The sequence below is a fragment of the Styela clava genome, chromosome 7 (assembly GCF_964204865.1).
Source record: "Styela clava chromosome 7, kaStyClav1.hap1.2, whole genome shotgun sequence".
Classification (NCBI taxonomy): Eukaryota; Metazoa; Chordata; class Ascidiacea; order Stolidobranchia; family Styelidae; genus Styela; species Styela clava.
Genome location: NC_135256.1, coordinates 13,102,247 through 13,241,975, shown reverse-complemented (window position 1 = coordinate 13,241,975; position 139,729 = coordinate 13,102,247). Strand labels below are relative to the sequence as shown.

The following is a 139,729-nucleotide window of genomic DNA, read 5'->3' as shown; positions in this document are numbered from 1 at the left end:
TAATTTTTTATCATTGCAATTAAATTAAAACTCTTAGGAAGAAAGAGTGATCATTGAATTATCTGATTTATATTTAAGTTTCCGAAACACAACAGAAAACTAACGAATAGAGTTCAAAAACGAGGTAATGTTTACGACCACGCTTGAAAATCTGTCTGAGCAACGACACTTTTTGCATCTTGCTGATTGGCCAATGTCACGAAGTAAACAAGGAAGACGATGCTCGGGGAAAGGTCCATATTGCCGTCACATCGTCTATCGTCACTTAGATTTTTAATTGTGGAGAATTTAATACATACATAATGTATATATCTCAGGCACGGTGTAATATTGTTCCACCAAACGATGTGTCCTCTTTTTAGGGTTTGGAAACATGGTCACCCTACTTTAGAACCCATATAGTCCTGATATTCATTGAGCTGAAGCCTAAAATGTCACAAATTGTCAGTTTGTTTATTCAGTGTATGGCCCTTATCAATTATCGCGATGTTGCGATCATCAAGCGAACAACCAGGATAAAAAATGAGGGATGCAACAAGTAAATCACAATATAAGAATACTTTTATAACTTTATTGTTTGGGAAAAACATTACAGTTTAGATATTTTGATTTGATAATAGTAAAATAATCTACGATGAGGAATAAATTTATTTGTGACGTCACAGTTAATATATTTATTAGCCAATAATCGTACTTGCGACAATATTAAATTTGCAAATTGATAAAACTGAAAATTCTATTAGCCGTGCGACTCCGACTTGTATCAACAGGTCAAAATGCCGCTCATTCTCGCGTTTGTACTTTGTACATAGGCTCTTGCGTAAACGAATAAAGCACTTCATCAGTGCGTTACAAGTTTTGCTTGCATTAATTAAATTTGTATCTGGAGTATAAATATATATATATTAATCTTCACCAAATTTAACTATCGGAGAACAGCAAGCAAAATGTATCTGGGATCGAAATTACTTTCGAGCAGTATCGGAATTCCTCATGACGATTACATACTGGACAACCCTGTGCATGGTAAGGACATCGGTGGATTTTTGCATAATTTGTTCAAAGAGCCCAGGTTTGGTTATTTTGGCTGATCACAACATTTCCTTCAACCTAAATGATGACGTTGCTTTTAATCGCAATACTTCGACAGGATAAATTCTCTATCTCGTTCATTGTTAAATTGCTGGGACAAACTGTTGAGGCCACAAGGAGTCTTAAAATTAGAAAAAGACTAAAGAAAACTTTAAGGATGCTTTTGACAATATGTACAAAACCTGAAAATTTCTTCAGTCAACATCAAAAACCCTGGCGATTAAAAAAATCAGCTAGAAAATTTATTCGTCAGGCAATTAAATGCCATGACAACATTGCGTCAGAGAGGTTGAGACTACGAGCATATGAACAATTGTTGTCGTACACGACTGAGAAACAATCGAATATGCCAAGTTTGGATCGCTCTGGAACAAATCGCATTTCCGCGAATAATAAATCTAAGGAGCACAGCATCAAACTCAGGTAAACTGTTGGTAAATTGTGGTTTATGCTGCTGGCGATTCAAATAACTCCAACAAAAGAGAAAATGGAACGCCTCGAGACTGTGTGCCTCAACCATCATTCGTAAAACTGATCAGAATATCCGATGACAAACAACCAGAAACAATCTTCCATGGGAAACAAAGACAAAGTACAAATGATGTGAATGCGAATGATCCTGTTTCAGAAGTTGAAATTTCAACTATTCCGGAACATCTGATAAAATTGAACACAATAAAGGATGGAGGTAATTCTGATTCTGCTCTGACCAACCCCAGAAATTCAACAATCAATGCTTCGGCCGAATTTACCAACTCTACTCCAGACGGAGAAATATATAATAATGCTTCAGGTTTAGTCAGTCATAATAATTTAAAAAAAGATTCCAACAATCACAAGAAAAATCATGTCGTGTCTAAAAAAAGAAAAAAAATATTATAAAGGTGAGTTCTGAGATTTTATTCTTACTATTCAGGACAAAATTCGAGTTCGCACTGAAATGCATTTTTTTTTATCTTTTTTTAATTCTGTATGTACAATGTGTACTTTCGGCATGTGAAAAAATAAACTATACTTACTGACTGACTGAATAGACAGTTAAAATTAAATATTGTATCTATATTTAGGGCAATAATATCTTCGCGAATGGGAAAGATTTAAACGACTTTAACTTTGAATTGTCAAAGATGATTCAAAAAGAGAAAATGGAGTTTGTATTTAAACGTGAAGTTGACTCATACGAGGTTAGGAAAATATTGTATTACATACTAGAAGTAAAAATATATAAAAATAAATAAATTATTGTTCCAAAATAATTGTTCAGCCCAATACAATTATAAAATAATTATTCATTTTATTTTTCATCTGAATTTGATAAAATTGATAGCAGAAAGGAGAAGAATTTCCGAAGAAATTGTTTTATTCAAAAAATATCGTGCCAAATCGAAAAATCCATTTCGATGGATTCGAAAAACCGTACAAGCAAAATTCAAATCAAGTTGGAAAAAGAGAGACAACGAATTCAACTCTAAACTTGATAGGCCGCGAGCCGAGGCCATGAAAAACGCCTAGAAAGTGAGTTTCGTAGCGCACATCAGGTAACTACCTGAAAATGATTTTAAAATGTTCCTTAAAAATTTAGTAACAAATATTGCCTTGTTCCCACTTCCAAAAGTTGCACGTTTTACGGAAAAGACGCTTTTACTACAAGAAATATGTGCTACGATCTGTCCTATATTCTCTACATTTTCGGCACTGAACAATGACTTCTGCATGACGTAACAATTGAATTAAACCAGCTGTTAGCGAGCGGATGAATATTAGTTATTTCTGCTCGACCTTGCGCTGAGTTGGGCAGGCTTTCCATAGCCCTGTTTAGTTATTATTAGTTAAGTTATGCTAAGACGTTGTTGAAAAATGTATAAGTAAATTATTAAACACTTGTAGATCCTTACCACGGATATGGGCCGTGAGACGAAACCATGAAAACGCCCAGAAAATGAGTTTCGTAGCGCACATCTGGTAACTAAATAAATTCTTCAGTTTTGTGTGAAAACGAACATAATGAACGCATTACAGTTTGTTCCACAATCCTGGTGCGAAATTGAATATAAGAGGTTCCCGGAAATTCAATAACCATAAGTTTACAACGCATACATAAGAACTATACAATTCGAGAGCCCTACAGCACACTAACACAAATGTATTCCTGTAATGTTTCGCCTGACCAAAATCGGACTTCCTCAGTCAATCATAATTTATTAGGTAGATTACGAAAAATATGGCATACATGTAACCAACAACAAAAAATACTTTAATTGTGTGACAGGAGTCGGGAGTGACCTCGAAAGCAGCGACACCAACAACGCTGATTCACATTTGAGAATAAATTTTATGTAAGAACCACAAGCAGTTTACAACAAGAACAGCATAAAAAGCTACATCCATTTTATAGAAGCTATCAAGTATCAAACGTATTTATTTTTAAGCAATGAAGTCACAAATTAACATCGTGAGCACGAAAACACAAATAAATCAGTTATTTCTCACTTAGAAATTTACCGCAAAAGTCAAAAAAATTAAATGAATGTACAATATGTACATAACATACAATTAATCTTTTTTTAGTTTATGTGGTTATGTATTTGAACAAAGGCAATAATATTTCTAGAAACAGGACTACGACACTAACAAATGTCCGAAAAAAAAAAAAAAAATGTATGATACTCTTAAATCAACTGTAATATCTAATTCACTTTCTTCTGAATTGTTTTCGAAATCCACTATCTCAAAAATCGACTTTTCCTCTATAGGTGTACTGTGATTTCTGCAGTCAATACAAAAACAAAAATCTGTGCAATTTAAGTTGATTTTGTAAAACTTTCATAAATTATTTTGACTATTTTTATTTGCAGTTTGCCAACTCAAGAACTGATTTGAGGGCCACATGCTTCTTCAGTGAATCATTGTTGGGTGGAGAGTATAATCCTTATGTTTGACAGTGTTAAATAGACGTGCCCTGGTATCATTTACATTCTTCATATCCTCTTCAAATTCCTCAGCTTTATTTATTAATACCTCGTTAACCTCAAAAGATCTTCATAGTCGAGGGAAAAAAATGAATTGAAAATCTCAATGAAGTCTCCAACATGAATTTGATGGGCAGTTCCAATTGCAGAAAAGTGCTAAAGTATTTCAATATGAATAGCCCATCTAAGCTGTTTGCAACTATTATGATTCTCATATACCTTTAAGCTTCAAGACTTCTTGTTTAATCCATTTTATAGCACTGATAGCAGCAGGGATCAGAGCCTGCGTTAGGTCGGATTGGTGGAACATTGCCGTTTTCTTTTGTAGTACAGTATCTAAAATAAGGAAGAAAATAATATTTGGAGCAGCATGATTTTAAAAATACCCCTAAATACTAACTAATACCTTGAATACATAATGCATTTTATCTGATGTACTAAATGAGCGTATATATGCTCATTGCATGTTCTACAGTCCAGCAGTGTTTGCATACCATTACTAGACTATATCTACACTAAATTTTGATATATATCACAGTCTGAAATGTCCTATGACAGTATGAGTATGGACTATAGACTATATTTTGAAACATCAACTGTTTGTCTACAACTTCCTTTCTCACCTCTCAATCATTTCCAATGCTACCTTTCTTTCCACTCCGGCATAACTTATCATTGCTTCCCAGGTTCTTGTCGACTCTATGAATTTAGATTTAGACCAACCGACATTAGTAAAATTGATTAATTTCTTCTCTTTCACACAACCGTGCATTACAGAAACAGCCATTCATTTCTATTTCCAAATATGCTGTGGCCTATATAGTAGTATAAGTCTGCTGAATAGTCAAGAAGAGTCATTAAATTAATCATAAACATTTCATGCAAGCCAGAAAATATCGTTGTTTGTGACATATTATTCTAGGTCTAGCCTTCCTTGGAGTTACCGCACCGTACCTATTTAACAACGTCTTATGAGCTAGTGCTCAACTAAAATTGCTATTTATGGCAAGGATATACAAGTGTTCAATATCTTACCTATACTTTTCAACACATCCTTAGAATAACTGGACTAATATTACCGGTAACTGAAAAAAACTATGGAAAGGCTACTCAACGCAAAAGCGAGCAGTTGAGTACATCTGATATTCATCCGACCACTGGGGATCCACCTACAGCTGACTAACTTGACTGTTACGTCGTGCAGAAGTCTGCGTTCATTGGCCCATGATACCGGAAAAGCAGAGAAAATAGGACAGATGGTAACACATATTTATTGTAGTAAAAGCGTCTTTTCTGTAAAACGTGCAACTTTTGGAAGTGGGAACAAGGCAATATTTGTTACTAAATTTCTAAGGAACATTTTAAAATCATTTTCAGGTAGTTACCTGATGTGCGCTACGAAACTGAAAGATAAATGGCCTCGGCTCGCGGCCTATGAGTCAATGTTGGCAAACAATCAGACCAATATACAAATAAAGCGGGAACGAAATAATGAATTTCGAAGAATTCTTCTTCTGTTGGAAAACAAAGAACGAAGAGAGATTTGGAATGCTCGTAACTCTATATTAGAGCTAAAAAGTTGTACAGCTAAGAATGTGAAAAATGTAATACAGTTTCGAAAACGGCTGAGAAACAACCACAGCAATTCAGATTTGAATATCAATCAATTTCAATGTGCTTCTGGATTCCATGGTACAGATATTCGCAAAGAATATTAACTCAATATTAAAAATACAGTTTCGATTTAAACAGATGTTTTTTTTTCAAACTATTCTTAAAGTTTTACTTGCAAAATGGACAATTCTTCTCGTAATCATTCAGCAGCTGGTGTTGTATTTTCATATTTCGCACAGCATGCAAATCTGTCAACTCTATATCATATTATTTTATATAGTTCTATTCTGTCAATGAAACTTTGTTTGTATGTGATATTTCGAAATAAATTTTATTGACAAACAACATAAAGTTTGATATGTTAGTCTATCTTTCTGTCACATACATTCATTGGACAAACAAATTGATGAGTCGTACAAAATATAACAGAAAAGTAATATGTCTAGGGTCACTTGTGCCACCGCGCATCATAATTATGCCAATTGACCCTTACCTAGGAGGAAATAGTGGTTCTCTAATGAAGTTGTATATATATAACTGATATAGTATGGAATCTTTACGGTAGTATTGGGCATAGGTTTCGATTTTGGGCTTATATATAAAATATAAAATGGCTACCTGGTTGGGGGCACCGTGTATAATCATTATACCAAGTATTTTTAGAGACATCTTTCCCAAAAATGTGAAATGTTCCCAGATGGAATTCAGTTAAGTTAAAACGCGCCCTGATTTCATACTCATTTATGTATACTTATATATATACGCCAATATTACCAAGGTTTGTAATAACAGCTTATTAAGATCTTTCGATATCATTATTCTTCCCAAAATTACACGAAAGTCCGCGTCGATCCAGGGAGTTTTCGATGAAGTGTCTCACGCAGACAGGTTCAAGGATACTTATATCTGCGCGAAACAACTTATAGTTAGGCTATTTACGACTTTTAAACATGAACATGAAAGTTTGGATATCTGACGTGAATTTAGGGTTAGTATTACGGAAAATACATATTTCGAAGGACGTCCATCGAACCTCTGGAACAGCTCCAGCCAACCCCAGGGATTCGATGTCGATCGAACCCAGGTTAAGAAACACTGACTGGTAACTAGAGGGCTATATTGGAGATATTCCCAAAGGTATATCAATTAAAGAAAAGTGATTATAATCAAGGCCAATGATACCATATTTACGAAACCCTACAGGCCTACATGGTCATCGCTGATTCAAAAATAAATAGACTAGCAATTAAAATTCGAATAAAAGTTGTTGTTTTTTGAAGTGCTTCCCGTATAATTTTGTTCAGAACAGCAGAATGTCCACTATTTGTACACTTTATCTACGTTAACCTAAACTTTTGGCAGATTTTTTTCAATTACCAACCAAGTTACACCCAGTCACCGCAGTGTATGTGGTCCACACTGTGGTAATAAACCAAGAAAGTGATTTTGGCTGCAACCTTTGAGCGATGCTCGAGAACCTTTCAAGTTCCACACTAGACGGCGTATGCGATTTGCGTAACCGTAAATAAATAATAATGACTCACTGGCCCCAAACTTTTTGTTCGTACGACGCCAAGTTATCAAGGTAACCCCACGGCGCACTTTTAAATAAAACTCAATTTTGTGATCGGTAATGTGTACTTTATGCGTTTGAACGTTTGTTAACATGTGGGCCTCAAGAATAAAGGCAAAGGGCCAACTCTTTTTCCCCATCTCTGCCTGGTTTTCTTTTGAAATACTAAACAAATCACTCTTGTTTGCCAAACTCGGTTCAACATGCAATAATATACAGGTAGTGTCTACCTTTATTGTTACGTAACAAGAACAACATTATCACGTCACGCTGCGTAACAACAAATAAACTATGTACAAAGATAAAATGAAGTTATTGATTCATATACACAGCATTTAAAATAACAATAAAATATTAATTGAAAATACAACGAGTAAAATATTCAATCATATATATATATATTAATTCTGTTTATATATTATTTCACTTAGCAAATCGCGCCCCTTTGGGAACGTTATATATAAATGTAATACTTTATAGTGAATTACATTCATGCCATTTGCCCTGTGACAAGTCCCATTTAACACGTCTCGACGTTTTATCGACAACGTTTTATCGACGACGTTTTATTAAATATTAGTCAGCATGTAAAATACGTCAAATCGACTTTGTTGGTGCCACAGTAATGATTCGTTCTAAATAGCACAATATCTTAAGGCTTAAGCATCGGCTGTTAGAGAATTCAAATATTTATCTCAATAATGCAAGAATCGATCAATGTACCATATGAAACCGATTCAAATGTGTATAAAGACTTGAAATATAATGACACACACGTGTCTGTGATTCGTGGTATTAGATTAGAGGTCGCTAGCTAGACTATTTCAAATTAGTCGGATTAGTCAAAAGCGGATAAAATAAAATAAAGCTTTCGTTTGTTACCAGTATCTTTTGTCAGCATTTGCCATCGCGGTTGTCCCTTCGTTTGTTACCAGTATATTTTGTCAGCATTTGCCATCGCGGTTGTCTGCCAAAACCCTACGACAGCAGGGTCAGTACAAACTCAGTACAGTTACTCGGATATTCGACATTTGCTAGAATAATATTTGTAGCAGATAGTATTGACAGTACCAATTCTAACTAAGGATAGGATATGCATGTTCATCCGGGGAGAGGGAATTCGGTAAAATTGACTACAGCCCCACCAAAATGTCACGGCTACAGACTTCGAGTACAGCTTCGGATCCCCAGCCTGCTTCAACGGGACCTCCTGATGTATGTGCACTGAGATGGCGCACAACCTGAACATAGTATGTGTACCAGGTTAAGGTTCAGGTTATGCGACATCTTGGTGCACATACTTCAGGAGCACCCTTCAAAGAGCATTGCCAGTATAAATGAACGTTTTTTTGCCATTTGATAGACTGTTCTCGCACAATATCGCTAGGTGGTGCTAAAGAGCGATGTGTGCCACTTGTCCGGAAGATTCGCAAACACGTGATTTTTGACTACGACAGGATGTATACAGTTGTATGAAATATATATAAATCACCACTGTACTTCTATGAAAAATACCGTAAACACGCGTACATCCAAAAAATAATTTGTTATCGTTGTAACACCTATTGGACAGTTGACGACTATAAGCTTTATATACGACTTCATGCGCTGTTATGCTTTTGCAGAGAGCTCGTGTACCTTGTAAATGAAGTGACAACAACCAGATCAACCTATTTTTGACAATTAAAACTCCATGCCTAGGCTGCCCATCCGACAAGCGCAGAGGCATTTTTTTTCTTTGCTCTTATCGACAACAAAACATCCTCACACCTGTTTTCTACTAAAACCAACATTGGTGTAAATAAAGATGGAAAATGTAAGGAAATCTCATTTATTGAAAAAGTAGACAAAACGATCTGATGGTAAAATGGTCACAAAAGAATTTGCTAATACTGCTCAAAAATGAATAAAATGCAGGAAAACACAAAATATCTCGTCCACCGGACAACTTCTAATAATGCTTTTAAACAAGCAGTCTTGAGAACATTATCAAGTAAAGTTTTCAACTCGGCGGGGAACAAAAACGGAAATTACACAATCACTTGCAATAGCAGTCAGAAATAACATTTATCATAAAAGGCGCGAACGTAACGTCCACCTTAGTCAAATGACAATCAATTGGCTCCACGAACACACACCTTCATATAAATCCGAAGAACCACCCAGCAAAGGGGGTCTCCAAAATACACCTTATGTCGACAGAGTTCTACCATTCAATAAAAGACAATGATGGGCTTCAAAACTGAAAATGGTGAATATCCACCATGTCAAATAGAACTCTGGAACGCATATGATTGAAAAAAATCTAAAAATTAAAATTGAGTTGTTATCGCACACAACGCGATAGTAATTATAGGATGCCTCTTAAAAAGAAAGCAACCACAAACAGTGCATGAAATGAATTAATAAAATCGCAAAAAAAACTAAGAGCACCAGCAAATATCGTAGAGACATCCAGCGTCAACTACAAATCAGTGTCGTACATGTTGAACCCTACTTGGTCACATGCTCACGTCGAAAGAATTCGTATAAAAGGCTTCATCGAGCACGGCTAACAGTGTTTAAACGCAACGTAGTTCCCACTACAATATACACATAAAATCAATATTCTTCAACAAGATCATTCATTGTTATTTCCATTTACAAGTCTTTTTCGTTTCTGACTGGGGCGTGCTAGTCAGAAAGAGCCGCTCCTAAGTCGCATGTAATCAAATTTAAACGGCAAACAACTACACATTTGGCCTCGTGATGAAGAGGGCGTAGAATAAGCCCGTTTTCTCTTGTCGCCACCACCACACGCCGTGGTACGCGCTATAATGTCCCTCCAGACCGCTAGAAGTTGAGTGTCCTTTTCCAATGATGGTTCAACAGATGATGGATTAGCAGATTCATCGCTGAATGGCTCTAGTTCACAAAAATAATTTACGACTTTTCTGGGTGTATGCTCCATAAAACCACGCTCAGGATCCCTCGCTGGGAATGAATGTTCCAAGCTGTATTGATAGATACCTCGAGACTTTTCCAATACGCTGGAGTCTTCTTCACTCAATACATCTGACTTCGTTGTTACAGAAACAATTGGAATTTCTAAAAAGAAAAAATAATACATTTAGTTTGCGTTGATCGATTACCATTAGCCCAAATAACAATTCAACAAAGCAAGATCGAACTCGCGCGAGGTTGCGGAATGCCGCATCGGCACATTGCCGCGTGATGGCAAAAGTTCGTAAACAACTTAGCATATTTATAAAAAGAGAGAAACGCGGTTGCGCATAAGAAAAAATGAAACCCTCGGCTTCGTAAACAAGTAACGTTCGATAAGAAGAGAGAAGCAACCGGCGAATGCGGCCGACACGGTCGCTTGGGCTCGAAAGACTCTCTCGTTGTTCATCAGATGGGCTCGACAAAGAGTATTTCACAGGGACAGCCATACTCTCCTAACCACAAGCCCAATGGCTTGGCTATGTCAACGTGAAACTACACAAAAAATTCAAAAGAATTGACTATGAGCCGCTTTCATCTAAGTAATTGTAGGTGCATTTATTTCGTTCAACCACCATCATAAAATTACATTCCCGAGATTTTATGTCAAAAACAAAGTCGCAACCGGGTGTCACGAAATAAGTACATAGTTTCGCGAAATCATTTAAAATTTAGGCGAGAAGCTGAATAAAATACTCACTATTTACTGATGAATGTTTCGATGTTGAGATCGCCTGTTGCACGATAGACATCAGTCTTGTGGCAGGTTGTTCATCCACTGCTGATACGAAAAGAACACAGTCGATTTTTCTATGTGGTTCATATGATTTGTGATATCGCTTTTTTATAAGTTCTTTGTTCATGAGCAGCACACAGGGTATGCATTTGGCCGGAATTCTTCCTTCAAAAACATATCTGAGAATAAGTACTGCATGATCGGTTTCGTGAATATCTTCAAACCCCCTTGTATCAGCGAAAACCACTTTCCCTCCAGATTCATTCTTGTGTAACACACACTCGTCGATTACGTGGTTTCGACCAGGACAATATTTGGCTTTGTCGGACCATTTCTGTGTTAATGCCATGGACATTGAATTTATGAGCGATGTTTTTCCTGAAACGACAAAAATATATTGTTAGTTAACACGCCGCACACGGTATGGATATATTATAATAGATCTGAAACAATCTAGTTAGCATCGTACCTGCTCCGCGTTGTCCAATCACTAAGACGTTGAGATTAGTGTTCAAGTGTTTATTGAACATATTGAAAATCATTCGCCTCGTCCTTGCCTTGATATCTTGCAGGCTTGGTCGTTTTGGCGCAGGTTTTTCTTCTTCTACGCAAGGTTTTAATGAACATTCATCCTTCACTTCATTATGATTGAGATCAAGCATTTTACTGCCAATTTCTTCTGAGGAACTTTCGCAGACTTGTGAAGCTTTGGCAACGGTTACTGACATTGCTCCTTCGACTTTGCTGATTTTGCCGATGAGCGGAGTTGCACTGCAGTTATTCAAAGGTGCCATCTGTTTCGATATTTATCACTAATAAATGAGACAGCCTTCTGAAACGAACGTTTCAATTATAAAATTTAACTTGCTTGTAGAACCTCTCGTATAGCATGGTACGATTGAAATAATTACACCGGCTGACTGCAAGCTGTTTTAAATCGCGCTGCGCATACCTCGGAGATGGAACCCAACTCAGCCAGCCGCATAAAAAACAAGGTTGCCGATGCGGGCGAAACCAATATTATTAGTGAGAGGGGTAATAATTTGCAGTGCCACACAAAACAGCTGTGGCTCGCTCTTTTATTCTCTTTCTATAATTCGTATGTCTCATACAGGCCGAGTAGACGTTTTTAGACACGTAAAATACCACCTGAAATGGTTTCGTCCCAGCTGACTTTGTTGCGAAATATTGTGATGTCACAGAGAAGCGAGAGAAAACGGCTCGCAGTGAGATAAAGAAACAGACACGAGGCGCATTGGTTTCTTTCTTTAATAAAACGTGAGCGCAAGATCGATGTGGCTTTCGCAATAACGAACACACCACCGATCGCAATCGAAATATTGATGAAGCTTTATGGCGTGAATAACCGTTGTATTATATTCAAAAATATGCTTTGGTTGTGCCATACGAAATCTACAGCCGGGAAAATTTATTTCATATCTCTGCGGTCATTATAGCAAAAACTAAAAGACTTGATAGCTTAGTTTTTGTTTTTTCGGATTTTATAAGACGTTTGGCTAACATTAAATCTTCGAACATCATCCTAGCGCTGTTGCTATACAGGTTGTTGCGAAAGCTTGTCTCAATAGTCGTGAGGGTGTGAACTATATATTACGAAATCGCGGTTGCGCAATTCCTAAACAGCTGAACGGAGACACAAGCCGAAAAGACGGTCGAAACCGGTTTAACGACTCGGTCATAACAATTCAAAAGGGAGTTGTGAAATCGATACACCATTATCAGCAGTAATTCTTTATGTTCATCGCACCAGCTTCGTCGAGTAGCCGATCAGGGTTGGTTGTTTGGACTGAGATAGTTCAATCCTCTTTCTACACCAAGAATATATTTATGACGACAAAAAAGATATAAATTATACACGCGGGAGTGCGTCGTGGTGTATCGATTAGTGCTACCGGTGTTCGTTGTCAATCTGGTACATTAACGCAATAATAGATCAAAGAGAAATAATTGCATGACTAGAGTACTCTCTTGTACCTTATGTTTTCTATTAATTATACAAATTGTACTGCATGTTCTCTACCCTTATATAGCAACTTTATTCAATATTTTGAAGGTTAAATGATGCTCCATTTGTACTAAACTAATACCTGCTGGGCATCACAACTAATTGTCTTCCATTACTACGCCTGCATCTAATCAAATCTACAACGATTACTCTATTATAAATACTTTTTCATTTTAAATAAGGCTCCATACCAATCAGATTGAGCTAATATTATCGTTCGTCAAAGTATACATATTTTATAGCTACCAGTACCATAGACTGCACTAAGTTGAATGTTAAAATAAATCGCTCCCAAAATTTGTCGTACTTGCGCTGCCCATTATCACTTGACCTCTTGACAAGTGCGAAAAGGTATTCACGAAACTCAGATTGTCCTTCGCGACAATTACCTTGTGGAAATGATATGGCAACTTGCTATATAGAAACGCGTCTTACCAGTTTAACCAAGACAATTTGTCGCATATGAATTGTCGAAAGCGTTTCAACCCCTAGGGAAATTAACTACTATTCTCTGACTTCTCCAGATATCTCTAAATTTTTTTTGTCTGTCTACTTTTTGTGTTGTTTTGATTTATGTCAAAATACCAATTTGACATGATTGATTGATGATTGACTATATCGAATATTCCAATAGCAAATTATTCTATATTAGGTATATGACGAAAAGCAAGCATGGCTAACGAAATGAAAAATTTTATGTACCATGTAAAAATGAACGAAATATGTTACGACTCGAAGGTATGTAAATGACACGTTTCACTTGTATTTCACAACCTAACTGTTGCGAAATAAATATTGCGTAATAAATGGTTATCGGATTTGTTAGCAAGTGAGCATCACAAACTCGGGGATATCCTGATATAACTGACGAATGACAATATGCACGAAACTCGAACGAGCGTCTCAATCTGACACGTTTCTGGTGCTATTAATCGGTCACTTGTCCGTTCTAACATTAACTATACTATTGATACAGCAAAAAAGTCTGCCGCTTTGTGTATACTGTACGTGCAATATGCTTCGACCAATTTATCGATCTTGCTGGAACGCAAATCAATCTGGTAATCAAAATTAGCACGGGTCAAGAGAGCATAAAAAAAATCCTAAAACCTGATTCGTATCATAATAATCGTGGTACGATTATTTTGATACTTTTTCATGTATGAAAACGATCGCCATGTTATTTCAAATAAAGATTTTGCAATATCCGGACCGGTTTTGTCAAATATGTCACATTAACCAACCTTCATTACATTGAGCGTAATAGATATCGCACAACCTGAAGTATCATAACGCGAAATACAAATTCATAAACCGAACCAGCAGCTGACTACGAGTTTTCAAGCGGAATGTGCCAATTTGCAATCAAAAATATTTTGTTAAATCTTTGGACGGAAATAACTTGTTCCTGAAAGTCGACTAATAACATTCTATTGAACGCCGCTGTCCGACGGGTACGAATATGGGGAATTTGGCAAAAAAAAATACCCGGTTTGTAAACGTGAAACATTTCCCGGTATCTTCTGAGGTAGACGTGAATTACTGTCGAGGGTCGCTTCTCGCTGTTCATATATTCGCGTGAACTTTTTTTTCATAACCGTTCAATCGGAAAATAAATGCATATTGGGATTTTATTCGAAAGAAGTTTTTTCGTTTACGTAATGTAATTTACACAAATCTATTCTTTCGAGGAAAAAGGTCTCATTAAAGGCCTTTTTGCTCTCTACATAAAAAAATATCAAATATGAAAGACAATTTGCTCGGCGGAGTCATATGCGTACATAAGTTATACTAGATTGCTAACTCATTCCTAAAATCATCATGTGGTCTGCCAAACTTAATTTTATTGGAGCAATTTAACAAAATGTCAATGTAATGGGGTAAGATTTTTCTATTTTTGTTTCAAAGGGCGAAATAATAAGATGAATCGTACTTTGTGACCTCAATTTAAAATAAAAATGTCAATCTCGGACTGGGTTCGTGAATTTAGAGTGTAGATAGATATCTGCGGTAAATGTTAGACGAAATTGAAGTAAAATTAAAGAAATAAAATATGTTATCAAAGTACTTGTATCTGACTTGAAGCAGTTCCTGTAAGGCTGGTTGTCAAATTTCTAATAAAAATGATCCTCGTTCAATAGAGATTAATTTTTAAAACAATAAACAGGAGGGGAATAATTCTACTCTCTATATGAAAGATAAAATCTTAGTGTCACGGACACGTCAAAAGGTGACCTTTCATTATCACATGCAGATTGGGACATTCTCCACTGGTAATTCATTGACCAAACATTTATAAGTATAGATAATAAATAATTATAGCTTTCTTATTGATACAACAGAATAATCATTTATTCCTATCAATATGTATATGCCAGTGATAGTGATAGTGATTTTATATATAAATAAGCATGCAAATTACATGCAAATTGGTTTCCCATAACAATATTTGAAGCAATCTACAATATCTGAATACCAAACTAGAAACTATACGTGTCTTCTTAAATTACTTAACAATATAACCTATCGATGCAGGCGTAATACCTTCTACTCTAACATACCTATTGCCCTGAATTACATAAAGATGACGACACTTGATACTAAATAAAGTGGCTTCCCGAAACAAAACTTTTCGGTGCATCCCTTATTCTTTTACCTGATCACTTACAAATTTCTCGTTGTCTGCAGAAACGCGTCGTTGGAAGTTCTCGTATGTCAGACGACTTGACCTCGGGTTAATATGTTGGCGCGTGTTGGAAGGTAAGATAAATATTTATGGCTTGGGTTACGGAGATCTCGTTAATGTCGCTCATTTAAAAAAAGGTGTGACACTGACAATGACAGATTTACGGATGACCAGTTTTATTCCTTCATAAAGGCACGTACTGAACATATATATACAGAGTGTCCATAAAGTCCCTTTACAATTTCAATTTTGTTATGAAGTTAGTTCTCAATATATTTCAACCAGGTTTGTTGTTTTTTTGATCAGTAATTTTGTGAGTATTCTTACTTCATTTAATACATCTGTGAGGGCCGAAACAATATATGGTATCGATAAATTCCCTTTGCGATTTTAAAAAATTTCAGGACTTTATGGACGCTTATATATCATCGGTATGAAAACCAAACGATTTTAAACATTGGTCAAGTTGTAAAACGGAGTGAAACAAAAATTAAATAATGGTTCTTTTGTGAAATAATTGCGATGATTGTTCTTAAAATGCGTCTGTATCGCTTTTCTAATTCTCATTGAACGTTCAGCAGTATCATTAAATTACATATCTATGATTTAAGGCCATGTAACAACGTTCCATAAGTCCACCAATCAATGCCGGTTATGATTTTAATTTCGCCAACTGCTTTCGTCAGTTTATGATTTGGCATTACTGTTTCGCCATGCAGTCCTCGCTACCCATAATAGTAATATTTCTGTTTTGATTTTTTGTTTTTTTATAAAACGATATGCTATTATGTTAGCCACTAGAATGTTCTGTTATCTGTTTCGAAATTACTAAATGCGCAACTCTGAACTTCCTCACGCCCATTGTCGCGTGGAAATGCTAATAACCAAAGTACTTTCATTTGGCAGCTCTTACAATTTATCACCAGTAATTATATATGTTATGCAGAAACTCAAGTTCTAATTTCCACTTTCTCTCGTATTCTAAAACCGATACTTTTATTTTGGCGAACCATGTACCTGACACAGGCAATCCTTCTGTTGTTTTGAAAGAGATATTACAAAGGACTTCATTTTTTACTATGGCTCTCATTTTGACAATTTAACCACAAAATTAAGTAGGTAATTACTACCTAATGAAGTAGAAATTGAGGTTTTCATTTGTAATGAATTCTCTGTACCATGCCCGTGCATCAGCGTGGTGAATATGACGATAAATCTGGTTAGACTTTGAATTCCTCTACGGAGTCTTTTGCGATACCCTGCCAAGTAATAGCAATGCTGACAGGCGAATATTTTAGTACATAGGAATATATTTACCCAGTTCATATAACAAAAGCAGTGCGAATAGACAAGATCACTCATTTCATGACCAAATATTTGGAAGACTAGCCTGCCACAAATGGGAGGGTAGTGTCACACTTGTATTATGACGTCGAATTGAGTTTAATTGTTACGTCACTGTTTCGTTAATTGCTTGGCTATATTCCACCACAAGATCCAAGATACGCATGGAGTCTTTGGCATGGTTTGGTGTGACAATTGCATTTTCAACATATATATTTACTGTATTCAAGGTATTCTGTCAGTAATGCTATGTAATGGTAAAACCAAAGTACGAAGTGCAGCTTTGTACATTCGTAAATTCAAAAACAAAACATAGCTGCGACATTTGGGTTGCCAAATAACCCGTTTTTTCGATACCGACAAGGTGACGCGTCAAGGAGAACGAAAACGTGCTTGTTAGAAACCTATCAATTAGCGGATTATTCTAATTAAACGGGTTTTAAATTATGTAACGACAACATAACTAGTATGCAACATTTCGAGCCAATACTATTGAACAAAATGGCACCAATTAATTCAAAATGCTTTTGAAATTGAACTACTTTCTCTCAGCAGGACACCGCGCTTAGAAATCTATCACAGACCTGGATGTCAGTTACATCTGCTGCAAATTACTGATTTTATCTACATTTGAATTCTGTCAAGCATGATTATTAGAAAACTGAGGCGTCAAAACAGTTTCAAAATTGTGGAAATGTATTTGCGTCAGGTGCGAAGATCACGGATCGATTAATTGTTTCCGACGTAACGATTTCGCGATGAAATCGACGCAATCTCGAGATAGATTGGCGAAACGCTGACGAACAGCGCACATGATAGTGCACAAAATATTTCTTACGCCTGCGCAAAATGCGGTTTGCAATTCCCATATTCCTAACCTTATTTTCTTGTGTTTCATGTGCTTTCCGCAAACTTACGAATTTCACAATTTGGAGGAAATAAATTTCTTTCGCACCTTCTCTCAGCAACGAGCTGTAGACGAGCAGTTACGTAACTGATACGCGCGGGTGGTGGGCGTGGGAGATTGAAAGGTGATTTTAGCAAACGAAAACATAGTTAGGTCCATCGTACATCTATCTCATCAAAATTATCAAAATGCTTTCAAAGTATTATGTAAGCCAAGCCTCAACGCACGAATCGGGCCATTTTACGCTGCTTTATGCATGTCCAATGTGCTTATATTATGTAAATTGATTTTTGTATATATTTTTAAATTAATTGAATTAATGAATTTAATGCGTTTGATATCCTTTATTTGACATTATCCCCAATATGTACCAACTTAATGAAGAAATAGGAATATAAAGATTTTTTAGTCTATCTGGCAAATAATATCCTGGGTATATCATAAAATCACAAAAGCCCTATTTTTGACGAATAGATTTTTGGCTATTCCATCATGTGATAGAAGTATAATTATGCTAGATTTACTTCTATTATAATATGTTCCCAGCGGGTATAAGGCTGGTTTCGACAAGTCCACGAGAGCATTCAGTCTGTAAGCACTTAATGACTATGCGAACGACCGTAAATTTATATTTAGCATCACTCGAGGTAATTTTGTGATCTTAAAATAGACGAAGATATTTAAAAATTGGCGATTGTGTAAGAACATTCGGCTGAGTAAAGAAGAATACAGCGCTTAAGATATCTCCGTGCAATGCTGATTTCATTATCGCCATTTGATCCATAGCAACCCGTTAGGATTAATAATAAGGGATACCAGAAAGCGCATAATTTTTATTTACATTTCAAATTATAACATACCGTTTTGAATAATTTGAACTTTCCAGGCTACCATGGATAATGATCCCGAAAATTGTTATCGTATTAAGTACTCAGCTGTCTCTATATAATACCATGATCTGAAAAACAACATTCAAGTTCTCTTTATTGAATTTTGACGTTACACGATGCACAAACACCAGACCGTTTATCCTAATTTGAGTTATTTTTATATCCAGCATGTATATTCAAGTATATTATTATTTCAGTCACTGATTTTGAGCGTGTCGTATATAGATCAAAAACGCAATGACGCCCACTCCCAAACTCAGTCAATAAAATCTTTGCAGAACTGTCCGGCATATCGAAACGTTGCGCAATAAATTTTCTCTTACTCTATCACATAAGCAAAACCAAGTTCTTTGTGTACTCGATGCCCAGACTCAGACCCGCCTTCGAGTCGACAAAGAAAACCTTCCATATTTATAGAGGTTACATCATCGCTTTGTTATCGTTGGTGAAATACACCATAAAACACTGGATGAGCTTGAAATGTATGGAAAGATAGCATAAATATCAGATATCGACTGTTGTAAAAGCGCGTTCCTCATTGCAGATTATTTTATGATGCTCTTGACACCTCCTGTCAGTATGTGCAAAGCTTTATATTCTTGTATTCAGCGGTTCTTGATTTAAAATGAAAAGAAATTGCCGTTTGTAAAAAGCACCTTTTATAATATTGGTTCTGAGGCGTTTTATATTGATGAATACACCACCTCCATGATAATATTAAGATTGGCTTTCAAAGTTATTTTCATTTAACAATATTTGTTTTTATTTTCGCGATTATAAAACTCTGATGACGTAAAGAACTTGCGTATATATGTGTAAATAAGAAATAAAAATAAATTATTCCAGAATATAATGTTATTGCTATATCGCTGAAAATAAACACTAAGCTTATTTTGGTAATCACTGTTTTTAAGTAATGGTTTCCCGCAGAATTTACAACAATAGAAGACGCACACCCTTTGGTGGTATCATATGGTGATTATGGATGTCCTACGAGAAATATTGATTTATTCAAGGCCGAGTATGATCATAACATGGTTTCACGAATTGTGCATGTTTTCGTTGATATGGAAGACACACATAGGTAAAGATTTTATTTGAACTTTCTTCAGATTGAGATGTGCAAATTACTTGCGCACTGTCTTGTTCTGCGGGCAAACTATACATATAGTCACGATCTGTAGTTTTTGAACTTACCAAACAAATAAATAGTTTACAGGCCTGAAATCGTTTTCGATAGGATAAAATTGCAGCCTAACAACTATGAATCGGCCACAGCAATTTAGTGATTTAGTTACCGCGAAACCAAATCCAACTGAAATTTAGAATCTCGAGTTTAATGAACTGACGTATATGACTGCCAAGTACCAAGTAATTCCTATTATAGATTTTCTAATCTCACTTCAGCGAGTAGGAGAGCTTCTTCTGTGAGTGCATATGAGAATATTTGAATTAACTTTTATAGAGATGTATCATACTTCACACTTTCGCTCGAAATGAGGCTCAGGACAAGCAACCACTGTTTAATAACGGGTTGAATCTTTTTGAAAGAATGGAAATCATTAAGTTTACTACATAACTTGTATACGTAAGTTCTTACTTGGATTGTGAAAGCTAGTTTGATTGAACAAATGACACCAACATTACAAGAGAATTACTATTGATATGGCGTTTGCACAGCTTACAAGAGAAATACTGTATGTGTCGACAGACCAGTCTAGGTCACTCACGTTTAACGCATCGAAAATAATGTTCAAAATTATAACTAATGAAAGCCAAACATCAGAATTATTTTCTGGTCGCGGAATCACAATTTCGCAATAGAAACATGCTCAAAATTATAACTAATTTGAAGCCGAACACCAGAATTATTTTCAGGACGTGGAATCACAATTTCGCAATAAAAACCACCTCGGTCGGGCCTTTTCTAGCCTACTTCGATTTCCTGTACCATATAAGACAATCTTGGATGTCATCTCTCACCGGTATGTGGTATGACGCTCATTGTTGCGAAATCGCCGACTGACTATTCTCTTTGTCGGGAAAGTGGAGGTATGACGAAAATACATTTTGGAACGCTGATGAATACCTCCCAACGTATTGCGAAATTCTGTAAACCTAAAACAAATTTGAATCAAGGATATACCAGACATAAAACATGAAATCTCGAACACGCAATAATAGGAATTTTGTGTCTCGTATGCTTGATTATGAAATCGTTTTCACGGTAAAGCCATTCCGTTAAATTTGAAACATTCATAAATTGGTTTCGATCCTCTTTTTAAAGTAACGAATGCTTGCATTTAAATTCTTCCTATTGGGCAATTCCGCTTTTGAAACTTCTTCCATTATGAACTAACAAGAGCCATAAATGTAAAACCTTGATGATTCATATTTGGTTCATAAATTCGACGCTTCCTACTACCACTTCAACTCTGTCGCAACACGACATTTTTTCGCGTGGGGAAGACATTGCGAAACATAGTATTGCGAAACGCTTCCTTGTCTGATTGTTACGTCGAACCATTAATAAAGTTAATTATAACGCCAGCTGTGGTGGGCATATTGTTACCATTACTATGGTTACAGAACATGGTCCAATGATGAAATAAACTCATGATGGACTTCTTTCATTGTCCATACTCGACTTTAGTGTAAATAAACAATGAAATTCATGACCTGTTTAATTGGATGCGTCTTGTCATGAGAAATAGTGTTTATAGTCTATAAATGAGTTTATTTATATTGCTAGGATACGAAGTATGGTTGTATATTTATTACATCTCCTGGAACACTTCCAGCGACATGCACTAGGCTGAATTGAGCATTTTATGTTCGTTTCTTCGAAGTGTATTTGAACAATCCGAGCAGGAGGAGGGGACAATTTCGACAAGGTATTGGGGTCCCATGTCTAACGTGAATTTGCTGTGCAAATAATGGCCCTTGTTATTCGAAATTCAATCTCGTCCTACCTGTTTGTCGGTAAGAGGTACAGGTACATTTCTAATCCAGGAGAAAACATACACACAAAGGTATAAGTTATATGATGATTCGTTATTTAAATAAACACCATTATGATCGCTTTGTTTCCATTTCATTTGCTTTGTACGTGCGTACATTTCAACAGTTTGAAAATGCGTAAACCCGGCCGGTAGACATTACGCAATGTCAACAACTGTAACCAGACTGGTTACGACACTTCATGTTCTTCACAAGAAGTGTAAAAGTCCCTACTGTGTGGGTTCCTGTTCTATGCTAGCAACATAAAATTAGGCTTAGTCGCCCAAGGTCTCCATGTAATAACGATAGGACGGGACTTTCCGGTATCCGACATGGTCCAAGTATGATTTGTCACTGGATTAGGATACCGAATAATTTTTCATAGCAGATGCACGATTCACTATATTTATTATTATTAAAAACAAGATAAGCTATATTTTATAGATAAATGCACTTTATGCATTGTACGTGATGTATTTGGGTTAAAAAGGGACAGTGAGTTGCTCATAACACTTTGGGCGCCGCTTTGTTTGATTTTATTTCTGTGCGAAACGAATTGCACGAGGCCTAGTCTGGGTGAACATGAAAAATTTTGTAATAGAAAATGATTTCATCTCTACATTTCATTATTATTTTGCGAACTATAAAATGCGATTAGTATCTTACGAGCGTTGCGTGTTAGGGAAGCAATATGTCATAAAAACTCGGTTTTCTGTCAAGTTGTTTGATCTATTTTCGTAAATTGTCGATGTTGACCTCAAGTAATTCCTGCTCAGTTTGAATTGAGAAAAGCTTTTTTCATTCATCATATGCCAAATTAAAAATATTATGAGTACAATAAAGTAGTTGGAGGAAGCAAGGTTTTGTCACCCATAGTTTTGAAGAGGGGTGCATGGAATTGCAAGGCCCAGTCATTTTAAAAATTGATTCCCAGTCACTCTTATTCATCTTGAAATACTGAAATACAACACAGGCCAAACGATTACACGCAAAGGCGAAAATTATAACTAAAGCCTATTTTGAATATAAATGTTCAAATAGAAAATATAGCAAAAAATTGAAGTGCCATATATATTGCTGAAAAGAGTCTGAATTTAATATCTATGCAATCTTGTTTTGCAACCATGCAACTAATTTGGACTTATTTGCATTCTTGTATTGAATAAACTCTAATGGCCTATTATGTCTGGGCAGTACATGAATAACCAATTCATTACAATGATTATCATCGGGATAAGCTTGAGGCATATTTCATTCACATTTGAGATATGAAAAATTGATTGCTGGAATTTGCATTTTAATTTAGAGCTATCTGCCATTATCTCAGGCCCATGTTATGCCAGAAACTTTTTTTAAATTGAAATGATTACCATCAGGTAAAATTGCGAAATTTCACAATGCGTCATGCATTGACGCTTGTAAATTGCAAAACCATTTTAAATAAATCATCAATTTTTTGTTTCTTTGAATAACAGAAAATGCCGGCCGGCATATCAATATCATATCATGTTATGACAATACATTTGAATAATAATCGCGTGACATTTGTGACCAATATAGTGTTCCCCGTAGCGATTTACATTTAAATCTTAGAATAAACGTGAACATTAACTGCGGTAATGGGAACACCTTCACCTCACCGACCTGTAATAACACAATCAATCAGATGAAATGAGTGTATAATCTATAAACATACTAAGTCAGCTGATTTCCCTATTTGCAATATTATGAATACGTATATCGGATGCTATTTCGAAATTCCAGGTATTTCAATTCTTAGTAAGAATTTTCGACCGCTTGACGATTTCGTTAGATAAAGTATAATATTGAAAATTTCGTATTTTTCCCTACGCATGGTTACGACTAAGCGAATCATGATTTTTAGGGGGGAATCACCTCTGTGATGCCTATGGAATCAAACTAATCACCGTTGTGTACAATAGTTGGCCCCACGCCATCCACAAACTAAAAATCGGACATACACATTCATTATTTTTATCATGTGCTTTCGCCTTCGCTATGATTTAATTCAGTCATTGATTTTCAGAAACTTATTATGTTTTTAAAAAGTTTAAATCTTTCCGTTCCGGGACATCACATCTTATTTTATATACCTTGGATGGGGCTAACAACATGGATTCGACCCATGGATCTTTTTAACCTGCGATCTCAATATAATATTTCATATCAATATCATTTATTGTGAGGTATCCTTCCGTCATTTGCATGGCACATAACAATATATTTGACTGGTTATGCGGGAACCTATATTGCTGTCAACGACAGTTTTCAAGTTTGTGACCTGCGTTTATAAATCATGCAAGCTTGCATTTGGTAATTCATCTGCTTATAAGTGTATGCAATGCAACATAGACAAAATTTTCATAAAGAAATAAAAATGCACCGTCAACCATTCCACCCGAACGAAATGATTTGAAAAATTGCACTGTTTGCGATTGCATTATTCATATGAATTTTTCGCTCGATAATTAACACTAAGCCTCACCAAGCATAGGACAAATATTGGCCTACGTGGGAGAAATACTGGAAAAATGATCTTGATCGTGAGATAAACAGAGTCACGCTGGTTTCGCGAACACACCGAGTTCGTCTCATTTTTCCGGCCGCCCCAACGCGAATAAGATGAAAGTAATACTTATTCTAATAGCTGTGGGCACTGATAAATTTTACATGAGCTTAAAAATAATTAGTATACCGAAGCCCTCGTAAGCGCGATGGCCGAGCTTTGTAAATGCGTTTGCATAACCATTTACCCAGATGCGAGTGGGCGTTATTTCTATATGCAAAATCAGTGTTTAATAAGTTTTGCAAATGTTATACAATCCAAGATCCATGATATGGAATCAGTCCTACTTTTTAGAGTATCCAAGGGTCCAAGGTAATAGACCCTAGTTCAGGAACATACAGAATGATATATATAGCAATTCCTGAAAATCATGTATTATGTCAGTTGTCGAAGTTGACCTATTGTATTTTATCCGTTTGATACAAATAGGTCTCATACTTTTAGAACGCACAAAGAAAAAAGTTAACGTTCACAGTACAATACGGATTCTTCCCAATAAAAACCACGGCTTTGTGAACGTGAATACACACAAGTACAAACTACTGCGTTGCCACTTCTCGAAACCCATTCACATGGATACGTCATCAACTTTACACGTCAGTAGAATATTTCGAAATAACGCTCTCTCTTTTTCTGGGAAAGTACATGCCGTATCACGTAGCCTACTATACGAGTGGGCGGAATCAAATCAAAATGGTCTACAGCATGGTTTCCCAATATGGCTTGTACTCTTATGATCGCTCACGATTTGCGAGAACGCTCAATGCATTAGAATTTGAGTTTTGGGTCTTGAGCAAGATGACTTTTTGAAACTGTCATTGGTGTTTAGTAGTATACTGCTCAATAGGATTCAATCTATAACCTACATCCCACACGGAGCCGGAGCTCAGATGTAGGTATCAGAAACTTCATTGACCATATATGGTAGTACGAGACAGAAGATCAATATTTATTCCGAAAAATTTACAAGTGTGACGTCGTTCTTGTACTAGATGAACGTCACGTCATCCATGTTGATCTAGTTAAAACAACGTCAAGTACTTATACAGATAGCTGTTATACCTGAAGTAGTATCAATCTTTCATCACGATTAATACTAAAAAAAAATAGATCATCAATTCACTGTGACGTTTGGCAGGATTTACTCATGACCTGGTCACGGAAGTGCTGGATCAAGCTTTTCATTCGATTTACATTCTTGGAAGTGACGAATGCTAATATAGACGTGACAAGAGGCAAGTATCCGAACAAGCAAGTGAAGCAACTGCTGTTGCGCAATGCTTTCACGTCACACATCAAACACATTTTACTCCTTTAGTGATTCTGCTATAAAAAATTGTAAAAGTAAAAGCGAATAAGTAACGAACATTTTTTTGTTGGGAAAGCGATAGAGGTTCACCATAATCTGTCAATCAAATATTATATTGCGTGGCATATCCAACAGAACATGTTTCGATTGTGTTTACTTATGCCATAATAGTTTGAGGAAATGCATATTCGCGACAGATGTCACGTCCGACACACTTCCAAGTTAATCATTCAGACGAATAAATTTAACCTAAAGCCAAAATGACTACCTACTCAACATAATGGTAGTAATTTTATATAATGAGTGTTGACTCAAACCAAATCAAGCCGTTCAGCACGTTCATTTCATCGAAATTAGAGTTGAAAAAGAAGTTTCGTGCTTATTTCCGGAAAAGTTAATCTAAAAAGTACGTATTACTGAACGCAAATTGCAGGCAATAAACATGCGATCAGTCATGTATGAAATAAATATAGGCGACCAGTTGAAGTAGTTCCAAAGAAAACGACCTCTATGACAACATGAACATGTGCGCCATATCTGTAGTGGCTTGTAGAACAAAAGTTCCCCGGAATCAGGAGTCAGAATCTCGTACTTCCAATGGTGATAAAGTCCAAATATTTTTTAAAGAAACTCAAAAAGCATGGAGTTTACAAAGGGTTCTCAAAAGTCCATTAAATGAGGCTTGCATACACTAAAGCTTTTGTTATTAAAATTTGATTTCGTGGATTACGAAGCTTTCACAACCCGGAATAGAATTGTCAAATTACCCATTCGCTTTACAAAAGCTGAAATAGGCCCGACTCCATTTAAAAAGTGACTCCGATCTCATTTCCGGGTCATCAATGATGTTTGGCTCGGCGGTGTGGAACATCGTGATAAGTGTTAGAAATAACGCTTGTCACAGCACCTCTGATAACCGTGCGTGTATTCGCATGTTCGAATCCCGTTTGGGGTAATTATTTGTGATAGGATTGTTGTACTCCTCACCGCTGGTCGGTACGGTTTCCTTCCCCATCAAGTCCATGCATCTGAAAACAAAGTGACTGGCTGACTAATCCTATATCCGACATGGACTGGTTACAGGGCGAGAGGCCGTAGTTCGCCATATAATTAGGTCGTCTTATCGGCTTTCTCCTCGCCGGGATGAATAACGTAATATATAAAATCTACTTTTGGCTACCAAATTTGATTTATTGCATCGCAAAATCGTGCACAGATTATTTAAAATTGAACCCGATTGCCATTAGCTAACTTTTGTGTCACCTCATGGCGTGTGACGTCATCTCAGCTGATTCTATTAATCACCTGGCAGTTCTGGCCTTTGAATGGGACATAATATGTATCAGAGGCATGAATGATGTGCATCAAATCAATTCAATAGATGAAGTCATGCATTTCAATATAGTCATGTCATTTGAAAGTAACATATCATGCAAGGAAAAGTCGCCTTCGTGGTATAAAGTTTAGATGAACCTGACGGGCTCGTGTGCCTTGACATGAGTTCATAAGAAGGTAATTGATAGAGATAATAAAACTTTTATACACGAGAAAATGAATTAAATTTTTTTTTAGCAAGATGGCATATTCGCCAGTAACCTTGGTTTTCAAGCAGCCGGGCAATAACTGTAATTATGAAAATGAAGACAAATAAGAATTAAACCCGAACAAAAGAAAGAATTTGAACAATTATCGAAATATAAACACGTCAATATAAAAAGAAAAGTTAGGGATTATCGAACCATACCAGCAACCCAAAGAAATTACTACAATTAGACAGTATCAGTATGTACATCGTAACATGCAGTCTCGTACCGGCGAATATTTTTTGGTTTATGTACTAAGTCAAAATTAGTAAAATACTTTTATTTTATTAGGACAAAAAGTGAATTTATTCATTAAATATATTCATATATCCATCATACTACGTGTGAACATAGTCATTAAAAACAAGTTGCGCATTCTCACTCTTCCATATATTACGTTATATACTGTGGTCGTGAAGTACCAATTCTAATAACAAACAATGGACTCAATCGGCAGTCTAGTACTATAGGGACATTTATACAAATTTTGTTGACCTGCTCATGTTTTCTTAATCATCAAATTCTGTTGTGCCGATCATTATCATGCAACGAAACCTGTTATTCCTTTCTCCTTCTCTTGTTGTTCACCCAATACAAACACTTACATCCTTAAATACGTATATAGAAAACACACGGTTGCCACTTCTTATGCAACAAAGCCGATGTATAGTTGAAACATGCATTACGTAAAGTAACCACGAAGCTTTGGAATCATCGGAAGTCTCGTCATGAAGAGAATAAGTCTGTACTTTTAACCCTAATAGTGAAGTATCTGATTCATAAGTTCAAGCTTCTTCATTCCGCCTTGGCAACGTCGCTATTTGCCTAGTTCGATGTTTTAAATTTAAAACCATTTAAATGACAAATTGCAATAGACATTTTTGTACGACGTCTAATACGCCATATAGGTAAGGAAATTACTATAGGTGGGGATGTCCAAAATCTCTCCGGTTACTCAATCTATTACACCTTAACGGTGAAGTGGGGGGTATTTCATTTGAACCCGACGGTTTTAACCTTCTATGGCCTTCTATTAAATTTAATGCTAAAAATACACAAGCACTACATCCATTGATCTATTTGGACAAAAACTGTTGTCATCTTCAATTATATCTCAATATGTTTTGAACATGCTCACAAATAGAGCAGAAATGGTATTATGTAAACAATTATTTGGTCCATTAAGATATTCATTATCGTGAACCATCTGGAAACACCCGACGGCGAGTGGGAAAAATCTATACGACAAAATATCTTAATAGTGGCAACAAAAGTTTATCTGACAAAATCTATGCTACATGGGTTTTATTGTTGTATAAAAGATAAAAGTTCAAATTTGTTTGCCATTATAATGCAAAGGTCGATCACATATTCACTTAATAAAGTAATTTCGGAAAGTACGTCATTCGTTGCCAAAACAAAGGATAAGTTTATCAGTGATTAGTGGCTTGTCGGTGACAATATCTAACCTTTGAGTCTAGCCAGATTAAAATTTTATCAAAGATGATCCATGTTGGAATGACGAGTAAATTTGGAATTGATATGCACGCTAGATCGAACAATTTATCCACTTCTTCTGGTTTCCTAGAGGAGAGTAATAAAACGAAGATTAAATGTGATTAAAATTTGAGAGATGTTTGTCCAAATTTAGTAACCGATGTAAAAATTAATCCCATTTTCAAAACAAGCGATTTTTAGATTGTACAGTCGCCTATATTCACGCTAAATCGCTCAAAACCACAAAATCCATAATTGTGTTGTGTGGTCTGAATCCAAATTCATGCCTTGGGCGTGAGTGCCGAAAAATATGAAAACAATTTCTCACCTCGTGATTTAGTGTAATACATTGAAATTCCGTATTACAAGACTTACTTTACTTCAGTATAAAATCCGTGTCAATTTTATACATATTGCGAACTATATCGGCAAATGCCAACGTGAAGTAAGCTCTTATGTCAAATGTTGTAATTAGTACGAAGTTGTTAATATTTAGCACGGTATCGTCGAATAGGGTGTGTCTCAATATTTTCGCTCATAGTGAAGTGAAGAAAATTGTTGAAGAAAAAATGTTGTATCATACACCGAAACGATGAAAAACACTGACGTGCTTTCGGGAGTTTTTGCATAGCAATTTTTTCATGCCACACTTGCTTCACGTAATCTCAATCGCATAATGACATTCTAAAACAATCAAGTTCCTAACCCTAACTAAAAACACTGAGACCGCACAACCGCGGAGATCGCATACCACAGCTCGTCTTCCTTTCGAAGACTGGATGTAAATAGGTCAGTACAATAAGGCTTTTGGGAAATCCAAATTTGACAACTTGCACCTTTTGTGTTGTGATGAACTTGGGTTGTACAAAGAACTGAATTACTAGGCAATCAGCAACGTCAGCATAATTCGACCCGCGAGCTAAAGACATTTATAACAGATGATCGCTTTGTTTCGCATTGTATAATCTGCGCAAATCATGACTGCATTCAAATGCAATTTTACTATTTGTTGGCACGTAGTTTTTCACAAAACTGCTAACCTGAGGTGCAATAAAGAATAAAAATGAGATGAAATGACAAAAAAAAAACCTTCAATTCCTCATTTTCAAAATACATTTCTACATATTCAATCAAAAGAACCTTGTCCAATTTTGCAGGATTAGCAAACTATTTTATTCGAGTATGCAAAAGTAATGTTATAGCATGTTAGGCATGAATAATAGATAATTTATGTATCGTTGAATGCTTTATCATCAAATCATACTTGATTTACTATAAATTGATAGACACTAAAGTCGTGACATCAAATTCAGGTCAACAACTCGATAAATGATGTTCTCGGAAACGATTACAAGCCACAGATTCCAATTTTGATGATCGGAGAAAATAAATTGTCAAACGAGGCGAAATTGAAAATAACATTGTTAGTTATCTTGCTCAATTGTTTGTTCTATTGTACAAACATGAATACAAATACCAGGTACAATTTTTTTTCGACGTCGTACCTTCGAGCGGATTTTCGCTCGAGTTCATTTTTATCATTTAAATTTGTTGAGATATCGAATAAATAATAAGACACCGTGAAATTGGAGCATCATTCACTATTGCAGATACAATTCATTAGAAATGGGTATGCGTACTCGGTCCCTCTCATTCGTCATCAGAATTGCTGCCTCCATAGATGATGGCTATTGGTCCAATCTAATTAATCGATATATATCGTGAAAGTAATTAAGCATTACACTGATAGAGAGTGTTAACGCAAGGAAATTGATTTTAGCGATCATGTATAATTAGAGCAAAGGATGTTTTTACCATCACACATTTGTACGTACATGTGCGAATGCGACTGCGAATTGAGAACAATTGAATACAATTGAGAACAAGCGAAAATAACAGGAAATTGAAATTTCAGATACATCATTATAGGTAACTGTACAGGAAAATGTTCATGTTGCAATGATGACATAAGTGGATCGCGTCCCCGCGCGTGTAACGATTCCCCAATGTTGGGCTCCGTGCCTGTCACAGGTTTAAACTCTTAATGGATATTGAATCAAATTTACAAAAGCGCTTGTCTTGATTGCAAATATGTCCAACAAATTAACACCATTATATGTATCTGCGTTGATGGAGAAAAAGAATTAGAACGAAAGGCTTTCAGGGAGCAAAAGATCGTGAGAGATGAAGGATTCTATGGTATGGTATTCAATTGATTTATAGGCCTGTTTGAGTGGATCAAAAAGTTAATTTTGCTTACGAACATGTACTGCGCTATCGGACATGTTATTTTTTTTTGTGTCAGATGATGTAGCATAAATATGAAACATCGTTTCTATGCGTTGCAAAGGTAATTTAACTTTGCAGAGTTCATTTGACCCTGTGTTGATCGCTCAATGACGTGATGAGCCACCAAGCTAATTCCACAAACGCGGAGCCTCCATTTGCTTTCTCCTAATGTAACTGAGTGCATTATGTCGTGTCGCCCATTGCCAACAATAATTTATTCCGGGCGAATTCCCAGAAATTTATGACAAATTTAAATTTGAATGACTACCCAGTTACTCACAGCAAAGGTGGTCCGATGATAACACCATTTTTGATCGTGCAATTCATTCAAACTGCGAAGCCAATTTGCCAACCATTCAGGAAGTTTTTAACCTAACCTGTTCAAAATTATTACTTATGACTAAAGTCCAAAAACTTCCTGAACATTTTTTTCTTACTTATTTTTGATTTTCAATGAGGGGTGGAATATGGGAAAGGCAGAGGTGGAACTTTCGTGACATTATTGCAAATGCGTGGGAGCGAAAAATCTTTGCTTTGTGTGCAGATATCAACATAAAAAAGGGTTTTAAACTCAAAACTGCACCGATTTAAGTTTAGATTGCAGGTGCAAGCTGTTTTTTAATTGTTTCTTTTATTTGTTCGCGAACAAAAAAGAGATGAACTCACGTAGAAGATTTCTATCTGTAGACATTTAAAGGTTGACCTGGAACGCGTTTTGCAGGGGAGTAAATCTGCTTTTTTGGAAATAATCGGATGTTTATTTGAAGTTGTGAAATGGGCTCAAATGATGAAATAGTCTAATTAATTGAGTGACGTTAATCAACTTAGGACTCGTGTCACAGTTGGTTACTCGATCGATTTTCAAAAAAATGGTTGATGAACCAATTCAAAATCTAGCTTACCCGAAGCAATACAACACTTTAGTTATACTCAAAGATCTGGTTTGAAATAGATCAAGTTATTTTAGAAAGTTGACCCGATAATTGACAATAGGAAAGCAATCGGATTAATAAATGCTTCTACGCACGAGAGGGTTATTATTATTTAGCTTTACAAACTACTTATTTGTGAGTAAACTCTGTCTTTATGAATACACAATAAAGGCAGTGGTGAGAATATCAACTCCTAATTCTTTGCTCCATCATATGTCAGCAACAAAGCATAAAGTAGTCACGCTGCTATTTCGTGCAAGGTCTCAATAGAGCACCTGACGTAGGTTTGTCCACAAAGACTCAGGAAGTAATTAAACCTCAATTTGCGTCACACATCAAAAAGAAAGAGCAGAGAGTTTCATGCCAACGTTTTACCGACACGGTGAGTAATTGCCAAACAAGCGCATTTGAAAACCCCAATCGTAGTATTGCTTTCTGATGTGACTAAGTAAAATATTATACTAGATGCGATACGAACTAGTTGCAAATTTGTTAATTATAGTTGGGAAAACATATATAGCGTAAGTAATGAAAATACGAAGATATAACCATCATGTCACAAAGATATAGCGAAATTTTACAATTTCCATGCAAAAAGTACGGAAAATAGAATTGGAGCATTTTTCGTGAAAACTATTTTTTTTATCATTGCAGTTGAAACAAATGATATCAAATTATTATTTTTCAAGAGACTCGTTGGTATAAGACTCAACGGCATCACGCATATTGTATTCATAGGAACAAGCGTAACTTATGTCTTGTACTTTTTTTTTTGCAACCGAAACACAATATCTTGCTCAATAACAATCACAACGTTGTTATTGTGTATTTTACATTCCAGTGTTATATTTGCATATGAAAATGCCTAACTAACATGCATTCAGTATGTATGTGACTCCCAAAATAACATGTGAAAACAATATCCTATGGCATTCCTGACATAAGATTTAGTCTATCTTTGGCGCCAAAAGGTATTTCCTTTTTGAGATATCATAAAAAATAATAATAAAACGAACACAGAAATGGGAAATCAACAGGAGACGACGTCTATACACAAAATTTGCTGATAAAAATACACTTTTTCGTCTTGTCGAGAAATAAGGTTCAGACAACTGTGAGTCATGCGTGGTTTTGATTCGCTTTTAATAGTACATTCTCGACAGTGGGATAAAGGTCAAGATGTGATATCAAATCAATCTGGCTATTCAGATAACCTCTGGCGTCGTATGTATCAGAATAATCGTTTTGTACTCTCATTCGTTCACCGATGTCCGAATTATGACGCTTCCTCTGATTTTGGGACGTACTACACCCAGTTATCGAAGCTATTCACCGCTACAGAATATTATTTGTATTTTTTTTTTCCCTGATTCATTTTCAAATATCGTACGTGTTAAGTAGTCAAAGTCTCAAGGCTTAGATTTTTTGAATATAATTTTAATTGCCACAAATCAGACTCTATCTTATTCGCTAGAATTTTATCTATACAATTGCATTGGTGCTTTTCTCCTGGACTTACTCAAAACATACAATACAAATGTATATGAAGAATGGTTTGTCGAAAAGAAGAAACCAAAAAGAAAAAAAAAACGACATATACATTTTATACATTAGCAAAATGTTGTAAATTCAGTTGTATGTGTAATATAATGTGTAATGTAATAATATAATATAATGTGTAATATGTAATATAATCCGACCGATTTTAAACATCACGCTCATGTTTGAACAAACATAATTCTGCAAAAAACATTAGCGTTTTAGCTCATTATTCTATTCTTGGACAACTTATTTACTCAAAGTCAAATTCCTCTGGATTATCTCCAACTTAAGCACGGCTCACCTGCCCAATTGATTGATGATTGACGTCACCGGATGTACCCCACTCAAGAAGCATTCGGTCTTAATTTACCCCCAAAACTCTTGAACCCACTTCGACTGTCAAAATAGGTTCAAAGTACACGGTTGATTGCTGTGGGTTATATTTACATGACAAATGTTGGTGTTTTGACTTCGATTTAGAAATAAATTACGGACTCACACTGTTCAACATATCTGTGAATTTTATGTGATTATCCAGTAATTAGATTCAATGGAGCCTCAATTAGGTGGCTTTTCGACAGCATATCATTTTTCTTTCCATTTTGGTGATAATTTCTGGAAATATTGATTTCTATTTCTTCCTATATTTTTGTCGTGTTCTGTGATGTATATAAGGCATATTAATTAAGTCAAGTCTGACAATTGGTAATAATTTCCTTGATTGTCTCTACAAATCATGCTCCCAGCGACCGCATAATATCATAATTTTTTACACAAGTCAGAGGCTTATAAAATAAAAACGATTTTGATAATTGTTGCATCTGTATAGTAAAAAATACTTCGGGTTTGCGTATTCAAATAAATTGTGGTGAACTGAGAGTCGCAAAATCCAACCTATCGAATAGAATTACAATCACATAAATATATATACAGTATATAAATATCGATAGATATTGGTCAGCACATATTATAATACGTAGCATAATGGATGGAGTCTTCATGAGCTTGCAACAGCGGTTGTCAGCTGAGTGTGAAGGCACGGCGTTAGTCTCTTAATTCGGGCATAAGAACATTCGCGTCTTAGCGTCTAGCCCGCTTTGCACGGTTCAGATACTTCTAAGAGGGCGTGCCAATTTTCTCCGAATCTAAATGTTTTATACAGCACAGAGCACACTCTCCCATATGTTAGTTCTTGGTATAATACCGTTTATTTACCAACTTTGTAGTACGTTAGTGTTTGCTAACAAAATTGTACGAGAAATCACAAGAAAGAAGGCGTCTGTATGACGAGTATTTGGCGAAGCGTTTCTTTTGACGTGAGCTTCAAGTTTAAAACACGAAGAATTGGCCATTTATATATAAATGCAACGGCATGCTTGGTGCGAATTCAAAATGGCATATAATCAAGCGTGTGCCGCAAACGTTTACAAAATCAGTTAAGCTTTTTTAACTCATTTATTTATTTGTTTCTTTATTACAATTCAGTCGGACATTTATAATCGTTGGCCCACTAACGGCGGAGCAAGACACTCATGTCTTAGCTATCTGCCTTAACCAAGTTATCTCTTGCGCACTTCTTTATCTTCTCTCTTTTAAAACATAAAGGTTTTTGTGTTTCTATGCGAAGATAGAGTTAATATAACCGTTCTATTTCTGTTCTCACGCGTCCGCTAAAGTAAATCTTTGTCGTATCGAAGGAGGGAGGGAATGGAATGGTAAAAAACATTGTTCGGCGGCAGCCAGGCGGCAAAAATACTGGACCTGAACAATAACAAGAGCTCGTGGGTATATTTACTCGTGTTATAACGTGTAGTCGCTTTCTGAGTAAAATTATTTATATGACTACAAAAGTGCTAAAAACACGGAAAAAGTCAGAACTTTTTTGTTTATAATCTGTCGTCACGTCTTAAGATATTGAAAACGATACCTCAGCAAAAAACAAACATTATAAATAGAAAAATTTTGAACAAAATTTTCACAATAATAACAAACAATTCCACCATCCATAGCTTGTGATCGCATTCTTCAAACTAAGTAGTTGAATTAAACATTCAAAAATTGCACTTTATACTCACTAAAGGGGAGAAGCATCCTCCCTAAACTTTAACGCCACACAAAGCAGATAGTGTAATGCATCGATGTAATGTGTTGTTTCCAGAATTGTGTTACGTAATCGATGATCATAGTCGATGACCATTTTCTATTTCTATGCGAGAAATTCCTAATTTCGATTGGGAACAAAATTACTTAATATTATTCTTTTATTTTTGTCATTTTTATTCCTTTTGCTAATACTCTAATTCACCTCGAGCAAATATGGTCTTTTACACTTGATTTATTTCGATGGCGTTGCAATATGATACTTTGAACCAGGATATTTAATTCCACTAAGCTTTATTTAATGGCATTAACTTTCCTAAGTCATATGTATATTAAGGTAAATATTAAACGTAACTGAACGTAACAAAAAAATTTAGTAGGTATAACTATATATAATAAAATATCAGAAAAAAATATATGAGAGTAAATAGAATTCCAGACTGTGTTATTTCCTCCCATATGTTAATTGTTAACAACAATGGTGTTTTAGAAAGCCACCAAAACAAAACTTATAACAAGCATAATACAAAAAAAAACATTATAATAAAACCGCATTGTTTTGAGGCGAACTCATTGCAGTAGGTGACCTCACCTCGGTATGTAACGGATACTATCAAAAATTCGTGTTATTCATTATCGTGCCTTCGTGGCTTCATTGTTCTTTATTTTTTGCAATTAAAAATTTCCAACGAGATATGTGTTTATTGTATTAAAGCAATTCTGCATTTGCACCACGTGGTATGATACACATAACAACGTGATGGGCAGCTGCAAAGAGCGCAACAAACATTTTTCGACAATCCTGTGCTTGCTATTTCGTTAAAAAATCCTAAAATAAATAAAAATTTCATTATGTCAATTCAATCAATAGAAAATATAAGCTTTTGTTTGTTATCTGATCGGTCCGACGCATCGGCTTTTACCTCCGGGAAGAAATATGAAAACCCTCCAATTTGAATCGTGAAGGCGATCTGCCACTCTGTATTTCTTGTGTACGACTAACTAAACTCTCAGAACTGTGACTGCGCTGCAGTATTGGACAAATTTCGATACCAAGTCCACACAAAATGAGCAACTTTTAAAGTTAAATATTTAAATTTAAATATTCATCAGCTAAGCTTGGTCATTCAATTAATATAAGTTTCAAAAATTTCCAAAAAACATTTTACATAATATTATTGTCGTAAACAACGAACTTTCGAACTTTGACTTGCTGCAGTTGTATAATATTGATTGAATTAGACAATTGAGAAAATAGAGCAAAATAAATGTTATGTTTAGTATCCGGAGGGCTTGAAACAAAACAGAAACAAAAAAAAATGATTTGCGCCGGGCTCATACTCAGTCACTACTTTATTTTGCTCAATATCATTTTCTGAGATTAAAATCGTATTTTGTGAATGGTTTTTGTGTTGTTTTTGACAAATTAAGTAAACTAAGTAAACACTTGATAGATTTTTGTCACATGACTGCTGGAAGCAACAGATAGAGCCTTGTTAGTATTTTTTCCAAAGAACAGAAAAAAATACTTTTTATTTGGTCAAAGATTGCAGCGAGAGTTTTTACGATGAATGCATGGCTGATGCAATTTTTTATAACCTTTGCGGAGTTCGTTGTTGTTGTTATGATATTGGCGATAATTTTTGCTTGGTCATTTAAAATGTTTCACTATTTAATGTCACATATTTCAGCTTTAAATGCTACGACATTGCAAATGGGTGTGCCAGGGGACAATGAATATTATTATAAAAATAAACGATTCGTCAGTAAAATATTTTAACTCTGATTTGGATATTAAATTTAAAATCATAAATAGTATTATTATACAAAATATCACAAAATCGACTGATGCATATATTGCATTGACATTCATGATTTGACACATTGATCATGCTTTATATAAAAATGGGGATAGTCGTATTGGGAAGGGAGTGGTGGTCGGCGTCATTTCTTTTTACAAAACATTGAATCCTATTCAGTAACATGATCTGATATTTACACACCTGTTACGTTCTTAAAATAAAAACCAATTGTCAATTCAATTGATTGGTAACTGAGGAATGTTTAATCCAGTTCGAAGTCGCTGTTTCAGTTTTATACAGTTTTATATTTATATATATTTTATGCAAATCAGACTTGTGTCGCTAGAGGTATAAATTGTAAATAAAAATAAATCCCGGAAACCGGCGCGACTGACAAAAAACAAGATGAACGCGTCGTTGTTACTTCTAATGCCATGATTAAAGTTGCTATCAAATTTGTTTTTTCGGTAGAATCACCATATGAATGCTTGATAGTAAAACTCAGTGCATTTCGTTTCACTAATAGTCGACACTGCAACTCTGCGTAATACTTTTATAGTTTGTAAGTTCCGTTATGAAGCCATGAACTAAATGTCCTGCCGAAATTACAATTCGGTTGAGGTGAACTAGGCCATAGGCCGTATACTGACAAACTGTTCTCTACACAAATAAATCCGAAACATGATTCATATATGATTCTACATGAGAAAGGCAAGATTCTGAAATTAACAAAACCCCGTTGAATAATGGAAATCAAAAATAATAATATCCAGGGTATAAACAGTTTTTTAAACGCATTTACAAATCATGACAAATTGTAAAACTTCGTGAATTATTCTGCATTTTTGTGGTTTAAAGAAAATTGGAAATTAATTCGATTTAGATGCAAAAAGTGGCCTGAAAACCATATTATTCTACCGCGATAGCCTTCAGTTTCTTTGTTGTAACAGAAAATCCATATCAAATTTTTGGTAGTATAATATGAAGCAACTAATGAGAAGAACGTGAAACAACCAAGTTTTAATTTGGAAACATAGTTTGAATTGTGTCTAACTAATTTATATTGGTTGGACATATCTCATGGAACAGATACAGCGGATTATCCAGCCGTATTTCATTTGGATTTCTGCACCGCAACGGTAACCTTACACGGCTCCGCCGCCGTCCCTGCTCAGCGTTGTAATATAAAGTGCAGCCACGCGTGCTAATCGTGCGCCACTGCCGCATGGAACCAACTCGGCTGGGCGCGTTGGGAAAAGAGTCATGCTTGTTTGTGACTCATATTAGACTGATAAAAGACTATTCCATAGTTTATTTTTGTCGTGACTCGCTTCAGTTTGTGGCATTTTGCATTTTGCGCAAAATGCCTGCGTCTGATTTAATCTACTATAAATTACGGTTGACTCACGATTTTGGAACTATTAACACAATCGTGCGAAAGAAGCGCGATCTCGTAAACAAATCGCTCCACAACATGCAGCCATCATAATATTATGAAATTGCTAAAATGAAGAAACAACTCCGGACGATGAATAGAAATCGTTCATTGCAGCAAAGTAATTTATTTCTCCTTTTATCCTAAAGAAACTCCAACTAGTAGTGGCGACTACAAATATTGTGCGATTGGCTAAAATAAAGAGACGGGAGCAAACAGTCGGTTAGCACTTTTCTTCTACTGCTGTTTCCACAATGGTGAAGATTGATTGAAAATCTGAAATCGAGTTAGAAAAGTGAGTAAGATGATTAAAAGAAGTGTGAGCCTAAACGTTTGCTTTATTAACCCTCGGTAATAGTTGTTTTCATCGGAGGTAGTCGGGTTAATACCGCATCATCCGGAGTTGGAAAGAGAGAACGTACTCTCTCTTGATGAAGTATCATGCGGCATTTTCCTCTGCACGCTTGATCGAGTCGGTCTCAGAACAACAACGTGAAGGTTGTTAACTAAGAAGAAAAGAAATCTGCTTGCGGCTATTATCGCATTATTTTGAATTTTATACCGCGTGAGTGGCCATTATACCAATTCAACTGAAAAGTGAATCTGGCAACAGTATGGAAACGCACTAAACGAAAATATAGTGGCAATTGTATACTATAGATCTTTCTAACATGAAGGTTCATACCTCTTCCGACCGCAGATACTATCTATGTACGTCAGACGGTGGTGGTGAAAAATTCAGATTTTTGTGGGTTTTGTTTGGTAAGTGAAACGCACACTGGCCATATTTTGACAAGATATACATATATATGAAGTATTATGTAGCTATCCGTCCATCTCATCATATGCTATTTTGTCAGAAAAATCAGTCTATGATGGTTGTACTTATAATTCGGTGCACGCTGGTATTCGGTATATAAAAAATGTTGGCAGCAAATCGGCTGCATTGTACACAAATGATCGAGCTGTGACTTGACATTTCGTAAAATTACCACCGTACCAGTCTTGTGTACGGTTACACCGGTGGTGTTTGGGCATGATGCGTTAATATTCCAACGAATATTCACCTACGTTTTTAACATCAGTCCATAATTCATGAAGAACACGAAAAATATTTATATTTCATTTTTTTTTTTACAAAAATGCACTGAAGATCACTATGCACCAGTGAACTACGATAGTTGATAAACTATGATAGAACCATTCCCCCATCGGTATCTTCGCCGATGACGTTTAGTTGGCTAGCTGAATATAGACTACCGGCAATGGTCGTGTTGAACTCTTGTTAGTGCACGCTTGTTTACTAGCTCGTAAGTCCGTTTAACCCTTGTTTCTACTCATTGTGAGCAAAAGGTAAAGCATCCTCTCGCGAGTTTACGCGCAGCTGCAGCTAACGTTGGCACTGGTTAATAAAGTAAATATTGAAGTGATCCCCCGCTGGGATCTTTCTTCAGGCGTTCACGCTATTAAAACGTTTGATTTGGTCTTGTGTGAAACATGATTCATGTCTGAAGATATTTGATTGCAAAAGTAAAGTTCAACGAAGCTGCCCTCTTTTTAATTAAAGTTGGACTTTGGAGTTGATGTGAATAAATGTTCTGTCGGATTCTATTCGTGGCAACATTAAGTTAAATCAGATACTCTCTCCAATACATGTTGAAATGAGATGGAAATGTCATTGGGGTCTCCCAATTCTTAGATATCACCGTATTGTCACAAAATCGCTATTAATAGACTAATACGGTTAAGCTATTGCAGTTTTCTTCCGAAAAATAACACTAAGGCTTATTTTCGGTGGATGTCTTATATATTTTCATTTATCATAAACAAAATTACAAAGTAGAGAATTACTAGATTTATACAAATATACAAAATATCAAAACCGATATTCATTTACTTATAAATAACACGTTTTTATTCAAAATAACTGCAAAACATGGGTTATCAATCATTCAAAACGTGGGTTTCCTTGCTATCGACTAGGTCAAAAAAATATTTTGTGTTATCGACTAGGTCTTATTTTATGGAGAGGGCTTATATTAAAATCAATTTCAAAATTCAAGCTAGGTCCTATTTTCGGGGAAACATGGTAGTAAGGATGAGACGAGTCCGACATCAGTTGTATTCGTCGAGTCCGTGAAGTGTTTTAACATTGTTAGGGACTCGGAAATGCAATGTGCCTACTGAATGACCACGTAATTACAGAAATTACTCTTTTAATTGGTTATGTCATAACAATCCTATATGAAATTTCGAAGTAAAACACGCTTGCATCGCACCAACACTTACTTTGTTGTCTCATGCCACGAAAGAACATGGTAGTTTTATTAGCAAATTGAAATCTTTATATCACATTAGCATGAGATACATTACATAAGTGTGTTTGTAGAGATAATTTAGACTCGATATTGTCTGTGCTGAGATTTGCAGATGTGTATTCGATTGGAGTCTGATTCTGAATCTCATCCCATCTCTTCTTCAATAGTTTTCTAACGAAGTGTAAAATTTGTGTTTGAGGTTGATACTATTTAACACGTACACACAACATCATCTGTATAGAATTTACCAGACGTACGTACATTGAATATTTATACAATGGAAAATATTTATTTGCCGCAGATGTATTCTGATTACAATATTTATCATCAATACCAATGTTAATTCTGAATGAAAAAGTAACCAAAGCGTTTTATTCACTGAGATGGTTTAATGCCTATATGATATCGAGTATAATTTAGATTACGGATGAATTTTTTAATATTGATACAAAGCTAACAGACCCTGTTCAATCCATAAAATATGATGTTTGATCAGTAACCACCACCCGAATGTCGCCATGACTGCTTGTACTCTGTTTTGATTCGAATCGACTGTCGTCATTTTGGCGCTGTACACGATAAATAAATTTCTCGCCGTGTTATTAGCATTATAAAAGGCTAGGCTAAAGGAGCGGCAAATAAAAACTGAAGGTCCGTGATTTAGTTTTCACTGATACCATAACTGAATAAAAAAAATATCGTTATTAGTTATAAAAGTTTAACCCAAACCCATACTTGAAATTTAGGTATGAAAAATTGGACAAAGGAATATGGATTGGTGATTTCTTACGGAGTGGCTATGACGTCGCAGATGTTTGTTGCATATGGACTTTTCGTAATAAAAGTGTAAAATGTCTCGTAAAAGATTATAATCGTATTTTTGAACCGCCGTTTTGTGGTTGAGGATTGACAGTGAGATAGGATTGACAATGACGTTTTAAACTGATCAAATTAAAAATCGTCTTGACCGAACAGTCATATTGTCTAATACGTATTAAGATAACGACAGAGGCCATTAATCAATCCTTATTCCATGTATATAATTTGAGATGAAGAATTTCCACTTGTTAATGATTAGACCGCATTAAACATACAGATTTCGCAACATGTCATTTCGGTATTATGTAATGTTTACCCAACAGCAAGATAAGGCACACCCAACAAACAAAAAATTTATTAGACAATTAAAAAATTATTTGCTCCAGCTGTTTTTGCGCACGCACATTTATTTGCGGTTTGAGCATTTAAAAAAATCAATACGTTTAACTAATATCACCAAATAGAAAATAAATTCCAGTAATGCTAGTCAATTCTGAAGTGATAGTCAAATCTCAATAAAAGCCCTTCATCATGCATATTCGTAAATAAAAGTAAAATATCTCTAGAATATGATATAACATGTTGATTGATTTTCCACTATTTTCTACAGTATTGACAAAACATAAAAATGCTTACATAGCCTTTTCATACACATTAAGGTCGAGGACAAGAGAATACATATTTACATTATTTACAAGTAAAATAAGTGGGCAAATAATGCTTCAGGTCGAAGACCCTTGCATCTGCAACTTTGCACATTCTTTTTCATTATTTTACATTAACAGTGATATGCACAGGCATTCTTTAAAAGGGATAAACGCAACAGAAAGACTAGGGTATTCCCATTTCCAGAGGGATTTTAACATTATAATACCCAATACTGTTTTAAAAACACTGAATAAAAAAAATGAAAAAAATTGTCGGTGCCAACTCTGGTATTTAGATGCGTTGATGCAATTTGGTTTCACATGACATTCAACAATAGAAGTTGCATTAAATTGAATTTACAGTGGATGCCCTTCCTGTTTTATTTCCTGTATGCATTTACACACACTTTCTCCCTTTGATGATCGCTGGAGCGAGTTCATTGTAAGCAATGGGGACCAAACACCGAAACAAGGAAAAAAATTGAGTGGGCTATTTTTCATTCACATGAGCATGGAATGGATTTCCGTGATGGCGTTTAACGAGTTTGTTTATGTCATTTTAGCTTTTTTTTTCGAAAGAGTTCACTTCAACTCTTACATTGTGTAATATTACGACATATGAAATGAAATAGCCAACAGATGTTAACATCATTGAGTGAGAAACTTCACTTGCGTCAATAACATCAATATTGTCGCCGACGTGTCTTTGTTAATGTTATGAGCTCATGGTACGTTCCAATAGGCCTCCACAAAAAACTAATCGACATTTGAATAGTTGTTGATTAGGGATATTTCAGACGTACTTTTGACTCATATTTCGTATTTCCATTACAGGAATAAGATTGGGAAACACAGACTATTGATTTCAATTTTGTATTACATTGTAATTACCCACTCACAAACCGTGATTATTTTTATGAACAACCGAGTATAAATCAATGATGGCTCATTCCCGGCAAAGGTCATTTGGGAGTTTCATACCTATCTCTTGGAATAGCATCTCCCTTCTGATCATCGTCGTCTTGATTAACTGATTGGTTCTATTTTCGCAGTAATGTCACTGTCAGAAATTATTGTTCTATCTATATATGTTACAAAATCGAATTTTGATTACAAACGATTTTGTGTATGGAAGCTTTCGTTAATATACTGTTAAGAACGCTAAGTTAACCTAATGATTTCTGAGTTTCTGTCGAGAATTTTGACTACTTTTATCGTCATTGAAAATCTGCAATTCCGACGAATTCATAATTTCGACTCCGTTTGAAAAGAAGTCTCCGACTTCAGTGAAACATTACAAACTCAGACTCCAGAGCCCTGCTATGTACAAATGGTCAGGTATACAAACAGTTTGAAGTTTTCAAATATGTTAATATGTAACGGGTTGAAATGGAATTCACTCAAACGTGATACTAACTCTATTATGCAATATTTATTGTAAACAATGCGAGTTGATCAATTCGCAATAATAAGAAGCATAAATTATCTGGAAGTCGCTCTAGAAAAAAGTTATTTCTCTTTGCGCACTCAATCGCCATTGTAGATCGGAAAATCTCGCACCATCGGTTCAAACCACCATCGTCATCTCATCGGGGGTAAATTACTTCATCTTGTTAGTCCAGTACGTGGGTGACGTATGTCTTTTCCTTTGAAGTGGGCAATTGAACATGTTGTCAGTTTGCATTGATGTGTAGTTACATGTGTCGTGGAGTGGTGTCAACTATGAGACGATTTTCAATTCCGACTTACCCGTACACATGCTCGGACAAACAAGCTAGGTACCTTGAGTATTGTTTTAGCCCAATTGATTTTCAAGAGTTGCACACGCACTTGTGGTAACAGATATACTTTTGTTGTCAATACATAATGACGCAAGTTTCATTTTGATTGTACAATATACCCATATTGTTGGATGATTACGCCAATGTTTCAAATTGATTAAACTGTCATGAAAAACACCCACGACACCCTCCCTACCTTGACAACCATATTTGATTACACGAAAACGGTTCCTTATTTTATGTCATTTCACCAACGAAACACGAACTTCGTATATCAATTTTATCATCCACACTTTCGTTGCCTGGGACCATTCCATATGAAGTCAAAGTCCGAACCTGTTCTAAAAATATAGTCTTCTTTGATCCATTCAAAATGTACCGGTGTCAGAATGCTAGTTTGTATGATGAAAAAATAATCATTATTTCAGAGTCATTTTTGTAAATTTTCATCAAATTTCCAGTGAGTTTTGCAATAGTGCCTCAACGGTGTCTAAAGTTTCAGTAATTTACGCACATAAGTATGCGTCGTCGGTATGAAATATGATATCCCCAATAAATGAAATCATTGACGACGAGTCTTTGTTTTTATGAAACTTTAATAAATAGTTTAGATTGCCATGAGAATAACACGATAAGATCATGCTTCTGGTGGCTGATTTGCTCCACGTGAATTTTCTCTTATCGTCATTTGGAAATTTTCACCAGTCACTTATATTTCAACTAAAATGCCCCATATGATCGAATATAAATTAAAGCAGACTCAATGGCGCTATTTTATTCACAGGCAGGTGTTTGTGGATGTTCATTTACATATGTGGAAATATCGTAAATATTTTTAGAACTTCCAAATTATGTATTAAAAACACAAGAGGAAATCCACCAAATTCCAAAATTTAACACGTTTTAGGTTACATTTGAAGGGGAGGTGCGTATCCCAGCAATATAAGATATACCAACGATTTTACATCAGTCCAAGTTAAATATGATGTCAGTTTTAATACAGAAATCGGTTATATAATTTACTGAATAATTCTATGTAATTTGCGCTAAATGGTGCCGATATTTAATGCTGTTTGAATTAACATAAAATTGATTTTATTTTCAGTTTGAGTATACAGACCTATAGCGCCTCAGGTGAGATATTCGAGGGATGTCCTCTCAAAAACAATTTATCGATTCGGAAGTGGGAATAAAATTGATGGGAGAAACGTATAATGTTTGAAGCCAACCTGTGTTCCCGACCATAAATTTAATCTTAATTAGTCATACTTTACTCGCGGGAAAAAGAATGTTTGTGTGTTTTAATAATTCAAAAGCATTACGTTCAATCCATGTCTATCTTTCTAGCACTTGACATACGCTCTATATACGCTAATACCCCCTGCTACCAAAATGTTGTCCCGTCGTAGATTAACATTACCAGTGTAATGTGTTTCTAGGCAGAAAAGACCATTTCGGTTACGACCATATGTCGTTTCTTTCTCATCCACAATGAAGAACCATTTTTCTTAAAGGGCATTTGTTTGGTCGTCGAACAACAAAGGGAGAAACGAGCAAACTCGAAAACAACCAACCGGGAAAGATTAAATTACCCGGTCCCGCGGATCTAGTTTACTCTCCACGTGATATTTGAAACATCTACCAAGAGATGACAAAGCTGATCTGACGGTCGAATGTTTTGTCGTAGGCGAAGGGAAACTTTGTTTAATGATACGTAGTATTTACTTAACTAAATCTGAAAGCGAAAATCCTTACACAGATGGTAACCAAAAACGCAATCGAACCATTGGAACGATATTTTTAGATGTGTTCCCTCATTATTTCTCCGCAAATACTTCAGACAAGCAGCCGTTTTACACAATGAGCAAGGTGGTGGGTGGCCAACTGCTGTGTTGCATTTTCATATATATAAACAGCTTCAAGCCTTACCAAATATCTGATAATACAGCTACTCTGTGGACAAGCCGCGACATTGAATAAAACATTTTATGCGTCAGCTTGACAAGCAGAAAATCAGCTTTGAGTTGATTTGTTGTTCTTACATCGTAAAATCAGCTGACGGCGATAATTTCTCGTAGCGTGATCGAGGGAAAGCTGATTGATCGCCGGCGCTTGGGAGGCCGTTCTCATCAATAAATTATTAATCCTCACACTTTTTAAAAATCGAACAAAGAATCTGCCAAAATATAAAAAAGAGAGAAACGATAAATAAAAGAGTGTAAGCTTTTGTAGGGTGCCGGCTTTAAGAGCGTCAATAACAGCGTTCGCTATCTGAAGTAGGTCGTTTATCTCTTTACTCCCCAGGTTGAAAGTCAAACATTAAAAGATAGGCCTGAGGTGACCCATAAATCCATGAAAGGGTTAAATTTTCTTAAATAATGACGCTGTGAGGAGTACCGACCAGCTGATTTTAAGGAGCTTTAATTCAAAGTTCGATTTTCTTTCAATGAAGCCCTAACTAAGTTGTACATTTTATAGTTTCGGCAAAATTACAGCCTTTATTCATTCCCGGCATTTACTTCACAAACGTTCAATTTGGGTCATTCGAAATCAATTGGAATTATGGGTTTGTCGTATTGTTGGATCTTTCTGTTCGAATGAACCGGTGGAGTTCGTGATTGCAAGGTACCATTTAAATATCGACGAGGCAAAAATTCAATGATGCCTATTCTATGTCAGGAAGTAGTTTTGCACGATGTCATTGTTCTCTGTTAATATATATCTAGCATACAGTTTTTACGACAGCTGAATTACGCCCCAGTTGGAAATAGATTTTGCTTCAGCTCGAACTCGCTTTGTCCCTGTTATATATTTTTTTGCAAAATGCTTCAGTCATGTAAACATAGAACTGTTTTTTACTTAATTTCTTCTGGTGTCGCCATTTCGGATGCTTCTTATGCTGGACTGGAATCAATTGAAAATTTGATACCACAACGCACATGTATTATATATTGTTGCGTTGAATATATTGCCTTTCGTTTGCAAAATATGCAAATATACATATTTACATTACATTCCACGGATACAAAAAATACTCTCATTGATAGACATAGAATGTTTGCCCATATGGATGTTCGAAATTCCTTCGCAACGATCATAGTTACGAACAAACAGCCACCGATCAATACACGGTGCCTGGGGTAACTGAGATTTTCCCTGCTATACATCCTCACATTAGTATTGAATCATAGAACCTCTAATTGCCGCACTAATACCATGATCTAAAGTTATAAACTGATCCATTGACAAGCATATATCATCAGATAGTCCAATAATTTCTGATACTTGAAAATGTTCTCGTACTGAATATTTTCAAGTTATCAAACACGTATCACGTATGATACGTAGAAGTCTTATATACAGATCTTCTAAATCTAGTATATGAATATTGATTTTAAACCGGTGAGAATCCATTATAGCGTTTCGACCAAAATCCGAGTTTACAACATTACTAAAATTAGAACAAACCCATTAACACCTATCCGAGATTTCAAACATTATGTAATCTGTCAGTGGAATTTTATTCAACAACACCAGAAAATCTCTTTATCACCTGCTGAATAGAATAGTGTCGAGTAGAGGTATTGAAGCAGGTGGCAGTATTTTTCAAGAAGGCATTGTTATATTACACAACAAGCAAATAAACTTTTGGATTCGAACAAGTAGAATCCATCACATCTCGTTATGATTCCGACTATACGAGTTACTCTGGTGTTCAAAAATGTCACTTTACCTTATTTTTTAATTCCATTTTATTCAATTTGATAAAAGTCCAAGCACTGTTTAGCGTAAACAAATACGTTGGTAGTCTTGCATAGTGACTCAAAAAACACATTGTTCAAGCATCCATTATCTTATACTAATTTGAATATATTTTCAAAAGAATTTGCTTAAAGTAAGGTCACGCGCACTCACTCAGAAGGCTCACGCTGAGCAAAACTATGGTCGGTCACAAAGATGCCAAGACTACATTTACTATATAGATTTTTGGGTGCTCCTGAAGTGCACACCGAGATGTCGCATAACCTGAACCCTAACCTGGTACACAACCTGAGTTCAGGTTGCGCGCCATCTTGGTGCGCATACCTAAAAAAGTCCGATTTTTGGTTTTTCTTTGCAGGCTATCAAATGTAAATTGTCGGGGGACAGTTTTGAATAGGTATTTCATTTATAAAATCAGTTCTTTGTTTGTCGAGAAAATATTATTTTATGAAAATAAAACATTATTAAAATATTTAAGATTCACCGTATGAACATAGCTTCTTGGAGTCGTTTCAATATTATTTATCTTAGACGTTGAGAATATGAGTCCACTGTGTGTGTGGATGTGTTGGGTATATGGATGGCGTTTTATTTGATCAATCGATAATGTGAATCATGATTAAATAAGCCTACTACAATTCATTGTTGTTTTCGACGTTTTTTTGTCGATGCATTTTTTAAATATAAAAAGGATTATGGCCGAAGGAAGTGTGAATCTCTCACTCAGAATAACTGGATTAAGTTGACTAATATATCCGAACCAATAACGTAACGTATCCCACAGCTAAGTTTAGGGATGGATATATTGTTACTTTCGCTATTTCGAATGGCCTCTCCAGCAGAGGTCGAATTGGGCTGGTTGATGTTTTGGGGAGATACGCTGTGTAGAACTTGAAGACAATATTCAAAGGCATGTCACAATCACACACGATTATTCGCAATGGTAAGTGGATCCGGTAAAGATATTTTTCCGGATGCATGCTAATTTGCGAAACATTTCTAACAAAATATTTACGAATAAGGGGTTTTTCTCTCATTGCTTTAAATCGTTTTTTTTTTCGGATAATTGTTATACAATATTTTTCAATATAATTTGGGTATTGTATAATGTTTATAAATTAATAAATCACTCAAAAATAACGTTAGCGAATGTTTGCTCGTGCGGGATATGGAAACCATTACCCGAACTTGCGATAACAGACATCCTTTGTTTATCGCCACAAAAGTAAATAATAGGTGACAGCAGTTATTGAACCAATTCTTTTATCTGTTTTCAATATGAATAAAAAAATCACCGGTGCATACACAACGAGATAGATATGTATTCCAATGTTTAATTTAAATTTCAGATATTTGAAAATGTTGCGTCAACAACTTGTCACATATTAATCCCTCTTGATATTCAAACACGTGTTATATAAGTATACTTTACCCTCTATTAGGTAAAACATACTGTAAAACAAATAAAATAATCCTACCAATGCCAGAATTCTACATACACGGTATTGTGCTCCGTGTGGTTCACATGAATATTTTGTTGACCGTACCGTGGTAAACACGAATTGATCTTCTTAGAACGTAACATGAACAACTTTGATGAATAGGTAAATGGGTGGCAAACATAAAAGTTTGTTAAATATATTCATTCGTATATTTACAAGCTACCGATCCGTGCCGTAAATACACGAATTCATAGACGAATACCATGCATAGATTGAATACCTTGTGTCGCATTGTTTCATGAAAATATGAACAACAAAAGTCCAATTCATTTGGTATAATACGTGTATATGGGGTGTTTCGTATGAACGTTCTGTTAAAAGTTATACTTGAATTACTTTTGATAAATTATTGATCTTACTGCAAAAACTTATATATATATTTAAACATGTTTACCACGAATAAAAATTCATCACAACCCCCTGATTCAGGTGCAAACTCGATTAGTTCGCGAAAATACGAGCTCGCGAAGTCAGGACAACATATCATTGAAAAAAATATATTTTGATAGAAAATGGATTGTATTGCAAACGTGATATGAAGTCTGATGTCATCGTCGACATGAATTCCCTGTTGACATATTTTATTTGGAAAGAACATAAAACATGGATATCAAGTTTTCGTTCCTCTTTTGAATTTACTAGCTATTAAATAGCAGTACAAACTCCTAGAGTTGCGTCATCATGTTTCATTTTTCAAATTACGCAGAATCATATATTCTGGTTCAGTAAACCGTGAAACATTATTACTTACTCGCTAATCACGTATCTGTGGCCAGGTAATTATCTCACAGACCAAAGCGTAAAGATTTTATCAAAACGAGCTATAATTTTTATCAAAACAATTCTGTTGTCCGTATTCTTTCTTTGTTCGCATAAAGGAAAAAGTTCCCTCGGTCAGCTGTTCTCGACGCTTGAACTGGTGTCGAAGTCAATTTTCAAAAGGGCTTGTTTTGTTTGATCTATTACGTAACTCTTACAAAGTAAGTAATCAACCAACGATTTGAAAACATGTCCGATGTTGTTCTGCCCTATTTACCGTAACAGTTTTTCGTTAGGTTTGGAACAACTGAGTTTAAAAAACAGGGAGAATGAGGTAATGAAAGTTTACTGCTTTATACCCGGGTGTTAAATCTTTAATAAATTATACATGACGTTGGTACAATACAATTTTTCATTTGACTATTCCAGTTCTTCTAAAAGACTTTTATTGCAACCAACTACATTTTCTAAAAGGATTTAACGATGGTACAAATTTGAATAGGCCATCACCCACCAACTTTACAAGAACAAAATTTGCGCCCAACTAATACATATCAAAACAAATGCAGATTAAATCAATATCTTTATAAAGCACAAAAACGAGAGATACATCAGTTGTTATGGCGTTGTACAAAAACAACAGAATTGTCAATACCCCATTCGACAGCTTCGAGTGCTGTTGGCATTCTCGCGAAAACATCAATAAAAGTTTTTAGAAACTGTAGTGCCACTAAAACTTTAATGAACCAAACATGTGCCACCGATACTTTCTGTTTTAATTTAACCAAGGTAACCACGGTTCAGGATATGTAGCAAAAATACAAGAAAAAGTTCCGGAAAAGCGATTGTAAATAAAGAGAGTTAAACTCATTTATATGTATATCATTAACAATAGCGATGTATACAACCTTGTAACTTAGCAAATGCATTTTGGGCCTAAACTTTGGCCCCAAAATGCATTTGCTAAAAAGGATTAATTGGATTGATTTTTTTGGACTACCGAACAATGATTTCTACATATTGTGATTAAGTTGCTGAATTGGCGTACCGTATCTCATTCTGATATGGAGTATATAATTTGCACCCTGTTTTCTATGTCGAATACAAATCAACATGGGTGACATGTATAAATTGCTTACGAATTATCATAGCTGAGATGTGACTCTACTTGAATATTTCAATTTCTGTTCCATAGTGACCTCAAGTGGCAATTATAGACGAAGGACTTCAATCTATACCAGCACGTGCTTATGATTCGAACATGAAGACAAAACAGCATGTCGTTCACGCTGTAAGAACGATTTATTTTTTTATAGAGGATTGTTTTTTGCTTTTGCCGTTGAATGTCGTAAACAGGAAATATTTTTGTACATTGTAAAAATGAATTACAACGTACAAATTGATTCATATCTACATTAAAGGTCATCTTTTCTATATATATGCAATCATAAGAAACATAAAAAACCATTCAATCCGTCATGAAATGAGCCATGAGTTCAGTTCATCATTTTAATACGAGTTTTTACACTTTGATTAAATCAGCTTTACAGATATCTTGTTCGGGTCTACTTAATTGATGTATCATATTCAATACCAGTTTTAACGAACTTCGCCAGAATGTTTGTAATAATATTTATTAGATTCATTTTTAAAATACTGGGATAAAATTCTTTGACCAAAAATCTAAAAAATAAAATTTTGCCTCCGAATGATAGACTGCGATTTATTTTTTCATTATTTTCCCACATTTTAGAGTAATTAACAAACCTACAGAGGTAATCAAAATCAGAGGTAAATTTTGAGAGCAAAAGGTTACGAGCTTTATAATAAAGGAAAAAGAAACGTATGACAGGAAATATGATGTGCGTGCAAAAATAGAATCACGCGTTATTTGCCTCCGCAGCTTCTATTCAATGATAGGAAAAGACTCTAATAGAACAATATATACATCTACATAAAAACAATTTTCATAGTTAGCTCATAGTCTTTTATCGACCATGGCGCAGTGATTAACCGCACGTTTAGCCTCGCTTCTCAAATGAACGAGCGTGATTATTGGTATCAATACACCACATGGTACAATCTACTGACACACATATTGCGTATCATATTGCAATTTCCCGAATCTATTTATGGCTAAGCTTCAACCACGTATTAAACGTGAAATCGGGTATTGCTTCTTTTTTACTACATTCATTGCGGCATCGTGTTGCAACATAATAATAAATATACAGTATTGATACCGTGTCGGTTTGCAACGAACAACCTTGTGAAACATTTGATATTGTTATTTACTGGCACAACAAAATCATAGCAAACTGAATTTGCAAATCTATAATTATATGAAACCCATTGAACAATAATTAATCGAAATGCAAAATAGTTTCATACATCATGAACTGACTATGTGTCCATATATTCATATTGAATACGACTAGCGCTTTAATTGGCATTTCAAAAGTTATATATTACATTTATGTTCTTAAAATTTTAAATAGACGTAACATTGTTTTAATAGCGCAGCATAGCTATGCCAGGCAAATTTCTTACACATGCCACTTTTCACTTCTATGTCTCGTAAAAAGTTTACATTTGGCACTATTTAAGTGTTGGAAATAAGTGTCAAAACTTGCTAGACGCGATATGAACATTGATATCAACAGTAAGGAGCGCGAACCGGTTTGATTGTATGCTTACACATACCCTGAACGTCTACAAAGGATGCATGCAAACTGCAGATAAATGTTCGGGGTCTTGGTGGCTTGAACACGACATCTTGTGACTCAAATTGCTAGGCATGTTCCCACATTCGTTCTGTAAGATTGTTCGAAATTTTACCAAATTTGAATCTTGACCAGGTATTCAATCAATTATATTCTAATGGAATTCCACGTTCATGCTCCGTTCTATTTATCTGACGCTCTGTAGTTGAAGTTGACATACTGTAGTTGAAGAGGCATACTGTAACTGAGTGTAACTAACTAAAAAATGGTCAAAATACAATAACGCTTCACTGATTTTCCACAAATAAAAAACTAAGCAATAGTAAAGTTAACGCATAACTATTTTAAATTATGAATAGTTTTTTCGCAATCTCGAACACCCAGAAAAATCGCAAGGAAAGCTGCTCTGGGACAAGAGAAACAAAAACTTACGCCTGTCGATCTTGTTGGACACGTAGTGGACATAACGATCGTTTCAATATTATGTTGTTGTTGTTGTTATTGTTCTTTGACACGTTTTTAAAAAGTCGCTTTTCTCTTCGAATACTGGACCAATTGCTTTGAAATTTTCAGTGGTTAAAGATTAATTTTTTTGCTAAAAGGCTATTACTTTTATTTATTTCAAAATTTTGCGTGAATTCTATGAAATTTGATATTTCGTCTAAAATTTTGCTGTATTATTTTTTATCCATGGGAACACGGATTTTAGTCAGAGTCATGACTGGCTGTACGTTTTGATTCTGCAAAATTCTTGCTACTGGAAATTCAGAACTTTTTTGAGGGTACCGGTAGCGTCAAAGGTACCGGTAAGGACTGATTCGCTCTGGTCTAACGTGTCCATATATTTATGCGTAGCTCTCTTGTGTTAATCTGTCTTTCTCTTGTCAAAGTTCTCCACTCAAAAGGAATTATCCATGATGGTTACCAATATCAAATTGAATAGCAAGATGAGGTCATTCTCGTTCGTAATCATTCTGAAAACGCATTACTGCTGCTTCAATTTACAATTTGATATTTAATAATATTTTTTGTATTTAAAGTTAAATTTAGCACTAATTAAATCACTACTCTTCGTCTTATTGCTGATAATGATAGTGTGGATTCAAAACAATGAGCATGCAGGACTAATATAAAATCCCACGCGACTCACACGGGAATATGGCTGAGCAACGAGTTCGAAAAATGTAGGCGTACATATCATTTCATCCCTGTTGTTTGAACATCTGTTTCATTTTTCTAATAATTGACACCTTTTGCATTGAGCCATAGGCTCTGCCGATAGCTTGAAGAGCTTCAGCAAGTGAGTTCAAATTTAAAGACGTTCCATTCATATTTTGGGTATCATAGTCTTCATAGATAACACCTAAGATGAATCAATAGGAGTGCGAAGTGCGTGTTTTTTTACCTTTAGTCCTAGAGCGCACAAAAGAGTATTATTACGCAACAATGCGATCTTACATACTACTGGTAGAAAACACACTAATTTATTATTTCTCAAGACACACCGCCTGCATAGGAGTATTTTTTGAATTATGGCGCAAAAGGTGAGAATAATTTGATTTAGTTTGTGGTTCTAATTAATAGGCATATATGATACGGAGGCTATCCGGTACAGTAGTGTTCCGCTGCCTCAATTATAACAAAACGTCTTTTTAAATGTCTTAGATACCTATTACAGTTTCGGAAAACAATTCTGTATGTCAATCGTGGATGCACGAAGCCTGAACCAAAAAAGGTTGATGACGATACATCGAGTGGAAGTTACTCAGAAACGGTTATCGACGAATCAAAGCAGCAGGATGCAGATAGAAAGAAAGGGGAGAGAAGAATGAGTTACTGGGATCGTTTCATGGCAGAATCCAATGATAAGTTTGCTAACTTCCCTCAAAAAAGACGAGAAACGAAAGAAGAAGATATCAAAGCAGTTGTTGCGACAGAACAAAATGTCGTATTTCAGAGTTCTCCCCGGGATATAACCACAAATATACAGGTATGGAAAGCGCATAAAGTGATTGTATCATAAATTTCTCCGCAAATAGGACGTCTATTCCACATCTTTGCTCGGTTGTCGTGTCGTAACGAAGTTATATATAAACTTAGCTCATAGTTGATTCTAACAGTATGCACGTTTACTGTTCCTTTTGCAGTCAAACTGTAACGGTCCACCAAAAATCCCAGAAATTAGTGAATCGTCGAGTGAAATTGCTGCCGATTACTTAAGAGGAATCCCTCGTCTTTCTACGCGACACAACAAAAAGAAATTTGGCGTGCTCGCCGACTGTCACGAACAGTCATGCCAAACAGATAATGAGTCTAACACGAAGAAAAACTCAACAAATTTTGCTTGCAAACTCAGAGAGCGTCACAAGAATGTTAATCTTCTAGGCCAGGTTAGGCCTATACCCGTGAAATATTTACCGACGGAACAAAATGCGGAAAGTAATATAAGACGCACAGAAAAGGATATAATACAAATTGGAGGGGTGCGAGAAGAGAAAAGACCAATATTTATTAAAAATATTATCTCGAGTTTGAATAAAAAAACCTCGAGTACTTCAAGCAGCTCCGGTCAGACAGGGGATTCTAAATCCAACTTCCGAGTAGTATTTCGTTCCACAACACCGGATATGCCACGTCGAATTAATGAGTGCTATGATATAGATTCTGAACAATCAACCAGAACAGTAAAAGTTGGTAGAGGTCGACGAGTTACATTTCCTTCTACTCCGGTTTATCCACCAGAGTGCCGCGAAAAGGATATGAATCAACGGCCCTTAATAAAAACAGCAGGTTCTGTTTTGAACTTTTTACAAGGGTTTCCAGCGGTGAGAATACCTAATCAAGTACCACGTGTTTATAAAGTTGCAAATAATTCGAAGGATTGTGAGAATCCACCAAGAATTCAGCTAGGAAGAACACGCAATTGCATGAGAAGAGAACCGTTTCCTTCTGTATCTCGGAGACCCCCCGAATCAGGCAGGTAAATAGCTATTGTTAAACTATGAAATTGAAAATAGGCCAGCAGTTCAAGTTTTTAATCTAAATCATGGAAAAGTAAGCATCCTTTGGCAAAGTTGAATTAGGATTTTATTCCAAATTTCAGAGATATTCTTTTGCTCTCCGAGACTCTGTTTATTCTTCTATGACGTCATAAGCTGTTATTATTGCCGAATTTTTGCTAACTGCTCCGAGTAGTCAAGCTCAGAGCCCGTTGTTTTTAAACAAAATGGGTCAATCTAAAAAAATATTGGCATGTTATTATAGATTATCTGTCATAATCTATTCTTGACTATTCAATCATTTCCATATTTTTCAGATACTTCTATTGATTCAGTCAATCAGCCATGCATTGACAATAGATATCGGTTACAAATCAAAAATAAACATTTCGAAGATTCCGAAAGCAACGTGGCGTTCTCGTCAGACGAGGACCATCCAAATAATGACAGGTCAGGCATGAAAACAATGTTTTATAAAAAAGCTGTGTTCGAGTAGAAATTTATCTAAGTATAGACTTGGTGAAAGCGAATTGTCTTTTTTGTATTCTACTGGTGATAACTTGATGGGTCGTAGACTCGTAGGCAAAAATTTTTGAGAAATTTTTTTGGTTACTTAACGAAGATTAATATATATCAACATCATTTGAATATGTTAATATTCTTTCATAGGACAGCGACTTCACCTTTCTCGTTTATTCATAAATACAGTCAGGAGTTATTAACTCGGTACATGAATGCAAAGTCCAAGGATTCCAAGAAACGACAGAATAAAATACACCCGTATTCATCTTCGGTACTCAGTTGTGTGTTCGAAAACCAAGGGTTTAATATCCTTCTGCGCAGCATTTGTTCTGCTTGCGACATCGTGCTTCGAATTATCGCATTATTAATACTGTTCTATTATGCGCAAAAAGATGTTTATCAATTTGATGGAAACGTACCAACATGAATAAAAAATTATGTGTTTTATCGTTCTCTAGTTTTTTGTCACATTGTATCACACAACAAACACGAACCTCCGCGGAGGCTGGGTAAAGTATTTACGGTACTTTCATTGGCCTTTCCTGGCTTTCTGGTTACTATTCTCTAAAAGCATATGAAGTACAATATTTAGTGTGTAACAACAGCCTATTTCTTATCTACCGAACATTTATGCCATTTGGGTCGTACTGTACGTATTTAGTTTTGACTCAGAACAGCAGATTGCCAGACCCTTGACCCCTCATTTGTCATTGCAGTTTCGGTGTGAAAGAGACGGATTGCGTTGGGTGTTGTATTAGTATGTGGCCTACTTAGGTTTGGGTAGTCTGTCTAATATCTTTTGCAATTTGAATTCACCAACTGTCTACTAATCGAAATTCTCAGTAATCTCTGATAGATCACAAGTTTAAGTAAAAACTTGGGAGATTGAACAGCCTTTTCCAGAAACTGAGGAAGATCCTCATGAATTAGGCTACGTGGTGAGTTATAATGGCACTATAGAGTTTTAATATTAGGGTATACGACCAATCGATCATTTCATTGATGATATTGATAATAATCGAACACTATTAAATGCCAACAACTTGGCTATCAAAGATAGATATTTGTCCATGCTGAAAGAAGCCCCTGATCAAGCTAAAAAACGACTTCCTGCATCAAGTTCTAACCAATTACAGCCCCGGACTTATTTTTAAACGAGGTTTTGAGACCAATATTCTCCTAGTGCCATTTTTGCACTGGGTCGGTGAAAATTAGGACAATTGGAGAGCTTCACAAGAAATTGCCTTTTATTGATTGGAATGAAGGAAAACAGTTTGAAGAAAACCGGCTACCCTGGGACACAGAGCCGTTCCAATTTAAGACTTGCTACATTTGATTTTACTCGACTCATAATATCTATAAGCAATGTCGTAGTAGAGTGGGTATTTTCTTTAGAAACTTGCATACAAACTAAAGCAAGAAATAGACTTCAGTTGTCTCTGTTAGAGGCAATCATTAGAATTAGATCAGAACTCTCATCTTGCAATAAATGGTGCAAGGAATTTATTCTTTCAACCAAAATGTTGGATAATTTCAAAGCAGATTTGTTTGTTATATTATGTACTTAGTAAAATTGTTGCCGTTTCCTAGCATTTTGTTTCTTAATCTGCCTTTTTATCACTGGGATCTGGCAACACTGGCTTGCATATGCTCATTGCTACGTAACGTTACGGATCGGTATCAACAATTGGAGTTTATGTATAATACTGTTCAGACTAAAATACATAACTACAATACAGGATATTTAACATTTGCAACGCCAATGAAAATTGCACTTTATGCTGTAATATTTTTTAATATTATTATTTTTTATACATAACACATATCTAATACCGAAGTTAATAAATACTTCTGATTACAACACGTATATACCGGTATATATTATGTGGCAATTCGGTTTCTTATTTCGATTGATTGTTTGAACAGGAGTATTAATCTATGCTTGTTGTATGACGCGTTCGGAAGGGCTGCATCGTAACGTAAGTACAAAAGTAAAATGTGTTTAACCGTATCTCTGCATAGACTTCCCCATCGATGATCGTTAGTAAGATATTTATTTACTTTTGCAGACAATGTTAGGTCGCGGAACGATAATCTCGCAATGTTGTCTTGCGTCGTAGAAGTAGACTATAGCGCAGTACCGTATTTGACAGATCAAAACTTGCGAAATGGCGTGACACTAGCTCTTTTTTTACAGCTAAGCAATTATTTAAAATCAATTTTAAGCTTAAACTAGTGTAGGAATTGAAACTAACGGCGTAGGCTACTTGGCGTTCATCGGGCCTATATTTCAGGTAATTTGGTTCCTTGTATGTAGCTAACGTTACATTTTCATTGTGATCATTTTGCTGTTCTAGGCATTTCTGATTCTAGAAAGTAAGTATACTATATAAATACTAAAATATAACGAAGTCTGTCACATAATAAGACAACGAACTATAAAATGAGGCAGTATCTTTATATATTATATATATATGTGTGTTAGCGTTAAAATATCGGGTAATTCAACACTTGTGCATACATTCCTTCTATGGTTTAGCTAAGGAGATATTTTCCTGTGGATTTTTATATTCAATTTCTTTGCAGCATTTTTTATCACAATACTTCGATTTCCCATGAAACGCCATTGTTATGACAATAATGGCATTACAAAAAATATAAAATCTAGTAAATTTCAGTAACAAACAACACATTATTATTATTTATACAGGCAGGAATTTAAAACAACGAATGTTAAAAAATGAATAGAGCTATTGCTAAACTTCGAGGTTCTTTTCTAAGTTGTTCTCCTGGGAAGTTCTCCTCCAGTTTTAACTCCTGTAGGTGAGTTTTCGTCTACACCTTTCTCATTATATTTTTTTATATAAATTTTCCATTTAAGTGTTTCAATCATACAGGCAAAGTCTTTCAGGATTTTCGAAAAACCTTCAGTTGATTCCACGAGCGGAGCGTTATGGAGTGTTACAAATTTCAAGCAAACCAATTCATTATAGTTGTGTTTCGTTTCATTATGATAAAGTGGACCTGAGGTAAACGATGTGTGAGAATTATTGTTATAAATTGAAGGAGCTATTCTAAATTATTCGTTATGATTTTCGACTTGAATATTAATTACTGTTCGTACTTATTTGAAGCAAAGAAAACTGCATTTTCTTCGATGATTTCAAAACTGGTGTGCAAAACGATCAAATTCAAGTTGTCGATGTACGAAGACAAGATGAAGTTGACAAAGGGCGTGTCCCAGCAAAACGGTTCATTCACGTACACGTTGAGGAATTGGGTGAAGGCTTACTTTTTATCTTAATATATTTATTGTTTTCTTGTTTTGAATGTCTGGTTTACTATTCTGCCTATACAAATTTACATTTCGAATTGGCCTTGAAGACAATGATATATATAAAAAAAGATAACAATGTTATCTTAATCTATGGATTTGTTTTTGCTAAATTGGCCAATGTATCTGTATCTTACCATATATACTAGAAATAGTTGACCGATTTTATGGTAAACGGGTGTAAATACTCATGAAATTTCAAACAGCCGGTACAAACTTGTGCTTTCACGACCTATCAGGTATCGAAATCTAAAATCTCATAAATGTACTTAATTAATGCTGCCATTTACGAATTGCCGAGAACGGCCTCTTACGTCATTAGTTAACCATTTCCTTTCCGCGTGTTACCATTTGAAAATCGTATTCATGTAACAGTAGGTAATACGAGGTATTGTGCTTGAATTTAGAGGAAGCACTGAACGAGTTATCTAATGAGGAATTTAAAGAAAAACATGGTGCTGAAAAGCCGGATAAAAACGCTTCCGATATTGTTTTCTTTTGCCGACTTGGCATACGGAGTTCAAGAGCAGTCAAAATTGCGAAAGAAGCTGGATACAAAAGGTTAGTGTGCGGTATAGTTTTGACATGAGCATAACTTTAGCAACGAAATTGTTGTGAAGGTGAAGTAATGTAAAAAGGTGTCATCGAGGTACCCTACTAAAACCCCGCTTAGCTACCCAGTAGTTCTCGTCCTTATACTGTTATAGAGGTTGTCAACGGAATTTTCATGCCAAGGTTTCTTACCTAACTTAAGTTTCGTAAAACACCCTCCGACTTTCCCATTTCTTCGACATCGTTGGCTTTGATTGTTTCAAGCATTGTGTCAACTGCTCTCTGCATATATATCTACCGAAGGGATAAACCTATGTATAATACATAGCTTTTAGTAAGTCACTCACTCTAATTAACTAAATGTAACGATTGAATAATGTTACATATTTTTTCATTTATAAATTTGTGAATAAAAGTAACCTGTGTTGAACATAACCCAGCCAGATTGCCTTATGCTGGATTTTAATATCCAAAGTAATTATTAAAATTAGTAAAAGAAAAGAACTGATAAAAATTGTTAATATTATATTTTTACAGTTCACGACATTATCCTGGAGGTTGGGCGGTGTGGAACGAACGAATTCATTCAGATCCGCAATAACATGAAGCATGAACCAATATATTTACATCCACGATTTCCATTTTCTTCGCTTTTTGTTAGCGGTTTAATTTGTCGCAATTGTTTATTTCTGTTGCTTAGAAACGTTAGCCCACTCCCTTAGAAAGACATTTTCATATTAATCTCGGTGATGTGGCTTAATATTATGGCGAACTGCAGTCTCTCGTCCACTTGCCAGATGGGATCAACAAAGTTACCAATTTTTTTTTCCAGATTTTTGAAATTGGGAGGGTAGATGAAATCGTAGACGTCAGCGTTTACGTAAGCAAACCTGCTACTTGCCTCTTTATTACGATAAATTGTTTTGCAATTGCTGAGCATTATTAACTATCATAGCTCTACGGTATTGGTTATTGCCAGTGGCGTAGCAAGACTCTCGTGGGCCCTCCCGCAAAAATATTTCGTGGAAATGACCCTAAAAACTCTCGAACATAAGCTACAACAACGTTTTTTTTTTATTTCGTCAAAAAGCATAACATGTCGCTATTACAAGGCAATGGTAACCTAAAATTTGCCGTTTATCTTGGTTACTTTACATTTTTTTTCATACGTGCTTACTCTTCTGCCCTGTTTCTGTGCGCCACTGAGAGGTTTGGCTTTCGACATCATTCTAATAGCCTTCATAATTTTTCCGGTGCGATCAAACAACAAGTCGCCGAAAATCAACGACTCCCTTTCTAAATTCTAATCGCTTGGGCCGCCTTTGCGCTGTGGGCGCGACCGCGGACAGGATGCTACGCCACTGACTATTGCGTACCTTTGCATACCTTACAAATACCAATGTTTATTCAAAGCTTATATAAACATTAAATTTTGAGCACAGATTGTAAAAAAAAAAACTGCTAATACTGCAATATCACCATGCAATCTGATGGTCTACTGTCTGCAAATTGTAAACGGTCTAAATTTTACTGACGACCCTAGCGTCCATGGGAATAGCGTTCAACATGAATCAAGTGACGTGCATGGCATCCGAAATCATCAACCCCAGACACGTGCCTGCATTTTTTAAATTGTGATGTAACAATGTGCCCAAGTCCGGTTTCATGTGCGCGTTTGCATTGTTGTCGCCAATTGAATATTTTATGATTTATTATATTAGAGGTTAGAATCCCTGACTTAGGCTGTGCACTCTTTGTATACCGTTTATCAGTTGTATACCCGACTTATGGTCCGGTATACACTTATGTATACCGTATACCCGGTTGAAGAGCACTGCTATACGTTATTGTTCTCGGTCTCTGACATACAATTGCTATTCATAATATGAAGAATGTGGAGAGTAGATAGATAGTTTATTTTGAAAACTCCATAACAAACAGTATCTATCGAAAATCCGTATTCTTCCAACCAAGAAACGTTTAGCAATGAAATCCCATTTATTCCTGCTTTTTGAGGTCGTTTTACCTGAATTTCGGGAAAATCAGATCTTCTCAATAAGACAATATGTTAGCTTTGTTTTTCGACACGAAAATAAATAATAACCAAATTACATTGGAATCTACGAAAACGGTGAATAAAAGCACCTTGCAAATATTGACTGGAAAATTCCTCCTATTTTAGTCCTTATTTTGAAAGTGTTCTCTCAAAGTGTCACCTACTAATGGGTTTTTATGCTAGTAAACATAATATTGACTCAAAATTTTAAACACTTTCTTGAAAGTACTGGTAGGTAATTTTAGGTCTATGAGGAGTCCAGCAATCCTAACCATCCCTGCATGGGATTCGAACCTGCGAACCCACGCAGAGTGATTAGAGGTGCGGTGCCGAGCGTATTCCTAACGCTTAGCCCGTTGAGCCACACCGCCGCGCCTAAATGGCTGAAAACTGACAAACGACCCAAAAGTTAATTGCTATCTTATAGTTAATTCATGTTTTAGAAACAACAGAGTAATGCTCAAATATACGCACACGAACGTACCGGTACTGTGAGATCTGAGAGCTCCGAGATCACCCCAACAACAAGAATTTAGCAAAACGATTTGTATTTCGTGACGCCAGAATAATTCTTACACTGATTGCGAACTTCCTAATATTTATTTTTTACGATGTTTTGGCACTGTTTTCAATTAGGAAGTTCAGATATCTATAATTTCAACTATCCGGATAATAGATATATTTCGTACTTTAACTATTCGGTTAACTTTCACAATAATATAAGATAGCAAAATAGCCATAGGTTATCGGATAATCCAACCATAGTTCACATTCAACCACCTTCCATTTCGAAAGAGGGTATATCTGATTTCAGCCACGCTTATTCGGGTCCTGATTGATTGATTACTGCAATTAAAATAAAGCTTTTCAAACGACAAAAACGATCATCATTTATACCTGGATTTACTGGATGTTAAAATTCAATTGTTACGTCACCATTTGCATTTTGCTGATTAGCTGATGTCGTGGAGATAAAAAAGGGAAGTCGGTGTTCGGGGACAGGGTTGCCATGTTTAATAATTCTAGCTTTTTGAAAATGTGTTTGCCTTCAGAATTTTAGTTCGGCGTTTATGCTAGTTTCTATTTTTCAAAATCATAACGAATCACAATATGTAGTTTGCAACAATAACCTGTTGCTTATCTCCAACATTATTGGCTTTTAACTTGTACTGTGCGTATTCTGCTGTGGCTTAATAAGATTATTTCGACTCCATAATCAGCATATCAGACGATAAAATAATTGATATCAACAAATGAATAAACACTGATTACTGAACAAACACTGAATCTGTCAACAATAAAAAGAACAATTTTTTTATTTGAGAATAGTCGCGGTGATTCTTTTAACGTGGTTCCTATTTATTATTATTATTAATTAAGGTAATCCAGCGCTGCAGGTAGTTATCAAGTTCTGGTTTGAACCGAGTCTGTATGAACTAGTGCAGTCTGACAGTAGTACCAGTACCGTACCGGTATTCATTATTGCTGTACGGTACTGTTCCATGTTAGTAGTACGGTACCGTATAACATCAGATTGTTCTGTAGTCTTCCGTGTCGGTACAGTCAGACGGTAAAGTCATACCAGCAAAAACGTGAACTTTTATTGGTTGGGAAATCTAGGCGTATGTACAGATGTAAGGTCAAAATATGTTTGAAGAACTGCTGAACTGAAATGAGTATTCAACGGGTCTTACTACTTACTGAATACAGCACGAAACACCGCAAAGAGCGCGAAACAGCGCAAAACAGAGGGAAACCGCGCAAAACAGGAGACGCAGTCATTACCCCCTCCTGCCACAAAAGAACCACGGCGCCTCTCGCCATGGTTTTATGGCGCTATTTCCGGTATATTTACAAGGTTACCGTATGTACCGGATTATAGGTCATCATGCAAAATTTTATCTACCTTTTTGGTGCTCCAGAAATATGTGCAGCAATATGTCGCACAACCTGAATCCGCTACACACACACACACACACACACATACTATTTTCAGGTTGTGCTCCATTTTGGTGCACATACTTCTGGAGGTCCCTTTTTACCTAACCCTAACCCTAAAGCCAACCATATCCATATGGAAAATGTTTTAAATTATGGTAGGCCTACCCAAAATGTGTCACCAGCAGGGGCAGACCTGCCATTACAGCATTACCGGCTACATACGTTGGGTTGGGTTGGGACTGAAAACTTTTTGTGTAAAAATGCTTATAACAGCATAATAATGAAAAAGTTTGTTCCCCCTAGTATGTACAAATCATTTTGGCAAGAGTCCTTCAATATTCCTAATGTGAAGTGGGATAGCTACTTCAAAAATTCGTTTTCATCAACCATTGAAACCAAATTAAGATCTTTCCAAATTAATTTTTTTTATAAATCTATAGTTCTCAACTATACATTACACGGCTTTGGACTAGTGGATACAAATATGTGTGAATTCTGTAAACAACATATTGAAACCTTATTACATTTGTTTTATTATTGTCCCATAACAAGTCAATTTTGGTCTGAGGTAGACCAATGGATAGTTTTCAAAACTGAGAATTTGAATTTTAGTCTTAGTATAAAAGAATGTTTCATAGGGTTTGATGATATTCTTAATTTGCAATTTGTTAACTGTGTATTATTGGCTGCTCGTTTCTATATATATAGATGCCGAATTCAGAAGCACAAACCGATTTTTGATGTGTTTTTCAAATTTCTATGTGATATCCGTGATAGTGAAAAATATTCAGCATTTAAAAATGGCAAACTTCACATACATAGAAAAAAATGGAATTTATTTAAAGATTGCAGTAATGTTATTATTGTAAACAGATAATTGTTATTATATTATTCTAACTATTGTATTAGGTTATAATTTATGTATATGTATTGGGTCGTCTGGGATGTGTATATGTATATATTGTATTAAGTTATAATTTATGTATATGTATAGGGTCATCTGGGATGACATTGTTATTGAACACGTAGTGGACATATCGATCGTTTTGCATTTTATGCAGGCAATCCTCTTCTTTTTGTTTTTCGTTTTTAAAAAGATAAAACTTCTCTCCAGAAGGCCATTACTTTTTTTCGATATGACGTCATCAAAATTACGTGGCCCCACGTGTCCATATATTTGAGCATAGCCCTCCTGTTTAATTATAGATAAAATGAAAATTTATTTATTAATATTGTTTACTGCAATAATTTATCAAAATCTAAATGATTTGCCATGATATTGTTATGTATTACTGTGATGTATTATTTATTGATTGATACTGTTTATTGCAATTATATTGCAATATTGTTTTATTTTATGAAATGCAATAAAAAAAAAAAAAAAAAAAAAAAACGTTGGGTTGTGTTTTTAATTTGCTGCCGTGGTACTCCAACTCAAAACAAGGTGCCCCGAACTCTTTGCAAAATTTTTTTCTGCTTCACACCGTTTCCCTCTGTTTTGCGCTGTTTCACCACTGTTTTGCGCTGTTTCGCGCTGATTTGCGCTCTTTGCGGTGTTTCGCGGACAACACTAAAAGGCTGAAGGAATAAACGGATGAAGTGGAGGGAAAACGGAAGTTGAAGTGTTCCCAAAGGTGAAAAATTAAAAAACACTAAAAGGCTGAACACTAAAAGGAAGAAGTGGATGAAATTTCTTCCGACGGGTAGTTAGGTGGCTGAAGTCACTAAAAAGCTGAACACTAAAAGGAAGAGGTTGATGAAATATTTTCCGACGAATAATGAGGTGGTTGAAGTCACTAAAAAGCTGAACACTAAAAGGAAGAAGTGGATGAAATTTCTTCCGACGAATAATATGGTGGTTGAAGTCACTAAAAAGCTGAACACTAAAAAGAAGAAGTGGATGAAATTTCTTCCGACGAATAATGAGGTGGTTGAAGTCACTAAAAAGCTGAACACTAAAAGGAAGAAGTGGATGAAATTTCTTCCGACGGGTAGTTAGGTGGCTGAAGTCACTAAAAAGCTGAACACTAAAAGGAAGAGGTGGATGAAATATTTTCCGACGAATAATGAGGTGGTTGAAGTCACTAAAAAGCTGAACAGTAAAAGGAAGAAGTGGATGAAATTTCTTCCGACGAATAATGAGGTGGTTGAAGTCACTAATAAGCTGAACACTAAAAGGAAGAAATGGATGAAATTTCTTCCGACGGATAATGAGGTGGCGGAGGTCACTGAAAAGCTGAACACTAACAGAAAGAAGTGGATGGAATTTCTTCCGACGGGTGGAGAGGTGGCTGAGGTCACTAAAAATCTAATCACTATAAGGAAGAAGTACGTTAGGGTTAGATGATATTTTGTCCTATCAATTTTGAGGTGGTTGAAGTCACTAAAATACCGAACATTGGGAGAGTTAAATAGCCAAAACATATCCCGACGGAAGTGAGATTGGATGAAGACCCTGAAAGCGGACTGATGAGTAGGCATGCCCCTTTTAGATTTATGAATTGAATCGATTCAAATCGCAATTTTTTTCGAATCTGATTTACGCGATTCGAAAGAAAGAGAGCCGTTTAGCGAAGAAAAACAAACACTCCAAATAACACCAATTGCCAGACGGGGATGTAAATGAATTTTTCGTTATTTACTTTTATTGATCTGCCTTCATTCATTTTCATGTTCAGCGCAACACACCCTGATCATCACTCGAGATGCTGACGTGCTGTGTGGGTAATTAATTTCCTTCAATCTGTCAGTTGAGTGACTGACCTAAGTTTCTATCACACGCAAATTTAAATGGATCGTATACCCGAAAGTTCATTGCAATTTTGTTAAAAATATGCAACAGCACACCTTCTCTGCGACTAAGTTATGGTACGCCTTGACATGATTTGATAAACGATCAGATACCGACTTCTAGAAAACATTTAATTTTGATTGAAATTTAATTTAAACTTTGTTGAAATTGAAATATTGGTACTACTGAAGTATGCGCACCAAGATGTCGCACAACCTGATCCCTAACCTCGTACACCAGTGATTTTCAACCTTTTTTGTATCGCGGAACACTTTTTTTATTCTAAAATTGTGACGGAACACCAAATGAGATTTTTGGAAATAAACTATATTATGCAATTAACTGACATCGATCATTTCGGAAAAAAATAAATTAACGAGATTTAATATTAGCTTGTCAACTTCAGCTGGAAAAGACGTTACACATATTCCGATTCAGAGCTACCGATGAGCTAGGAACAGAAATGGTATTTTAATGTAATATCTGGGCCTGTTTCGATGAGTTTCAATTTTTTATTCTGGCTGGAATTTAATTGAGAGAGACAAACACGCAGCTCTTCCTCGACGACTCTCAATTTTTCGTGTTTTTATACTCTTATGGCGGCCAAGAAAAGGGTGGGCAAAATCGAATATTTTTTTCGAATCAAATAATTCGAATATTCTTAACAAATACCGAATAGTCCAATACCGAATATTTTTTATACGCAGCAGGGTCCAGAACGTCGGAGGTAGATTTGGAAATTAATAGAAACATTGAAAATCGGCAACAAAGCGATTTTTACTGGTTAATTTCGTCATATGCGCTGATATTTTGTCCCCCTGAACGTTTTTAAATTCCCGCCATTTGTTCTTTTGCGCAACTATTAATTCCCGTGGGTGGGCGGAGATCGAAGTTTCATATTATTGATATAACTATGAGTTCACATCAGCGACAGATTTTAATGACATTAAGGAGTGATTTCAGAGCCAAATTAATTGTATTCTGATATTTATCTTTTGCGCCGACTCTGATCTAACTTATCGCCGTTTGCAAATTAAATGTCCCAGTTTTAAGCAAATTATATTATCATTATCGTCAACGGGATGCACACATTTATTATTAAGACGACAATTGACTTTCTTAGGCTCAGTGTTATTTTCGAAATAAATCAATTTGATACTGTGATTAGATAAATCTGTGAAGCTGTGATTGCGTGAATAAAGAATGTTGATTTAAAATCTGAAATAAAGGCATTTCTACGTTGTCGTTTGGCAGCACTCTTGAACGATATTTTACATACGCGACCTGATACCAAAAAAATTGTAAACAATTTTGTGCCCAAGTGCTTTTCGTACCTAGTGGAAGGGAAGACGCTAATTATAATTAATCACCTCAAGTCACCATTTATTTTACAACAAATCAATACCCCGACCAATATCATAGCTAATATCGTTACCGGGAAATTCATAATTTTATTTACGGAATTTGCAAATTCAACACTCCAAAAAAAACGTCTTTGTAACTCTTAATTTCCGAAAATGATTTTCTATTCGGGTCATGCATGCGGAGGCTAATAACATCTTTAAAATCTGGTAACTTTATTTTAGATATCTTATTTGGGTTGACGTTTCTACATTTACGGACTAGTGTCGGCACGCTTTTTGCATAATAACAGTGGAAGCCGAGGGTGAATTCTCGCGTAATCCAAGCGATCGATTTACCGGCGTGAATTCCGTGCCCAAGCAAAGCGGTACAGATTATGTGGTATTGTACATACGAATAGTAAAATGGCATTCGAATATTTTAATATTGTATTCGCTATTCGAATATTTTGCACAGCCCTAGACCGGCCATGCTTAAAAACTCATTTCGCAAAGATAGGTAGTGGAAAATGATAGCAAGATTGGAAGCGGTTGTGAACCGCGCTTTGTGAAATTTATATAAATCCATCGGACGGTTAAATATCAGTTATGACGTCATAATACTGCAAAAAAGCAATTTTCTGCGGAACACCCGGAGGTCTCTCGCGGAACACCGGTGTTCCGCGGAACACCGGTTGAAAATCAATGATCTATAGCAGTGGCCGGCAACCTTTTTTCAGTAACGGACCGGTAAAGCCTGACCAAAATTTTGGCGGACCACCTTTATACAAACGAACTAATCTAATGTAATAAATAATATGCGTTAGAAAATGTATGTTGACAATACATTCAAAAACGAAGGTGATACTATTCACGTAACGTATTTCTTACGTTAAACCCACTTCGATCTTTCGTTTTTGTAATTGCCATTTTAAAACCCAACCTCACATGAAGATAACAATGGCATTGTACGTTTTCATGTCACCTTTCTGCGGACCGGTAGTGACCTTTCCGCAGACCGGCGATGGGCCGCGGCCCGGTGGTTGCCGACTACTGATCTATAGTATATGAAGGAATTTGCATACAATAAACAATGGAATAACTGTTATCTACAACATGACTATATTACCATGCATTTCATGTTTGCAGATTACTGCGATATATTTTTATATACCATGAGTTACGTTATCAGAATTAAATTAATACGGCAAGCATTTAAAATAGTGCTATCGGTCATAGATTTGAACATTTTGCGCAACACAAAATCATCCTAGTAAAAGTCCATACTTTTAAATACCAACCATTATCCAAATTATTTGCCAAAAAGCGGGATAAAGTATAAATTATATTTCTGACTTGCGACAATTTTTTCGTGAGTACGTAAATACGAATGGATTTTTTTTATATTCGGGCACTTCAATGTCCGCACATATATATTTTTTATTATTTTATAAATACGAAAATATGTATCAAGAATTAATTATAATCGGGCAGTTTACCACACATTTTAAGTCCATGGATCGCCGTTGTATTTTGTAAATACGAAAATAGGAATCAAAAATTAATAATAATTGCCGTGATATTTGCCGTGATTAATAATAGATTGCCGTGATATTGTGCCCGAATATAATTTATTTTTGATTCCGTATTTCATTCCTTGAACTTAATATCTGTTTTTATAAATTTTGCAAGCAGTTCACGCACGAAGACTTTGAATAATGATGTATTAGTCAAATCGAAGTCCTGTTAGACCACTGGTTCTCAACAAATGGGCCATGGGCCACTGGTAAGCCTCAGAGGCATTTTGAGGTGGGCCACAAACATATTATAAATTACAAGGTTTGTTGATCTAGAACAGCTAGATATGAAAATATATATATATTAATTTGTTTGCACATTACATCAAAATTAAAAAGAATATAACGAGAATGGCATGGCCTTCAATTCGCCAGGCTCGAACTGAGCATAACATATAAAAAATTAACAAAAAACGAATCCACGAGGACATTGTCTCATAAATACGAACAGAACAAACATTAAATTACCCAATTCCTAATATATTAAATTTTCAAGTATTCCTCACTATCCATCGGAAGAAATTTCATCCACTTCTTCCTTTTAGTGTTCATCTTTTTAGTGACTTCAACCACCTCATTATTCGCCGGAAGAAATTTCATTCACTTCTTCCTTTTACTGTTCATCTTTTTAGTGACTTCAACCACCTCATTATTCATCGGAAGAAACTTTATTCACTTCTTCCTTTGAGTGTACAGTTTTTAGTGACTTCAACCACATCATTATTCGTCGGAAGAAATTTCATCCACTTCTTCCTTTTAGTGTTCAGCTTTTTAGTGACTTCAACCACCTCATTATTCGTCGGAAAAAATTTCATCCACTTCTTCCTTTTAGTGTTCAGCTTTTTAGTGACTTCAACCACCTCATTATTCGTTGGAAGAAATTTCATCCACTTCTTCCTTTTAGTGTTCAGCTTTTTAGTGACTTCAACCACCTCATTATTCGTCGGAAGAAATTTCATCCACTTCTTCCTTTTAGTGTTCAGCTTTTTAGTGACTTTAACCGCCTCATTATTCGTCGGAAGAAATTTCATCCACTTCTTCCTTTTAGTGTTCAGCTTTTTAGTGACTTCAACCACCTCATTATTCGTCGGAAGAAATTTCATCCACTTCTTCCTTTTAGTGTTCAGCTTTTTAGTGACTTCAACCACCTCATTATTCGTCGGAAGAAATTTCATCCACTTCTTCCTTTTAGTGTTCAGCTTTTTAGTGACTTCAACCACCTCATTATTCGTCGGAAAAAATTTCATCCACCTATTCTTTTTAGTGTTCAGCTTTTTAGTGACTTCAACCACCTCATTATTCGTCGGAAGAAATTTCATCCACTTCTTCCTTTTAGTGTTCAGCTTTTTAGTGACTTCAACCACCTCATTATTCGTCGGAAGAAATTTCATCCACTTCTTCCTTTTAGTGTTCAGCTTTTTAATGACTTTAACCACCTCATTATTCGTCGGAAGAAATTTCATCCACTTCTTCCTTTTAGTGTTCAGCTTTTTAGTGACTTCAACCACCTCATTATTCGTCGGAAGAAATTTCATCCACTTCTTCCTTTTAGTGTTCAGCTTTTTAGTGACTTCAACCACATCATTATTCGTCGGAAGAAATTTCATCCACTTCTTCCTTTTAGTGTTCAGCTTTTTAGTGACTTCAACCACCTCATTATTCGTCGGAAAAAATTTCATCCACTTCTTCCTTTTAGTGTTCAGCTTTTTAGTGACTTCAACCACCTCATTATTTGTCGGAAGAAATTTCATCCACTTCTTCCTTTTAGTGTTCAGCTTTTTAGTGACTTTAACCACCTCATTATTCGTCGGAAGAAATTTCATCCACTTCTTCCTTTTAGTGTTCAGCTTTTTAGTGACTTCAACCACCTCATTATTCGTCGGAAGAAATTTCATCCACTTCTTCCTTTTAGTGTTCAGCTTTTTAGTGACTTTAACCACCTCATTATTCGTCGGAAGAAATTTCATCCACTTCTTCCTTTTAGTGTTCAGCTTTTTAGTGACTTCAACCACCTCATTATTCGTCGGAAGAAATTTCATCCACTTCTTCCTTTTAGTGTTCAGCTTTTTAGTGACTTCAACCACCTCATTATTCGTCGGAAGAAATTTCATCCACTTCTTCCTTTTAGTGTTCAGCTTTTTAGTGACTTTAACCACCTCATTATTCGTCGGAAGAAATTTCATCCACTTCTTCCTTTTAGTGTTCAGCTTTTTAGTGACTTCAACCACCTCATTATTCGTCGGAAGAAATTTCATCCACTTCTTCCTTTTAGTGTTCAGCTTTTTAGTGACTTCAACCACATCATTATTCGTCGGAAGAAATTTCATCCACTTCTTCCTTTTAGTGTTCAGCTTTTTAGTGACTTCAACCACCTCATTATTCGTCGGAAGAAATTTCATCCACTTCTTCCTTTTAGTGTTCAGCTTTTTAGTGACTTCAACCACCTCATTATTCGTCGGAAGAAATTTCATCCACTTCTTCCTTTTAGTGTTCAGCTTTTTAGTGACTTCAACCACATCATTATTCGTCGGAAGAAATTTCATCCACTTCTTCCTTTTAGTGTTCAGCTTTTTAGTGACTTTAACCACCTCATTATTCGTCGGAAGAAATTTCATCCACTTCTTCCTTTTAGTGTTCAGCTTTTTAGTGACTTCAACCACCTCATTATTCGTCGGAAGAAATTTCATCCACTTCTTCCTTTTAGTGTTCAGCTTTTTAGTGACTTCAACCACATCATTATTCGTCGGAAGAAATTTCATCCACTTCTTCCTTTTAGTGTTCAGCTTTTTAGTGACTTCAACCACCTCATTATTCGTCGGAAGAAATTTCATCCACTTCTTCCTTTTAGTGTTCAGCTTTTTAGTGACTTCAACCACCTCATTATTCGTCGGAAGAAATTTCATCCACTTCTTCCTTTTAGTGTTCAGCTTTTTAGTGACTTCAACCACATCATTATTCGTCGGAAGAAATTTCATCCACTTCTTCCTTTTAGTGTTCAGCTTTTTAGTGACTTCAACCACCTCATTATTCGTCGGAAGAAATTTCATCCACTTCTTCCTTTTAGTGTTCAGCTTTTTAGTGACTTCAACCACCTCATTATTCGTCGGAAGAAATTTCATCCACTTCTTCCTTTTAGTGTTCAGCTTTTTAGTGACTTCAACCACATCATTATTCGTCGGAAGAAATTTCATCCACTTCTTCCTTTTAGTGTTCAGCTTTTTAGTGACTTTAACCACCTCATTATTCGTCGGAGGAAATTTCATCCACTTCTTCCTTTTAGTGTTCAGCTTTTTAGTGACTTCAACCACCTCATTATTCGTCGGAAGAAATTTCATCCACTTCTTCCTTTTAGTGTTCAGCTTTTTAGTGACTTCAACCACCTCATTATTCGTCGGAAAAAATTTCATCCACTTCTTCCTTTTAGTGTTCAGCTTTTTAGTGACTTCAACCACCTCATTATTCGTCGGAAGAAATTTCATCCACTTCTTCCTTTTAGTGTTCAGCTTTTTAGTGACTTCAACCACCTCATTATTCGTCGGAAGAAATTTCATCCACTTCTTCCTTTTAGTGTTCAGCTTTTTAGTGACTTCAACCACCTCATTATTCGTCGGAAGAAATTTCATCCACTTCTTCTTTTTAGTGTTCAGCTTTTTAGTGACTTCAACCACCTCATTATTCGTCGGAAGAAATTTCATCCACTTCTTCCTTTTAGTGTTCAGCTTTTTAGTGACTTCAACCACCTCATTATTCGTCGGAAGAAATTTCATCCACTTCTTCCTTTTAGTGTTCAGCTTTTTAGTGACTTCAGCCACCTAACTACCCGTCGGAAGAAATTTCATCCACTTCTTCCTTTTAGTGTTCAGCCTTTTAGTGTTTTTTAATTTTTAACCTTTGGGAACACTTCAACTTCCGTTTTCCCTCCACTTCATCCGTTTCCTCCTTCAGCCTTTTAGTGTTGTCCGTGTTTCGCGCTGTATTCAGTAAGTAGTAAGACCGGTATTCAACAGGCAAAGTGACTTTCTTCTGTTCTTCCCAATTCAACTTTTATTATTTTGTAAAACTGTAACAGTAACTTAAAGGTTAATCACTTCTTCCATAATACATGTGCGAACACAGGGTAGGTTATATTAGTGTACTTGCTTGACCACTTACTAAGCATAGATTACAAAAATATTGCCATGGAGAAAAAGTCTCGAAGAAGACCACGACGTGATGAAGATGAAGTGATAGATTCCTTCTCTCAGTTATCCCTGTCCAGAGTCAATGGAGAAGTCAACAAAATGAAAAAGGTCGACATGATAAAGTTGTTGAAGAAAAACAGCCTGAATTCGAAGTAAATTTGTTCCTAATATCTAATGCTGGTTCATCTTTCATTCGCCTAAATGGTGCAAGATCCTCTAAACATATTTATAATTTAACTGAGTGCTGGTTATATGTAACGGAGTGCTTCAAATTTCATGACAAAATTAATCATGGATTCTCTTTTCATTATGTGTCAATGTAACAATTCAGAGATGCTTCATTTAGTCTTTGGACGATGTCTCTTGGCTGTGAATCGAGGGGATTTAGCCTATTAATTGCCCTTAAATATGAATCTAGTACTATGTCATTTTTTTTTTCAGTAATGTTTTTAGCGATTCTTTCCATATTTCTATACAGTGGAGTAAAAGAAGTTCTGGGCAGAAGATTGAAAAATTATTACAGAAAACAAAGAATGAAAGAGGAATCTGATACAGTTCAATGTTATAAATATTTTGTTGTGATTGATTTTGAAGCAACATGTGAAAGTGGGAGAAATCTGGATTATCTTCACGAAATTATTGAATTCCCTGCAATGCTGTTGGATGCAGAGACTGGAAAAATTGTAAGTTCTGATATTGAATAATATGCTCACATGAGAACAGTTGGAATACAATTTTTCTGGTATTTTCTATTATACTATTTTAGGTAACATTTGTTAATTGTTCAGCCATATTGATTCTGGCATAATGAGAAGATTCGAGACTTTGAGAGTGTTTGGTTGCCTCAGAACGCAATTATATAGCAATCTTTTGCAATTCTTATTTTTTATGAATGCAATGCCCTTCCGACTTGACTACTGTAATATTTCATTTAGAATTGTGACATAAACCATTTTATAACTCAGTTAAAAGGATACCAACAGTGATGAAATTCAAAATTTTAAGAAACTGCTCTCTTTTGTGTCGAACTCCGTAAAGACTTAAAGATAGTCACTATGTAACGTGCCGTATATTAACATGGCATGCTTAAGTGGAGTAATTTAAGTTATTATTCCTTGACGCTGATATTTTTTCTATGTTCATCTTAAAACCTCTAAAATCGATGGTTACGAAACATTTATCTTTCGTCTTAGAAAAAGCATTTGAAATATTGAATGAGCACAATTGTTTTTGATTTGTCGAAAAGCGAGCGTATTAAATATTTAAAACCATTAACCATGGCTTTTTTTAGGTTGACCAATTCCATTCCTATTGTAAACCAACTCTGAATCCGAAGTTATCAGAATTTTGTGTATCTTTAACTGGTATATCACAATCAGATGTTGATGCAGCACCAAAGTTTGAAGAAGTTTTTAAAAGATTTGAAAACTGGATGATTGACAAAAATTTGTTGATGGATCGGAAATCTTTTGCATTTGTTTCTGATGGGTGAGTATTTTAAAATGTAGTGTTGATTTTAATGCCTGTATGAGTTCATTGTTTTATGACTTGGTATAACGTTATTGATAGTTCTTTTCATCATATAAAATTTCTTACATTTTTACAGCTGTTTGAGTACATTGAATTGTTCGCGCCGATTAGAAGCTCTGTGCCATTAAAAATGTATTTATTTTTACAGCATTGGATTGGTCTTTGTTATCAAAATTGCAGTTGTTGCCTAAAAATTGTTGATGTTTTTATACCTGTCTAATATGAAAACCCTTCCCAAATGTACATTTCAGACCTTGGGATTTCAGTCGTTTTCTCAACATCCAGTGTTGTCTAAATGAGATCCAATATCCAAAATGGGCCAGGAAATGGATAAACTTAAAAAAAGTATTTGGGAATTTTTATAAGGTATGTGATAGTTGGTTGATCAAGATTTCCTTTAGTATGGTTTGTATTTTCAGTCTATATATAGTTCAAATGAAGCCCCCTTTATTATGGCATTCAACACTAAGTGGCAACGATTATAATGACACAATTAGTTATGAAATATACCACTTAGTGTCATGAAATTCTCTCTTTGTCATCAAGAAATAATCTTGGCGAAATCAAGCATCATTTGCGGCATCTAAAATTACGATGAAGGTATTTTAAGATAATAAATATACTATACACATTGCACACATAAATAATTTTTTGAATATTGTTGATGGATGACATATTACATCGACTTTGTACTCTCTTACCAACAACTCGTGAATATGAACAGGAGAGGAATTGATACATGTCTTTAGAAAGGCTGATTTATACGTATAAATAATCACAACATTGGAATTCATGCATGTGATCCTTGAGCGGTTAAATATACTTCTCTTCCATTTATATATAAGGTAGTATTCAGATGTGTGATCACACATTCATAAATATACAAATAAACGTAACATTATTCATTATTGTATCTAATTATTTCACAATAAAAATAAATGAATGTTTGGACGCTGGGGCTTTCTCATTGTTGCTCATTTGTATACTGGTACATGCGGAGATAGAATAATGGTTGTTTGAATTTACATTTTTTTCGAAGTTATAACTCGTTTTTATTCCCATCTACCAAGAAGATGTGGTAAATGTATCCATTATGTGGTGGCGCTAAAGAGCAATAAAATGTCGTTTTCTTAACTGTATGTAGTTTGAATCATTTTATTCCAGAATTTATAAAAAAAGAAGGGAAAAGTAACCAATGTGTAATTTCATTTTAGATAAACAAACCGAAGATAGAGGAAATGCTTTCGAATTTGGGTTTAAAGTTGGAAGGTCGACTTCACAGTGGCCTTGACGACGCGAAAAATCTGTCAAGAATTGTCGCTAAACTCGTCGAAGATGGATGCGTTCTTCAAATAAACGAACGGCTCAATGCTGGCAGACTGGAACCAGTTTTGCAAACTGATCTAAATAAATTTAAAGCTAAATTAGAAGTAACTTCAGCGCAATCAGGAGAAAATCATATATGTAAAACGGAGGTGGACTCTGATGATTTGAATAAAGATTTTTCAAATGGAAAGAGACCGGTAAACTGTGAGATCGAGGATTGTAAGGTCTCGATTCCAAATAAACCTCATGGTAGCACTGAAGATTTGAGTAATAAACTAGATTTATGTAAAATATAGATGCAAATTTATTTCAATGTGTGTTGCTTGTTTTTCTTTTATCGGGAGGTACAAAATCTTAAGCGAACGTCTCCGTGGGTGGGATCAGCTGTTTTAGTTTCGCTCTTATACCTGATAACAGATTTCCATCTCGGTCTTGTCAACGTCAGTCTATCACGATGCATGTAGACAGTGCAGTGTGATTTCGATAAGTTTCTAGTTTTTTTTTTTATACGGCAATGTGCGCGACAAGCATTTCGGGAGGAATTCGTCAGATGAGTTGTTTGTTTTCGTCACGTGACCACTGCGTATTTCAGGACTGTGTAAACAGACATACACGTTCACTGGGCAATGGGTTTATAGGAAGGGTTTGTCATTCAAATATTACGACCGCGGTTAACGCGTTGTTTGTGTGGGTTTTGCGGTGCAGGAAAGATAGAATATAGTATAGAGGTTCGCTATCCCGCGCGCCCTTCTCCGTGAACACTGGACACTTTCCGGAGGTTAAGTCTTGTAGTCTAATCACCCAGAGTAGCGAGAATGTGAATTACTACTTCTGGAGATAGGGCGAATGTTAGGCATAGACTATAAAAAGTGTACGGCTGTGTGAGAGGATATAATCACGTATTTATCGATAGCCGGTAGCTTGATTAATGGAAAACTGCGGTAATCGTCTGATTGCCAACCTAGATAGGAGATAGTTAATTTGCCGGTTTATCGTCACTGGGGCTTCGCGGTTTAAAATAAATAATGCGCTCGAAAATCACAAGTTAATTTCACGAAGTAAATAACTAACTAGAGCAATATTATAAAACTAGGTAATCTCAATTACTCGTCGCGGGTTCTGGGCTCAGGTGATTTTGATTAGCGAACAAACAGCCCAAATCTAATTGATTTTTCAACTCGTGATTGGACTTGGTTTGAATCTGAGCTAATAATACTAATCGGATTAGCATGTTGAGCTTGTAATAATTTTTTAGTGTTTCAATAGATTAAGATCATTGAAAACCCTCATCCGCGATTTTTTCTTATTCACGTAAATGGAGGGAAAGAAAACGCGAGTAAAAGACGTCAATTCGATTATTTCAAGTTTTACCGAAACGGCGAGAGAGTTGCGCCTTTTGGTATAATCAGTTCGGCTGTCGATCTCCCGCAGTCGTATAGAATGCTGACAAGAGTTAAGTCTGAGAACGAAGAATACGCGACTGTGAGGTACTGTGAAGATCAGCTGTCTAGGAAGGCTTCTATGTTTCGAATAAAAGTGCACATTGACAAAAAGTATAGTTACATTGCATATCGTTGCGCTGGCGAACCGACATAACTGCGATGATGCTATATTAGAAACTGGATGTTCTTTTCAATAACATTCATATGATTCGTTATCGGGAAAGGAATTTCATTACGCTGTTCTCGACAAACGGCGAACAGTTATATTAAAATTTAATATAAGTCATACTGTTACATTTCTCATTAGCGGCCGTACTTTGACCTGGAATGTATTTTGTACAGTTTTACTTCTGGCATCGATCTCTCTTCACAAATCCTGAAATAATGTGTGTATTACGGAATCTCCTGGGATTTGGCATCGACGATTTCGTCATTTGGAACCGGTCAGTGTTATTTGTTGTGCATCGGCGAACGACAATTTAAAATGTATTAGGTAGTATTGTTTCAGGAAGATCTGAGAAAGTTTAGTTAGATTTTTCTTTCATAATGCTAATTGATCTGCATTACTCATTGGAGGTAAGGTGATAAAATACGACATCTAACAAATGTAAATTTTTATTATATACTATGCATGTTAATTTGCCTCGTAACACATTGTATACAAATATTCGCAATCCCAACCAAGTGAACTGTCGAACAGTGTGATACGATGTCATAATCATGTTTGGCTGAGTTGTTACGATGTGCTCAGAAACAAAGCAATGCGAGAACGACTCTAACTTGTTTCGGTCTAACAATACGCCGCGGGCTACTAATGAGATACCGTCAATTTTAAGAATCAGTGTAAAGTCTTCGCATCTAATTTATGAACTGGGAATACCAGCATCTGAAACAGACCGAAACGCGAGCCACCGTGACGAAGAGACAGGAATTTAACCCAGCTTAATATAGCGTATGTAGGATTAAACAGGATGTAGAAAAATGACTGGCAGAAAAATGGCAATCGCAACAAATTTGATCTCAAATTTACCACTTATACTATTTTGAAGGCGATGCGATTACCAACTTGTATATTTACCATCTGCATGTTTCTATGTGTATTTTGATGTGGGTAAAACGCTGAATATTTCAACAGTGTACTAAAATAAAATATTTTCGTCTTGCAATACTTGTTGCATGTGTATTTTACGTTGTAGCTGGTTGCATTAAACTGGTAAATTTTTTATTTTCAAAATCAGATATTTTTTAGTCTTTAGTTTTCCTATTATTTATTATCGTATACTAAAGCATGAAACAACCTTGGTGGAAGTATGCCATATTTTGCTTCCACCCTAAATTCGACACGGGGACATGGACGATTACTGCTGCCTTCTCCACCGTGGTAAGTCCGATACATTTATACAGGAATAAAATATTGGCACTTTGACATTTATAGTCTTTTTTGGCTTATTTTTAATGGACAATGCGTATGAATAGTTTAATTTTTATTTTATAAATTTTATCTCTAATCTACAAAAAGGTACATATATAACGTTTATTGGTCAGTGGTTACATAATACAGCCGGGGTTATCGTTTTTTATTTTACAGAAAAATGACTAAATTTCAGTTAGCACGTCGTCGTTTCGTCACTCGCTTTAAATGTGACTAATTATCATATTATGTTAATATGTTTACCTGCGCGTATTTATCAAGGAAACACCAATCAGATATACATTCATGCTTCCAATATAAGGATATTTATAGTATATGGAGCATGGCCGTCACTCCCTAATATGTGTGACGACTGACGACAACTATATTTTACACGAAAATAGGAAATGTAAATATAGATGTCTCATTGAACAAATGTTAAACTAAGCCAACTCAGCATATCCCTTGATTTCATCGTACACAGGTGATGTACTTACGACGCACTATAATGTTGTTCATTTCGATTCTATACAGAAGCGAAGTCCTTTTGTTCTTATCCATGTTATTTTGCCTAGCTTCATTGGCGATGAACAGCAAACATGAAATATACCAAGTCTCATATTATAATTACTTTTGTAAATTTTAGTCGGATAGGCTTACCACCTTAGAATATGACAATCGTTGCTTTGGGGATGAATTATCTGATTTAAATCCATCGCCCACATAGACAACGTCATCGACGTATGATAATAAATCATTATGCGAGAACGGGAGTATTTTTGAAGGGGTATTAAAATTTAAAAATCACAATATCTTCATGTCTCAAACTAAACAATTTATACTTATTTGAAACAATTATATCGACTGCTAGCCCTCAACAGAAATCTGATACGAGTTATCTCGGAATCGTCGTACACTTCTTGGTGTTTTCGTCACTAACCCTTGTTAAGAAATGGATGGTGTAATTGTAGTGGGGTATATAAAAGAAGTCGAATATTAAATGTGTTCAGTTCAATTCGATTAGATGATAACTGCTTTTCATCATCAACTGCAAGATTAACAAACGTGACCCAAATCAGTTGACGAACTAGTTGTGAAGCACATCACGCTTTGTTTTATTGTTGAATATTAATTGATAAAATTCTAGTGGGCGATTTTCCAAATGTGTGAGAGTCGTTTTGCACAATTTGAATTGAAACGAACGTCTACGTAATAATTGTTTCGCGATTGTCATACCTATTCACATAATATATTTAATCGTATTGTTTCATTTTTATTGTCTACATTTATTGAGTCACTTTGATTTAAATCAGAACAACGGAAATAATTAAAATTCGAGAAATTAATACCAATGATCAGTTGGAGACCGGAGATAACTCACACGATACAGCTATGTTTTTTCTGTACCCAGATATGTTTAACTGCCATTTTGTCACAAACGGATTTACTTGAGGATTATATTTCACTCGCCATAAACAATGGTGTTTAATTACACAACGTATTTAAATGTGATGTAACTTTCAAACGTACGACCTGGCCTTATGATCACGAGATCAGAACTTATTTATCTGTGTAATTATGTCAATAACAAATTCGCGGGAATAACATTCGATGAATATATTTGATTCAGTCTTTGATCTAATAAAATTGACAAATACTGTCAAGTGACACAGCGGATAAGATGTCGTCAGACGCTTGGTATTTTCTCCTCAGTCTATTACAAATAAATATTAAAGTAAAACTTTCGATTGATTTTATTTTTATTTTTGAGCACTTAAAATATACAATGCGATAATATTTAATAAACAAAACGTTGAAGGGCTGTTCAGCTTTTCTGATATACCTGAAATTCCGCTCATGCCACCCTTGGCTTTATAATTAATTTTCTGTTTATGGATATTAAACTGCAATTTTGTTTACATGCACCAATTTGAGGAAATATAATCCCGAACCTTTTTAAAAGTCTTGACGTTAGGAATTGATATGATATAAAATACGGGACACAAAATTTTACAAATAAAGTTTTTCACGATTATGGAGTTAAATATTAGCTAAACAGAACAATGAAATTGAATCGTGGTGACGCGGCTGAAATTTTGGTCTTGATAACATTGGGCGAGAGTCTTTTGGCCTGGCAAACGTTACGTTTTCTCGCCCAACGCTCTCAATTAAATATTGACTAAACTTAGATTAACTATTGAAATAGTCGTCTACGTTGACGCATCTTTTAAACGAAATTTCCGAGTCCACTTGACTTCAAGAGAAATAACCAGTGTTCCCTTTTTGTGTACGCCAAATGATCACCGATATATTTGGTTTGTTTTTGCTGGGGTTGCTAATTTTGTACGGAAATGTACCTGTAGCGCTAAGTTCACGATTCGAAATAGACGATGGTACTCTTAATTTAGTAATTTACCCTAATTCCAAAATATGTAGTCAAATGGGATCGTTTAGTAATATAACACTCTCACAACAACCTTAATCGTGAGCGTGTGCCACAGTCAGCAAAATTATGTCACTCCGCTGTGTTTGTTGTGGCAAGAACGTGGCTGACATAACTCTACGGATTCTTGTTTTAAGCGCTAGCTGGTCCCCCCCTTCACAATACAAATTGAGTAGGAATATAAACTTGAAATTTTTAGTAAGTACAAACACTCTCCTGTCGTTTGTACTTAAATTCGTTTAAACCGAAAATAGACTAATAGAACTGTTATGACAGCCAGGTTTGATGTGATAATTTCGCATGAAAACAAGCTAATTTTGAATTTCGTACATCTTGGAATATCACCAGACAACCGGCTGTCAAAATTTCATAACGATGCCCGATTTATGTTTAATAAACAAACTTCGTTCCGTGAGGTTGGACGGACGATAAAGATTTATAACCTGGGAAACACACTAGGCAAATAAAGTGGAAATTTTTTGTTTTGTTTCTACCTTCCAAGCATGGATAATACCATAAATCGTTTTGCAAAGGCTTTTGCATACCCGTATCTAACCTGTTCGTATACCCCCGATAGTTTCGAACTTTATGGGCTGTAAAAAGTAAGGCTGCCGTACCTGAGTTACGCTTAGAGTTTTATGGGTCTCTTGTCGGTTTGAACATTGCCAAATCCTCCTTCCCAATTCCTTGTGATTAATGAAACTCCATTGTTCCAAATAGCAGTGGTTGCCATACGACATATGGTTATGCAGTTTGGCAGAAGACCCAATGTTGTAGAAAGTTCAGTTTTTACACATTTTCAAATATCTGTTTGACCGACCTTAAAAATAATAATTTTCTTAATGGGACCGAAATTCATCTATTACACGAGGTTTATAAATTTCCAACCCGCTGTGCTGTGGTAATGTATTCAAGCTTTTGAAACCGTTCCGGTAGTAAGTAGCCTAATATATTTTAGTATTTTGGTACCGATGATTTATTCTCTATTCTCCCCTTTCAATTCGTTTTTCAGTCATCCATAAGTAAATAATATATCTTGCCTACTCGGTGGTTTTTAATATCAGTCACCTCAAGTTATTATTAATTTAAAGTACAAATTGAATTCTGTTTGCTCTGGAGGCGTTTGCTTGGAAGCTACACAAACATTCTGCTTTATTATTTTCTGACGTTTAAAAAAACTTGGTTGGATGACCACAGACCAATGGTCAGTACTACATGACAGGCTACTTTAAATCTAAACTCTACAAACGTCTTTGAATATGTTGGGTTATCAAGGAAGGATATGATTTCCGCCTATCAAATTTTCTGTTTATTTTAAGCAATAGATTGGGAAGAAATATTGTGTCACCGCCCTGTTGTGCCTATATATAAATCTTCATGTTATTATTTACTTGATTACGAATGAACATTGATTATAATAAGTCCGATAAATCTATCTTGAAATTAATTTGGATTTGTAATATTCTAATATATATTGTAGCGAAAACTGGAAATACACTGGAAATGGGATATTTTTCATAAAGACCCAAATTTCGATCATCTGATTTTCCAAAATGTATAGCTTCAAATATTATTTAAATTAAATACAAAGGAACTTGTTAGACCAGGTGAGACACAGATATCTCATACCGACAATAAATACCGAGTTGTAGGAGTGGAAAGCATTGCTAATTGATGGCATATTTTGCGTGACGGTAAAAATCGATAACACAGCTCAACGGGTAAACATAAGGCCATTCTCGGAATCTTGATCAAAGTTGTGAGGCTTCTATTTTTGCTGATAGTACTTTGAGAAAGTACTATTTAATTACATTTGGGACTGTGTGTCACATACCTTTATACAATAAATTTTAATATAAAGATATTTATTCATTTGTATTTCGGCAAAAAGACCATTTTGAGATGTCGGTAATATTACAGTTTTTGTCCTCTCATATCCGCCACCGGAAATTATTTTTATCTGAAAAACTTGCAACCTATGCCCGTAATTTTTGCCAATGGAAACTTTTCTCTTCACTGTATAGCGGGCCCAGTAGCATACAAAATCTTTTGAATGCAATGTAAATCAAATTCGCCCTCTCACAAGCTAGTGAAAGTTTTCATTTTATAAAATGCCAGGAAATCTCATGTATTCGGAAAAACGCTCAAATTAGACTGGTACTGACGCATGACGTTGTACAAGCGGATTGCACGTACGTATTTCGTTACGATCTCCTTTTGTAAAAATAAGGAAGTAAATTTTACTAGTGATTTCATTCGTTGGTAACTTAATTATGTTCGTAATTGCATCTGCTAGCTCACTTTTCCACTTTCCGTTGAGTTGAGAGTAGGACAGGAAAATGGGCTCAAATTTAGACGTATATACATCACATAGTGCATGCTATTTTGTATATGGAACACCTGCACTCAAAAAACCCAGCCAAGTGTGATAATTCTTGCTTCATTTATAGCGTGAAGTTATAGTATAATCTTACATAAGAGAAACACAAAGCTGAAAAAACCACACTCGAAGCCTTCTAGTTTAGGCATTAGGAAACCGTACACTTTGCGGTCGGTGCATTTTTTCGAAAATTTTCCCAAAATTGTATTGAATCCATACATTTTTTGTTTAACAACAAATAAGATATATATCACTCCTAGAGGACTATTGAGTCTTTGGCAATGTTATATCAGTTTTTTTTTTTATAATATTACATTGGTTAAGCATTCGGAAAATCTAGACGCAACTATTCGCCGAGGTAAACAAGCCCGCCCAACGTTCACGTGTCGTGATATTATGACCTGGTGTATGTCATTTTATATTATAAGGCTTTTCGATCATAAAATGTCAATATAGGATCCGTGTCACCCGTCCTACAGCGATGATACATACTCACTCAATATAAGTTATCGTGACGAAAAACAGGTGCTCAACCATGTTAGTTAACTATTACTGGTTTCCGGAAACTTGACGCCAATATAAATTACCAAGTTCTATTTCAGTTTAATTCTAAACGGCGATGCCACATAAAATGATATAATCTGATAGAAAATTTCAAACAGTGGGGAATCCGTAAACACTCAGTGTTATTTTACAATTAAAATCTGGCATCAAATATCCAGGATTCAAAAACCTGAATTATTTTAAATTACCGTTCCAAAGTTAGTATTATTTTTCGTTTAGTTAATAAAACGTTCTAATTACATCCAATACCCTATTCGGTGTTTTAATAAATCAATATTATAAGCTTAACTGGATTATTTTTAAAACTAGATCGAAGGTAATGGCGCCGTAATTGGATTTAATTGCAATGGCTCTTTTTAAAGTTTAGTTTGTATTTGGGTGGTTTAACGGTTGCTCATGTATGCTCATTGTATAATTGAAGGATTTAAGCCGGGGTTATACAGTGCTTTCCGATCGCTTAAACGTGGAATTCCTCAACGTCTTCCTTCTCTATCCTAATGACCGATGCGTGCACAAGTCAGAAAAATATCAATTTTATTTGGATAACTTTAATCGAGACCGTCATTACAAGGTGAAAAAATCGATCTCATTCACGAAATTCAAAGCCCAATTTGATAGCTGGTGAATGATTGTCCATCAAAATCTAAATATAAAACATGTGCCGAAAAGTTAATTTGACGAATCCAGATTTTAATCATAAAAATAATCACGGTGCGGATGAAGCTGGAATAGCTAATTTATCATTGCTTGTAAATGAGGCCTTTCATTTAATCTTGAATTTGATTAATGTACAACTCAAGTTAAATTTGGACTCAAAGTTTAGGAAGCAAAATATTTTCTCGCGCAAAGCCGTTAAAATAAGCAACACTCTATGGCGTTTCTTTACCAATGCCCTAAGCAAACTTCTAGCGTTCTGTTTATACAACACAACAGGGAAACGACGCTGTTTTAATTTGAAGGAGATTAACTAACCCGACAATTTTTCTCTCTCAATTGAGTCTGAATGAAAACGACCCAGATTTTCAAGAGATAATAGAGTTTGTGTTCTACTTTTGAGATGCCTAAAGTGACGCGTCTTCCCATTTCATAGTATTTTTCCGTCTGGTTTAAAATGAACACCGTGCGCATTCCACACGATCCGTGCATGGCTGTGGAAAATTGTGCCTTCAGCTGAATAATCTTTAGCGTCGTCGACGAAATGACGAAACTCAGGCCAGAGTGGCGCGATATCTGACTAGACAAGCACACGAGTTTATTCATTTTATCAGTACATTTATCATTTATGACGTATTGAATTTGTGATGGTATGCCCACTGGAGCGCGGATATCTTATTTAAATATCAATATTGTTAAGTTTTAAAGTTTGATTGTGGAAAATTTTGTGTATTCCAGTTTTTTGAAATGGGGAAATATCGATATACGTGATTTAAACCTTACCATTTTTGTAGCATTGAGCTTTTATCATGCTTCAGTCTGACCAAAATATATTGTGTTTGGCTTTAGTTTAGTTGCACCGTTTCACGGACGTCATTTTGATAATGACAATTTGAAAAAATAATGGATGATATACACTGAAATATATATTATCTAATTGAGCACATATACTGTATAACGTTATAAGCTCTGTGAATGCGTTATAATGTACTTATATTATCATATATTTGATGCTATCTCGACCAAACAAATATTTATGACGGGTGACCGTACATTTGAACCCATGTACATTTGAACCCATGCGTATATCCACGGGTTCAATCTATATGCGGGTGCTAAAACCCATGGGTTAGGGTTAGTATGGATTTAACTATCCGTGAAACAAAAAAAATTCCATAGGTGCAATAGCATACAGGTGCAATTGTCATGGGTTCAAATGTAATGGAACCTTTATGACGATGTCATATAGATACATTATCAACGGTTGTTTACCGTCTCAAGATACGTAATGCTACGGCGTAAAACATCAAAATATACGTAAAAACCTTACCCTGTCGTTCTAGCAGTTGAATTTTAAGCGACCATGTTTTTATTAAAAAATCTTCATTTTTGTTTCAGGTGATATTTAGCGCATTATTTTTTATTACACTGGCATTTTCAGCACCAAAGTGCTTCTGCCCTGAAATATGGGAACACATCGATGCTCTTTCACCCGGTGAGTAGTAACGTTATTGTGTTTTCTAATTCTAGGTGTTTTCAGTGGGAAATGGGTTACCATATTTTACATCTCACACTCTTTTATTTACCCCCTGTCCGCCATTCCCATTCATACTCAGAGCATGTCAGATTGGGCACATTAAATGTAGATCCAATTTAAGCTACCAACAGAAAACTACTTTGTAATATCCATCGCTAGCTGGTTCAGATGCAAGTTTTAATCTGTTATGTTGATTGCTACCGGTATATATGGACCATTTCCTACAGAGATGCTTTTGATTATTGCTATCATTGAGCTTCCTATACACACAATACTCTTTGATACTTTGAAGATGTACGGTCAACTTTGAGCATGATGTAATTGTGTGTTGATTTATTTTTACCTGCTTCATATCTGTTATCTTTGAAGGCAATGTTTCTCCTTTTTTCAAAACTGCACGTAAAGCAAATCGACAATGGTATCAAGGGACGTTTTTCAATACAAAATTAGATTTGGTCTATCAAGTTTTATTTCATTACTCAGCCACAACGAATGCTAGTTTCATTATCGAGATTACTTAATACTAATTTCTATTTGGACAAGTTCAGTTGAACAAATTTGTATCTTCTATTTCTGTGTACATATTTTATATACTTATTGATTTTGGGTTCTTTGGCTTAATTTGTAGTTCGTCCTTAAAATTAAATAAAATTATATTTTTGTTCGTTTCAGAATTTAAAGCCATCTATGCCATTGCAATATTTCTTCTCTTGGGCGTTGTAATTGTATCAGTTCTATGCATGTACGGCACCTTCAAGGTTAGTTAATATCGTATATCGAGTTCATATCATTAAAAGAGTCGTGTTTTTACTTATACCTCCGTTTCTTATACCACTGAAGCATCACGTTGTCTAATGCAAAATAGACGTTTCCTCGTTTATATCTGTAACGATGATTAAATAGCAATAAATGAACAAACAGTAAAGTAACAATTGGATGTTTAGCACCCGATTAGGCTCCGTTTTTTCGCTGGGACAGATTTCCGAGCATGATTGCAAATATTGAGCCTAAGCTAAAGTTAGCTGCCTCCATTTTACCGGGGTCAAAGGTCGGGAAACATCTATTACCTGAATGTACTTCAGGCAATAACACTTGGAAAGATCGAATCAGAATTTGTCGCGTATTTCTGTAAACATTATCCGACACATTCAAATTTTGCTCTTTTAGCAAGTTTAAATAAATAATTTGTGATTCGTCACACATTTGGAACAAAACGATGAAGTTGATTCGACCGTACTCAGCCAATAAAATTGCACTACTTTATTACGGAGTATCCATGGCAATAGTTAGCCAATAAAGTTTATTTAAAATAATTTGCATTCATTCCTCGTTGGTTGAAGTTGTATGCATTCTTTTTCAGGCGCAATCCGGCAAACTGATTCCGTATATCTTAACAATGACCGTCATTTCCATAGGTACATTAGGCGGTTCTGTTTTTATATTCATTCAACTTGCGTATATCGATCAATTTTTGCTCTTCGACAACAGCACTTATTGGAATCTAGCAAAAATGGTAAATATTGAAATTGCATTTCATTCAATTAACATTGGTGTTAGAATCGAATATTTAATTTTTTTATTCTGGATTGTTGTTGAAATATAGAATATTTATACACTTGTATATTTCACAATTTTCTAATTAATTGGTGATAGAAATCATTGTGGGGTTGTAGAGGTGGATTGTCCTAGATTTCTTCACTAGTAAAATATTTTGTAGTGACTAGAGATTTAGTTTTTTTCCTCGAATAATAACGATTTGATTTATGACGTCATAATCACTTTTTTTTTTTTTTAAATGGAAAAACAAGGGAAATATAGTTCAGTCCACACCTTCCACTCTTCACCCTTCACCCATCGTATAAAGTTGAATTAACCTAACGCAACTTCCATAATATTCGTTTAGAATTGAGGCTACAACCTACCCCAGATTTTGTATTGAAATTAGACTGTTGATTTTAATTTGGCGTTGTTATTAAATTTTATTCACCTCCAATGAAAAATTATTATATTGAAAGTCATTTGGAATTTTCATTTCATATTTATCGATCATTTTCTTCTTATAATATCATAATATGCTAATCATTGTTTAATAATATCTTTCTACTATTTTGCATCGAACAGTTAAGCGAATTCAAATATCGAACTCAAGTCGTAGGAGGGTTGATCAATCCGTTGTTTGTTGACCCACCAAACTCTGTAAGATGAAAATATGGGTATCGTTGTGAAATAGTGGTGTTTGATCTGATTTTTCCCTTAGAATTAGTTTAAAAACAATGGTAGAAAATAAACCAGGGATGCTCAAAAAATTTCTGAATTATTTCTTGAAAATCGAAAATTTCAGAAAAAAAATTTTCTTTTTGGTTTAGTTGAAAATATAATCATTCTTGTATGAACACAACAAGCGAAAACATCACGTTAAGTTGTGCTGCCATTTTTTTTGAAAATTTTGAAAAACATCAAATATGTCATTCGGTCGTGAACATCCCTGGGTTGAAGTGCACTAAATCATCTGGTTTTGGAAATTGAATGTTTGATGGCACAATTTGAAACGTAACATTTGTATATAAATATATATATCATGATTCAAAGTTGTAATATCTATTTAAATAGTTCACCATTAGTAAATAGTTTTTGTAGGGTATATGAAACAAATATTTAATGCATGTATCCGTATAATTAATCATGAAACTTTTTATACATAATTTTGTAGAAGCTAAATCCAGTAGTTCTTTTTTAAAGTTCACTCAATATTTATTCAAGTCGAACCAAGCGACCAGCTTTTTATATAACAGCAGAGTACACTTCCTAAAAGGGCCCGTCAACAATTTTGTGGTCAATTTTCGGTTCCTGCTGAGCAAAACAGATTTGAAAAAAAAATTAACAACGCAATTTAAAAGTTCTTCACTACACGGCTACCTATTTACAAACGTAATACGTCATTCCCATACATGACATAAAAACGGCACTTGACAACAAGCTTTTGTTCATCTTCGGTGGTTTCGACATCGGTCTATTAAATTGTGCCATATTTTCTTTCTGTCTGATTTTAATTTTTCTGTGTGACCAAAACCAGTGCTTCAGTACATATTGACGATTTCTACCATATTATAAAGAACAACAAGTATAACAACTGATATGACAACTCGAATCACCTGGGGCTTGATTTCCTTTAGACAAATTCCTTCCCAAAGGTATTGAGGAGTGGTATTGTGTTAATGTGCTGTTGCGCAATATAACACAACATTTCGTTTTATTTAATAGTGAATATGTGTAAAGATGAAGCTATACAGATCAAATCAAAATTTGAAAGCGATTAAAATTTATTTAGTTATAGAAAAACATCGCCAATAATCCTGACTCGCAATTCAGCGCAATAATTTTTTATAGTGTCAGCGTCTCTTGAGTCATAGTCCCTAACTTCTTTTAAAAATAACCCTTTCTGCTTTTGAGCCAGTGCGTATGACCTTGTTTGGGGCAAAAATTTATACAAAATTCGTCGTATTCCCATATATACTACTTATATTCAAATCAAAGTATCTTGGAAATTCATAATACGTCTGATTTTGATCACGTACTCGACCGTGGATAAGAGAGACATCCATATTTTTGCAAGATAATTTCTTTTGGGTGATTAATTATTCTGAGGTGTTATGTGAACTTCTCGGCGAATTCTTTTCTTGATTTACAAAAAAAGGACGTTTTTTGTTATTTTTGTTACTATAAATGCTTTTGTGGGGTTGTAGCAATGGTGGCAAGATTTACTAATATAATATAAAGCTGATACACTTTTTTCTTTGAATCATTCTGACTTGACTGTTAAAGAAAAAAGAAACTGTGTGGATTGTACTAACCCTCCTAAAAAAATTCTATTTTTGTTAATAAATTGCAGTTTTTAAAAATAATTATAATGTTATTGAGCTTTAATTGATTTTTAGCGAATATTTGCATACAAATAACATTTTTGTAGTTTATTTATAGAAAACAAAATTACTTGATCGAATATCACTTTATTACTCTTTTCAATTTTCAAATGAACGTTAGTAATATTAAAAATGTTAGGCACATTTGTGCACCAACACGATAATTAGTAGTGCTTCACCACTGAAAATAATTAAAGTACTACGAAAGCACTTTTTCTCATAAAATTGGAAACTTGTATTATTGGGCTTTATTAGAAAGTCGCACCCTACAATTATTTCATAGTGCCAGGGTATTTTATTGAATTTAATTATCATGTAGAGAAACTAGTTTTTTTCACATGGTAAGCCAGTAACTAGTTAAGGATTTCGAAAGATAAAATAATTTGAAATAAGTTTTAAAATTTTGTATAATCAAAAGTACATTTTCTTAAAATTTGGCTTGCATTATGATTATCCGTTTTAGATCCGTTCAGATTTTTCGAAATTTTTATCGAAGCATCGAATATTCTATTATATCGTACGTATTAGATATAGGCATTGCTATTTTTGGCTAATTGTATGTGTATTGCTACACAATGTTCCATTTTGTATTGTTAACAATGTGTTTTATCGTACATTGTTACGTTATTATTTGTTTACGTTTCCGGAAATCAAAAGTTTTTTGTTTTCTGATTTGTCAGTAAACTAAATGTCTTTTATTTCAGGTTCTCAAAGAGGATCTCATTTCAAATCTCGAAGGCATGTGGGCATCAATCAACATTTTATTAAAGAATTTCCTAAACATAGATATGGGCGACGAACTAAATCTTAACATGTTATTAGACGCAGTAAGTAAAATGGGAAACTATTGAATCATCTATAAAACCCAGCGTCATAATTAATTGCGGAATAGATATGAAACTTTCCATGGCATTTATGAGATGAAATTATTTTCCCGAGTTGGTTAATGCAAACTTTAGCCACATACCTTATAGTTCCTAGTGAATATATACCGGTACTTAACCATAGTTCAAACAAATGCCATTTGAAAAGCATTTACATTATTGCATCATGATTGTTTGAATAATGTTAATAGTTAATATATTTACTTGCGTGTACGAAATCTGTTGTACATCAAATATAAATGCCCACACAATTATAAAGTCTTTAAGGTGCAAACCATGTAAGATAATGAGGTAAAAAATATCCGACTAGCGAATAAGTATGTTCGTTAGATGTAGTTGTTCACCCAAAGTGAGAAATATGTTCATATGAAAAACTATATTGAAATCATTTGTAAGAATACGATTCTATATTAATTTGTAAACCAGGTTATATGAATTGATTCTTCAAGTCTTGTGTTTTGTTTCTGTTTCAAGTGTTCTCTGAGTAGGATTGAGTGAATGAATATAAGCATTTTCAAGTACTCTTATCAACGCAGTTCAGCGATTCTTTGTTAGTCATATACTGGCAATAAAAAAACAATACCGTACTCTAACACTTCGTTAAGTAAAATGCCCTAGGCTATATCTACAGTTATCACACTCTAACCATCTTGTTACACTATTTACAATTATACTTAATTTCTCATTACAGGCCTTGAGAGATGAAATCTTAATACTGATGGGCGCTGGAAAAAGAGTAATGAAAATTTCGGCCGTTCTTTTGCTACTCGGAATGAACTGGCTCTTTGTAAGTCGAATTTAATCACTTTTTCTGATTGAAATAGGTGATAAAATTGCCTTGAAGAAGTAATAATATACACGATGTCCTCTATTTACGTGCAATTACAGATAGAATGAAAAGTCGTTCGAATTTCCAAGTAAAGTAATATTTATATGATGAGTTATACAACGAGCTCTTTTTCAATTCACCCCTTTTCTCGTTACTGTTTTTTTGCATAAGAAGTTCTAAATACAATATTGCTTTTACTGAAATTTGACGATGGAAGGAACTACATTCATAGTTTTTGGATGCCGCGTAATATTTTACTAAATTGCCGTTGTTCCTAATGAGAAAAATTGCTGTTCTGAGCGAATAATAGACCAACCATTTTAAAGTTTCATAACGTTCAAGAAGAAGTAGTCGGTAGAAAGTTATTACCTTTTTTCCTATCTCCATCAGGTCTTAAGAGAGCCGATATCTCACCCGAAATTTTGCCATTTTCTTTAAATTCAGGGGACCACTTTTTATGAAACACGGAACCACTGCTATATGACCTTTGGCCATTTGCCAACCTTTTTAAGCATCTCTCTATTGTTGCTTCATCAAAATAACCTATTTCTTCATTTTTAGTTTGCATCTTTGATCGTCACATTTGCACACTGGAGAAGATTAAAATCAGGAGTCGTGACTCATTTTTCCCCAGTTCCTAATATTATACTCAGTCAAAAATTGACATCTGAATCCTACAGAAGTACAGAGTCGGATACACTTAGCGATGATTACAGTGGACTTTCACTTCGTGAACTTAAACGAATGAAATCAAGGCAGTACAGGAGAGCGGGAAGTCGCACTGGTTCATCACGCAGTTCAAAACGATTATATGACATAGGAAGACTAGAGGTCGAAGAAAAATTTCCACGAGAGAATTTCCTTTGAGGAAATTTTTCTCTTATTGTTCGTGCCTTCCGGTTGAAATGTTACCAAAATCTACGGGGCCAAATTTTCCAAACACTTCATGAAGTTATATACAACAAAAAGGAAATGACGCGAATTTCTTCCCGCCAAAGGCTCAACCAAAGCTGCTAAATATTAGGCTTTTGTTACTTACGTTGGTACGTACGATTTGACTCCGAATACTATGGAAAAAGGTTGATATTTATTTTATTTTTACACAGTCCAGAATTCATGTTTCATGAACATTTTCCGCAATAGTATCGCGTCTGGCTGTTGTACCAATGAACAATTTTTTGTCAAGGGCAATTTTCGAAAATATCAGTCCACTAAGCTTATGTCGCTTGGTAATGTTAAACCAATTAAGATTGATGACGAAATAATCAAAAAAATTGTTCGACGTAATTATTCTTATGCACTTTGCATTATTACGTATATAGATATGAAATTGCACAAAGCCTTTTTTTCTTTTTCAAATCACAACCTAACGTTCTTTTACAACCACATATTTTGTTTTTCTGATACGTAACTAAAAATTTCACACAATTTCAATTTTTTCCTCAGTGCCATATTGTTTCGATAGCCAATTGTTAGTCTTCCTAAACATGGCAAATTTACGGCATTTTTTTTTTCCAATATACCTTCGTGCCAAATTGTGCCTTTTTATTATTATTTTTATAATTACCGAATAAATGGTCTCCTGCATTATTACATCATATGCCTTCCAATATCGTTACTCATCCGCGAGTTTATAATCTTTGTATTGAGAAATTATTTTCCACTAAGAATAAAGTACACCGATAAAACTTGGCATCGAGTATCTAGCTAAAGGCTAGGTAATTTTTTACCGAAAAAGAATAAATACCTCGTCTTTGTTCCTGTAAGCACTCTGCTTTTTGCACATGATTAAACAGCATTTTCTTAAAAATGTTTTGGAATTTTATTTTCCTGTCTCATTGTGTCAATTATGTTATAAATGAACAAAACTACTACGATTATTATTTTTTTTAAATAATGTTTATCACTTTATCATGATTACACATTAAATAACCAAGTAATTCAGATTCTACTACTTTTATGTGTGATAATTAACATTATTAAACGTTATGTGCAAAGTTAACACAAGCGCTCTTCCACGTAAGTGCAATCGAACTTGAGTGAAAGTCCCATTTTTTTGATTTACCAGATTATTATTGTGTGATGAAAGTTTTTTTTTAAATTCTTAAAACATGTATGTGACTTGGACAAGTATTATAATGACTTTTTCAATAATGCATAAAAATGACGAATCTTCCGCAACTTTTGCATTGATTTCCCGAACTGGATAATTTTGAACAATGAACAAATTTTAGATCGTTATGACGGAAATATTAGCCTTATTTCTCTGAATCAGACGAGTGGCAATGCGGTATACCCATACCCGAATAGTCTGGTTTTTAAGCACCATGCCTGTGACTGAATTTATTCTCCAGGGAAATCTTATTATATGCCGTAAATTGGACATTAACTACGATTATACAATAATGGAAAATGTTACAGAAAACCGGTCAATTCGATTATTTAGATTGTTTTTCAAAGCCTATTTTTTTTCTATTATTACCAAATTTAGACTAAAGTTTAGGAGATAATGACAACTTTAGAACAAGTGTGATAAAGACTTTTGTCTTGTGTAGTGAAAACCATTTCTCATTTTACTTATTCCGGAATTTCAATTCATTCCTAATTTTGCCAAAAGGCACGCCATGACCACAACGTATAATTATCAATAACGATAGAATAATAGATTTTACAATGATTTTAATAAAAGTTTTTGATATCGTATAGAACAATGGATCATATATATACCAGTATGCCAGCGAAATTTGAGTCAAAATTTTTCAATTTTTGATGAACAATATTTATTCATATAATCCCAATTGAAGAATTAAACCAAATTTTCCGTCGAAATAACATTTGCTTTATGAAATTTACTCAAATAGTTGGTATATGATCGGTTTTCCGTCTAAATAAGCCATTTTCTTTCGTTTATTCCATTCATGTATATTTTCTTTAATAAATGTGCTTTTCTTTCTGCAAGACACTATTAACATTATACCGCTTTTCTATTTTCTATTATAAATGGGCTTGTGGAATACCAATAAATTTTGTACATAATATATAAATTCTTTCATCTTTCTTTAGGTTTATTTTTCCACATAGTTTAGGGCAGGGACAAGAGGATTGATTATTTAAATGTTCAAGCAATCAGCCTTTCAGCCACATAGAATCTGTGAGATGAGATTTTCTGCTAGCCAGATATACATAGCTAGGAGTCACCATTGAATATAAAAACTCGCACTGACAAGAGTCATTTATATGATTCTTGACTTAACCACAAGTGAGACCTAATTCTGGGATTGACTCGACTTCGATCGAGATTGACTGGGATTGACTCGATCTCGGGACCAGAGTTCATATGAAAAATGGAATAATGAGCATGAAATTCATTTACATAATTATAGGTAAATCTGGAAAATCTCACATAAGCAAATTACACAATAATATGAGCGTAACATTTGCATAATTATTTCTATTTATTATCAGTGTTAGCTTATTGCACTGCGATGGCATTGTTAAATTACATATATAGGTTTGTTATATATAGTAATAGCATAAAAAGCAGTACCATAAAATGGATGGAATATTAGATTCCTCACCAAGAAAAGACAGTAAAATAAACATTAACCTAAGAAAAACTTGCTGAAGATGAGCGCTCGTAGCTTAGTTATGTTGCAAGCTGTTTTTGAAAAGATTTCTCTTCAGGTTTCGATCAGCACTAAAACGAATTTTGAGATGCAGATAATGAAAATATAGCCAGAAAACTTTTGACAAGTGAAAATTAAGTCACTGATTGAAATTTGAAATCCGAATTGAACAGCATACTTGAACAATGTACATAGTCATTTTCTTGAATCATAACATAGTAAAACAGAGCAATTCTGAAATATATGCACACCAGGGCTAAATGTCATACAAGTCTACCTAAGTTGCAAGGCGAAAAAGTTTTCCCAAAAGCATAATTCTAGCAAAATGAATTATATGTACACTTCGTGCCTAATAATCTAGTCTCACAGTATTGTCGGTGCATTTGAAACTGAGATAACAATATTTAACTAAAGAAATAAAGGCACTTGGTCAAGGCAAAATCGGCCACAAACAACATAATAAATTTATAACACATACGTATAGGAAATAAAGAATATTACTACATACACTGAATATATATATGTAGCAGAATATGATTGAGCACCTTGTTACAAAAATGTGAAAATAAGCTCAATTGAAACGACTACAGCTTCATGTACTACGGCTAGTGTTACTGTAAACCAGACCATCTTTGAAAATATCCAGACCATCCTTTCTGCCCTTCAGCTCCGGCATCATCTGAGTAAAATATAACAGATAAATATTAAAACACACAAATGTAAATGCGGAAGTAATAATGAGAAACTAAAGGAATTTCCAAGTTAAATTTCATTCAAAATAACCAAACCCTGGACAAAAGCCATGATTATCCCATATGGTAAAGCCATCTTATGAGCTTTTCTTCCTTATGGTATAAATATGAAACAACACATTAATCTACGACGACAAAGGTTATCAAATGGGCTAAATTTTGCAAGCAAGGTGAAGAAGACAAGAGGGCAATCGTACACAAACAAAAAATGTTAAATAAATTTTCCCCATTTTCATGGAAGTAAATAATAAATATTTGAGTTCTGTTTTTTATTGGGTCACCTGCAAATAGTAAATGATAAGATAAACATCATAGAGAAAGAAGTTAAACATCAAATTAAGTTCACATGCGAAATGAAAGCTTACAAGTAGGCCAATGAGATAGTAAATCATAGACCATCGATAGCTTTGTCAATGGAAATCTAGTGCTCTATTGGGAGAGACATACTTCCTTTTTAAAGTAAATAAGTCCTCTCAATTTTTCCACGCAAAAATTTTTGTTAGGGGGGAAACTTAACCCACCATTTGTGTGCATTATTATAACTATTCTTTTTTATCTAGTGATATTGTAACAATATTCCTGGAAAATGGAAACAAAAGCTGATTTTTTTATACATTGTGAAAAAGTTTCAAAATTAGAAAAAGGAGGAATGTACAAAAAAGGCTGGGATCCATATGGAATTAGTTGATTTGTATGCACCGACTACAAGAATACTACAGTAAGGATCAACATGAACATAGGTATTGGTTCAAAAGTGTGAAGTTGGACTTTCCAAAACAACATCACATAATTATGAAAGCAAGAACTTGTAGGCGAACATTGGCCACATCAATCTTTCGAAACAAATACCACATGAAAGGCCCATTTTAGGTCATTACTATGAAAGTATGCGGTGAATTTAAAAGGAAGAAAGAAAAAAACCTACCAGTTGCCATTTCATGTAACGTTGCTCGTTCTTTTGGATCAAACTTGAGCATCGTATCTATGACTGGCAGTAAATGTTTTTTTTCATCCCCTGGTGGCAGTGTAACGAACTTATACAAAACGTTCTTTAAATATTCCATGTTCGCTACAGATGTCTCTCTTTCCTGTAACAAAGGATTGATGACGAATGATTAATTAGGAATGGCAAAAATAACCTACTATTCCGAACACACTTGAAATAATCTTTTCTGTTGTGGAATATTGAATACATACAGAGTTGTGTCATGTTTAACAAGGACCAAAGGGAAGTCTATGTATATTCAATGTGTTTTTGTTTTTACAGCTCACAGAAATTGAATAACGAAGGTGTTTATAGTTCTACTGTTACACCTCATTCGCTAACAAAAAGGAAACTATATTAAATTATTCTCAGAATCCAAAATTTACATATTGAATGTAATTAATTGGAAGTCGATTCGATTTGTTTTGAACACCAATGTGAGTATTTAGAAAACAATACTTAAGGCAAATAAGCTGGGAAAATGAACTGAATCACACAACTATAATAATATGTAATATGTACATATGGCCGACTCCAAGATACCCACAACACCACAAATCCCAGCTATGCTTTTAAATGCAAATTAAATAATAATAAAGATATATCCAGCAATGCTTCAATTTTTTTTTACCAATATATACATGGCTCTATCACTCAAGCATTTCATCTGATTTGACCAAATAGTTTTCAACTTGAAACAAAATTAAATCAAAAAAGAAGTCTCATCATGTCATATATCCAACTGGTGGGCTAGGAACCTTCAACCACATTCTTGAGACGATACTCGCTATCCTCCCGTCTTTCCTCTGTTCCCCACAAGTTGGCATAAATAATGTGTAACATGTAATTTGGTATAGGCTATATAAAAGTAACATTTGATAGCGAAATACAGTTCATGTATTAAACCGTACTATGTAACTTACTTGTAATCAAAATCTATTTAAAACAAATTCAGTGAAAAAAGCGAGAAAGATTTTTCAAACCTGGTTTTTCTCAAGTCTTCTTATTTCTTCTTTCAACACTCTGTTTTGTTCTGTTAATCTGGCAACAGTGGCTTCATTTTCTCTGACAACTTCGGATAAATGATCCAATTTTCTTGATTGAGCTTCATACTTTGATTCAATGTTTCGTTGTCGAGCTTCACTAGTCATTGTAGAATCAGACACGACAGACACTAAAACAAGAGAGATAAATAAAGAAAATTGCACGATATTCAGAAGCAATACATTCAAATAAAATAAATAAGTAGTCAAGTGCACCAGCATATTTAGAGTTTGACATTACAAAGAAAAATCATTTTTCAACGACTTCTGGACCTATTGACTTGGTTCTTGAAGATGGAATAGGTCGCTAGTAGTTTTTTTTCAATTCTTTTAGGGCTGTTATGGAATCTAAATTTTTGTTATTTATTCTAGAGAACACTTTTCCATGACAGCGTACAGACATGTGTACAGTGTGCTTGTGATATTGATATGGCCTTTGAGGGTCTGTAGTAATAAACTAAAAACATAGATCCTTTTTCGGATTGTGATTCGTGAAAATTTTTTGCTGTTACACATGTCAAACATAGACAAAACATTTCCGCTAGATCATAAATAAAATTCCTTCTGCAATTATTATAATATTCAAATATCCAGTTTTTAAGAAAAATTATTTTACTATTTTTTTCCATCAAATTGTGATGTAAGATACTATTTAAAAACCCTACCTGCTTTAATTTCAGAAGATTCCAAAATCTGTTCAAAAGTCTGTGCTTGATCTGGATTTTCTTCTCCTTCACCATCTTCTCTTGTAACTGATCTGAAATCCATCATTTGGTGATGGGAATGATGCCTGATTAAACAAAAGTAAAATATCTGCTATTTGACAGTTTTAGGCCAACAGTCCATTGAAAAGGGTGGTTTCAAAAAAAATTAGCCTATGGTAAAATTAAAATATTGCTGTAAACTTGACAATTAGAAAATTAGGCAGACGGTTAACGATATTGAACTGCTGATGAAAATGCCATGCTTTCCAGACTGACACGAGGCCTGTCCACCTGTTTGGAGACAAATTTACGACCTTGAGGCGCTGAAGTAAGGGATGATTTGTGCCGTTCTTCCAAAGATAATCAACAATTGTGAACCCCAGGTCTTTTATAAAAATACCAAGTTTTGCTTTTAATGCGTTTCCACCAGTTACCGTATTTTATGTGCTGTGTTTAATGATAAAAAAGCAAATAAACAAAATAAAAGCGCTCATGTACGAGGCTTTGTAGAGCCATTCATACGTGTTAAGTTTTTCAGAGGAACAGGAATCTTTCCTGTTTGACAGTGAAATTTATCATGGTTGGGACAATATTCCAATGAGCTTTACTAACACAAGAGTGAATACAAATGTGAGGAGCAGGGGTTCTCAACCTTTCTTCTGTCATTTACCCCTTGGCAATGAACTGTCTTCTCTGGTGTCCATAAGTGAAAAAGTAGAGAGAAAAAGAAAACCTTTCAGCAGTGAGATTGTAACAAAATCGATTATGCAACAGAGGTAATTGCAATCCCACAATGTTGTAAACTGATATGTAGTCAATGGCCACATTTGGGTATGAACCTTCTTACTTGCAAAATTTACAGGCCCAAGCGATAAATCCTCCGGTTGAGAATCCCTGCCACATGACCTCATGTATGAACTATTATGGGTATCAACTTTACATAGCCTTGTTCATCCAAAATGTAAAAAAACATTTCCGGAAAGACACTATATAATTATTTCTGGGTGTCAGTCATTCTGTTTTGAAACCAACCTGTGGTGAGTAGGATGTGAATGATCAGCAGATGACATTCTTGATACTGAGCTTGGTATTGGTGAGGGTGGTTTGGAGCTTTTCTGGGGTGTAGAGGTCACTAAAACAGAAAATTAAGCTATTACTAATTCACAAGTATTTTGTGGAGACCCTACTACAATTTATATTCTTCATTCATTTCTAAGATAACATGAGTACTTTGAATATTGGAAACATGTTTCAGCTTAAACTGCACAAAAACTTTAAGAGTGAAGAACTATTTTATTGAGCGCTATCTACTCTCTGAATTACGCTGAGTCAAATAAAAATGGAAATTTTCAAATCCTTGAGTATAATTGTTGCGGAGTAATTTAAATTAATCAAAAACTCGTGGAAATATTTTCATGCAGAACTACTTTTCTGTAGACTGTAGTATTTGTTTCCTATAATTTATTATTCAGATCACGATGATTTGAACAGACGTTTGCAGCAGCAAGAATTCCTATTAGTAGGATTTTCAATTCTTCATCTTAGAATTGTATCATTCATATTGAAAGAAGCAATTTTTTTACAATTCATTTTTGACAGCTTCAGAAAATCACATATATGCAGGGCATGCGCCTCAGGCACAAACATATTGAAAAAGGTATATCTTTAAGCAAAATAAATTTACCTCTATTTGTAGCCTCAAAATTCGCTGTTCTTTCAGCTTGAATACGGAATAACTCATTTTCAGTATCGTTGAGTTTTTTCTTGAAACCTTCCACAGTTTTATTATGAGATTCTTTTAATTCTTCCATTTCTTGTTTATGATTTATGGAAAGATCGGCGTTCCTCTGATTAGTCTGCATGGTAATGTCTGTGTGCTGTCTTTGTAATGTTGATAATTCAAGTTGAAGGTCTTGCACCCTGAAGGAAACAAAAACATACAGTACAGTATATTACTTAAATCAGTATCACATAGTCATTGCATAGATGTGGAGAAAATAGGACAAGCTCATATCACAAGACTCGGCAATCAAATTTGAAGAAAATTACTCGCATTCCAGCATTGTTTTCGAGCTTGTTTTTAAAAAATATTCTTTAACAGTTAGTTTTTCAGCTAACTTAAACCTATTAATCAGTGTTTCCCAACCTATCCAAAATTAGGTCGCCTGGAAATTTTCTTTGGTCGCTTGTTTTTTCAACTAAAACCTAAAAGTTACTGATTTTGTTTTCCTGTAAATTTTATTGTTCATTTTATATTTGTAGTTGCTCAATAGTAATTGTATCACGTTGGCAGCTGCTGTTTTGCTCAAGTAAAGCCACCCTCGATTTCAAAAACTTGCTCATGGTAAATCAGCGCAGATTTCTCACTTGGAGTTAATTTCTGGGAAAATGAATTTTATGGTTGTTTCATATTAGTCAGTTAATTTTGCGGCATGAAAGCACTACATGCATGCCTAGTATTTGAGCATACCTTTGGGTCGCTAGATTTTACAAACTTTTTTCAAAAAATTTGGGTTTCTTGAACAAAGATGTTGCTATAAATTATATCGGGGCTGTGCAGTCGGATTCATATTTTCACTTTCATAAGTTTTCATAATCAAAATTTGATTATCTCGGGTCAGAGTTCAAATCTCCAACACCAGAGTTGAGTCGATCGTAAGTATTCTTCAGCTCCATGGCCCTACATTATATTACATATTTGCTAGCTATGTGAAGACCCCAAATTGCCTGATTTTTCATTGCCTGCTTGTATATTCGAATCCTACCTTCCCTTCCATCTTGTTTCACGTTCTGTTGCTTTTTCTTTATCCAGTTCATGTTGTTTCAATAATCTTTCATAATCAGAACTAACCAACTGCAGTTCATTTTCATGAAGTTGATATTTATTCTGAGATTCGTGAAGTTTTAATTTCAATTCTTCATTAAGAGTTCTTAACTGAATGCTGTGAATAAATAAGTACAAAATGAAATACAACATACAATACAAGTATACAAGTATACAGTAAACATACAACTGCGCAAAAGTCATAGTGCGAGTTGCATATAATACTAAGGATGATTCAAAGATTGAACAAATAATGGAAACAGAATTGTGATACATGGTGAAAGTGGAGCAAACAGATCCAAATTAGGCAAAGGGAGGAATATATAGAAAAAGGAGCATCAATCAACAGGCTTGAAGCAAAAAAGCGAGCTCAGGTCCTAAAGCAGATGAAAAATGATAGAAAATCAGCAAAAAGCATTGGACATACATAACTCTGTGCAGAGTAAATCAATAAAAAAGCTTCATCATGCATATACCCTTGGCACTTTTACCCACAGGTCTGGGATGATGCTCGATAGCGTTCAAGGATCCTCATCGGTTCCACAATTAACCATTTGATGCCATATAATAATGTGTAACACTTAACTTGCTATATATGAATGGAATGCTTGAAAGTGATTAGTTCATTTCTTTCGCAGCTAATACATTTTTATTGAAAAGCAGGCTTACATCTTTTGTTCATCCTCAGATTTCTTCTCTTGTTCATGTTCTTTGTTTTTCTGTTGTTTCAATACTGTATGAACACGAACCTTATAACCTTCATATTCAGTCTGTAAACTGTCTTTATCATTCTTCAATTGAGTGCAGTCAGTCTTAATATTGAAAATATTATGGTTAAGTATCAGGGGTATAACCAGGAATTTTCAAAGACAAGTTAGACCGTAACAGCTAACGGGTCGGACAGAGGCTGGAAACATGGGTTTTCAAGAGTGTTTGAGGGTCTAAAAAGCCTTTCAAGATATAAAAATTGCTATTCCAAAAGGAAATGGGGACGGGAGATGTTCTGACCCTCAAAACCCTTGGCTAAATATGACCTAAGTATGGCGGCATCGGTTAAAATTTATTGTCCCCCCTCACTCAGGAATCAGGATGTAACAAATTGGCAAAAAATGCAGAAACAAAAATATTCCAGTCCTTTCAAAATGGATTAGCATTTTACAAATCAGCGACCGCTTATGCAGAGCCTTGTTTAGAGCAAGAGGCGTATAAAACGCAGGATAAGAAAAAACATTCATTCGTCAAGTGATTGTCATAATCTTTGAACATATTGTCAAATATTCTTGCAAAGTGGTGATTAATTCATAACTTATCTGTGACTCATGTTAGGATATTGAGAAGGAAATAATACTGAAATATAAGCTGTATTTAGTTGACGCTGACACATATTTGATTTACTATATACCGGTATTAGTTATTTCATTAAACAAATTGAGCGCATTTCCAAGTTTCAATATTGTAATCCTGAATTGGGACAACACTAATCAAATTTGGATTTTAGTCAGCGATGGTTAATACCAAAAAATAATTTTCAAGTACATAGTGAACCAGGTTAACTGTAAATTTGGTCAGAATATGGTAAGTTTTATCATAAAACTTTCAGCCAAATTTTTAGATTTATCACGATTTTGGCATACAATAAATTAACTGAAATAATTACCTAATTTTAGCACAATCTGCCAAAAAACGCAATTATTTGAGTTTCTTATATTGAAAAAAATACACACCTGTAAAGAATCAATTTTCCTTTGCATGATATCAACGGATCTACTGTGAGCGGATTCCATGGAAACAATTTTTTCTTGTAATACCCGAGTATCTGAACTGCTTGTCGACAATTGGAGCTATATTGGATATATAAAGTGAAATGTTTCACAAATAACAAAAAGATACCAGAAAAGTATCAAAGGTCAAAAAATATTGCACAATATTTTCTTAAATTTGTGACAAATCAGAGTGAATGATTAGAAAATAAATGAAAGATTATTAAAATGCATAAAAAACCATCTCGAATTAAAAAGTTTTTTACTACTAGTTCCTGACAAATCGGAGTATAAATAACCATATGACATGACTATTTTTTATTTTGAATTGCGTATTCGTACAGATTTGAAGTCACTAGGAAGATTCAGGTCTTCCCAAAAATATTATTTTTACAAATCATTAAATGTCTGTGGCTGCTTGCACAAGACCTTGCTTGGAGCGAGAGGTGTGAAAAAATTGCTCAGTGCCATGTTCAGAGCAAATTTTGATTATTACCTTATATTGTTCAGTTTCTTGTTGTGCTTCTTGCATTTGAGTTGTAGATTCTTGTAATCTATTCCTTAATTCATTCATTTCCACTTCCATTGATTCTATCTCTTCTTTACAGGACGTGAATTGTTTGCTGAGTTGATTTGCTCGATCTTCTGCTTCCAAGCGTAACTATACCGGAAAATGCAATTTAAATGTTTTTTTTTAAATCCGGAGATTTGTTGTAAGCAGGGTTGTGAAATTAGGGAAAATTTACAGTTGCCTCAAACTGGAGATTAAGAAATATTTCAACTGTGACTCCAAATAACATAAAACTTTTGTCTCAGATTTCAGCTATGAATTCTAATCTGGGTAATCAAATTTTGGAAATCTTCTTTAATAGATATAAAAAAACTTTGACTTTTCGCAATTGGAAGTTTGAAATTATGATAATTTGAGTTTGAAAATACGACTCTGGCTCTGGCTCTGATTCCACTGGAAACATGCTAAACTCAGATATCACACCCCTGGTTACAAGTACCCAACTGCTAATTAGGTATTTTTAAAATAATTTATCATAAAAATTAGGTTAAAAAGATAAGACTACATGCAATAAAGTAATAGAGAATTAATATGTAAATGGGAAATAAGAATTATTAAGTAAAAATCCTACAGACCCAAAAATAATTTTCTTCGTCAAACAGAATAGGCAGATCTCACCATGATGTCACATTACAATATTCATCCTTACCTATTTTTTTTTCTATTTCTATTCAAAATAGTAAAATTACCAACAAAATATTCAGACTTCGGATATATCAAATTAAATTACGATACCTGTTCTGCAACCATTCCATCTCCATGTATCTTGGTTAATCTATCATTCAAAGATTCAGAATTATCTTTTTCCGTTTTCAATGCTTCATTCAATTCCTTTATTTTTCCCTGTAATTCTGATATGGTTCTCTCATATTGAGCCATTTCCAATGCCAACATATCATTTTGTTTAATGCCCTGGTATATAGAATATTCGTCGAATATATTGAGGTCATACTTCTACATTAGATAGCAAATTTTCTAATATTTTAAGTGTAAACTAAATTTAATTATCAATTTAAATTTAGTAAATTTAAAAAAATTATTAAAGATTATTATTTGTAAATACATTACAAATAAACCCTCAATATTGAGTGCTCAAAATAAATTGATTATTTGGAAAAATTTCACATTCAATACATGCACAATAACAAGGGATAAACGAGAATATCGGTCAGAGACCGAAGACTTATTGATCGAAAGTCAGGGGATCCCCCAAAACAGTTCTTACTCCATAGTGACACCTTGTATCCCATCACTAATTAATTAATAACTCGCTAATTATACGACGTAATTCGCCCAAAATCAATAGGCTTCTGGTTCGAGATATGATGAATGCACATGCAAAATCTGGAGCAGATTCAATCTCGCTTTCGTGAGATATCTCGTGCATCTAACAGACATACATACAGATAAATACCTATCAGCATACTTACCGATTAAAATCGATAAGTAATAACACTAATTCAAACAATTCACTCCGTAAACCAAAATCATTGTTTCTCATCCAATCTCTCATACCAATAACTGATTAGTCCAAATTCATTGGTTATTTTAAAATCCATTCGATATCTCTAGCTTACAAAATATGTTCTGGTATTCAGAATAGCATTCAAATCTGGCCAGCTCTGCACTAAACCATTATTATTTTGAGACTTTCTATGTTATGATTATTCAAGTCTGACAACCTTTTTCGCTTCTGACAAATGCTGTTTTGTGTTTTCCAATGAACTTTTTTCCTTTGCTAATTGTTCCTCCAAAGATGAGATTTTTTCTTTCAAGGTTTCATCATTCTTAATAGAAAGATGGTTCAAAATAATAACAGGTTAAAGCGTGGAATTCAAGATATTCAAATGCTTGAAACAGGAAAGGAATGCTACAGTATATGGACATACAGATGACATTGTTACTATGAACATATGTGGTTCCACACTAGGTTGCCAGAATTAATTTACTGAAAAGCCCATGATGGCTCATTTTTATTAAAACAAGAAATTGGCTTCAGACAATCCATAGAAAATTTAGAAATATATGTAAAATATAGTCATCTTCTTTAAATATCATCAAAAATTCAGAATTTGTATATATTATTAAGACTGCACCTTTTTCATATTCTCAATATCATTCATTTGTCTGTTTCTTTCACTTTCCAGCATTTCCATGGTAGCCTTCGTCATTGTCAGTAATTTCGTAACGTCTGATTTTTCTGTCGTCAGTTGTTCGCACTTTACTTTCAATTGACTCGATTCAGCCTCAACATCATTTTTCTGAAATTGTTCATATTTTTTCAAACAATCTTGCCACAGAGTCTCGATAAAACGAGTTATTGCCCGGCTCGAACTATGACAAAATGGCAGGGTAAAAAGGTTGTCAAAGTTTTTTAAATGAGGCCCAAATAGTAAAATGAAAAAGATTTCAAGACCCAACAATCAACACATTGGTGACAGGCTCGCTAGCCTCGGTCAAGTTTTTGTTTTAAATTTAAAATTTAACCATGTGATAAACTTGTAAGGGACATTTGATTAGTAATTAAAACTGCGAACGTACTGGTACACGTGGCAGTACGAAGACTGAACAACCAAATGTAGCGGTACATGTAGTAAGCTTGCGCAATTTTAATGATGCAATAAAATAACCGGATACGCAAGAATTACCAGGCCAGAATAGTTGCAATGTCGGTGTTGTAGTTGAAATGAACGTCATGTCATGTATCGTTTGATATATCAACTAAAACCATTTGCCAAAAAAGTTATATGTAATGTTGGATTTATAGAACCTTTTTCGTGTATAACTGCCCATAATTGAAATTTATTGAAGGACCACTAGAAAATGCTTGACGACCCACGATTGGGCTGCGCTGGTGTAATAGATAGGGTAGGCCAGGGCTACTCAACTATTTTTACCAAAGATCCGCAAACAAAACTCCAAAATTATCTGGGGTCGGTCCTTCCAGAAATTATATTTCAGCATCCTCAAACTCGCACTTCCTCGGACGGTTAATGATTGTTAGATAGTCAAGATTGTTTATTATGGTGGTATAGTTCTTTTTATATATATTCAAACCTATAAAAGTCACTTTATAAAAGGAAACTTCGAAAGTGGGGCTAATGATCCAAAATAAAGAATTAGGTGCGGTCTTAATCGAATACTCGAAAGGTCCGGATTCGGACCGCAGTCCGCCAGCTGAGTAGCCCTGATGTAGGCAATGTTGAAAAAGAAAATTTCCGGTCTTATATTAGCTCTTTTTGCTTGTACAGTGCCTTGTTTGGAGCAGAAGGTGTATAAATATGTTGTATAATATAAAAATAAGCTTTAAAAAGCACTTGTACAGATCCTTGTGCGAAAATGCTACAGAACAGAATTCTTAAACTTGAAGGTCTCGATTTACCAACATACCTGTGCTTGAACATCTTTCAATTGCATTACAACATCCTCTAAATTCTTCTCAATATTTTTCTTCTCATCTTGAGTATGATCGAGTTGATCTTGTAATTTATCACATTCTATTTGCATCATTTGTACATTAGATGCTTGTGTTTGACTTCCCTGTCATTGGTAAATAGAAGAAAACATATATATTAAACGATATAACATAGAGCTCAATGCTCGAATATACGGACATGAAGGTCATAGTCACTTATAAGTGTTTAAAAGAAAAAAAGTTTTGTGTATGTACTCAACTATGCAGTGACTGATTCGTGAAGGACTACCATTTTTGGCATAACTGGGATCTTTGGGAGTTTGGTCCCAAGACATTTGTTTAACCCAATTTTGTCTGTGAGCATTATAACAATTTCAGGCATATAGCTAGGCCCCACAAAAAATTTAGCGAGGAAGGCAAGAGAAGAGAATACGGCTATCGCTTAGCCATAGATTAATAAATGCACTGGGCAAAACAGCGAAAGATTTAACGCAGCGACATGAGTAAAAAAACATTATTTATTTTAACTATATGAGTGCCTTTTTAAACATAAACTGTCGGCTTAGGATTTTATGCTTGGTGGAGGAAAATCTAAGTGTTGACAAGAGCTACACTGAATAGCTTGGTAGATCGGGTTGTGAACCGCAGGCCCCCTGTTGCACAATCCTGGTTCAACCCGTGATACCCCTGGTCTTTTATCAGCAATCAGTCATGAAGCATTCTATATGAAAACTCAGCACCAAAAATTTCAATTTCCGTGAAATTCAATATGAGAAAAATATAAGGATATTACGCAATATCACTTTCCTAAGTTTGGTTGCCAAAGACTAGTAGTATATTGTTAATTTTAATCAGTTTATTAAACAGAAAATGGAAATCGTACTTGAAGTTGTGATGTTAAGCTTTGTACTTTGGTATTAAGTGCAGTATTTTCATCATCAGATATCTTCAATTTCTTTTTTGTTATCTCAAGTTCCTTCTTGGCTTTGACAGCAATCATTTTTAACTTATTACTGTATTCATCCTTTTCTTTCAATGCTTTTTCAAAATTCTCTGAAGGAAAAATAAAATAATATAAAGTATTAAAAACCATTGCTTACCACAGGTTAACTCAAAACTTTTCATCAAGTCCACTATCTCTTTGTACAAAGGTTGAGTGCGAAAGACTAAATTGCCTTAATAAAAGAGATTAATAGAGTGGGTACAATGGCCTTTTGGTTATAGCGTTGGACTTGAGCATGTCGATATCACACATTAAAAATTTCTTGGGTTCAAATTACATACCCACCACCTCACCCAGGGGGTAATAAATTGAGTAGGCAATGTCGAAAAAGTAAGATTCCAATCCTTTCAAAAATCGTAGCCCCCGCCCTTTTTCACATGATAAAAACATTCAATGTTAATTGACTAAACAATACCATACTTGTATCCTCTGAAGACAAATTTTCCGATTGTTGTTTCTGATCAGATTCAACTCTTGTTTTGATCAGATTTAATTCCGTTGTTAGTTGCTCAATATCATTCTCCAATGTTGTGCATTTTTCTTCTAATGCCTCCACCTTAACGACATAAAATATAATTGAATATTCGAATTGAGTATAGTAAATCTCTGAACTAAGAAATAATTTAGTACAGTCTCATAACATTAAAAAATAGGAACTTTGAGCTGTCAGACAAGCGGATTTAACTGTACAATATTTCAACTGGTAATAAATATTATAGAGGAACCAATGATCTTTATATTTATGCAGTTGTAGATGTAATCAACAGGAAGTTAATATAGTGATTTATGTAATTTTCCACATGAACTTCCCACTAATTTAGAATATTCGAAATAGTGAAATATCCTGTTTTGGCCATCCCTGGCTTCAATATATTGTGTGTAAGGACAAAATATATTCCCAATTCCCCCAAAATGGAAACCATTGGGAATTTTGCCACAATATAAGTTGCATTTTTGTTAACTAAGATATGATATTGTTCTTGCATTCGTTAAGTCTTAAAACACTCCCAGCTTGACAATAACTCAAAGGTGAAATCTTATACAAGGCACATAGTACATGAATTATGAATTAACGATTTGCCCGAAAAGACAACATGGGTGAGAGTAGAAAGGTATTGTTATGAATATATGGAATAGTTATTTACAATATCAAGAATTCTTTTTATCAAATAGAACCTACTTATATTATATTAAATTCTTAATACGGATTGAAAAGATTGCTGCACTTGGTTACGGATTTCCCTATCATCAAGTCAATGCAACTGGAACGAACATAAATAGGCAACTAGGATATTGTCTGCCACATGACTGAGCCCCCTTAATCGAATTTCCTTTGTGACAAATATGCAAAACCTAATCCTAACAAAACCATACTACGTTTACTTACATTTTTCTTAGCTTCATTACACTCTTTCTTTGCCTTTTCTAGTTCCTGTTTGATAGATGATAACTCCTCGTCTCTCTCTTGTGTTATTTTTCTTTCTTCTTCAAGATCTTTTTCAGCAGTGAAAATATTTTCTTTCAATCCTTGTACCTCATTTTGTGACTGTTTTAAAACAATCTCCAAAGTAGATTTTTCTGTTTTCATTTCTTCAATTGCTATTTTCAAGCTGTCGGTTTGTCCCAATACTTCCTTTAAGTTGCTAATTTCAGTTTCTAAAGCAACAACTTCATTTTTCAACTCAGTTTTTTCTTTATTGGATTCGGTTAATGTTGTTTTTAGTTGATCCACTTCGGCAGAATCATTTTCTTGAGTTTCCTCAACAGAAGCACATAATTTTTGATACTTTTCATCTAATTCAGCAAATCGTGCTTTTATTTCTTCTAATTCTTTACTCATTTCTGATTCAATGTCAATATATTTACGAATGCTTTCATCTTTTTCGAAAATTTCAGCTTTGATGGATTTTAACTCATCGGTAAGGGAATCTTTATCAGTCTGCAAAGTCAAGTTTTTCTCATTTGAAGATTGTAATTTTGTTTCTAAATCGGAGTTCACATTTTTCAAACTTCCAATTCCTTCAATCTGAGTGTTAATTTGACTTTCCAAATTCGTACGAGTATTTTCAAACTGCTTATTTTTGTTTGTTAATTCGGACATTGATTCCTGCATTTCAACTTTCAATTTCTCGAAGTTTTCTAACGATGTTTCCAAGTTTTCGCATTGTGTTTTCAAATCTTCATTCTCCTTATTCAATAATTCTTTCTCATTCTTAAATCCCTGATTTTCTTTTATCAATAAATTTATTCTTGTTTCTTCGTTAGAGGAAGTGTTTTCCAATGTTGCTTGCAGCTCTTCGTATCTATTGTTCATATCTTGCAATTGTTTTTCTAAACTATCATTAGATATCTTAAGCGAATTCCATTTTTCATAGACTCCTTTAGTTTTAGCATCAAATTCATCTTGAAGTTCTTTTATTTCTTTTTCTTTCGATGCTACTAATTCATTCATTTCTTTCTTTAAATCAGCAATTCCATTTTCTTTTTCCTGGTTTGATATTTCAAGATTTTTACCGGATTCCTTTTCATTATCTACTACGTGTTGAAGTTTAGAACAATCTTGTTCCAATTTTTCTTTCTCCTGGATCAGAGTTTCAATATCTTTCACTAATTTTGAGGAAGAATTTTGAGATTCTTGTAATTCATGCTGAAGAGAGTATATCTGCTGTTGAAATATTTCGATTGAATCATTATTCTCTTGACTCAAAGATTGAGATTCCTCATACTTACTTTTGATTGCGTCATACTCAGTTTCAAGTTTCATTATCTCTGTTTGTACGTTTTCTTTTTCGTTTTTCAGAGTTCCATATTCAGTTTCTAAATCTTGATAAGACTCTTGTGATTTATTTAACTGTGTTTGAAGTGATAATAATTCCTCTTTCAACTTATTAATTTGTGTAAGATGATGATTATCATTTTCCGATGTACTTTGTAAAACATCCTCTTGAATTTTCCTTGATTCGTTCTTGAGTGTTTCAATTATGTTATTCAAACTCGTAATTTCAGAATTTAAAGAATCAATACGCTGGCTCTTTTCACTCACATCAACAGTTTTCTGTTCCAAGTCTGCTTTCAAGCTTTCAATCTCCGAAAGTAATTGTTTTTGTGAAAATTCCTGTTTTATTTTCTCTTCTTCAAAGGTAGAAAATTTGTCTTTTAATTCTTCAAAACTTGCCTCAAGTGCCCCAAATTGTTCTATTTTTTCAGTCTTTTCTTCTTTCAGAGTAGAGATTTCTTTTTCCAAATCTGTATATCGGGTAAACAATTCATCACATTCAGCTTTTTTCGTTTCTAACTTCTCTTCAGTGGTTTGTATTTTGTTTTTCATGTTTTCAATTAAAGATTCCAGATTTTCAATTTTGATTTGACTCTCTTCGATACTCGCCAACATCTCTGCATTTTCTTTGGCCAAAGATTCATTTTCTAACTTGAAATTATTCAAGCTTTCTTCAACAGTATTGTAGCTTTGACATTTTGTTTCAGCTGCCTCTAGTTTGTGATTATTTTCCTTTTCTAATTCTTGGATTTGATTTTCAAATTCCGCTTTTTGTGTGTCAAGTTGTTTACAAGATTCCAAATAATGGTTCTTTGTTTTTTCTAATTCCTGATTCAAATTTTCTATCTTATCTTCCAAATCCTTTTGTTTAGCATTTTTTTCCGCAGATGCTTCTTCAATCTGTGATGCAAGTTTTGAATTAGTTTCCTTCAGTGATTCAATATTTTCAGTCTGTTCCATACTGAATTTTTTTTCACTTTCCAAGGCCTCTTCCAGTTGATTTTCTACATTTTTCAGTTGTTCAGTGAGTCTCAATTTCTCATTTTCCAGTTCTGCCATATTTTCTTTCAATTCATCTTGAGCTGTTTGAAGGGCACTGTAAGTTTCTCTGTATTTGATTTCAGCGTGTTCAGTATCCTGTATCAATTTCTTGTTACTTTCTTCCAATTCCTTAATCCTGGTATAAAATTGTTCCTCTGATTCCTGGTGTTGGGATGCTGATGACAATTTTTTTTCTAATTCCATGAGTTTGTCTTTAAGAGTTTTGTTCTCACTCATCTCTTGCTTATGCTTGAGTGAATCCTCTTCCAAAGTTTCAAATTTGGTTTGATATTCCTCTTTTTTCTGTTTTTCAGATTCAAAATTGAATTGTATTTCTTCGTTCTTGGTTTTCAATCCCTCTATTTCAGTCTTCAAATCGTCAACTTTGGAATTCGACTTTTCAAGATTGGATTTCAACTCTTCGAAAGCTTGACAAACATTATCGAACTGTAGTCCCAGATTTTGTTCAATAGAGTTTTTCATATTTCCATCTATTTCGATTTGTTTTTCCAATGAATCAATTTTAATTTTCAATTCGCTTTCGTTTGATCCTAATGATCCAACAGTCTTTTTCAAGTTCTCGTTTTCTTCCATTTGTAGTTTCAACTTTTTCCTTAATTCTAAAATCACAACTTTCAGTTTTTTTAGATCTACATTCCCATCCCCACTATGAGATGATTTTCCTTGTTTTAAGGTGCTTATAGTTATATTCAAAGCAGCAATTTCATTTTTAAGATTCGAGTTTTCTTTCGTCATATTTTCCGAAGATTGTAATTTTTCAGTCATACTTTTAATGTGACTTTTTAATCCAGTAATTTGTTGATCACTATCTTTTATCCTGTCTTCTAATTCTTGTTTTTCGTTTGTTGTTATAGCTATTTTGTCGCTCATCTCTTTAGATTTATGTAAATAATCTTTGTTTTTTGTAAACAGTTCATCTCTCTCCTGTTGTAAGCATTGTACTGATGACATTAGGGTCTCCAGTTTCATGTTAGTGCATTCTAATTCATCTTTCGTTGCTGAAAATTTTTTTTGTAATGTTTTCATGTCTTCATCAAGTTTAGATTTCTCTTCATATTCAATTTCAAGTTTGTTTTGCAACTCTTTCATCTTATTCTCATTCTGAAATGAAAGTAAATATAGAGGATAAAATAGAAATTTCAATCATGCTATATACTTGTTATATATGAATGTATATGATTGATAATGGAATAAAAGTCTATAATCAGATACTTGACACAGAAATTCCTCCAGCTCCAACAAAACCTCACAACTTCATGGCTCTCTAGTCCTGAATGTTATCCAAAACTGGACTATTTTTCAAGAAAAATGATGCAAAATCCACTATAATTTCTTGGTTAAGTAACACAAGACTTAATAATATTTGCATGTGAAAGGCTGTATAGCATCTGACAAGTAACCAGAATGTACAAAGCATAATAGAAGCAAGTAAATTTACTACAACTATAATAGTGTATTACACATAGCCAATTTGCTCTTTTTTTCTACTAGATTTATAATTATGAACATTTACATATATATATATATATATACGGTATATATAATGCAGTCTTTGTAGACCACAACTTACAGCATGTTTCCAAATCAGTCTATAATAATTCGAAATTCTTAAAATATAAACCGTAAACAAAGGGAGTTTCACCTCTTTTGATGATCCAGTTGATTTTTGTACTTCATCATATCTTGCTTTTAATTTTTGTAATAACACAGTTTGTTTTAGACAATGTTGTACCAGGTCTTCATGAGACATTGCCTCTAACTGGGCCTGAACACAAAATGACGGTATTGGTTTGTTTTATAGTATATACCGGTAATCAATATTTGTTTGGATATTATTTTCGGAATAATAGCAATTGTGTTGCGTCGCGTGGTAACTTATTGGTATCGCAGGTTACACTTGGGTTCAAATCTCATGCCCAGGGTGTAATCAATAAGGTAGAGTAGACAATGCTGATGAAAAGGTAGAGTAGACAATGCTGATGAAGTAGACATTTTTTGCAATAACATACTTTTGATAAACTAAAAATATATTGATCTAAAACTACATTTTCATCTGTGTTTTGATGGGAAGACCGATTGGTTGGAGCAAAATTGACATACCTTGGATAAATTATGGGGTACCATTATATTTATAACCCCATAACAAATTTTTCTATCCGTTCCCTTTGACTTTGTTTAGCTGAGGTTAGGTTAGTAAGGCAGTAACCTAACCTGGAACAAACAGATTCAAAGAAAACATAAAATTAGTAATGAAATGATAGTATCAAAAATTAGATTTAAACATCTTCATGAACTGTACCTTTCGGCCAGGAGTTCCACTCGACTTTGATGGAGTAGAATCCATAGTGAAGTATTATCTATAACTTTTAAAAATTTACAGCATGATATTTTATATCATTACTATTCAGTAGTGAAAATAGATCTGAAAAAAATACATATTGAAATTGTTGTGTCAGTCAGAAAGAAGTTAAAAAAAAAAAATCATACAATTCTAGGCATGAAAATAGACAACACACTCTACAGTAATCCTTGTTCATACAATATTAAAAATCTAAGATAGACATTCGAGAGCTATCACTTGAAATAAAAAGTTTCAAACTCAAAAACTAAAAAAAAAACGACAAAAAACAAATCTGAATAGCAGGTACAACATTATTAAAATGACTAAAATTGTTAAGTTACTCTGAAATATTTACAGAAATAAATGCAATGACATGTGAAAGTGACAACTGACAAGAAAATCCAATGTGCACGAACGTGAGCCTGTGAGAGACAGATACCATAAAACACAAATTGGCACAGATTTTCAAATATAATTTGCCATATTACAATTCTAAATTCAATGGAGATTGAAGATAATATAATCTCACAAGTTCAACACTTTATCACATTTGGCTCATGTAGCTGAATACTATATAAAAAAAAGCATTCACTAAAAATCATTTCAGACATTTCAACCTGAAATATTCATATGGTTTGCTTGTCTATGAATAAAATATAAAAACACAGCCACCTTCAGGTTTTTATTTTAAAAAAATTGTCATATTTTGATAGTTTGAAATGAAGTAAATTTCTTTCACTATAAGTGCAGGGTATATTAAACAAGAAATACCCAAATTTTTCTTATAAATATGCAAAATACCAGATATCAGGTAATCTATGGTTAGGGTGATAAATCCATTTTTCTGCAGCACCTTAGTTACGCTTGCTTACTTTGTAATAGGATAAACACTTAGTCCAAACTTGCTTTGTGAAAATTCTGAAAAGGGGTTGGATGGTCATTTTCAAGTTTTAATTGTTATATTTTTGGCAATAAAGACATACAGGAGAAATGAGGAACATAAAAAAAATTAACGAAATCACTTGATTCTCTATATCATTATTAAAATAAATAAATTACATTGTTTTTATTCATAGGCAGGAACAGCTGGATAGGAATATCTAACTAAATAATAAAAAATAGTTTGTGGCTTCATGAGTACGTTATACACAAAGAATATATCAATTTTTAGTGTCAACAATTTCTAAAAATAAATTCATTTGGATGCCCTTGCAAGTATGCCAATTTCATCTGAATGCTATTTCATGAATATTTTAATTGGATGGATATTATAGCCGTGATTTCAAAAAGCCTCATAAATCAGAATGATGATTTTGAACGCAACCTATTTCCTGAAGAACATAACGTTAATGAATCAAAAATGTCTCACTTCGGTTTGGTGATGAAGCTTTATAATCTTAATATGATCTTCACCAAACCTTATAAAGGTAAAATTTGCCATGCATTACAGTAAGATATTAAACTCAACTTATTCCATGAATTTGCTACTTATCGAACCAGGTATGAATATTTAAAAATAAAAAAGCAGCAGAAAACTATTCTAAAATATAAAAATCTCGAGATTATACCAATTAGGGACAAATAAAACTAAAATGTGGAATCAAATACTAGATACAATCTTGATATTTAGCTAGCAAAATCTGCCCCAAAACAAAACATAAAAAACCTAAATGATTAAAATTCCAAACACTGTGAAAATATAATTAGGCCAAGAACAGCAGTCTAAAAATTCAAATTTAACACTAGTCATCAATATTTAAATTTCTTATTAACATTATGACAACATGACAAGTATAAACTTGAAAATGAAAATTCTAAATTCCATGATGCCAATGGATAATAAATAGCATGATATCGATGGTTTGAACATGATTACAACAATACTGAGATTGATATATAGATAAACATGTTGGCCAAAGCCATCGACAGATCACACACAATGAAAACTAGTTGTATTGTGAATAGCACCTAGTTAGTAACTGAGAACGCACAAATACAAGATAAATAAAGAAGTTGTGAAATTATCCATGTTCATGCAAAAGCATCTTGGGCATCTATACTCTTCGGTGAAAAATTCATGTCAAGTAGGCAGTTTCTCATTGTAATTTCCGATAGATATAAAGCGAACACAAGAATGGGGCGCCAAAAGAATAAAATTTAAATGAAAATACCGGTATTAAAAAATTGTGTTCACTGTTCACTATTAATTCAATTACCATAAATCTTTTTGGTTTTGTAAAATTTGCGATTTTTGCAATCAAATCGGGATTTTACAGAAAATAAGATCAATTCAGATCATCCAAAATTGTACCTAATTGCCATTGCCTTCACCTTGGACATAGGTTTTAGCAAAATTCATATTATAAACTCTATTATAGAGTTTACATCATATATGTCAATCAAATTAAATAAGCTGATCCCTCATATAAACTTCAGAAAGTCAATAACCAATAATTTATACATGGAAGACCAACTTCAACAAGTACTCAAGTAGCCAAAAATTGATTTAACAAGTAAGGCTTTCTAATTGACTAAAAAGATAAACTGAATAAATTTTGAAACTCCCTTTCAATAAAAATATTTTTGTGACTCAAAAGGAAATCCCTTAAAATAAGCACTTGTTAAATATGCGGTAAGTTGCATAAAAAAGTGGAAAGTGTAATCATAGGAAAGACACATTATTACTAGCAAAAACATCAGGTAATATCAGTAGGAAAAAACAAGCACCTTACTGAAAAAATAATAGCAAGATTCGGCAATCGAATAATTGTTCTACATCAAAAAATAGCGACTTACTTATACATAATCAATTTAAAAATCAGGGGTCTTGTGTAGTTTTGTACCTCAAGTACTTCTAGTGGGCGTAGAATAGGGATTTTTGCACATGTCAATCCTAACCCCCACCACACTACGCCATCCATAAATTATGTCACAATCACGCCATAGAGCTTGCCTAAGTAAACCTACAATTGCCCGAAATGGAATCTGCGCTAACGATAAAGAACTCACCAACGGCAGCTATATCTCTCATATCGGGATCGTTACGAAAAAAAAACGAGAGAAATAGCTTGCTCGATTTCGGGTGATCGTCTGCGTGTCTTGGATGACAGTTCGTATAGTTTAAAGGGCCTCATTACGTCACTGTGACGTGGTCGTGAAATTAATTTTTGGATAACCCAGTCAGGTGGGGGTTAGGAATGACATATGCAAAAATTGTTATGCTACGCCCACTAGAAGCACTTGAGGTACAAAACTACATTAGACCCAAAATCAGGGCCTGTAATGATGGCCCCTAACCTGATGCTGAAACATCATTGAATCAGCAATAGAAGATGGAGGATGTTGATGATGTCTATTGTGATTATTATAATTCCCAGCTCCAGCACTACCACCTTGCCTATTGTCCATGAGATTTTGTGCATCCCGATCTTGTTGCTGGAGGTTATGAAAACGTCCCGAGTGGGTATTATCCCTTTGCAATCTATCACTGTATTGCATCGCTTCCATTTGGGCCTGTAATGGTAATTTTTGACCTAAAACAGAAGCTAAAATATCGGGATCTATCGTGTCTCTTTGATGTTGAAGCTGCATTGGGTAAGAAGAATACATTTGAGCATCGTGCATGTGCTTATCAAATGATTGCTTTCCGGAATTATGTCCAAGATTTGACATAGGTCGATACGGTGGATTCTTTTTCATCAAACGAGCAGCTTCTTGCTGCCCTTTCAGTACGGCTGTTGCGGTTGCAAGCAAATCTTCACTATTTTGCGGAATTGCATTTCTATTCTTATTCATTGAATTATTATTATGTTGTTCTGCTATAAATCCCTGGATTGAACAAGCACTGAAAGGATTACGATTTCTAGAAGTATCTTGACTCGTTGTTGGTATTGGTAGACTATTCTGACCACTTGATGGTGTTTCACCAGTAATGTCAGCAAGATGCTCAGGTTGAGATTGAGAATGTTGGCGCTGTTGACGAGGAGGTGGAGCTTGTGTAATCGCTAGTAAATTAGTCTGATTATGAATATCATGTTGACATTTTTTCAAATGGCCATCAAGAGAACATTTATATCCAAACTGTTTTCCACAATTGGAGCATACAAAATTTTTCTCCCTTGTGTGTACAACTCCATGTTTCCGAAGAGCTCCCTTTTCAACAAAACTTTTTCCACACAATTCGCATGTAAAGGGTCGATCTCCGCTATGAATTCGTTCATGATTGATCATGTCTGTTTTATTTCTGAATGCTTTTGCACAAATAGAACATTTGTGGGGTTTTACCCCAAGGTGATCTAATTGATGATAATGATGTCCCTGACGAGATGAAAAAGCACGTCCACAATGTTCACAAGTATAATGCGGAGGAGAAATGTGATCTTTAATATGACGAGTCAGTTGGGATTGTATTGGGAAAGCTTTAACGCACATATGGCATTGAAAAGGCTTCTCATTCAAATGTTTCGCTCTTGTATGACGAATAATAGACCTGATTGATGATAATTTGTGTCCACAATCATTACATTTGTACATAAGCTCACCAATATGAGTTCGCTTATGACATTCGAGTCTGCATTTGAACTGAAATGCTTTAGTACAACCTTCTTCATCACATTTATAAATAAGATCTTTTGTTAAATTACCAATATGTTCTTCGTATTGCATCATACTTTCAAAATAATTCCCACAATCCATGCATGCAGGTGAATGAGTCTCTGCATGCCATTCCAAATGTTTAATATACTCCTCTTCTGATGTTTGTTTCTTATCACACAAAATACAAACATACCATCCAATAAATTTTGAACCAACTCGTCTCCAGACGTCACGAGAATGAGAGGATCTTTTTTCTTTTATTTCGTCTTCCGTTAAATCGTCAAGTTTTTTTTTATGTTTTTTTGGTTTCCGATTTTTTCTTTTCTTTTTGTCTGACTTTCTACGAGTTGTCATTCTTTCAGGAGTTTCATCTTCTGGTGATATCTCCTCTCCCAAATCCAAATCAGCAGCATCTATCTTTTCGTCTTCTGTAGTTTGTTCCATAGCATCAGGTTCTTGGTCATCGATAGACGCTGTTTCGTCGTCACTACCTTGATCATTCACATCAGGTGACATTAGGAGTTCTTCAATGGCAGCAGCTCTGGAATCTAGTCTACTGCACTGGACATATGTATCAAGGCGTTGACCGATCTCTTTCAAAGCAATTTCGGTGTCTGCGGGTGTTCCTTCCAATTCCCAATCTTCTAATTTAACATCAGATCGACAAAAACGATATTTTGTCTTTAACAAGTGATCTTTCTCTAACAATGCACAGATAGCAGCAGTGATGGAAGAATAGATAGACTTGAATTCGTTGAACTTTTCAACAACGAGCGTTGGAGCTGGACCCAGAAAAAGGGTCAAAATTGAGGACATAGTTTGTTACATGGAAATCTTGCAAAATTTCTAAAAAAACATGTTGTAAATGTATAGTTATTAAACCTTTATTTAGATCAGGGTTACTGAAACTGGGCTTTCTTTCTTTGGCTTCTTTTGTTGGCTTTTTACTACAGAATAAATGCGGAGGATAAAATAACCGTGGAATCTGAGTGACACTGATTTAAATACCGGTACAATAGCATGATGATTCTCACTACATTGCAATCTACACATTGTTTCAGATAGGATGGTCATTATTAGCCCGAGTGTTTTACAGTTTTAGAGGTACAACAGCCCGAATGTTCGATACATTCGCATGATTTTGCTTATTTCTGGCAAACGCCTTGTTTAACTAAGTTTATGTTTTTCTTAGTATGCGCTAACAGGCTGGTGGCTGCTGAGCGGGACCACGATATTTCTCATGTTTCAACTTTTTCAAAGGGTTTGCTTGTTCTCCAGAATTCTCAATTTCAATTAGTGATATACGGTACCGGTATCACTGTATTAATGGTGTTCTCAAAATAAATTATCTATCAGAACTCTGAAAAAACTTATATTATTTACAGTTATATAATGGAATCATTATTTCTTGCTTTCCATAGATTGCTCAATTTTCAGATTTTATTACCGTAACATAAATACCGGTATATAAACTTCTGAACTTGTGCTATGCTATCATTGCAGCATTGGGTTTCTATAAATACAGAAATATGTGGCTAATGAAGTTTATTTGCAAACAATTTTTTAAGCAAAATTATTTAGGCTACTACCGTACGGTATTCCACTACTGTCGGACTTTAAAACATTACAGAACCATCATTCAGTTCCGTCATTCTGGTTATTAGATTTTATATCACAGTATTACCGTACCAGTACCGTACTACAGTACCGGTACGCACTGTTTTATGAACACAGCACATCCTGACATCAGTAACTCGCTCAAAATTATTGAACAGACATTTAACATATGTGCGTAAATGGATTATACCAAACGTGCGTACGGTATTTTAAATTTCCAATGTCAGAATGTTGGTAGGTCTACCGCTACCAGTACCGGAACGGGTTTTTAACGTGAATACCTTGATTTTTTTTTCCAATACTGAATACCTTGATTGATGCCCGTCGGGCGACGGCGACAACGTTAACGTGCGCAGGAGAGAAAGAGCTTTCCCTGGATTATTTTTTTTTTTTTGCAGGAGAATTTTCGTTTTTGAGAATTTAGAATCGAATCATTATATTTTGAATACAGTTTTGATACAAGGTTAAATTTTTCATTTTCCTGTGAATATCAAAATAAATACAAATTCTTACCATTACCAAGAAACTGCGTGTATGAACCTTTCCCCGACCTTTGATCCCCGAAAAATTGTTCCTATACTTCACCATTGCAACATTTTTGGGGCTTTAAAGATTGGTTTCGCGAGTTGGCGCCTGTAAAATGGGCTATTTTTTTCGAACCATCATTATGATTCATCACATACAACAACCTGTTTTTTTAAAACTACAGGTAGTCTATCACAGCTATATTTAGTAGATTAATTTTAACGATCGCTTCAATATTATGTTGTTGTTATTGTTCTTCTTCGTCACAATCACTATAAAATCGCTTTTCTCTTCGAACACTGGACCAATTGCTTTGAAATTTTCAGTGGTTAAAGTTTGATTTTTTTTCAGAAGGCTATTACTTTCATTTATTCCTAAATTTTTTATGAATCCTATAAGATCTGATATTTCATTCAAAATTTCGCTGTTTTAAAAATTAATCATGGGAACACTGTTTTGAAACTTATTTTAAGCGGTTGTGTGATCAAGCCTGCAGGTACGGTTCTGCTCAGTACCGACTTGTTTCTTTCGCGATCTTACTATTGCAGTAATGTCAAATGTGGGTTTTCTAGCAAATCTAGTCTACCGTATTTGTTAATTTTTAATAAAAGCAAATTGAATTGAGTTTTGATATGCCAGAGAACAACCGTTCCACGATCGAATAGCAGGCCCACAGTACAGCAACAGGTACTGGTAAGGTACCGTAGGCCTACCTGTGTGAATTACGCTCTCATCTTTTCGTTACAGTTCTGATGTAAACAACATACATTTTGTAGCCTATCTTATTTTTTTATTTGATAAGAGGAAATGAATTAAGTTCTTATATGACAATGAAGAACCGTTCCGCCAACGAATATCGGGCACTGGTAAGTTACCGTACTGCATACCGAAATGGAAAAGTGACTCGGATCACCTGGTATTTCAATTCACGTTGAAATTATACCACAGGACATGGAAGAGTTATGACAGTATCTGTACGGTTATTTGTACCCAAGTATTATTAAGTCAGTTACCATTACCATGTAGCTGTTTCACTGTTCAGCTTCGCGCAGACGTAGGGTACCCTATGGTTTTCGGTGAAGTGATGATAATATATTTCGTTTTATTCTAAGTGTCAATATATTTGAGCATGGCTCATTTGTTATTACTGCAATTAAATTAAAACTCCAAAGATGACAGAGTGATCATTGAATTATCTGATTAATATTTTAATTTCCGAAACACAATTGAAAGCTAACGAATAGAGTTCAAAAGGGGCTCCCGAAGTATGCGAACCAAGATGGCGGACATCGGAATGTAATATGTGTACTAGGTTAGGGTTAGGTCATAATTTTAGGTATAAATACTACGGGAGGCTCTTGGCTAGTCTTCGAACTGATAATAGGACTAAAATGAGGAAAATTGAAAAAAAATTATCGCCCAACCCTAACCTGTTACCCGTGTTACGTTCTGATGTCCGCCATCTTGGTTCGCATACTTCGGGAGCACCGTTCAAAAACACGAAAACGAGGTGATGTTTACGACCACGCCTGAAAATCTGTCTGAGCGGATGCGAAAAAAGAGCATTGTTACGTCATATTTGCATCTTGCTGATTGACCAATGTCACGAAGTAAACAAGGAAATTGATACTCGGGGAAAGTTCCGATGGACTTTGGGTGCAAGCAGAATATTTTGATGAGCAACGACGTTCTTGTATGTATGTTTATTTGCCCCAAAAATGTAACAGTATCTGCATAATAGTTAAACGGTTAGCAAATCAACAAGATGCGCACCGTGACGTAACAATTGATATTTTGGCAGCCTATTAGAAATGGTTAAAGATTCACATATTTAGGCTTTACATATTTCCCCGGGGTAAAGGGAAGCTTAACTATATGACGAACCACGGCATCTCGTCCGGTTACCATTCCATGTCGGGTATGAGATTAGTTAGTTATTTGTTTTCGGAAGCATGGACTTGATGCCCGTCCACCAAAAACAGTCAAAAGAATACAATAAAATACTTTATACAAACTAGAATTCAAAAAGAACAAAAAAATTGTGGCTGCGCGGTTATTATGTGGTGATTACAGAAAAAATTGATTGTTGAGTGAATTTTTGAAACACTTTTATTACTCATACTTGCGAAACCCTTGGACTTTACTGACGGAACCTTACTTGTACGTGGAAGTTCGGAACTCCGGCTGAAAACCACTGTTCAACAGATTTTGTATACGCCACAAATAACAATGGTCTTCGTAGAAAAAAAAGAGATGCCGTAACTACCGTAGTTGTTCAGTAAAGTCATTGGGTACGAACTATTTTACATAGAAATAATATTGACGTTGTTTTAATGACTAGCTAGTTGTTGCATTGATTTGTAATTGAAGGTACAGGAAACATTTACTGGCAAGAGGGATAAATAAATACCTTCATCTCTACTGTCTAGTTTAGGGCTACTCAAATGGTGGACCGCGGTCCGAATCTGGACCTTTTGAGTATTTGATTCGGATCGCACCTTATTTTTCATTTTGGATCACTTTTAAAGTTTCATTTTGAAAAATGACTTTTATTGTTTTAAAGATATATGAAAAGAACTATAATACAATTTTAAACAATCTTGATTAGCTGATAATCATTAGTCGAGAAAGTGCGCGTTTACGGATGCAAAATATAATTTCTGGAAACACCGGACCCAAATAATTTAGAAGTTCTGTATGCAGATCTTCGGTAAAAATAGTTTCCCCGACCTTTGACCCCCGAAAAATTCTACCTATACTTTACCATTGCAAAATTTTCGGGGCTATTTTAAGAGTGCTGTTGCAAGTTGGCGCCTGTAAAATGGGGTATGTGTTTCAAACCATCATTATAATTCATCGCATACAACAATCTCTTTTTTAAAAGTACCGGTAAGGAATTTCAGGCTAGTCTAGCACAGCTATTTCTACACTAATTTTTATTACTGCAATTAAATTAAAACTCCTAGGAAGACAGAGTGATCATTGAATTATCTGATTTATATTCAAGTTTCCGAAACACAACTGAAAACTAACGAATAGAGTTCAAAAACGCGAAAACGAGGTAATGTTTACAACCACGCTTGAAAATCTGTCTGAGTGTGAGAAGTGTCTGAGCGGATGCGAAAAGGGGACATTGTTACGTCTCGTTTTGCATCTTGCTGATTGGCCAATGTCACGAAGTAAACAAGGAAGTCGATGCTCGGGGAAATGTCCATAGCCCCCCACTCCAGTTCATCTTGTGATGTATGCCATCCATAGAGGGCGCTCCCGAGCAAGTATTCTTGGTTCTGGTAACCGTAACTAATAATAGAAATAGGATTTCATTTCTTCTACCCATGGGCATTGAGGCCGCTTAATTCTTCGCGTCTATCTCTCAGTTTATCCGTGTGTATTGCATTATTTGAATGAATCGAAATAAAATTTATATAGAAGCATCTGAACTCTACGTGTATAAATTTGGGAATTGCAGCACAAAGCCTACGGTACCGGTAATTCAGTACCGGTACCGTCACAAAAAATAGGGTGAGCGAAAAAAATTTGAGTGAGCGAACATGTACTACTTCTTTTATCAATACCTTTCCATCTAAAATCTGTACGTTTCAAACCTTACTCTAGGTTTTGTTCGCTTTCCCGATTCTATAATCAGTTACTTTTGTTTTTATCTATTTTTTTATCGTCTATTGCTGATTATGGAGTCGAAATAAACTTATACTTAAATACCGTATATTTCGATTTCACACGGTATCGGTACCGTACGGTAATTTTTACGGGTAGACTATCAGACTATGCTATTAATCAGTTGAGCGTTTACTGTGTTACGGTACGGTGATGGTGGATTACAATTTAAGCTAGTTTCCACTTGTATTTGTAATATTTTTTCATATATCGTACCATGTTTAAATTGTGTTGACGAATAAATGATGATTGATTGATTGGTGAGCGAACACGTACTTCTTCTTTTATCAATAGGCCTACCTTTCCATCTAAAATCTGTACGCTTCAAACCTTACTTGAGGTTTTGTTTGCTTTCCAGATTCTATAATCAGTTACTTTTATTTTTTTGTCTTTATTTATTATATTATCGTCTATTGCTGATTATAGAATCGAAATAAACTTATACTTATAGTGAAGACTGAATTTTCCAATTGTTTTAACAACCTTATTCTTTGAGTTTTATTTTCTCATTTATTCCCAGAATTCTATTGTACATGATAAGAATGATTGTTTAAAACTGGAATTGAATTAACGAAAGAGGGTACAGCGACAGACATTTTTAATTCCTTTTTTGGTTGAAGCCCGATGAAGTGGATGGAAAATGTACTACCACCTATCAAAAAGAGGGTTTATGTCCAGCGGGACTATTCATTTGGTATGAAAGTGATGTTTCATACTCGAATGCCTGAAGAACTGGATGGTAGACTTGATCAAGATCTATTCTCGAACACTATAAATCGACTAAATGACCTTTACACAGAGGGAGAAACAACAAATGGATGTATATTCTGTGAAGGATGTTTTGCTTGTTTAACTGCATATCTTGCATATCTCTGTATGGATACCCATTACGAAAAAGTGGTAAAAAAAGCAGCCAAATTTTTGGATGATGAAAATCAAAATGTATATGCACCTCGTGGAATATTAATAAAAAATCCTATTGAATCAGGACTAAGATCGATCGAAATCCTAATATTTGAAGAAGAGGCTTAGCAGCTTTTATTATTATGTTTCTCATGTCATTTAGTTGTAATACTCCTAATATAAAATAAGGTCTATTTTGAACTTATTATTTCATAGTGGGTTTGGTTGATTTTTACTATGGAGGAAATGAAGACCTATTAAATAACAACTTTTAGATCCTAATCCTGTCTTCGACTTTTACCCAGTATAGCACTAACGTTTACTATATTATGGAACATACTTCTTGAAAAATCATCTATCTCAATGATTTCATAGCACTATGTTATTGTTTATTTTTTCATCCTTCAAGCTGCAATTGTTGTCACAAAGAATCTTGAGTGTTTTTGTAAATGTGAAATTTGTGTATTTGACTATGTATATTTCAACTCTTTCATAGTCTCAGGGCTAGTGCATTATTGTTAATGACGATACAAGTGTGTGATCATTTTGTCTCGACAGTTTAGTGCTTGCTTGGCGATCGCGACCCTCACGAAAATAACTTTATATTTGACTGCTTTGTGAATTTATAGTATACTATTACTGTACTTCTTTTTGGTGTTACCATCAACAGCTCATTCAGGAGGGCCCACATTAGTTATGTATGAGCCAGTACTCTGGTAACTCCATAATGTTGAATGTTTTTGTATCATTTATGAGTAACAATGTGTTTATCTAACTGGTAGTTGGTACTATAGAGATCACACAACAGTAAATAATCTTGAATGATTTTATTGCAAAAATGTTTATCCGTGAGAATAAACCGCTCTGTGAAAGTGTTTGGGTTAATATAAACACCATCCGCCGACATTCTAAAGTGAAGTGTGAAATAGTTTAGAACACCCATTAACATGCACAGATTTAATATACACTCAAATATACATTCAGAATCAAGGCTTAAATATAAACAGATGAGTTTGGAACTGATAAAATTAGGCACAGTATTAGGTGAAACCAAAACATGTACAGAAAATAGTGCCGCCAGGCGGATTTGTCTACATCATGTATCACACATGGTGGTCCACAGTGGCTATCATACATTGTATGCAAATAAAGAAATTCGATAAAACAGCAATTCAACTTTAGATAATCCATATTATCATAGAAGGAATTGTCAGTAAGATGTCCATTTACGCGTTGAATGAATATTATAATATAATCAAATTCTAATCTGGATGGTCCATTAAAATTTCATCTAGGGTGTAATATCTCATGATCTTGTGATTGCAATTTCACATCAATTAAAGTGAAAAAGATGCATTTCAAACAGTACAGTACAAGTGTTATAGATAGGAGTAACTTCCAAACAGATCGTCAAGTTGACAATATTTTAACTTTAACAAGTGACATTCGGCTACAAATCCTTGCTAAATAGTTTAAATAAATAGAAAAAATGTACAAAAAGAATAGCACAATAAACAAGAAAATAATAATATATACAAACAATACAAGAATTTTGTTTTGTTCGAGAAAAATATGAACATCAAACACTGAAAACTAAATGTTGACTTGCGTGTCACGAAGATCCAATAGGCAAACACCAGCATTAAATATGTTCAACATGCACATCTACTAGTATTTTTGGTCAAGGCTGAGTTAGGAGTTTGTTAAAGTTGTAACGTAAGCCTCGCATGGCCGAAGACATATAGGTCTGTTTATTTAGCTGTGACTGTTGTAGCACTATCTTCTTTTTTAGGATTGTTTCCGGTACTTTGTGCGGCATCACCATTCATTGTGCCATTGGTGAGGTTGTCCAATTTTCCCTTTTTATTCCGGTTTCTATTTCGTCTCTTCTTGCCTCCAGTGTTAGGGTTGGTTTGTGGTCCACTTTCTGTGCCATTTTGTGCTGGCGCTACCCCCTGATGAAGAAATGAATAATAAAAGTACTACAGGGACATCAAAAAATGAGTACAAAAGTTCAGGGCTGTGAAGTGGGAGTTGCAAATTTTCAATGGTGACAAAATAATCAAATTAAAATCAATATTAAGAATTCTTGACAGTTTATTGAAAAAGATGTGCATGAGCCAAAGTTTGTCATCAGAATTGGATTTTCTTGGAGTTCAGCATTGGAGCCAAAAATTTTCTTTAATGGAAAATGAAGTCGATTGTAAATATCTCCACTGGCTGTTGGAAACACTTAATTTGTCAGAAATTTCAAAGTGTTGCTGATTTATGAATAAATGCATGATCAATTCAAATTAAATTCCATGGCACACATCTAGAGTTCTAAACTGTTTGAAAATAATATGCACAACTTACATTTTCAACCTTATCTTGGCCTTCTCCAGCTCCATTTAGTGCTTCAAAGCGATTGTGATTTGGATTGGATGTTTCTTTCTTATGAAACGGTTTCTGTGATTGCGGCTTTCCTCGACTGAAAAAGTATATGGTTAGAAAAAATCTTGTTCAAGGAAATAGTCCTTATATCAATTGATTCCAAGCATAACTGTGTGTGGCTTGAATTTGCTATACGCTCATGAAAATAAAGCTCCTTTTGGAATATATCCTTCAGTTAGGATAGGATTTACATATTTATCCCAGGGAAGAGTGAAGACAATAAGATGGCTTAACCCTATGGCGGACCACGGCCTCTCATCCGGTTACCATTCCATGTCGGGTGTGGGATTAGTTAGGTATTTGTTTTTCGAAAGCATGAACTTGATGGTGGACGAAGCCGTAAATATCTGTAAGTTTATATGCGCACGGCAGTTATTCAATTAACAGAATAGCCAATTAACGTAAATGCTACAAATTCCAATGCAATATTATACTCACTTTGAATATCCATTATTTAACAGTTCCTTTGATTTGATTTGCCCTTTACTATCTGTGATTGATTCTCCACCTGTTTCTGATCCTGTGTCTGAAATTGACTTTTCGGAATTTGTAGTAGTGGCTCCCTCTCTATCGCTACCAGAGCGTCTGCGTCCTCTACCCCGGCCTGGGTTATACCTGGGTCTTCTGTAACTTCCCTCCATGTCACTTTCACTCTGAGAAGGAAGTGCACTCGACCCTCCATCAAGCTGTCGTATACGCTGATTAATACTCAATTGCTCCATTCGTAAATGGTCAAGGTCCCTTAGGTATGCAACATGGTATTCCAAAAGCGCTCTTGCATTTCTGATATTTTCTCGTATTCCGATAAATCGAAATGGTACCATTCCAGGTTCAATTTCCTTTTCTGTATTCTCATCGTCCCCAACAACTCGGACTCGGATAACACCAGATTTGTCAATCATTTCTTGGATTGTAGCTCCCTTTTTGCCAATCACTTTTCCTACATACGGTCTTGGAACGATAACTTCTTCTTCACAAAATTCCAACATTTCTCTTGCTTGTTGCACAGCTTCTTTGGTTTCACCATACACTGAAAATGTGTGTGTATCCTCATCTAAAACGATATCTAAAACACCAGAAATTTTTCTAGCAGCCATGATATTGGCTCCTCCTGTACCGATGGCTAGCCCAACTAAATCTTCACCAACTGTGAATTTTTCCACACACGATTCTGCACGCTGCTGAGTTATTTCCAATTGTTTCGAAGCTTCTTCGACTCTTTGGAGCATTTGTAATTTGGTACGAAGACTTCGGAAATGTAGATCTGACACAATCGTAGCTCTTCGCTGAGCTGATGAATTTGACACGATAACATCAAGTTGTTTCTTTGTGGAGTTGTACCGAACTAAAATCGCTTCAATACTTCGTTCAAATTCCTTATGAGCATCTATGTATTTTGTACAAAAGTCTTGCAGATCTTCAGGTACATCCAGGGACACTTTCCTGATATCATTACCTGACAATGGTTGGTTGCTATTGATAGGTCTGAGACGTTCTTTCGTGACAATTTCAGTATACTTTGGATCACACGATTGGTATTCAATAACGAAAAATTCTCCCTTGCTCATTTTAATCCGACAATGCCACCAACCACAAGGTTCATTATCATTTGCTCTTGAATGAACTTCGGCCTCTTGACCTTCAACGAACTCGATTCCACTTTCAACATCATATGCCAAGCGAATTTCTTGGAATGGAATAATCTTTTCAGGTTGCCAATTGTTCTCAAATGTAACAAGTATGCCAGTAGGGCCCACATCAGATAAAAATGCTTTATAATATGCACCGTTGGAACCCCTTACTTCTACAGTTCGGTTATCCATCGCTACTAATTCAATTATTGAATATCGGTTATGTAATACAGTGATGGGAGTTTTCAGTAGGCTATACAGAAAAATAAATATTTTTTTCAGATTGATACAGGTTTCTTAGTTTGTATTATTTAATGGAATTCAATGATATTCAATGGTTCAGATAATTATTTTTTTCAACCTTGCCATAATCAATTTCTTAATTAGTACAATATTGATATGTTCTAATTGCCAATAGCAACGAACTGGTTATATAAGGATTATTAGCACTGAAACGAATTATCTCATAACATATGCAAATATACACACAACTGCACAAAGGATCAGTCTCAATGTTTTCTTCAAAATAGAACAATATTCCATCAACGATTAGTTCATTATTAGCTGACGAATTATATCTGTATATCGATGGGATGAAAAACCTTCTCTTACAATTGAAAAAAAACATTTATTAAAAATCTGATTTTAATTTGCCAACTTCCTTTTTCGGAGTTAGGAAAACTGGAAATATGATTTCACATTTTCCAAAACTCGTGCCGTTGCTCTTGATCACAACTTATCTACCGCAACTTTTCATTCTGGTACTTTTTTTTCTTATTACAAAAAATCGAAAATATTGGTGGTACTAGAATAGAGATATTTGTATATAGGCAACATAAAAAACATCAAACTACTATTAATTTAGCGATATAATACCGGCATGCTGGTACGATATAGAATTATCAACCGAAAACATTACGGTATTCGCTTACAGCAAGGATCTTAACTAAGCTAACTAGACCTATCAAAACGTCCTGATAACAACCACGAAAACTTTGTCGTCTCGACTCCTACATACCTTAATTATTATTACTATCATATTTCTTTATTCTCCTCCCCAATATGCTTGAACTCAAAACACAAACGAACGTTGGCTATATACACGTGAAGGTGGCGAAACTTCGGTATCGCCCGTCCCATTTACATTCATTCGGTACTCGTTATTATGTGCATACAGCGAGATAACGAGAGAGAATTCGACCGTTGTTTTCTGTCGCAATACAGTGATTCGCTTGAGCGGCCTGATATAAGGAGACGATGATAAGCACGGCATGCCATTTCTACTTCAACAGCTGCATGCGCGCTGCTTGACGTCGCGTTGGGACGTAAAATATGACGGTAAAGAACAGAAGAAAGTGCTAACGACTGAAAAACTAAAAAGACTGGGGTGCAAAATAGAAAATTGCGAGACATCACACAACGCCAAAGTGCTACTCATGATTAGAATTCGCCGGCCGGTCTTTCGGAATAACATGGAAACGTCAATTTTAAATTCAGTTTGGAAGTTTGTGTGGTGGTCGTTGGTGTTGTATACTACATAGATAATAAATCAAAAGATCACGCAAAATCGCCGCGTCCTAATAAAAAATAGAATTGTTAGGTAACGTGAAACAAATCAACGATGAATACGTTTATTCATCACATTAGAATGATGATTTCTATCATAAGATGAAGCAGCCTACGATAACGGCGAGTACAAAAATATAACACTCTCAAACGCCAAAATTAATTCCATTATGAGGTAATCAAACTATTTTATTTGTAGTATTTAATTTAATTAACGATATCACTGCATTTAAATCTAGCAAAAATACGCAATGCAAAGTTTGTTTCTTGTCACATATTTCCTTGTAAAGCACCAAATTGTCCAACGTGAAAGCATACACAAAAACATCTGCTGGAATTTTTTGTTTTACTCTGTAATTGACCAAGGAAGAAAAGAGTGTAATGCTCAAATATGTGGATACGAAATAGTACCGTTATTTAAATTTTGATTACGTCATCACACAAAACTTCGAACGAAAAACGAATTCCATGGAGCCCAGAGATATTTTAAAAAAGGGAATAGCTACAACAAGCTTTCGCCACTGAAACGTCGGGATGAAGTGCGTTTGTAAACTTCTTTCTGTTTCTTCTTTGGTATTAACGATTTGCGCTAGACATATTCGAAAAAGATCTTCCGGTTATAATTAGTTCTCTATTCTGCCATCGTCATTTTTACTCGTCATATTTTTTCAATTCAGGAGGTAACGTTTGATCGTTGTGTTTTTCCAATCCAGAAGGAACAGTTGGATCGTTGTATTTTTTCAATTCAGGAGGAACCGTTGCATCCTGGTATTTTTCCAATTCAGGAAGAACCGTTGGATCGTTGTATTTTCCCAATTTAGGAGGATCTGTTGAATCCTGGTATTTTTCCAATCCAGGAAGAACCGTTGGATCGTTGTGTTTTCCCAATTCAGGAAGAACGGTTGCATCCTGGTATTTTTCCAATCCAGGAGGAACGGTTGCATCCTGGTATTTTTCCAATCCGGGAGGGATGGTTGGATCGTTGTTTCTAGGTGTGGGAGAAGACCTGGAATGATTATATATATATATATATAAACGTTTTAAAATTCATTACTGCCTGAGAAAACAAAGGGAAATGAACGACAAGTCGGTAACGATTTACATACAACTAATATTGTCTTTGAAAGAATGTTTCCACTTTTTGCTTGAAATAATTCAACCTCGCGCAGCTATCCATGCCAACAACCATTCACACACAAAGCTTTCTCGGCCACTATAGCACTGATATACGCTAAAATTTGTCACTTAATAGTTTATGCATACTTACAGAATCGGAACGACTTTGTCATTTATTCTCGTGTTATTCCGTTGAATAAAAATTGTTGTTCGTTCCCGACGGCGTCGTTCTGAAAACAGGTATATATTAAATGACGCAAAGTATGATGGCAATTTCAAGCTATTTTAACAACAGAGTACCTAAAATACATCTGGCGTGAAAATGTGAATCAAGTGGCCCAATTTCTTCAAGCAATTTTCGTCCTGTTCTAGCATCAACACATTCGCATTCGCCAACGTTATCAGTACATTGCAGCGGTGAGTATTCACCCCTTGGATCACAATCTGAAAAATACAGAGAGCTCAAAAATACAAATGACCACGACAACGACTGCGTCTAGAGAATGAGAGCTGTTTTATACTTAATGCTTGAATATTTATATATAAATATTATTCACTAAGACAATATAAGTGAAATATTGAACGCTGTTCGAATGCGTTCTTATAGCTTTATGTTCTGTATGAAAAAATATATATAATTTGGGAAGATGTTGATAACTATGGAGAACTATTATATATATCCTGATTGAATGGTAAATTCATACCTGGGAGATCTTTGTTGTTGCCCAAAGCGTTTAGAAATTCCGTTGCACATGGGGATTCTCCTTCGTCGACGTGTAGACTGTGAAAAAAATTATCAACAATGCCATTAAAAAAATAGGATATACGTTGAACATGGTCGCTATTCGAGAGAACCGCCCAAGCAATCCAAACCGTCCAGCAATATAAACTATTTAAATGTGTAATATGCTTCTCACCATTTTCCGTCTACGATTTCCTCGTCGCTGCCATCGATGCAATCCTCAAACCCATCACACACCTTGAAGTTTGGGACACAACCCAACACGTCCTTTCCGTTTTCCACTGCAACCGCACATTGCAAAAACTCGCTTTCACAGTCTGAATAGAATGTGAAGATTCATTAGCAATGTTCCAACAATATGAATGATTGTCAATTATCTAAATTTTCCTGGCATATCTACCATGCGGTTGTTTTTATGAATGAACCGAAACAAGGAAAAGGTTGTTTTGTCTTTCCGAAAGTCTTGACTCCTTACTATACTAACCTGTGAAAAACGAAGCAGTAACCGTGCGTCCATATTCCATGTCAGATACGATTATATCATATTCAGTGGCAGCTGATAAGTTATCAAATTTGACTTCATGGTACATATCATCGATCAAATCGAATTCCGTTAGACGACTGGAATTGCGAAGTCTTACAGATCCCTAGATACAATAATATAACGAAAGCATAAGTCAGGCGTGTCGCATTTTACTGTATTAAATATTAGCTGGTTATTTCACTCGAATACTGAAGAAAATTTTTTTTTTTAAATTATGTTGATGGAAAAAATTGCTAGTTTTCACGCAGCAGCAGCAGTAGAATCGATAGCGTGCAGATGTGTATTGTTATACATAAAATACCTGTTTATAAATTTCCACTCTATATTCACGAACATCTTCTAATGGTTGAAACACGGCGGTGACAGACTTGTTCCTCGGCTGTAAAATTTACAAGCAAGCATTTAGGGAGGGTAGTGGAGTTGTCTTTACAAGTGCCGATCCGATCATTTTGGCTAATTAAATAGCATCTAATCAACAAAAAAGTGTAATCATGACAGTTTTTGCATTCCATTTTTTATAGATGAACGGCGCTTATCAAAATAAATAATGTTGGTGTCGTGTAAAAAAAATCTTAAAGAAAAAAGAGAGGTACTCACCGTAATTACCAAATCTAAGTCTTCTGCAGTAGAAAGCCCCAAAGCCAATGCTACGACAAAACATATTACAACAACCTTGTTCATAGTATATTTCTTGCAAATATTTGCTATCTTCAAACTACTTACTGGAACTGTGTAACCGAAAATACTTTTATCTGACATTATGATTTTATTTATATAAATATATTTTGATATATATATATATATATATGTCTACTACCTATTCAACCAACGAATACACGGCTACTTGGTGAAATAGACTAATAGTAATATTCCGCTTTGAAATCTGTAATTTATTGCTAAAGCCGTTTAAAAAATAAAACCTTTCGACAATTTATTTCTTATTTTATGTGTCTTGTTGATGCTATCATGGTAAATTACGAAAAAGCAATCAGAAATTCATTGAACTCTAATGATGACAAGTACTGCCAGTGTTACGGCCGTCTGTAAACCATGCATGTCAATCTTAATCAATCACAGCGATTCAAGATCGGAACAAGCATGAATCGTATCAGGTTGTTTCATGCGACAGATAAAACGAATGTTACAAACGGCATGTGCACATTACACTATAAAATGAAATGCGTGTGCAATTATCATTAGTATGCGATGTTATAACCAGGTTGTAATTTCAAAACCGTCTGACAGTCGAAAATAAACGTAATTATAATAAGATGAGAGCATCATAACACTGTATGCTAAAGAATCAGTTGAAACTATATGTGAACGACGCAATTTGGATCACCAAACATGGTTTTTCTTTCGGTCATCATGCGCATCACCTTTAATGCTGCGTAAACTAGTGTCTCTGACTATTTCATTAGCTGATGAATGCATGCACTTTCTCCGCTCTATTTATATACCTTTCGGATCCCATTGCTTAACTATAATATAACAAATGTCGGAAATAGTGATTTACAGCGTATTCCGGAAAAAACTACTTGTCTTATCATCATTGTATTTTTTTTATGGAGCCTCTCTTTGTTTCTATTGTTTGTTAATAAATGAAATATTAGTGACAAAATTAAAGTTGACATGAGGATGTATGATGATGTCACCAATCAATGTGACGTCACTTGCGCATGTATGGCGATTTTGAAATGCAGCCTCGAGATGCATGACGTGTTTCATGGTTCATGTACATTTTCGTTGTTCCGAAATTTTTAGGACTGAAGTATTGAAGAACTTAAATGCATACAGAGTGTGGGAGAATGAATCTCTAGGCCAATGTTCAGAAGTCCACGTTAAGTACATTTTTGACGAGATTGTTTTTTGCCTTATTGCTTAATTTGAAAAATCATACTAAAAATAAACATCGTATTATTTTCTTTACAAGTTTGTTTACTTTCAAAGAGACAAAAATATACAAGCACAAAAATATATTTAAATTGTTTCTTTTTTATGCATCGTTATCAGTTCCAACTCACTAAATTTGGCTGAAATCATCATCTTCAATCGCTTTGTTCGTGTCCATGTAGATTTGTTATTCACTATGCGGAAAAATGTATTTTGTCTTTAGATCACGCCCCTGACACACCCGTCTTGTCTCGTACAAAAACTTGGGCATGAGATACTCCGTTAACACTTTTTCGTTCACTTGGGTTTTCAAAAATTATGATGTCAAATTTATTGCGCGGAAACTCTTTTTCAACTTGTTCAAGATATTCTTCTAACGATATGTCTTTGCAGCTCCAAATGATAAAATGTCTAATATCTGGAGTCAAAGCATATGGAAATTCATTTTCTACGATAACGACGCAAAATCCTAAAAACAAAATATTTATTGTATTTTTGAATGAATTTACGATCAATAGCGAATTTTCACAATCAGAATCACAGCTATTCTGATCCATACCTTCTGGATTTGCGTTCATGTCAACAAATTTTACTATTCTTTTTCCGCGGGTCGTACCATCGTCATCGAATGTTTCAATTTATTTGGTAGAGTAGGGAAATCCAAGAAATTTACTCCTACATAAACTATCAATAGAATCCCATTCCTGTCCTACTGAAGTCATATGTTTTTTATATCGACGAGCACATTCATACGTTCTGAAATAAAGAGAACGTTTTTACCAAAAATTAGACTACTGCACCACCAACTATACATTGATAGACTAATGGAGGAGAATAATACATAAATCATCGTAGAGAGTTAGTGGCAATGCTGCGACATGTGATCGGCATGTGTCCTTCCCAGTAAAGATCATTGATTTACTCACTCCGTTTCTTGGCTTATTTGAAGGAAGATTACAACAGGCTCATTAGGGGTCACCAGTTTAGTTAAAGCATATTAAATAATTATTCTGTTTCAACATAGCAGCAGGGGAAGGACATAGGACATCCGACCCGGGCAGCACGTTGTGCGGTGCAGCTGATAAATCAGTTTGATCCTATACATGTCACTCTTACTTGACCTTTAATTTATTCATTCTCGTGTGTAACAACATCTATAATTTGTATTTCCCCCAATTATTTTTGAAGATAGATTCAAGGTACATCATTATCAGAAACTCGCCCGCATAGCAGCACATAGCACTGGGTGGAACGTCAAAACCGACCAAACAAAATTTTAGTTTACAGATTAGATTTGTACAACTTTACTGACTAGAATGGTCATGAAACACAGAATAATAAATACATCAACTAGTTATTTTACCTTCCGAAGTTATAATTTCCATCTATTATCATACTTTCAGCTAAATCCCAATTGAAGAAACCATCTGCTATCAGAATACCTCTGGTATCTTCATCTTCGCTTCGGAAAACTTCAATCATACCTCACTACGAATAATTATAATTTTAGGCCTAATCTACGCATTATAATTAAATAACCGAATTATTATGATGTCATGTTGTGGTTTGCGAGCCACCACAAAGTTCATTAGTATAAATATATTCTTAAAATATTATGATGCAATAATGAATATTTGTCAATGTGCAGTGATTAACATTTAAATGCTCATATTTTGTAAGACTTTTCGTACGAAATCGTTGGAATATACGAGTGCATAAGATTATAGTGCAAATATTAGGACCCTGGGATAAATTTAACTGAACAATATATAAATGTTTTTCCTAATAAGCTATGAGTTCTAAGGCTTGGGCTATTTGGCTATTATGCCAACCTATTTAAATCTTTATGAAACACATTTTTTATCTTGTAACATGTTTCATAGATTATATAATTCATTTTTGTGCGCGTTGAAACCTACATATTAATTACCGTAAGTATATATATATACTATTGTCAAGATAATTGATTGAATTAAATTATTTTTATGACAAAGTCTGCCTGCAATCAAATTTGATCAATCTTCAAGGGAACTTGAAGATCACATTGAAATCGTTATAAAAAGGTATTTTTTGGCACTTGAAATTCTGTAAATGTATATCCATGTAGTATAAGCTTTTAGGTGGAAAAACATTTATGTTCAGACAATTCACAGTTCAATTGAAATTATCGAATATACATTTTTTCCACCACTAATCGTTAAAACTTC

At 34.8% G+C, this 139,729-nt stretch overlaps 10 protein-coding genes and 2 long non-coding RNA genes across 16 annotated transcripts; 5 read left to right on the top strand and 7 right to left on the bottom strand.

The window, feature by feature from the left end:
• Nucleotides 1-3,280: 3,280 nt before the first annotated feature.
• Nucleotides 3,281-5,075, bottom strand: LOC144425134 (uncharacterized). 2 transcript variants are annotated; one of them, XR_013477284.1, is made up of 3 exons: nucleotides 4,685-5,075; nucleotides 4,281-4,397; nucleotides 3,281-3,859 (listed from the first exon to the last, which is right to left on the bottom strand). It is a non-coding gene; the product is annotated as an uncharacterized LOC144425134 (long non-coding RNA). The 2 variants fall into 2 exon arrangements; XR_013477283.1 differs by lacking the exon at nucleotides 3,281-3,859 and having other exon boundaries at nucleotides 3,922-4,397; nucleotides 4,685-5,069.
• Nucleotides 5,076-9,063: 3,988 nt separating this feature from the next.
• On the bottom strand, nucleotides 9,064-12,363 carry LOC120328018 (uncharacterized). Its single transcript, XM_039394394.2, has 3 exons — nucleotides 11,436-12,363; nucleotides 10,931-11,344; nucleotides 9,064-10,335 (listed from the first exon to the last, which is right to left on the bottom strand). The coding sequence occupies exons 1-3, from the start codon at nucleotides 11,758-11,760 to the stop codon at nucleotides 9,926-9,928; spliced, it is 1,149 nt and encodes a 382-aa protein (XP_039250328.2). The 5' UTR covers nucleotides 11,761-12,363; the 3' UTR covers nucleotides 9,064-9,925.
• A 42,303-nt stretch (nucleotides 12,364-54,666) lies between these two features.
• LOC120328386 (uncharacterized) lies at nucleotides 54,667-57,168 on the top strand. Of its 2 annotated transcripts, none has more exons than XR_013477396.1 (5): nucleotides 54,667-54,750; nucleotides 54,885-55,196; nucleotides 55,354-56,186; nucleotides 56,523-56,655; nucleotides 56,875-56,890. XR_013477396.1 is itself a non-coding variant. In XM_078114763.1 (5 exons), exons 1-5 carry the CDS (start codon nucleotides 54,739-54,741, stop codon nucleotides 57,152-57,154), a joined length of 1,566 nt encoding a protein of 521 aa, XP_077970889.1. In that variant the 5' UTR covers nucleotides 54,667-54,738; the 3' UTR covers nucleotides 57,155-57,168. The 2 variants fall into 2 exon arrangements, 1 of the variants encoding a protein (XP_077970889.1); XM_078114763.1 differs by having other exon boundaries at nucleotides 55,354-56,182; nucleotides 56,875-57,168.
• A 1,400-nt stretch (nucleotides 57,169-58,568) lies between these two features.
• On the top strand, nucleotides 58,569-62,772 carry LOC120328496 (thiosulfate sulfurtransferase/rhodanese-like domain-containing protein 3). Of its 2 annotated transcripts, none has more exons than XM_039395007.2 (6): nucleotides 58,569-58,706; nucleotides 59,438-59,550; nucleotides 59,625-59,756; nucleotides 59,862-60,007; nucleotides 60,469-60,622; nucleotides 61,151-62,772. In XM_039395007.2, the coding sequence occupies exons 2-6, from the start codon at nucleotides 59,468-59,470 to the stop codon at nucleotides 61,212-61,214; spliced, it is 579 nt and encodes a 192-aa protein (XP_039250941.2). In that variant the 5' UTR covers nucleotides 58,569-58,706; nucleotides 59,438-59,467; the 3' UTR covers nucleotides 61,215-62,772. The 2 variants fall into 2 exon arrangements, with proteins under 2 accessions (XP_039250941.2, XP_039250939.2); XM_039395005.2 differs by lacking the exon at nucleotides 58,569-58,706 and adding an exon at nucleotides 58,923-59,021 and having other exon boundaries at nucleotides 61,151-62,771.
• Nucleotides 62,773-64,228: 1,456 nt separating this feature from the next.
• LOC120328138 (3'-5' exoribonuclease 1-like) lies at nucleotides 64,229-77,658 on the top strand. The gene is made up of 6 exons (XM_078114471.1): nucleotides 64,229-64,356; nucleotides 74,326-74,651; nucleotides 74,978-75,182; nucleotides 75,791-75,987; nucleotides 76,281-76,395; nucleotides 77,244-77,658. The coding sequence occupies exons 2-6, from the start codon at nucleotides 74,497-74,499 to the stop codon at nucleotides 77,649-77,651; spliced, it is 1,080 nt and encodes a 359-aa protein (XP_077970597.1). The 5' UTR covers nucleotides 64,229-64,356; nucleotides 74,326-74,496; the 3' UTR covers nucleotides 77,652-77,658.
• Nucleotides 77,659-80,020: 2,362 nt separating this feature from the next.
• LOC120327744 (uncharacterized) lies at nucleotides 80,021-96,463 on the top strand. 2 transcript variants are annotated; one of them, XM_039394098.2, is made up of 8 exons: nucleotides 80,021-80,178; nucleotides 87,648-87,744; nucleotides 88,459-88,544; nucleotides 89,147-89,299; nucleotides 89,908-89,982; nucleotides 92,411-92,533; nucleotides 93,282-93,377; nucleotides 93,981-96,463. In XM_039394098.2, exons 1-8 carry the CDS (start codon nucleotides 80,086-80,088, stop codon nucleotides 94,284-94,286), a joined length of 1,029 nt encoding a protein of 342 aa, XP_039250032.1. In that variant the 5' UTR covers nucleotides 80,021-80,085; the 3' UTR covers nucleotides 94,287-96,463. The 2 variants fall into 2 exon arrangements, with proteins under 2 accessions (XP_039250032.1, XP_039250033.1); XM_039394099.2 differs by lacking the exon at nucleotides 89,908-89,982.
• A 392-nt stretch (nucleotides 96,464-96,855) lies between these two features.
• On the bottom strand, nucleotides 96,856-116,372 carry LOC120328594 (uncharacterized). The gene is made up of 19 exons (XM_078114217.1): nucleotides 116,240-116,372; nucleotides 115,583-115,705; nucleotides 111,490-115,041; nucleotides 110,523-110,658; nucleotides 109,983-110,152; nucleotides 109,075-109,224; nucleotides 107,781-107,945; nucleotides 107,367-107,471; nucleotides 106,420-106,596; nucleotides 105,610-105,774; nucleotides 105,078-105,194; nucleotides 104,023-104,165; nucleotides 103,295-103,471; nucleotides 102,214-102,449; nucleotides 101,562-101,661; nucleotides 100,491-100,615; nucleotides 99,766-99,956; nucleotides 98,723-98,885; nucleotides 96,856-97,724 (listed from the first exon to the last, which is right to left on the bottom strand). Exons 1-19 carry the CDS (start codon nucleotides 116,282-116,284, stop codon nucleotides 97,657-97,659), a joined length of 6,108 nt encoding a protein of 2,035 aa, XP_077970343.1. The 5' UTR covers nucleotides 116,285-116,372; the 3' UTR covers nucleotides 96,856-97,656.
• Nucleotides 116,362-121,760, bottom strand: LOC120328391 (uncharacterized). Its single transcript, XM_078114218.1, has one exon. It carries the CDS (start codon nucleotides 121,691-121,693, stop codon nucleotides 119,552-119,554), a length of 2,142 nt encoding a protein of 713 aa, XP_077970344.1. The 5' UTR covers nucleotides 121,694-121,760; the 3' UTR covers nucleotides 116,362-119,551.
• Nucleotides 121,761-127,318: 5,558 nt separating this feature from the next.
• LOC120328593 (golgin subfamily A member 7-like) lies at nucleotides 127,319-127,726 on the top strand. The gene has a single exon (XM_039395124.2). It carries the CDS (start codon nucleotides 127,319-127,321, stop codon nucleotides 127,724-127,726), a length of 408 nt encoding a protein of 135 aa, XP_039251058.2.
• Nucleotides 127,727-128,409: 683 nt separating this feature from the next.
• LOC120327507 (RNA-binding protein fxr1-B-like) lies at nucleotides 128,410-132,014 on the bottom strand. The gene is made up of 3 exons (XM_039393815.2): nucleotides 130,469-132,014; nucleotides 129,953-130,067; nucleotides 128,410-129,552 (listed from the first exon to the last, which is right to left on the bottom strand). Exons 1-3 carry the CDS (start codon nucleotides 131,851-131,853, stop codon nucleotides 129,349-129,351), a joined length of 1,704 nt encoding a protein of 567 aa, XP_039249749.2. The 5' UTR covers nucleotides 131,854-132,014; the 3' UTR covers nucleotides 128,410-129,348.
• A 1,542-nt stretch (nucleotides 132,015-133,556) lies between these two features.
• On the bottom strand, nucleotides 133,557-136,403 carry LOC120327509 (uncharacterized). The gene is made up of 8 exons (XM_039393816.2): nucleotides 136,227-136,403; nucleotides 135,931-136,008; nucleotides 135,570-135,732; nucleotides 135,261-135,402; nucleotides 135,048-135,124; nucleotides 134,644-134,787; nucleotides 134,495-134,573; nucleotides 133,557-134,233 (listed from the first exon to the last, which is right to left on the bottom strand). The coding sequence occupies exons 1-8, from the start codon at nucleotides 136,386-136,388 to the stop codon at nucleotides 133,879-133,881; spliced, it is 1,200 nt and encodes a 399-aa protein (XP_039249750.2). The 5' UTR covers nucleotides 136,389-136,403; the 3' UTR covers nucleotides 133,557-133,878.
• Nucleotides 136,404-137,546: 1,143 nt separating this feature from the next.
• On the bottom strand, nucleotides 137,547-139,100 carry LOC120327510 (uncharacterized). Its single transcript, XR_013477216.1, has 3 exons — nucleotides 138,886-139,100; nucleotides 138,082-138,278; nucleotides 137,547-137,991 (listed from the first exon to the last, which is right to left on the bottom strand). It is a non-coding gene; the product is annotated as an uncharacterized LOC120327510 (long non-coding RNA).
• Between the last annotated feature and the right edge of the window lie 629 nt (nucleotides 139,101-139,729).

Excerpts from the sequence above, each read along its gene's own strand:
- LOC120327744 (XM_039394098.2), top strand. The coding sequence starts at position 80,086 with ATGAAACAACCTTGGTGGAAGTATGCCATATTTTGCTTCCACCCTAAA. Across the intron at positions 89,300-89,907 it reads ATTGGAATCTAGCAAAAATG|TTAAGCGAATTCAAATATCG; the intron begins GTAAATATTGAA and ends TGCATCGAACAG. Across the intron at positions 93,378-93,980 it reads TCGGAATGAACTGGCTCTTT|TTTGCATCTTTGATCGTCAC; the intron begins GTAAGTCGAATT and ends CTTCATTTTTAG.
- LOC120328496 (XM_039395007.2), top strand. The coding sequence starts at position 59,468 with ATGAATAGAGCTATTGCTAAACTTCGAGGTTCTTTTCTAAGTTGTTCT. Across the intron at positions 59,757-59,861 it reads TATGATAAAGTGGACCTGAG|CAAAGAAAACTGCATTTTCT; the intron begins GTAAACGATGTG and ends ACTTATTTGAAG. Across the intron at positions 60,008-60,468 it reads CGTACACGTTGAGGAATTGG|AGGAAGCACTGAACGAGTTA; the intron begins GTGAAGGCTTAC and ends GCTTGAATTTAG.
- LOC120327509 (XM_039393816.2), bottom strand. The coding sequence starts at position 136,388 with ATGTCAGATAAAAGTATTTTCGGTTACACAGTTCCAGTAAGTAGTTTG. Across the intron at positions 135,733-135,930 it reads GAGTGGAAATTTATAAACAG|GGATCTGTAAGACTTCGCAA; the intron begins GTATTTTATGTA and ends TATTGTATCTAG. Across the intron at positions 134,234-134,494 it reads GACAAAGTCGTTCCGATTCT|GTCTTCTCCCACACCTAGAA; the intron begins GTAAGTATGCAT and ends TAATCATTCCAG.
- LOC120328018 (XM_039394394.2), bottom strand. The coding sequence starts at position 11,760 with ATGGCACCTTTGAATAACTGCAGTGCAACTCCGCTCATCGGCAAAATC. Across the intron at positions 11,345-11,435 it reads GATTGGACAACGCGGAGCAG|GAAAAACATCGCTCATAAAT; the intron begins GTACGATGCTAA and ends TTGTCGTTTCAG. Across the intron at positions 10,336-10,930 it reads GAAACATTCATCAGTAAATA|AAATTCCAATTGTTTCTGTA; the intron begins GTGAGTATTTTA and ends TTTTCTTTTTAG.
- LOC120328594 (XM_078114217.1), bottom strand. The coding sequence starts at position 116,284 with ATGGATTCTACTCCATCAAAGTCGAGTGGAACTCCTGGCCGAAAG. Across the intron at positions 100,616-101,561 it reads TCACATCCTACTCACCACAG|GCATCATTCCCATCACCAAA; the intron begins GTTGGTTTCAAA and ends TTGTTTAATCAG. Across the intron at positions 98,886-99,765 it reads GAAGACTTGAGAAAAACCAG|GAAAGAGAGACATCTGTAGC; the intron begins GTTTGAAAAATC and ends CCTTTGTTACAG.
- LOC120328386 (XM_078114763.1), top strand. Across the intron at positions 55,197-55,353 it reads ATATAACCACAAATATACAG|TCAAACTGTAACGGTCCACC; the intron begins GTATGGAAAGCG and ends TTCCTTTTGCAG. Across the intron at positions 56,656-56,874 it reads GACCATCCAAATAATGACAG|GACAGCGACTTCACCTTTCT; the intron begins GTCAGGCATGAA and ends ATTCTTTCATAG.
- LOC120328391 (XM_078114218.1), bottom strand. The coding sequence starts at position 121,693 with ATGTCCTCAATTTTGACCCTTTTTCTGGGTCCAGCTCCAACGCTCGTT.
- LOC120328593 (XM_039395124.2), top strand. The coding sequence starts at position 127,319 with ATGAAGTGGATGGAAAATGTACTACCACCTATCAAAAAGAGGGTTTAT.
- LOC120327507 (XM_039393815.2), bottom strand. The coding sequence starts at position 131,853 with ATGGATAACCGAACTGTAGAAGTAAGGGGTTCCAACGGTGCATATTAT. Across the intron at positions 130,068-130,468 it reads TTAAATAATGGATATTCAAA|TCGAGGAAAGCCGCAATCAC; the intron begins GTGAGTATAATA and ends ATACTTTTTCAG. Across the intron at positions 129,553-129,952 it reads GCCAAGATAAGGTTGAAAAT|GGGGTAGCGCCAGCACAAAA; the intron begins GTAAGTTGTGCA and ends TTTCTTCATCAG.
- LOC120328138 (XM_078114471.1), top strand. The coding sequence starts at position 74,497 with ATGGAGAAAAAGTCTCGAAGAAGACCACGACGTGATGAAGATGAAGTG. Across the intron at positions 75,183-75,790 it reads ATGCAGAGACTGGAAAAATT|GTTGACCAATTCCATTCCTA; the intron begins GTAAGTTCTGAT and ends GGCTTTTTTTAG. Across the intron at positions 76,396-77,243 it reads TATTTGGGAATTTTTATAAG|ATAAACAAACCGAAGATAGA; the intron begins GTATGTGATAGT and ends ATTTCATTTTAG.